Source organism: Chanodichthys erythropterus, chromosome 14 (assembly GCF_024489055.1).
Source record: "Chanodichthys erythropterus isolate Z2021 chromosome 14, ASM2448905v1, whole genome shotgun sequence".
In the NCBI taxonomy this organism is placed as follows: domain Eukaryota; kingdom Metazoa; phylum Chordata; class Actinopteri; order Cypriniformes; family Xenocyprididae; genus Chanodichthys; species Chanodichthys erythropterus.
Window position 1 is genome coordinate 18169422 of NC_090234.1, and position 144179 is coordinate 18313600.

General features: G+C 39.0%; 1 protein-coding gene across 1 annotated transcript; it reads right to left on the reverse strand.

Moving 5' to 3' along the window:
• Positions 1 to 26337: 26337 nt before the first annotated feature.
• Positions 26338 to 115886, reverse strand: slc4a3 (solute carrier family 4 member 3). The gene is made up of 22 exons (XM_067410450.1): positions 115833 to 115886; positions 83144 to 83300; positions 79374 to 79621; positions 78431 to 78606; positions 74873 to 75093; positions 49010 to 49152; positions 45537 to 45717; positions 42048 to 42183; positions 37018 to 37183; positions 35447 to 35549; positions 35067 to 35251; positions 33410 to 33632; positions 33109 to 33327; positions 32575 to 32723; positions 32231 to 32425; positions 30178 to 30390; positions 29682 to 29771; positions 29301 to 29467; positions 28926 to 29179; positions 27265 to 27434; positions 26579 to 26752; positions 26338 to 26468 (listed from the first exon to the last, which is right to left on the reverse strand). The coding sequence occupies exons 1-22, from the start codon at positions 115884 to 115886 to the stop codon at positions 26391 to 26393; spliced, it is 3702 nt and encodes a 1233-aa protein (XP_067266551.1). The 3' UTR covers positions 26338 to 26390.
• Between the last annotated feature and the right edge of the window lie 28293 nt (positions 115887 to 144179).

The following is a 144179-nucleotide window of genomic DNA, read 5'->3' on the forward strand; positions in this document are numbered from 1 at the left end:
AAAGTTAGGCTATAAAGGATATAGTTCATGACTACTAGATATACTGTAGTCTCATGACTACTCAAAACGTTTCAGTTTTTAGTACATCATTGTCATGTATATGTACCCTTATGTTCCTGTCTTATTAGTTACCTTGGTTTCTGATTGTCTTGTTAGTTTCCATGGTTTCTGATTATGTTTTTCCACTTGTTTTGTGTTTAGATGCTTGTGTGAATATATAGTGCTGTGTTGTCCTCCTTGGTTTGTTGGTTATTGTTATTGTGTTAATGCAAGCTATTATGATGTCTTTTGTTTCTCCTTTGGATTCTTTTGAGATATTTAAAGGGGCGACTGATTATGATTTCTCTTTTTTAACTTTAGTTAGTGTATAATGTTGCTGTTTTAGCTTAAACAGTGACTGCAAAGTTATGACACTCAAAGTTCAATGCAAAGGGAGATATTTTCTTTTAAAGAATTCTCTAAGGACTACAACAAATGTCTGGTAGAGACTACAACAAGCTTTTTCCCAGGTTAGTGACATCACTAACCCTAAAATTTACATAAACCCCACTCCTGAGAACATGCAACAAAGGTGAGGCCATGTTGGGCTGCTTTAGAGAAGAGGAAGAGTTGTTGTAGTAGAGTGTTGTTGCCATGCCGTCATTGTACGCCAGACTGCTTCACAAACAAGAGTCAATTCAATGCTGGATTTGCACAAAAGATTAAAATGACAGCACATGATAGTGGATGAGTTGAATCAACTCCACAGCAACTACATAAATTTATCCACTAATTATTCTAAAGGTTGTACCTTCTTCCTGAGTCTCTCCATCAGTGTCGACTCCGGTTTGAACAATGTAAGGCTGAACACCGTTACTGACAATCCTCATTTTGGCTGCGTGAGATTCTCCAGCTTTGTTGTTGCTGAGCAACAGAGCGTTGTTAAAGCTCCACCCTATTTTGGAAAGGTGGCCAGAAGCAGCAGCTCATTTGCATTTAAAGGGACACACACAAAAACTGCGTTTTGAGCTTTCCTGTTCTGCGTGATGACTAATATCTTCAGCAAACTCTGTAGTTGTTGAAGATATTTAAGTTGTAAAAACTACACATTATTTGTCCCTGTTACAATATTCACTCTGTCAGATTATGCAATTTTGACTCCTAAATTATTGTTGCTTCCCAACTTTAACAACGTGCAGAACTAAGGACTGACTCCGAAATAAAAACATAAAGAAACAGGTTACCTCCATTGCATAATTCCACTTAGCAGCACCAATACAATCGTCTCTCTCCCTCTTTTCACCATGCTTGAAAGCTGTGTACAGGAGAGCTTCTGTGCTCCAACTGGTCAACATCACAGATATGATGGAACACATTGTGGGGGGCCGAAAAAAACTGAAACATGCTAGCCTTTCTGTTGTGAAGCGACCATAGACTGTAAAAAAAATGGACGTAGTGTCCGTGACGTCACCCATAGAGTTCTGAACAGCAGTTTGGAGTGAAAATGAGGCCGCTGCCATCTTAGCTGCGCGTCACCGCACGTTACTCCCGGATAACTGAAAATGGGCAAAGAGGCGGGAGGTGGTTTGAGCTGATGTGATTGGTTACTGAAACCACGCCCGCCTAGCTCGACGAAGATAAGTTTTATCATCAGAAAGTTCTAGAGGTTTACTGTCAATCTACAGTGTTTTTTTTTAAGATATAGATGCTCCAACACCAGTAATTTGTGTTGGGTGTGCAAATAACATGGAAAATCAAAATGGGACTTCATACCTTTATAATGAAATAGAGATCGCGAGATGAATCCAATCTGTGGTACTTGGGTAAAATATAAATGTCCATTGCAAAACAAAAAAAACAGTACTTTTTGTCCATGAAATATTGATATATTATCCATTGTTTGCATCACATTTCTTCTGAATGATCTGCTCTGTCATCGTTCTTCAAGAAATAATGCAATATGTGTCAGGTTTTTGGAAGGAACGAGGACTCAAATGCAGGGAAGACGGCTTTTATTAATAAAATGAAAAAAAAAAAAAAAAAACAACAAAAACTACCCCGAGGGGGGAAAACAGACTAGACAAAAAAAACTTGACTAACTTGACTTGAACTAGAACTTGACACACAAGGAATAATATGACAAATTACAACATTCAGTGACAACGAACCAGCACAGGACTGCAAACACAAGTTGAATAAATAGGAGAGCAAACAAGGCAGGTAATGAGGGAGGACAGGTGGGGCAAATCAACCAATAATGAGGTAACAAGGTGGGCGGGGTCAAGACAAGAGACATGAGAGCACATGGCACAAAGAAACACATGACAAGCCATGTGCTCACGTCAAACAAAACAAAGACACAAGCACATGGCCAATGAAGACAAATCACAAGCCATGTGCTTACACAAGACGAGACATGAACACGTGACTATGAAAACTCATAAGCCACGTGTTCACACAAAACAAGACAACATGAGAGCACGCAGCCAGTGAAACACAGACTGCGTGCTACACAACACAAGACAAAAACATGAAAGCACGCGGCAGGTGGAAATAACCGCGTGCTACACAAAACATGAGACAAGAGCGCACGGCAAGTGAAAGTACACACAAACCGTGCGCTCACAATAAAGACAGGACTGGGAGCGCGAGTGTCCGAATCCCGACACGAAACCGAAACCAAACTAGACACGAGTGCCGGGATCCGAACACCACGCTCCCAACATGAAACAAGGCACGCAGACAAGAGAACGCACAGCCCCGTGAACACTCGAGACTGTACGCTCACACAAAAACACGACAAGAACGGGAGTGTCAGAGCTCTGTCACAAAACCAAGAAATACACTAGACCAAAGTGACAGAACCCTGACAATATGAGCAGCGTTTATGTTGTAAAACTGTATACGATCGTATCTAACAAACAAATGAGCCGTCCAAAGTATATTTTTTCAAAATAGTGCAGTAGTTTTAGTTATAATATCCAAGCAGTGCTGTCGGATTTTTTGATATACTCCCACCATTGTCATTGTGGTAAATCTCACAACCAAAACATTTAGCCAATGCCACGATCCAACAACGTGTGTTCTGTTTCTTCCGCATGCATGCACATCTACACAGACACATATCAGTCTCGAATATTATGCAGCAAGCCATATTTTATAATTGTATAAAATAATCTAGCACAAATACGGCTGGATGCCAAATTCAGCGGCTGGAATTAAAGGATTAGTTCACTTTTAAATAAACTTTTCCTGATAATTTACTCACCCCCATGTCATCCAAGATGTCCATGTCTTTCTTTCTTCAGTCGAAAAGAAATTAAAGTTTTTGACGAACACATTCCAGGATTATTCTCCTTATAGTAGACTTGAATGGGCACCAGACAGTTGAAGGTCAAAATTAGTTTCACTGCAGCTTCAAATTGTTCAGAACAATCCCAGATGAGAAATAGGGGTCTTATCTAGTGAAACCATCACTCATTTTCTGAAAAACATTGAAAATTATGTAAGTTTTAACCAGAAATGCTCATCTTGAACTAGCTCTTCATCTTCTTCTCTATTTGAATTCCAGCAGTGTAGATGGTGCTAAGCGTAATACTGCCCTCCACAGGCCAATGTTTGAACTAATTTTTATATGCAATATGCTAGTTCAATAGTATATAACAATTAGTTCAACCTTTGGCCTGTGGAGGGCAGTAATACACTTAGCAGTTTCTACACTGCTGGAATTCTAATAGAGGAGAAGAAGAAAATAGCTAGTTCAAGATGAGCATTTAAGGTTAAAACTTATATAATTTAAAAAAACAATTTTCAGAAAATGAGCACTGGTTTCACTAGATAAGACCCTTATTTCTCATCTGGGACCGTGTTGAACATTTTGAAGCTGCAGTGAAACTAATTTTGACCTTCAATTGTTTGGTGCCCATTCAATTCTACTATAAGGAGAAAAATCCTGGAATGTTTTCATCAAAAACTTTAATTTCTTTTCGACTGACTGAAGAAAGAAAGACATGGACATCTTGGATGACATGGGGGTGAGTAAATTATCAGGAAAAGTTTATTTAAAAGTGGACTAATCCTTTAACTGAGGTAAAGTGATGGCTCACAGACAGCAGCGGCATCTACCTGTCACTCAAGTGACCACGCCCTTAATTATGCAGAATTTTAAGGCTTAATATAATTTAAACGAATGAGTTAGAAAAAAAAATTCACCCCCCTCACAGTTGTCATGAAGGCCAAAATTAGCAGTATAGACCAAAACCACAATTTGAACCAACTTGTAAACATGTTTTTTTCAGCTATAAACTTGGCCAATTTAACATGGGACTCAATGAGATTCTGCTCTCTTTTGGAGCCTGTCCCTAGCGGCCAGTCGATGAATCACAGTTTAAGTCACTTCCATATTGGCTTCACGAGAGACTGGGGGAGGTTGCCGCTTGGAAGGGACGCAGACGCTGCGACGGTTGTTATATACTATGACACACAATATATATACGATTCGACACCTATTGTCATTTACGAATCACCATGACACCCTACATCAGATGGATCGTGCCAAAATCAGGCTGATATCATGTAGTCTGAACCAGGCATTAGTGATCAGAATAATCTGCGAAATAGACCAGACTTGTTGCGAGTCAGAACTCTGGATACTGTACTCTGATAATGTACTTTCAAATATGAACTAAAGACATCCATCCTGACATATAACAGACTCCAGCAAATAGTGCATTTAGGTTTCAGCATGCCGTCTAAGGCATAGATATGGCACTTACATTTATTCTGCACTATGGGAGGCCTTGTATATGTTCTAATGTTGACATAACAGTATGTGGGAAATCTGCTGATTGTGTTAACATTGATCTTAGGGCGGTGCATTTATATAGAGTGATACCAATACTGGAAATGCTTCTACTTCAAATTTACATCAGTTCTTATTGCAAATTATATTATGAGCATAACAAGTTAAATTGATGTCTTAGTATTTGGTTTGCATTGGAGCTGACATGAACAAAACCTGATGATTATGACTTCCAGCATGTTTTGAGATTATCCAAAAGCATCTTGAGCTTCAGTGGAAACAAGAACATCGAATAGTGTCACTCATTTACTGTACATGTGATTAGTGACCCAAAAATTGTGCAGAATCTGAAGTATTTCTTTATTATTTATTTATTAACTTATCTTTGTTTCAATTTTTTGAAAATCCAAAAACTTAAAACTGGTCTCTGTTTGGACCCCCTGTGTGTTATGTATTTTTGGGAACCAAGACAAGTAAGCCGAGACAAATGTGTGCAGACATATTGCATTGAAAATGAAATGTCTGTTTTAGCCAATGTACATTGTAGTTCTTGACCGAACAGTGAAAGATAAGATTTTGTAACCAAGCACGCAAAATAAGCTCTTTGAGTTATTAAATTCTGCCCTTTTTGAAAATATGTGCAATTTATTTTGTTTATTAAATGCGACGGAGTGCCAACACCACTCTCGTTCTTCTGTTGTACAAACCCAAACCTCAACTTTGGAGAAGCATTAAAACTCAAACAAAACGCAGGAGTTATTAATGCTTTTTGGCCGGGCTTCAGACAGCCGTCTTGTTTTATGGTTAGAATTCGGGGAAATGATTTAATGGAAAAGGTTCAAGGCACTACCCGGCTGATTCAGCTTTTCTTTTTCCTCTGCAGTTTCACTTGCATACCTAATTCATGTTTACAAATGTTTCCCCTCCACAAGCACACACACACACACACACACACAAATAGATCCCCACTTTCCTCTTGGAGGTCACGGAAAGGTCTGCCCTGCAGGAACTGATTTATAAAAATGCTCTTATGCAGCAAAATGGCATGGATGGGATATGTGCTGTTATGAATCCCTGATCTTTTTTTTTTTTTTTTTTTTTTTTTTTAATGCCTGGCACCATTTTATCATCATCTCTAGGATTATGCAGACCAACATGCACCAGACAGAACTCACAAATTTAAGTTAAACATCTGCATGACTATTCATAAAGATAACTTACTTCATGACGTGTATATGTGACCAGTATAGGAAGGGGATTCCGGGGTAAATGTGCATTACACACAGCTCTTAAAGTCAGCATGGAATCAAAATGGACCTTCTTTACTTTCCAAATCACTTTTCTGGTCTTATTTTGAATGATAGGTGCATAATTATAAAAAGGCTTCATAATTATAATTTTGTTCCATGCAGGTCCTGGGAATTTTATTGGATAAAATCAAGTCCTGTCCTACAAATGTCCTGTTTCACTTAGAAAATAACTTTATGGAAGTAAAATGGATTGGAAACACATTTCAAGTTTAAAGTAAGAACATTTTGTAGCATAAACTAGTTTCTGTTTATTTGTCAGTATTTTTGCTTATTTTATTATCTCTACCTTTCTTTTATAATTTCCCCCCCTCTGAAAAGCTTAAGAAGTACTGAATTGTCATTTTCATTCTGTAAGTTTTTTGTTTTTTTAATAAAACAATTATTTTTATTTTACTTTATCCCATGCAATGCTTTAACAATATTTAAAGTATATCATGCCGAAATGCTGTTTAATATAGATTTCAAACTGATTTATCCATAGTTTATCATTTATTATTTTTATTTTTTAATGCAAAAAAAATATTTTTTTATTTTATTTTATCCCCTTGCAATGCTTTAGTGATATGAATCAAAGTATATCATGCCAAAAATGCCATTTAATACTGACTTTAAGGTGGTTTATCCATAGAGTTTATTATTTTATTGTTCTTATTTCCTAATACCAAAATTATTTTATTTTATTTTATCTTCCTGTAATGCTTCAGCGATATGTATTAAAGTATGCCATGCCAAAAATCCTGTTTCATATTGATTTTAAAATAAATGTTATTTCCCCTGGAATGTTTTAGGAATAATAGCCAGACTTGGTGTGAATATTCATTTTGATCAGGCAGTGAGTTTTTCCATGTCTCCCGAGACACATTGGTGTGTGAATCACATGCCTGCAAATGAAAGAGAAGGACACACAGCAGCCTGGGAAAGGAAACAGACGTCCAGAAGCTCAGTGGCTGTCATTGCGAAAGCAAATTCCCACTCTAATTAACATGAAGAGTTTCAGTGACTGCGTACATGCGCTCTCTCTCCATGAGTGAGGATCACAGCACAGGCTCTGAAGATACTTGAATTTATCCTCCAGCATAAGCAGGTGATGTAATCTGAAAGGCTGCTCCAAAGGCAAGGTAAGTGTCGATTATAAAAGCTGGAGTTGTGTTGGGGAAAAAAAAATATTAACAATAGTGGGTGGTGCTAAAGATCATGAAGAAAATGTCCTGTTAGTGATGTGGGCATGGCAAAGCATTGGTCTTAATATTCTGCTTATTGTCCATGTTGTACAGTTCTCAACCATTTAGCAATAAGATTACATAGAGAGCTGTTCTCCTGCTTCTCAGATGTTTCTCCTGAAAAAAAAAAAGACATTTGAAAGTAGTAATGTCTTTTTATTTTCTTTAGAAAAGATCTTGATGTGTCACATTTGCCAAAAAGCCAAAGTCTGCAATCAAAAGACATAGAGCTCATTATAAACTCAAATAATTCTCATCAAATTCATCTCATATCAAATCATTTGAATCACAAATCTTATTCCCTTATTCCCAGCTGACAAAAATGTGTTCCAAGAACGTTTTGCGAACTTTCCCATCAAGTTATAAAAATGTTGTTTCTGAATTAACTCTAAAGGTTCAAAACTTCCAGTTTTTAAATATTTTGAAAACATTAACATTTTACTAATGTTAAAGGATTAGTTTACTTCAGAATTAAAATTTCCTGATAAATTACTCACTCCCATGTCATCCAAAATGTTTATGTCTTTCTTTCTTCAGTCAAAAAGAAATTAAGGTTTTTGAGGAAAACATTCCATGATTTTTCTCCATATAGTGGACTTCACCAGGATACAGTGTGTTAAAGGTCCAAATTGCAGTTTCAATGCAGCTTCAAAGAGCTCTACACGATCCCAGACGAGGAATAAGGGTCTTATCTAGCGAAATGATTTTCAAAAAAAAAATTGATGTACTTTTTAACCACAAATACTCCTCTTGCACTGCTCTGCCATGCGCCACGCATTACGCAATCATGTTGGAAAGATCACACATGACGTAGACAGAAGTACCGCGGTAGGGCAAAAAAACTCAAAATTGTCATCATTGTTTTTCCCTTTTTTTTTTTTTTTTTGTAAAAGCCGTTTGATTTAGTCTTTGCACATTGCTTTGTAGACTTTTGGGTGACCTTTCCAACATGATTACGTTATGCGCAGAGCAGTGCAAGATGAGCATTTGTGGTTAAAAAGTATATACATTTAATTTTTTTTTTTTTAGAAAATTACCAATCATTTCATTAGATAAGACCCTTATTCGTAGTCTGGGATCATGTAGAGGCCTTTGAAGCTGCATTGAAACTGCAATTTGGACCTTCAAGCTGTTGTACCCCAGTGAAGTCCACTATATGGAGAAAAATCCCGGAATGTTTTCCTCAAAAACCTTAATTTCTTTTTGACTGAAGAAAGAAAGACATAAACATCTTGGATGACATGGGAGTGAGTAAATTTTCAGGAAATTTTAATTCTGAAGTGAACTAATCCTTTAAGGTAACATTCCATTTGATCATTCTTCAAACATTATGGGAATGTTACTTTTGAATGTTCTCTGAACATTCTATTAATGTTGCTAGAACATTTACACACACGACAACGATGTACTAAAAACATGGAAACGTTTTTCCTTTGCGTTTTTTGCTTACAGGAACAACGTTGTCAAAATAATCCCAGTTTACATGTATCCGCTAAATGACTTAAAAAAGCTGTATTATGCATTCAGGCCAGTAGATGGCGATGTTATTTTGTAAAGAAACAATACGCGGCTATATACTGAATATGTAATACGCATGCGCATGACATCACTGTTTTCATAAATTTGTGTTTACACGAGTCACAGACTCGATAAAGGTATTGTTTTCAAAAACTTGCACTTTGAAACCCGTTTTCAAAAGTTTGCATTTTCAGGCCCCCAAAATGTGTAAATGAATGGCCAAAAAGCATAAAAAGTTTTCTGTTTTTAGTTGAAAATGGTGTCTTGTAAATGGCCCCTACATTTCTGAGAATGTTTATTGTTAGCTGGGTTACTATTAGTCTGTCAACAGATTCCCCCTTTTTTGTAGGTGAAACGTCTGAGACAAAATTGATACTTTAACGAAATTTAACTGTTAAATTAAATTGTATTCCTAATTTTCCACCCTTGAAACAACTAATGAATCGTAACTGTATGTGTGCTCCATTAAGTCTCATGAGTTATGAATGAGAAGTCTCTGAGCAATATTTTCCTTTGGGTTGAGACAAACTTTCCAAAAGCCATTTGATATATTTGACTGTAATCTGAACCCTTGTTTTTGTAAATAAAAGGTCTTTCACATATGTTTCATAATGAAGGATGGTGGGTGTAAAACAAATGTACAAAAGCTAACAAGTGCTTGCGGGAATAATGAGCCTTTTTGGAATATTTTGACACTGTTTGAGCCCAGCTGAGACACATGCTGGTGGAAAGATTGTTCCATTAAATCAGAGCCAAGAGAAAATGTGCATCTTGCCCATGTCAGTAAAAGTCAAGCATACTTAGAAGATATAAATCACCAAATGTGGGAGACTCATCAGAGGGGAACTCTAAACAAGAGTTCTGGAAACATGATAAAGTGAGCAAATGGACCGCAGCCATAACGATGTCAGCCGAACAAAGAGACCACTTAAATATTGTGCTTTATGAGACCACCTCCTCCTCCACCTCCTCTGCCTGCCGTGGCTTATATTTCTCATCAAGATAAAGAATATCCTTTGGGCCAGTTTCATGGATCTGCTTGAAAGGCATCGCACCATTAATACAGGCATTGTTTTGACAGTTTGACGAAAACTCACAGGTTCTCTGCTTTTCTCAGAATTCTTCAGGGATGGAGAGAAGCAAGGCCTTCATGATTGCTGCCCATCTCATCATGTGTTTAGCGTTTGCAGGTAATCACAACTGCCTTCTATGCCCTTGTGGGAGATGCAACAAACCCTCCCTCTTTTGTCTGTAGCAAGCTAATGCAATTAGTCCAGAGGAAATGGCCATTTACAGAAGTGAAATCATCCTTTGTGTAAATTATACGTCTTTTAGTGGCTGTAAAAATGGCTAATGCATCTTTTCAAATGCATCTTCTTTTACCTCATCCCAGGCTTGGTGGAGGGAGAAGAACTCCCCTGGACGGTGCCAAAAAGGTGCAGGACACTCCCATGTGACAAAATAAAATATGATGCTGACGTACTTAAATATTGTGTTCAGCCGTTCACCCAGCATATGGCGACCACTGAATACCAACACAATTGTCCCTGGCCAACCACTAGAAGGTGAGATAGTTGATTGAAATATAGGCTTGACAAAACCAGTTGATTTAGAGGTTTTTCAAAAATTCCAAATCATAAATTCTCCTAGAGCAGTGGTACAGAACTTAAAGGATTAGTTCACTTCAGAATTAAAATATCCTGATAATTTACTCACCCCCGTGTCATCCAAGATGTTTATGTATTTTTTTCTTCAGTCGAAAAGAAATTAAGGTTTTTGAGGAAAACATTCCAGGATTTTTCTCCATATAGTGGACTTCACCAGGGTACAACGGGTTGAAGGTCTGACTTGCAGTTTCAGTGCAGCTTCAAAGGGCTCTACACGATCCCAGACAAGGAATAAGGGTAATCTAGTAATCTAGCGAAATGATCAACCACGTGTGACGTGGGACGATTTTGAAGTTGGAGGAGAAAATGTTTTTTTTTTTTTTTTATTTTAGTTTTTCACCCTACTGTGGTACTTCTGCCTAAATTACACGTGACTTTTCCAACATGATTACGTAACAAGATGACCCTTATTCCTCATCTGGGATTGTGTAGAACTCTTAGAAGCTGCACTGAAACTGCAATATGGACCTTCAACCCATTGTACCCTGGTGAAGTCCACTATATGGAGTAAAATCCTGGAAAGTTTTCCTCAAAAACCTTAAAAAGTTGGTTTACTTCAGAGGTATTCAGCACATACACATGAACAAATAAGGAACAGGTCAGTAATCAATGATACAATGAGTAACTATGACAACAGAATGAAAACAGAAAGGAAACTAAGGAAATTACAATAACAAACTAACAGTCCTTGATCTATCTATCTATCTATCTATCTATCTATCTATCTATCTATCTATCTATCTATCTATCTATCTATCTATCTATCTATCTATCTATCTATCCTCAGCTAATTACCAGGTTTGTTGAGTGACAGCAAAGAACAGGACAAAAATAACAATATTCCCTGGTTGAGATTTGAATGACTCTCCTCATAGAGAATCCACAGTCTGGAGTCATGGGAAAGTCAAGTCCTTCTGCTTCCCCGGGGTCTTGGTAACATCAGATTTTTATGAACAGTAACGTCAAACCCAGAGCATGACTCTACACTCTTCAATCTTCACGACAGCCAGCACATGTGGGTTGTCTTACAGTTTTTCTCAGTTGCTTTAGTGCATTTCTCAAATCAATATTTACATTTGCACAACAGTTAATGCAGTTGTCAAAACAATTAGTACAAACTGCAAAACCTAGTTGATAACCTGCAAAAGCGTGTCACTTGCTCAAAATGGATAGGTCATTCCTCAAAAGCAAGTATTTATGTCAATGAAAGTGTCAGTGTCATCAAGATGAAAAGTCCTGACACCATTGTTAATGAACAAGATAGTCAAATGGCTTTGTCATGTTTTCATTATGACAGTTTACTCTGTCAGTGTTTTCCAATGCAAAAAAGTCAGATCTTGGTGACACTACCTGAAAATGCTCAAGACAGCACTATATACCAAAGACTACAGAATAACACAAGACGTGTCATTCGTGTTTTGAATGGGAGAAAGTGTAATGCGCAATATGGCGGAATAAGTCCCGCCTTCTAAATAAGTGGCAATCGCCGACTGGTAAAGTCATCGCGTCACTGCAGCGGCCGTTAGAAGCACTGGTTTCTATAGAAACAGTCAGACGCGCGCCTCCGAAATGAAGCACAAGAGACGCGCATATAGGTCTGACTCTGCGCATTAACTTGATCCAGCATAAAAATACAGGTTTTTTTGGTCATGATTCGAGCATTTGGAAAAATATTATGAGACAGTTGTTGTCAGATTTCATTGGTGATTTCAAATATGAAATTTAATCGAAAGCTTGGCAAACAGCTTTGGAGCTGCATGATGCCCAGGATGCCCGAGAGGCGTTTCAAAGATGGCCGCCGAGTGAAATGACTTGTCTTAAAGGGATTTTGCTATATACTATTTGCACAGCCATTTGAAAAATACAGTAAAGTTACACATTACTATATTTAGTGAGGTAACTGATTACAAGACACTGAATATGTATGTTTCACATTTTACTGCATATGCTCTTTGCAATTCTAATTTGTTCACAGCATTGTGCAAAAGAAAAAATACACCCTTATTTGCAACAAACATAAACTCCCTTTGGGTAGAGCTGTGCACAACTGTAAACAATATTGCAGTACATATGGCAAATCTTTACTGTAACACTACTGTACACTACAATACACTAAATGTGTGATGCAGTAAAGCTGTACGTCTAAATGTAAAATGTACAGTGACCAGTTCTTGTCCCACTGCAAGCTTCATGTATGACACATGAAAATATTAGAATATTTCCTAAGATCAATCAAAAAATGGATTTTCAAAACAGAAATGTTCAAGTTCTTTAAAGTATGTTCATTTGTACACTCAATACTTGGTCAGCAGCATATATTACAGCAAATGACTTGCTCCTAGCACAAATTACAGCATCAGTGAAGTTCGGCGTGGAAGTGATCAGCCTGTGGCACTGCTGAGGCACTATTGAGCCTTCAGATCATCTGTATGTTGTTGGATCGACTCTCTCATCTTTCTCTTGAAAATATCCCATAGATTTAGGAGTCAGGCATGTTGGCCTGCCAATAAAGCACAGTAATATCATGGTCAGCAAACCACTTGCAAGTGGTTTTTGCACTGTGGGCAGGTGCTAAAGTCCTGCTGGAAAAGGAAATCAGCATCTCCATAAAGCTTGTCAGCAGATGGAATCATAAAGTGCTCCAAAATCTCCTGGAAGATGGCTGCATTGACTTTGCACTTGATAAAACACAATGGACCAACACCAGCAGATGTCACGGCCCCCCAAATCATTACTAACTTCAGAAACTTCCCACTAGACTTCAAGCAGCTTGGATTCTGTGCCTCTCTAGTCTTCCTTCAGACTCTGGGACTATGATTTCAACATGAAATGCAAAATTTACTTTTATCTGAAAAGAGGACTTTTGACCACTGTTCACTGTCCAGTTCTTTTTCTCCTTAGGTATGATGCTTCTGACGTTGTTTCTGTTTCAGAAGTGGCTTGGTAGTCCTTTTCCTGAAGATGTCTAAGTGTGGTGACTCTTGATGCGCTGACTCCGGCTTCATTTGACTCATTGTGAAGCTCTCCCAAGTGTCTGAATGGGCTTTACTTGACAGTATTATCAAGCTTGTGGTCATCCCTGTTGCTTGTGCACCTTTGCCTACCCAATTTCTTCCCTCTAGTCAACTTTGCATTTACAGTTTTTCTCAGTCGCTTTGGTACATTTCTCAGATCAGAATTGAAATTCTCAAAACTACCTGTTCAATTCTCACATCATTGTGTCACTTGTGCACATCAAAAAAGCAGTTTCTCATTTCTTTGAACAAGGTGCAAATGCTTTGGTACATCCATGCAAATGATTATGTACAATTCTCTGTTGTTTCCTACATTATCAGTTGCTTATGTCATGTTGATCAAAATGTATTATATTGGGTCTCTGTTGAATAGTCCCACCCCTCACAACATTTAGGCACAAGCTCATAGCATAAGTCTTTACATGCAAAAAGGTTGAACAAGTTATCATAATATGTCAAGCATATTTCTATACTTTCTATATTTCCATTAGACTTTTTTCTAAATCTGTCCTGAATTGGTAAATTGCTCCCAGGTGAATCTTGACGACATGACATGACTCAATAACGACATGACTCAATGACATGTTCTGTCAATAAAATACAGTATAGTAAGAGAGTAAATTTGAATCTTTTCCATTCTCTTGCAATTACACTCACACATACACTAAGATGTAACTTATAATTGACAATAATTGTCATCAAAACTTTAGCCATAGTTTCCATCAGAACGTCCCTCCAGAGTAAACGGTTATATTGAGAACATGACTAAACAATTTGACTGTTTTATCCGTACACAATGACAAAAGGACTTGTCATTCTGATGGCACTGACATGTTCATTGACACAGATATTTACTTTTGAGAGATGAACTAAGGATTTTGAGTAAGAGAGTGGCTTTTGCAGGTTATCCATGGTGTTTTGCTATTTGTACAAATTGTTTTGAGAAATGCACTTACTGTTTTGCAAATTGTGAGTTTGATTCGAGAAATGTACCAAAGCGATTGAGAAAAACTGTAATATGCTTTGATACATCACTCTGTAAACAGCCACCACATTCAGTAATGACCATCTGTGACTTACTCTCTTTGTGGAGGGTGTCAGTGATTGTCTCCTGGACCATTGCCAAGTCAGCAGTCTTCCCCATTAGTGTGGTTTCAAAGAACAAGAGATACCCGGAATTTATACTGTAGGGATGGTCATTTAATGAAACTCAAATGTAAACATTCTAATATTTTGAGATACTGGATTTTGGACTTTCATTAGCTGTACGCTCTAATCAACAAATGAAAAAAAAAAATTATAAAAAAAATAAAAACTTTTGAAATGTTTTACTTTACATGTAGGGAATCTAGTATAAATGAAAGTTTCATTTTTAAAATAATTTACAATAAAAAAATGAACTTTTTCACGATATTCTAATTATATGACCAGCACCTGTATGCTTGTAAAGTTGGGGTTTATGGGATTCAGCTCTGACAGTGATTGTAGAGAAGTGGATTATCATTGGTTGCAACTAATGCTTCACACACCCCTTCTCATCAGTGAAAGTTGAGATTCATCTGAGAGAATTTGTTCAATTTAGGAGACATTTTTAGGAAAAAAAGATTTAAAAAAATGTGTAAAATTTGCTTGACAGATTTCGACAACTAGTTCAACATTTTTGTATGTAAAGACCCAAGCAATGAAATGAGGACTATTAGCAAGTGATAATGTTATAAAACAGCAGAGAGTTGTATGAAAGCAACTGATGCATGTCCAAAAGCATTTGCAATTTGTTCGAAGGAATGAGAAACTGCTACTATGATGTGCACAAATGACTAAATGTTGTGGAGGTTGAACTAACTGTTGTGCAAATGTAAAGAGTGATGTGACAAATGCACCAAAGCGACTGAGAAAAACTCTAAACCAAAATATTTAGTCCAAGTAATTGCGTATCCCTATGAGCCAACAAATTGCAGCGTTACCTTCAACTACACTTCTCTATAGTGCCAGGCCTGCCACTACAATTCAGGGGGCGCAGGACAAGATTTTTATGGTTTGGCCTCCACTTTCTGCTAATGAGTAGATTATATGAGTGGTTCCCGACTGGTGGGTCACAACCCCCCAAAAATGGGTCACAGTTCTATACTGAAAAAAAAACAATGCTGAAAGCAGACAACAAAATGCAACTTACTATATAATGATGTATAGATTTGTGTAAGGGAGGAGAAAACATTTCCCTTTTACTGTTGCCGTTAAATAAATTAACAGTGTTCAGTTCATGATAAAAGATAATTTTGAGCTGAAGTTTAAAATAAAAAATTGACAAGTGAGATAAGTTGAATTAGAGTTGCTCTCTAATTCAGCTGCTGTTTCTTTTGGTCTCTTAGATACTACGTTGACCTGATGATGTGCCTTGAGAATCAGGCTAAATTAACATGCTGTACAGACGTGTCTTACAGACACCATTTGCTGATGGAAATCCATGAGATGTATTTCTCTCTCTGCTCATATATGAAGGATCCAGGTGTGCCTATCCGGCTGCTGCTCATCGTCCCCTGCATCATCATACCGCTCATAACACCATTCTTTTGCCAGTGCTTCAAGCTGCATGAGTATTGACTGCCAAAAGCAACTAATAATCAGACAGTGTGTTACTTTTAGAATGGATAATGTGGATGTTTTACTATTTAATTGGCTATTAAGTTTCCTAAAGACAATGTTATTAGATTAAATCTACATTTATATATTTGGCAGATGCTTTTATCACAATACATTCGATGAGTTCGATATATATATATGCGTACTATATTGCCAAAAATGTTGGGACTCCTGCCTTTACGTGCACATAAATTTGAATGACATCCCATTCTTAATCCGTAGGCTTTGATATGGAGTTGGTCCACCCTTTGCAGCTGTGACAGCTTCAACTCTTCTGGGAAGGCTTTCCACAAGGTTTAGGAGTGTGCTTATGGTAATTTTTGACCATTCTTCTAGAATCGCATTTGTGAGGTCATGCACTGATGTTGGACGAGAAGGCCTGGCTCACAGTCTCCGCTCTAATTCATCCCAAAGGTGTTCTATCGGGTTGAGGTCAGGACTCTGTGCAGACCAGTCAAGTTCCTCCACACCAAACTCGCTCATCCATGTCTTTATGGACCTTGCTTTGTGCACTGGTGCGCAGTCATGTTGGAACAGGAAGGGCCATCCTCAAACTGTTCCCACAAAGTTGGGAGCATGAAATTGTCCAAAATGTCTTGGTATGCTGAAGCATTAAGAGTTCCTTTCACTGGAACTAAGGGGCGAAGCCCAACCCCTGAAAAACAACCCCACACCATAATCCCCCTCCACCAAACTTTACACTCGTTCTCCTGGTAACCGCCAAACCCAATCTCGTTCATTGGATTGCCAGACAGAGAAGCGTGATTGGTCACTCCAGAGAACACATCTCCACTGCTCTAGAGTCCAGTGGCGGTGTACTTTACACCACTGCATCTGACGCTTTGCATTGCACTTGGTGATGTAAAGCTTGGATGCAGCTGCTCGGCCATGGAAACCCATTCCATGAAGCTTTGAAGTTTTGAAAACCACATGAAGTTTGGAGGTCTGTAGCTATTGACTCTGCAGAAAGTTGGCGACTTCTACGCACTGTGTGCCTCAGCATGCGCTGACCCCGCTCTGTGATTTTATGTAGCCTACCACTTCATGGCTGAGTTGCTGTTGTTCCCAATTGCTTCCACTTTGTTATGATACCACTAACAGTTGACCGTGGAATATTTAGTAGAGAGGAAATTTCACGAATGGACTTATTGCACAGGTAGAAACCTATCACGGTACCACACTTGAACTCACTGAGCTCCTGAGAGCGACCTATTCTTTCACAAATGTTTGTAGAAGCAGTCTGCATGCCTAGGTGATTGATTTTATTCACCTGTGGCCATGGAAGTGATTGGAACACCTAAATTCAATGATTTGGAGGGGTGTCCCAATACTTTTGGCAATATAGTGTATATGTAACAGAGGCAGGTCTGCTGTATATATGCCATATATCTCGTTAAAGGATTAGTTCACTTTAAAATGAAAATTACCCCAAGATTTATTCATCCTCAAGCCATCCTAGGTGTATATGACTTTCTGAACAGGACCAACGAGTTTGAAGCTCAAGAAAGAGCATCTATCCATCATAAATGTACTCCACACTGCTCCGGGGGGTTAATAAAGACCTTCTGAAGTGATGCATTAGTGTAAGAAAAATATCCATATTTAACAAGCTTATGCCAGACTGCCTTCCGTATTTAACTTACGAAGAAAGTGTAATGCCTCTTGCAGTTCAAAATGCTTAAGCTACACGCATCGTTTCACTTCAGAAGGCCTTCATTAACATAAGGCTATAACATCTATATGTTTTTATAATTTGTAATTTGTCTTTCGGTCAAAAAAAATAAAAAAATAAAATTATATATATATATATATATATATATATATATATATATATATATATATATATATATATATATATATATACATACACACATACACATACACACACACATAGTATATGGTCACTAAACAGTCATTTAAACAGTCAATGCAAAGACATTTGAAACACATAATAAATATTTATTTTGAGACAAAAAAATAACAATTTGTTTTACAGTGCTCTGAAAACAGTGTTTTCTTTTTACAGAATAGCAATTGTAACTGCTATTAAATATCCACATAACATCATAGTATTTTCAGTATTGCTAATGCTAAAGTAATACATCATTTTTTACCATATGAACTCAAAACGTTTGTCTTATTTTCTGACAGACAAACTACACGTCTTAATTATGACCTGCCAACACTTTGAGATCTACTAGAGGTCTTTCTGACATGGTCTAAAATGCTGCAAACTCAAAAACCACTACATACATCATTTTTTTCTTTTTTTTTTCCTTCATGTGTTATCTAGGGGTCATCTCATCTGGATCTAAAATACAGAGTAAATTAGCACTGTTTGAATTAGCATGTAACAGAGGTAATGTGTCTCAGTATCTTCAGCTTGTAGTCTTAACTGTTTACAACTGAGTAAAATGCTTTGTTAGAACCAAAACACTGGCTTTTGTGTGGTCTGTGTATGAGTGGACTACTAAAATGTGTTGGGTGTGAATGAGATTAATATAATCTGACTGCAAATATTTCTGATTGTCATCCATTTCATCACAACGGGAAGAAGAATGGCGAACATTTAAAATTCACAACATGAAACAAAACGCAAGCAAGTGTAAGAGGCATCAGACATGAAGTTAAACACATCTTTCATAGCATCGGGTGGGTGGTCTGCACATACAGGGTGGCACCATCCACCAAAACCTCACTCATTCATACAAACGTTTTGCTGTTGCACCATTCATACCATTTCCTTTTCAGCCTAAAAAACCACAAACATGAAATGGCAGTGCTTTTTATTACCTCACATAATAACTAAATCCACACAAAGTGTTTTGCCTTTTTCAACTTCTCATACGACCCATAAAATAAGAGAGGTATCGACGTCTTTGAGCTCCCTGCAAAACCGCACAAGTGTGTACTTCAACTACGGAGATCTTCTGGACTTCCATATCAGGTGAAAGTCTCCCAGATACTTGGTAAGTTGGGTGAGTAACCATTACAACAGTTCTGTGGGTGCAAGAAATCTACGTCACTCCATGTACATTCACTGTGTCACATCTGTGGCTCATGAACGAATTCAATATTAAAACACTATTTTGTGTGCTTAAAGGAGTGATGGGACATTTCCCAAACTGCAGGGAAATTCCATGTCAAACATATTAGTTGCTAATAAATAAAACTGGTCAAAATAATGGAAATAAATACAACTGTAAGCAGCAATTATGAGGCCAAGCACTGAAGGAATATGATTTGCATGTGCAAAAAACTAGGCTAGTTATTGAAATCAGTTTGAAACAACATCCTTCTGATCTAGACTACATCTGATAGTAAAAAGCAGAAAATGCTGTTGCTGCTACAGAAAAAGGGTTTTGAATACAAAACATTAATTTAATATCTTTCATCCAGCATGCACTGAAAATAATCAGAGCCAATTTTAGAGAGAACTGAATTTAATTTATAAGAACAGCAGCAAACTCAGGGTCCTTCAGTGTATCTCTGATGTTTACCATAGTTTAGTGTTTCCATTCTTTCATTTGCAAGCTTATGGTAAGTTTTGTTTGGTACCAGAATTGTAGAAAGGCTGACTCCAGGCTTCAGGAGGCTGAATGGTTTAACTTCAGGCCAAAATTGTTCAAAAGTTATAACCATTTTTTTTGACCAGTCACTTCCCAGCAAACATTTGGACTATAATGACCGTTGAAAAGTCGTCCCTTCAAAAAGTCCCATCATGGTTGAAAAATAGTTCCAAAATGAAAGTTATGAAAGTACTGAATGCATTTTTAGGGAATGTTCTGTGTTACATATTTTTACCGATTTATGCCATCCTACCGCGACTATTTTGGGCCAGGGACACAAAGTAACCCTTCGACCAATGTTGGCTGGGCTGTCACCAAAGCATTCAGTCTGTTTTCATTAAAGACATAGATCACCCAAAATTTAATAATTATTTACTCACCCTCGTGTGGTTCAAAACCTGTATGACTTTTCTTTCCTCTGCAGATCACAAAAGATGATATTTTGAAGAACTGTGGGAACCAAACAACACTGAAGCCCATTGACTTCCACTGTATTCCAAAATATCTCTGTTCATGTTCCATAGTCATACATGTTTGAAACCACATGAGGGTGAGTAAATGATGACAGAATATTCATTTTTTGGGTGAACTGTCTTTTTAATTTAATCTGAAGATCATCTGAGAAAAGACTGAATAACATTTTTAAAAATAAAAATATCCAATCTACTAGCTGCTGAACAAGCTGGAAGTTGGTTAAAGGCTGCCATAGATGGACAAATAATCACTGCTTGACTTAACTACTCTTAAACATGAAACCACTACAAAGTTGGGCCTGTATGTTCACAATCCATGAATCAAACCAATCATGTAAATAGTGCAATGGACAGATCTGTGCAACTTAGAGTTCCCGCTTAGTGCTAATTCACAGTGGGAGATGAAGATTGAAAAATTCAAAACACAAAAGCCCCTGGAAAACATTACAAAAGCCCATGTCTCTGTTTCTTGGTTGGATTGCATTTACTCAGAAAACCAAAAGCAAGCCTGCAGAGATTGAGCGTGACGGCAGTATGAGCATCAGTGGCAGTGCAATAAACTTCAGACTGTCCGTAAAGCAACAAATATCTTCAAGAAACAAGCAGGCAGCAACTCTGAGAACCAAGGAGCTTTGTTTCAACCCAATTTGAAAGAAAATGTACACAGAATATCTCCATATTATCATGTCTCAAACAATGAGATTGCTAAATTATCTGAGCTGCTTTCCACACTCATTTTATAGCAACAACTTACCACCAGGCACGTGCACACATAGACAAAAAAGGGGCTTGAGCCCCTGCCCTTTTTCTTCCTGGAGAGAAAGTGCCCTTTTTTCTGGGGTGCTTTTTTTTTTTTCAATAAATGAATATATATTCCTGTTTGCGCACATCTTCCGTGTCAAACAAATATATTTACTGTATAAAACAAATAAAAAAAAATTACTATATCAGGTCGGCTTTGTTGAGTTCAGATCCCTCACTCCGCGACACGCCATTCATGCCCGCACGCACGCGCGCGCGCCACGCCCCACCTCACCTCGAGTTTGCTGCTGGATGAAAACTTGTGACAACTATTCCCGCAAAAAAATGCAACTGCTGTCTGGCGATGAGAAGCGAAAAAGAAAAAAGCCCTAGATGGATCCATCCCGTGCATTTCTTTCAGGTAGGCTAGCCTATGTTCACAAACCTGAACGTTTTGTCTATTTAAGGGTTATTTATACATTTAACGCTGCATTAATAGTTTGACCACAAACACATCTGCCTGATTTGATACTAATGAAATTTATGTCATATTATAATTTCAATCATTTTATTGTGCTATGCATTGCGTTTTGAACCATGGTAAAGATATTAGTTGGGCTGTCAATACCAGAAGAGGAGCATTCCATGGACGCACATCAATGAACCGCATTATTAGACAGTTTTCTAGGATGCTTAAAACGTTTAAACCCTCGCTCTATCCACATATTCTTGTTGAATAAATTACAGTGGCTGTAGCATTTCTATCACAAAGAAGTGGCCGAATATTATTATTATTTAACTAATAATATATTTTTAATCATAGTGGCTTTGATCGTGGATTTGATCGTGCTGTGCTGTCAAACAACAAAAATCAGCAGGCTTTTGTCGTCCTCTGCAGGAATTTGTTATAATATATGATGTATTAACAGTTCAGGAAAAAAAAAAAACTCTTGATGTGTTTAAATATGCAGATTAGCTTGTTTTGGTTAATTTAGAAGAAATCTACAGATGCAAACAGACGGAGAGTAGTAGGCTTAAAACAAACTCCATCTAAATGTGTAGGGTTAGGGTTAAGTTTTCTTTCCATTAGAGTAAAAGACATGGCAGCAAAAATGTACCTTAACATTGTAAAATCTTAAAATTGTCCACTTCATGAAAGAAGTATTCCAATAACACCAAAAAATTAAAACGATTGATTGATTTGTGCAAAATAAACAAATTATTAGTGAAACTATGTCCCTCTCCTTGGTGCAGTCATTTATTCTAAATATATATAGCTACTTGAAAATAGTTGCTGTTGACTTCTCTTGTGATAAACCTAGTGAATACTAAAGAAGACCATGGTCTCTGTGTGAACTAATTATTTTGTAGAAATCTGTGGAGTATAAAACAGTTGCGTGAGTGTAAGTGAAGTCAAAGTTGTCTTAATATATTTAAGGGTTCATTATTTTTTTTAAATAAATAATTATGAGAAGTGCCCTTTTTTCCACTTGAGCCACTGCCCCCCAAAATGTCTGTGCACGTCCCTGCTTACCACAATCATCTCAAATGTGTTTATTTTTTACTTCTTCTAGAAACTTTAGGGAAAATATCTTAGACCAAGTCAACATGAAGTCAAAATGTATCCAACTTACTTCATTAATGCACATTATTCAAAATAAAAGTGGCCCTGCCCCTTTACCGCATGTCTCAGTTTTTCTCACTTTTCACAATCCGAACAAATCTTAAAGAGTTAGTATTTACTCACCCTCATGTCGTTCCAAACCCGTAAGACCTTTGTTCATCTTCTTCATTCATTTGATAAAATCCGATGTTTCAGTGAGGCCTCCATTAACAGCAAGATAATTAACACTTTCAGATGCCCAGAAAGCTATAAAGACATATTTAAAACAGTTCATGTGACTACAATGGTTCAACCTTAATGCTATGAAGCGACAGGAATACTTTTTGTGTGCCAAAAAAACAAAATAACGACTTTATTCAACAATATCTAGTGATGGGCGATTGCAAAACACTGATTCATGAAGCTTCGAAGCTTTACGAAGGTTTTGTTTCAAATCAGTGGTTTGGAGAGTGTTTCAAACTGCCAAAGTCACACCCCCAGTGGTGAACCATTGAAATTTCGAAACATTTATGATGTAACAAAGCCTCGTTTACTGAAATCGCGTGACTGTGGCGCTCCAAACCACTTATTCGAAACAAACGTTTCGAAGCTTCGTGAAGCAGTGTTTTGATATCGCCCATTACTAAATATTGTTGAATGAAGTCATTATTTTGTTTTTTTTGGCACACAAAAAGTATTCTCGTCATTTCATAACATTAAGGTTGAACCACTCTAGTCACATGAACTGTTTTAAATATGTCTTTAGTAGCTTTCTGGGCATTAGAAGTGTTAATTGTCTTGCTGGCAATGGAGGCCTCATGAGTCATCAGATTTGATCAAAAATATCTTAATATCCGAACGTCGTACGGGTGTGGAATGACATGAGGGTGAGTAATTAATGACAGAATTTTTGGGGGTGAACTAACCTTTTAATGGATAAAATCAAGTCCCACCTTATATTTTGGCTAATTAAAAATCATGTTTCATCAGAAACGTCACATTGCCTAACTTAAAAGGGAATGTGAATGCCATTTCCCATTTACCTTCCATTAAACCTCATAGAGAACTTCAATAAATCTCCTGAGTTACGAAAAGAGCCACTTTTGAGCAATAACATTTGCCTTTGGGAAGCTAACATATGTTGCTAAAGCTAAGATCTATTGCTTGCCATCTGATGAGCCTGCCAAAGGCTTCACACACTGGGAATCCGATTCTTAAGCAATTACAGCTGGCCTGTCTTCATCTAATTTCATCACTCAGCTACATCCCTAATAAATGCTGAGGGCAAAAAAATTAAAACCAACATTTTACCATCAGTTTACCCTTTTGGCTTTCGGACAGAGCTATCCGATGACTCAACTAAGATTACACGGCAAAACACCTCAGATGTGTGGCTTCATATTAAGTGCTTCAAAGACCTGCCATTCACAACCACAGATCTCCCCTTACCGCTCTCAGGCTCGAGAACAGCACTTAACTTTGTGCTTTCCAAGAAACTAAACATCTATTCAGAGAAGTGTAGCACTGCATGACAGATATTCCTATATTGCACAATTTCCCCTTGTTTTCACACACAAAAAAAACGGGGAAACGACGAGCAAAAAGAAACACATGTGGAATATGTGTTTGTGATGAAATGAGCTAGTGTAGCGTGACTAGACCAAGAAGTCTGTATTACGCACAAACAAATTCAATACACGCATGGACGGCACGCTATTTACAGTCCAAAGGGCGGCTTTCTCTAAAGGCAATTGTCCGAACTCAAAACATGACTGTAATGGAACGATTCTTCCTGTTTTCAGGTCCGTCTTGAGCCTCATGTATGAGACTGTTTTGATCAGAGGAAATGTCTTTATCAAAACACAAAGAAGGAGATGAAGATGTTAAAGGTGAAGTGCGTCGTTTTTTTCCCCCCCAAATGGAATTGCAAACAGGTGACTTGAACGTCAAACTGCTAGTCCCGCACCGAACTAAACTCTTGGCTGATTGTGTCGGGCTGGTTGGGATGCTCAAACAAACAGAGCAATGTTTTTAATATGTTGCTGCATATTAAGTTTGGTTTGGAGAAAGTATTTTAACACAGAAAATACACACATCACCTTTAAAGGCTTTATCGAGGAAAAGGAAACATGGATTCGGTGGCTTAACAAGGATTTTTTTAAAAGGTCATGCACTTCCTTTTAAAATAGCTTAGTTTGTAGCTATCCACCATGACCTTGACTAACAATATGGCAGTACGTTTCATCGAAGCCTCCAGTCTAAACTGTAGCAATAAGTGCATCCATACACACTGGCAGTTGACAGCCTTTGGAATAGCATTGATTCAAAAAGTTAGCTTTTATGCAATCAACGAAATCCAAGTTTCTATGGCTTTAACCTATTTCAGCTGAACTGTTCCCGAATACACTGCAGTATAACAGCATAAGGAATGGAATTAGTTCTCTGAAAAGGTCTATATTGAAAACACACGCACACGAATGTACTAATATTTATAATAATAGCATATTTGGGCAATAAACCCTATATAAATTCTAAATGCTAAATTTATATATAGCAAGAAAATAGCTGAGTTGCTCAAAGAAAAATAAAGTTATCAATCACTCTGGGAAACTTCAAGACAAATAAATCAAAACAAAATAATCTAATATAAAATCAATTCAAATATAAAATAAAATACACTTTTAGTAGTGTTCAGAGAGATAATCTCTTGAAAAAAAAATAAAATAAAATAAAATAAAATAAACCTTTAGCATGTCGTGTTCGGAGGGTTGAATAACAATTTCTTTAAAATAAAATAAAATAAAATAAAATAAAATAAAATAAAATAAAATAAAATAAAATAAAATAAAATAAAATAAAATAAAATAAAATAAAATAAAATAAAATAAAATAAAATAAAATAAAATAAAATAAAATAAAATGTTAGCAGTCATGTTCGGAGGGTTAAATAACAATTTCTTGAAAATAAATAAAATAAAATAAAATTTTAGCAGTCATGTTCAGAGGGTTAAATAACAGTTTCTTGAAAATAAAATAAAACAAAAACAAAACAAAAAACACAAAACAAAATAATAAAATAAAATAAAATAAAATAAAATAAAATAAAATAAAATAAAATAAAATAAAATCTGTTTGGAAGGGAAATCATGTTTGGAGGGCTAAATAATCCTTTTTTCCATTAAAGGTGCTGTAAGCAATGTTAGTCATTTGCTAACTCCCACAAGCCACTGAATTCAAAATGACTGACAGGCTGAGAGTAATATCTGTCAGGAAGCATGGACATTATCTGCATGCTGTTCCATAATAAAAAAAAATAAAAATAGCTTATTGCACCTTTAAACATATTGTAACTACTGCATACATCAATCAAAGTAATCTCACTACTGCATAAAGTACTTCTAAAGGGACTGCACTACTGTTTTCTAGCAACGGGACTGCACAGCAAAGGAATTGACCGCTCAAAGGGCACTGAGAGGTCATGCTACTGTAATATTCAGACCCTGTGGTCAATGCCTACAGTACAGTAGAAGGCAACAAAGATCTACAGGCAGTATAGGTCTGGTCTGGACGGAACTTATTGGATTTGTCTCACCATCACTGCACTTTGGGAGGTCTAAGGTGCACGGGCCGTATTTTTATCTTATATTCAAAGGTCACTGGGCAGGAGCAGTCGAACACATAGGCCACATTTTTGGGAGGAAAATAAATAAATAAAAGTATCCAAAACATGATTTCAAAGAAATAATTCTGAAAGAGGGCAGTACATCAGAGTTCTTCAGATTCTGTACACCTTTCCCATTATGCATAGACCCGCGATCGATCGGTCAGTGAAGAGGTGAGCCATGTGACCTGCATCTAGACAAGCATGTGGATCTCGTTGTATTCATCACGCCCATCTTCATCAAAATTGGGCGAATCCTCATCAGCATCCAACTGCAAGAACAAAAAAAGGTTTTAAAATGAAAATGAAAGCAATACCTGCTTTTGATTGGATCATCAGGTGTAAAGGAGACCACAGATAATACATGAATACGCGGACTCACCGCTGCAAGCTCTCTTTCCTCAAAGATCCTGGTCAGGATGAGTCTACGCAGAGGTACGGTCATGATTAGGATGAAGGGAAAGGCCAGCGAGGCTACAGTCGACTTCACCACCCACAGCAGGACGATACACAACAACTGAATGATGGTGAACATGTTCATACGCCAAGTCTTCACCTGTACGTGAAACAAGTTAGGCCTAGAGTTACAACTTTAGTGAAAATGCTTCTATATTGTATTTTTCTAATATAATTTAATACATAATATTTTTAAATAAATTTAGAATATTAAACAAAGAGTAGAATATTAAACATTTCTTATTTATTTCTTTTAAATTAAAAAAAAAAAAATCCTCAAAAATGTTTAAATTAGAATTTCAATGTGGTTTCAGACTTTTGGACTCCTACTATACATTTGAACTATATACAGTGTTCATATTTGTCAAAAGTGGTTTGTAATTTTAATTTTGGGGATTCTGTGAAAAAGTGCAAAGTTTCAAAATGCAATGGTGATTTGTGCACCACCTTGTGGACGCTTAAAAAGCTTTCACACAGAATCCAGATGTCAATTTAGTACAAACTTGTAGCATGTAGGCTACTGTGTGGAGATCGAACACAAACACAGATGATCATCATTGCATTTGTAAATAACGTCACCACTAGCTCAAACTCTTGGGAAGAAGTGATTACCTTGGTAACATAGATGTGGTCAGGGTGATGTTTAGCGGGCGTGACCATGAGTGTGATTCGCTCATAAAGCTGGATACCAGTAAGAGAAGTGATGCCCATGTACAAAAATATCCCAAACAGCACAGCCAGAGGAATATGACGCAGCACATCTGTCATCACTATAGACAAACCTGCACAGAAGAGATGGGATTGTCAGAATAAGGGGGAAAAGCGCAATCTTGAATTGTATTCTCTGGAAAATAAAACTTAAAAATGCAAACTAGGAAACCTGAGTGGTCTGAAATATATAACAAATATTAAAGGGATAGTGATTGAAAAATGAAAATTTAATGTTTATCTGCTTACCCCCAGGGCATCCAAGATGTAGGTGACTTTGTTTCTTCAGTCGAACACAAATGATGATTTTTAACTCGAACACACCACTATGTCCAACTGCGTTCAGCTCATTGAAGTATATGCACGAGACATCACTGCCGTTGTCAGAGCGCGATCAGACCTCACTAAGCGAGTGCTGAACGCAGTTGGACATAGTGGTGTATTAGAGGTAAAAATTGCTATAAATAATGTTCGGTTTCTCGCACAAACTGATTGTTTGTGTCTTAGGACATCAATGTGTCGTCACGAGCCGCAGGGTTTAATTTGGACTTGTCTATGCATATTTTTTGACTCTGAATTGTGTTACCATTCACTCGCATTATTTGACTTACAGACGGCAACGGTTCGAGTTAAAAATCATCATTTGCGTTCGACTGAAGAAACAAAGTCACCTACATCTTGGATGCCCTGGGGGTAAGCAGATAAACATCAAATTTTCATTTTTGGGTGAACTATCCATTTAAGATATTTTAGATTTAGTCCGAGAGTTTTCTGTCCCTCCATTGAAAATGTATGTACGGTATACTGTCCATGTCCAGAAAGGTAATAAAAACATCAAAGTAGTTTTTGAAGCATCTAAAATACATTTTGGTCCAAAAATAACAAAAACTACGACTTTATTCAGCATTGTCATTGTCTGTTGTCAATCCACGTTCACGACTCCGCAGTGACGCTGCTTGTGACAGCGGTTGCTGCTGTGTAGGAGCTTCTTCCATCGCTCTTAGTTCTTCGTCCATGTCTTTGGGTTCAAATAAATATGGCTGAGCAAAAAAATTTAAGTCTTCCTCTGTGTCGAAATCCTTAGACATGTTTGCGAAGGTTGTTTTGTTTACAGCGTGCATCTCCCTCAGACTGTAAACGAAGCTCGGGAGCACCAGATAACCGTCCTACGTCTGCAGCGTCACTACGGAGTCGTGAAAGCGGATTGACAACAGACCCGGAAGAGAATACAATGCTGAAGAAAGTCGCAGTTTTTGTTATTTTTGGACCAATATGTATTTTCAATGCTTCAAAAACTTCTAACTAACCCACTGATGTCACATGGACTACTTTGATGATGTTTTTATTACCTTTCTGGACATGGAGAGTCTACCGTACAAACATTTTCAATGGAGGGACAGAAAGCTCTTGGACTAAATCTAAAATATCTTAAACTGTGTTCCGAAGATGAACGGTCTTATGGGTTTAGAACGACATGAGGGTGAGTCATTAATGACATAATTTTCATTTTTGAGTGAACTAACCCTTTAAACTAAAGTGTTACCTTTGTTTTTAGTGTTTCTTACCCACTAGGATAGCCACACACATCCCTGTCACCCTCTGCTCTTTAACTTCTTGGATCATGGGCTTCTCTCCAGGGGCAGTGGCTTTGCTCATGACTGTCAGAGCATTCACGTGAGTCACCGAGCGCACAGTGGCGGCAGTCAGCCAGGGCAGACCAAAGAGTGGGCAGATAGCTCCCAAAATCACTATCAGAAGCAGGTCAAGATGAAAGCCAGAACCCTTGACCAAACGCCTCTCCTTCTTGCTCACTATCAAGCTGCAGATAGGATGAAATAAATACAATGAGCCACATATTTGATTGCATTTCCATCTAAGCTTAAATAGAAGATCTCAAGATATGTTGCAAAAGACTGTACATGTAATGTTAGCTTACTCACGTGGTGATCTGAGTCTCCATGAATATGAGGATAAAAACAAGCAGGGCCGGGATCACTGAGGCCCCCATCATCCAAACCGGGAAAGGCTGTTTATCTCCAAATGGACTGATAAACCAGCTCCGTTTGTCCGGAGATGTGACCGAGAAACCAGAGGGGACGTTCAGCTTCTGCAACCACAAAAAACACAAGCACTCGTATCCCAGAGATCCCAGGCTTCATTGGTTACAGTGCTCTGCCAAACCAACCACACTGTAATACAGACTCGGAAGAAACCTGGCTCCAATTACAGGCCAGTACTTAATAAGAAGAGTACGTTGGGAGAGGAGTTTTTCTGTGGTAATATATACAGTATACTGTACATGAGTTTAAGAGCGTGGTTACCTGTGTGTATGTATCAGGGATGGTGCAGTCCACCAGCACAGAGATCAGTATAGAGATAGGAATCCCGAAATCTCCAATGATTCGTCTGGCCTTTGATGATAACAGATGATACACACACAAACAAACTTTTTAGCCAGCTTTAGCCAATTATAATTGCAAAAAACATGTTTGCAATCAACATTTTCCAGTAAAAACATCAGCAACACTTTATTTTACAGTGTCCTTGTTATACATGTTACATGTAGTTACTGTAGTATTAACTATAAATTATGCATAATTACATGCAACTAACCCTAAACCAAACCCTTAAATCTTCATATGGACCTCAAAAAAAAAAAGATTATGGTGACAAATTAACTTGCTTCTCTTGATTAATTTGCTTCAGATAAATGTATTCCTTTTAACAAGTATATTTTGCTGGAAAACAAGAAAAAAAAAAAAAAAAGCTGACTCATGAAATGAAATTTCACTGTGAAAATAAAACCACGCTATATACCTTTCCACCCAGGAATCTGCTGTTACGAAATTTTCGCAGAAAGAAGGCCACAAAGAAGGTTCCTATCATGAGCACTAAGGACAGCAGGGCTGTGTTGGGCTGGTTGAGGATGGCTTCCCCAATCACACCGTTCCCTTGAGGGTCTATGGGTTTGAAGGCAGGCAGTACAGGAGCTGTAGGGTAGCTCTTCATCAGAGGGTGCTCTTGAAACACCTGAGGGGAAAAGAACACATTTATTTATTTAACTCTCATTTGGATTCAAGCATCTGCTAAATTAATAAATGCAAATAAATAACACACCTTACAGTAACAGCAAACTACCAACAGCATTCATTGACTTCTTGTTTCTTGATGTCTACTACCTTACAATTGAAGTTAAACCTTGTAAGTGACTGATTTAGAATGCTGTACATGATCAGAAAGTTTGTGCATCATACAAAATGTGAACCTTATAAGAAGAGCATGGGAGATTTGACTCATGATAAAATAAGTGACGTGAACCCATACTCAGAATTTGTCCTCTGCATTTAACTCATCCATGTTAGTGGACACACATTAGGAGTAGTGAGTAGTGAACACACACACACACACACACACACACACACACACACTGCAAACCGTGGACAAACACACCCAGAGCAGTGGGAAGCCATTTTGTATTTTGCCCTATGATTTCAAGGAGTTTGCCATTAACATGTTGCTAAGCTATAAGGCACAACAATAACTATTTATATTGACACTTTCTGATCATCAATTTGTATTCATTATCAACATTTCTCTCATTCACCTTGGAATACATTTTGTTGCAGTGTATTATAGGAAGAACATGCAAAGCTGCCCTTGAATTTGGCAAAAAGAAGATACTTTCCTTTTATAGGAGTCTACACATCTAAAGCACACCTAAGATGCCTTAAAATGCTGTCAACCCTGATGAAAAATCTCAAGCAAAGTGAAGCTGGTTCACCAGCATGGTCTTATGAGGTTTGATTTTGAGTAGGCCAGCTGTACAAGCAGTGCTTTGGGACAAGCATTGTTTTTGCTTGCTGATTTCTATATTTAACACATTTATGATAAAGTGAAAATAATATATTATTTAACATATGATGAACAAACAGATTTATTGTAATATATAACTGTAAAACAATTAAAAATTCTGATTCTAATGTTTAAGCAATTCAATAAGAGGGGTTATAAGTTTTGTTGTGGTCTTGCTGGGATCATACCAGCACCCAAAAACATGTGCTGGTCCACCAGCATACCAGCATCCCATGTTGGGGATCAGCAACCAGCATCCTATGCTGGGAACCAGCAAACCAGCAACCGGCATCCCATGTTGGGGACTAGCAATCAGCATCCTATGCTGGGAACCAGCAACCAGCATCTCATGCTGGGAGCAAGCAAATCAGCAACCAGCATCCATGCTGGGAACTAGCAAATCTGCAACCAGCATCCCATGCTGGGAACCAACAACCAGCATCCCATGTTGGGAACCAGCAACCAGCATCCCATGCTGGGAACCAGCATCCCATGTTGGGGGCCAGCAAACCAGCAACCATCTTCCCATGTTGGGAACCAGCAAATCTGCAACCAGCATCCCATGCTGGGAACCAACAACCAGCATCCCATGTTGGGAACCAGCAACCAGCATCCCATGCTGGGAAACCAGCAACCAGCATCCCATGCTGGGAACCAGCATCCCATGTTGGGGACCAGCAAACCAGCAACCAGCTTCCCATGTTGGGAACCAGCAAATCTGCAACCAGCATACTATGCTGGGGACCAGCAAACCAGCAACCAACATCCCATGTTGGAGACCAGCAACCAGCATGTTGGGAACAAGCAACCAGCATCCCATGTTGGGAACAAGCAACCAGCATCCCATGCTGGGAACCAGCAACCAGTATCCCATGTTGGGGACCAGCAAATCAGCAACCAGCATCCCATGCAAAACATATCTTATACTCGTGAGCAGCAATGCTAGATTTTTCAGCAGGGTAGGAAGGCAGCTCACTAGGTTTTGCACATGCTGGTATTGGTGATGTTAAATCTGTACCTTAATTAGCTTAGAGAAGGTTTCAAAGATGAAAATGAGAGAGATGAGAAATGCAAAGATCTCCTGGGTGAAAGGGGAGATGTAGCGCACGAGGAAGCTCCCCTCCGCTGCCACGATCACCAGGACAATGAAGATGAGCCAGAACCCGATCCACACTCGGCCTGTGAGATATTCGAAGCCCTGCGCCTGGCAGAACTGATAATGAGGAAGAACAAAGAAGGAGCGATAGAAAAGATAGCAAAAGAAAAAGAGAAGGACAGGAAGATAAAAGGAAGACCAATGTTAATGTAATGGAACTACCTCCTTTTTCTCATAATGTTTGTACCATAAAGACAAAAAAGTACCTTATAAAAAGCCTCCTCAAAGACCAAAAGTGGTCCAGAGAAGCCAATTATGAGCAAGGGCTGTCCTGCTAGCAGGGAGAACAGCACTCCCACTGTCGCCGTGGAGATAATGAGCTCAGAGACTCCCATCATGCCTTGTGTCTTCTCACCTAAATAAATGAGAATATAAAGTATGAAATTATACCACATTAGAAAAATGATTCATGCTCTGAATTTGACATAAACAGTTGAAATTTTGACATATTACGTCATAATTATAAGATAAAATGTCAAAATTATAAAATAATATATGTATAATATATATAATGTAGCATAATTATGAGATAAAAATGGAAATTGACAAAGTGAAGAGTCATTATGACAAAAAAGTTTAAATTATGACAAAAAATGTCAATTATGAGATAAAAAGTCAATTATGATGAAATTATAATTTAAAAATGTCTAAAAAAAAATTATGAGATGCTAATCATAATGGCAGGATGGGATTCTATATTATATAGACTTCATTATCAAAGATAAAATTGCCTCACTTGCCTAATAAACCTCCAAAGGTGATAGTGGGTGAAAGAGCAGCAAAATAAATGAAAATGACAGCAGCAAAACATTGTGTGTCCATGGCGTCCTTCAGGTCGCTTATGTAGCGTGGATAACGGCGACGAATATCGTGGATCAGACCTCCAAAGGGAATACCAGAGCGCTTGAGAGGGTCAACATCAAACTGATCCTCCTCCTCCTGTTCATCCGTACTTACGTCTATAACAACAAGTGTACAGGTCAACATTAACAGATCAGACAAACTGGAAAATGTAAATCACAAATGAAAAAAATATTTCACCTTTGGTCTCCTGCTCAGCTCCTGTAATGGTACTGCCACATCTTTTGTACTCCCTCTCTTTGCGCTTGCGTAGCATCTGTTTCTGGAAGGAAGCCACGGTCTTCAGCAGGTCTTTTCCCTCGACGTCCGATGGTGGAATTACAATACTGCAGTCTAAGAACTCATTGATTCCATTAAGCAGGTCCTGGCGGTCATCAGCAAAGTATGCTACCTCATGGAAGTTCTGTAGAAGGTCAAGAAAAACAGTGAAAATGAGTGGTTTAACAGTTTCAACAAGTAGATTGAATTGTTTAGAAACTTTTGACCAGTCGGTTGCAGTCCTGAAACTTCTCATCAGGCCATGGTCTTAATGACACATGCAAAGTTTAATTTCAAAATGTGACAGCAAAACCAAGACAAAGTCTCACTTCCAGTCTGTTGCCGTTGTTGTCACATTTATTTGAGATTTACTGTAGAAAGTGTTGAAAATCAAACATCTCTATGGTCTTTTTTGTGAGGCTTGGTCTAAAGATCATCTGAACCAATTTTTTTGTCCAATCTTCTCAAAAATATAGAGCAAACAACAGTTTTCAATAAAATTCAATATGGCAAATGGGCCATAATTTGAAACTTGACAAATGGTCTATCATATGACAGAATGGAGAAATAGGACTAAACCAGAATCATAATATTGGGTCAAGGAATTCTGAAGTTATGATTTAATTTTTTGCCATGAAACTGATTAAACACTCTCAGGACATTATGCCAATGATACCCACAAAGCTTTGTTTCAGTTTGCCAAAGCATTGGTGAAATATAGGCACATTTTCTGTTTGGCGGCTTTGCAATATAATTCATTACAGATTTATTGGAGAATGGCAAAGTATATTGAAAGTCCATTCAGTCATTTTTGTGTAGTTTGGTCCGAATATTATCTGACCCAATTTTGGAGAAGATTGGACAAAATTTGCAGCAGGAATACTGAAAAGCAGTTTTCAATTAAATTTAAAAGGTGAAACTTGACAAATGGGGTATCGTTTGACTTACTCAAGGAATATGAGTAATCCAGAAGCGTAATTTTGGGCAAAAGCATTTGGATTTTATTTTTATGTCATAAAACTGTTTAAGCCCTCTTAGGACATGAAGGCATTGATACCACCCCCAATTTGCCTAAGCCCAGGGTGCTCATTTCTGTTCCTGGAGATCTAAATTAGCTTGTTCATGTGTGTTTGATCAACTTTGCAGGAAGGTAGATCTTCAGGAACAGGAATGAGCGCCTTTGGCCCAAGCATTGCAGAGATATATGCTCCATTCCTGTTTGGCAGATCCACCACAAAATTCATTACAGGTTTATAGAAGAATAGGAAAAAATCAATTCTGGAATTATGTGACTTGGTCTCAAGATCACCTGACACAATTCTGGAGAAGATTGGGCAAAATTTATAGGTGGTAGTTTAAAAAAAAGTATTTGTTAAAATCCAAAATGGCAAAAAATCTAGCAAGAAATTTATCTGAATTCAACTGACCCAAGAATCATAAAAAAACAAAAATGCAACTTTCTATAAGGAATGACTGGTCCAGTAGGGTTTAAAATATTTCAAATAAGACAAAGCAAGCATACAAATAAGGTAAAACAACTAAAAACCATAATACATATTGTATGATTCTGAAGATGAACCTTATCAGACATTAGGGTTGAGAAGGAGCGTCCAATCTCATGATAGTCCATGTTGGTCTGCGTGGGGCCCAGCAGCACAAAGATGAACCGAACCGGGACGGGGACTTCCAGAACGGACTCCAGCAGGACAGCCTCGTTCAGCCGGACAAAGGCCATCGCGGGCTTCTCTAGGAACTCCACACACCCTATAAACACATTTATTGTGGTAAAAATCAAAAACCACACAAACAGGGATCCAGAGACAGAAATCAAACACAACAGAAAGCATTAATCTTCGCTTAGCCGACTGAAGCATTATTGGAAAACTCTGGTGCGATGACTCAACATCATCTCTGGACCTGAAATCAACAAACGCTGGAACGAAATGCTCCTTAGCTTACCCACTAAGACCACAGTGGCTTCGGCATCCTTGGGAATCTTTGCCAAGAGTTTCATAGATCTGGCGGCAGCATGTCCCTCAGCTGGGACAGGGTGGAGGTTTTTCTTTTGTTGACAGAAGAAAGTAGTTAGTGCCATTTGAACGCCACACATCAGCCTCAAGCTGTGGCAGAAAAGCTTTGGCAGATAGCGCATGCATAGCTGCCCTCCCTCTGATTGTTTATTGTTCCATACCACTGTTTCGTTCATGTGTTCGGGCGACGGGGTGCAAGTATGTTTCATGAATTTTAATGAACCATTGTGCCTGTTTTGCATCACCCAGCACAAATCTAAACCTACAGATCCAGGTGACAAAGTGGAAAAGCAAATGGTAAATCAATTTAACACAATACGTCTTCACTTTTTATATGGGCTGTTTCGAATGTGCCAACATTTTTAGCCATGGGGAACATTCATAGTTTCACAGCTAATGTATCAAGAGTTTAACTGGAAGCACCTGTAAACTCACTATTAAGCTTAATCCTGCACATGTGGCGGAGCAGCTTACATGATCCAAGCATTAGCAGTGTCGCTAACCAGGGCCAGGCTGAATGTGCAGATGCTTTTTCACTGCTTAGTATTTCCAGTACAAATATCTAAACATTGTTACATCAAGATTGATTTACCTGAAAAGCAAAATTACGTAAGATATGAATTCTTGTTTTCCGAAAAATTTATCAAAATTAAGTGATTCTAAAACAATATGATTTCTGCCAATGGTGTAAGAAAAATTTAAAAATTCAAAGTTTATCTTTTTTACTCCATTGTCATAAAACAAGACTTAATATCTTACGTACTTTTGCTTCTCAGATAAGTGTATTTTGATTCAAGAATGTTTAAATATTTGTACTGGAAAACAAGATGAAAATACTGAGGAAGAAAATCATTTTTTGCAGTGTTCTGCACTGATTTTGGTTGAAAATCTAAGTGATTCTGCTGAATGTATTTAAACAGGGTGCATTAATGCATTAAATGCAGTGCTACACTTTTATTGGCAGTTGAAGTCATAATCGAATAAGTCAAAATATTTAATAGTAAGAAACATGAGTATAATTTTGGAAATTATGGATGTTCCAATTCTTTCTGCAAAGTTCTTGTTCAATGTGGGCCTAAAAGTAAAAAAAAAAAAAATCTTAGGATGGTTGAAGCTGGTTTAGCCGATTCCTCAAGCTGATGTTTAGATGGTTTTGTTGGTTGACCCAGCCTAACCAGCCGACCAGTATCCAAACACCTCTAAAACGATTAAAACACACCAGCCTGGCCAGATTTGTGGTCAGATGAGACCAGAAAACCACTGTAGGCTAGTTTAAAGTATTTTTTTCCCAGTAGAGCTGGTTCTAACCAACAAAACATGTACATTGCATCGCTTGGGTGTACGCCTTCAGAGCAATGCATACTGAATGGACCAAGTGCTACCACATGGAGGTCCACCAAGTGAACAATAAACTTAACAGCAATTTTCTGGAAGCCTAGGTACTCACTACGACATACACACAACAAGAAGCACGCAACTCACAAACAATGCCACAAACACCTCTTTGTCATGTTCTGCCGCTTTGCTGTCATGCACCTCCTCGTTGTCCTGGGACACCAGGGGCAGGCTGGTGTCGTGAATGTGATTGTGGTTGTGACGGAAGCTGCCCAGGCTGTTGACAGAATGGTTCCGATGGAAAAGGCCCTCTTTCTCATCATTGGGGTGACTGGACAAGAGAAAGTATTTTGTGAAATCTAGAGAGCAATTTTTAATGTGAAAATGTTTAATGAAAAAAAATGTTTTCTTGTCAGATTTTTTTAAACATTAATAAAACAAGATAAATATAAAGCAGCATAGTATAACATTTTATAATTCATAATAATATAATATAATATAATATAATATAATATAATATAATATAATATAATATAATATAATATAATATAATATAATATAATATAATATAATATAATATAATATAATATAATATAATATAATATAATATAATAATTTCACACAATTTTTAAAGGAATAGTTCACATAAAAATTCAAATTATACCATAATTTACTCATCATCAAGCCATCCAAGGTGTATATGACTTTCTTCTTTCAGCCAAACACAGTCAGAGTTATTATATTGAATAATATCCTGGCTCTTTCCAGCTTTGTAGTGGCATTAAATAGTGTTTTTGAAGCTCCAAAAAGTGCATCCATCCATCATAAAAGTAATTCATACGACTCCAGGGGGTTAATAAAGGCCTTCTGAAGTGAAGCGATGAGTTTTTGTAAAAAAAATAATTATATTTAAAACTTTCTAAACTATAATTTCTGGCTTCCGGTAACATCTGTACGTGTGTCCAGAAGAAAGTTCTGGCGGATGGGTGACCTCTGACCAGACGTATGACATTGGCGTAGCGTAAGCGAGGTGACAACTGATGAACACAGAAGCAAAACAAGATGCCGGTCACGAATTAGAAGTCTGAAGTGAGAAGTTTTAAAGAAAAATGTTGGAGGATTTCTAAATAAGAGGAGCTACATCCTTTGTCAGGTTGGAGGTCACCCTTCAGCTGGAACTCAACTCTCTCATGAACGATCGTACGGACGTTGCCAGAAGCCAGTGATTTTAGTTTATATAGTTTTAAATATGGATATTTTTCTTACAAAACCCATCACTTCACTTCAGAAGGCATTTATTAATCCACTGGAGTCAGATTATGTATTACTAATTACTAATTATTACTAAAAAAGTAATATGGATTACTTTTATGATGGATGGAGCTTAAAAAACTCAGACACTATTCAGTGCCATTACAAAGCTGGGAAGAGCCAGGATATTCAGTATAATTCTGATAGTGTTTGGCTAAAAGAAGAAAGTCATATACACCTAGGGGGTACACTTATGGGATAATTTTCATTTTGGGGTGAACTATTCTAAAGATATTTTTAGATGAAAGATGTAAAAACTGATTAACAATTTTGTATTATTATTTTTTTTTTTACAATGCAATCTCTATATTCCATAAACATCATGCATTAAAGGGATAGCTCAACCATGTAGCAGCCATGTACCTTTTGTTTTCAACAAAAGAATGTAAGTCACATGGGTCAGTTGACAAGAGGGTGAATAAATGACAGTATTTTCATTTTCTTTTTGGGGTGAGCTATGTCTTTAATAGTGGAAATGTTATGACTTCTTTAATCTGTCAAGTTCCTCGAGTCCATTTGTTCTCCTCTGTGAGACAAATATCCATGCTCTTGTGTTTATTTAGCTCCACGGGTACAGCAATTTCCTTGCTTATCAATGTCCAAAAAGGCAATTTTCCATCTTCGCTTGCAATATTTGCAAAGCAAACACAAAACCCAACATGTCAGGATATCAGAATCCAAACTGCAAAACCAAACCACATTCCCTGTTCGCTCGAAGAAACGTGCCAAAGCAATCAGTAAAAAAAATGCTAAAAACAACAGAAAAGCGGCTAGATAACATCAGGGAATATTTAGAATTGAAACTCTAAAAATCGACAGCAGAGGTAGTCCAATGAATTAATAAATGCCTTTATTGTTTTTCACAAAAGACTAATCTTGGTTTGCTCTGGGTGCTCTATGAGTACTGAAAAAAGTGAAGACTAAAGAGTGGCTGCCCAGCTTTGTTACACACGTCACCGCGACCGTGTCCAGCGGTTGAAATCGGCACACTCATTAAGCTTTATTTGATATCTTGTTTTGCTCCAGCCAAACTGGTCACTGTAATGTTCACAAACACAAGGTGACATTCAATTGTGTTTGAAAACATTCCCAAAACTTGAGTAACTAATGACCTAACTTATAGAGCACCTTGATGTATTTTTTTCCACATTACAAAGACATTTTTGGTGAATAATTGGACACGTTTCTCATGGAAAGCTGCATCTGAGATGATGGGAAATGCCGTAGAGAAGCTTAATCTAGTTTTTGACTTCATTATGGCCCGGTTTCACAGACAGGGCTTAGATTAAACCAGGATTAGGCCTTAGTTAAATTAGGTCACTTTTTTAAATGTGCCTTAGAAAAAAACATCACTGGTGTGCATCTTGAGACAAAACAATGGCACTGACATATTTTAAGATATGTTGGTGCAAGTTACTTTCAGTTAAAACAGCTCAAACATGCATTTTAGTCTGGGACTAGGCTTAAGCCTTGTCTGTGAAACCGAGCACATGTGTATTTGGAGCCAGTTTATGAATATCTTTTGTCATATTAATACAAAGGGGTTCAAAAAGGTACATCTTCAAACCATTAATGTAACCCACATTTCTGTAGCGAAGGCCATGCGATATTAATTCTGTTAGCAGTAGCACTCATGTAAAGTACCATTCTGACCTCAGAGTGTGATCCTGTGGCTGAGCAGAGCTTAACAAAGAAAACACACAACACTTCACAATCCTTCAAGAAAGGAGGCCTGTCTGAGCCATACTAAATACTGCATTTGTACAGCACTAACTTACAGTCCAGATTTTAAACAAGGTAATGAAACCACAGTGAATGGGTTACAGGAATGATTCACCCAAAAATCGAAAACTGACCCTCATGTCATTCTGACACTGTATTGTATTCAAAAATGATGAATGTGTGAGCTAAAAAGTGCACGATCATTTATACGGCTAATCTCCAAAATAAAGCACCTTAAAAGCATGATAAAAATAGCCTGTTACTTGTGCGCTATACTTTAAGTCTTCTTAAATCATATGATATATCTGTACAGACCATAATTAAGTTTTTCACTCATAATCTCTTTCACACTAGGGTTATTATTATAACTGAAACCACAAAAATAAATTTTTGTTACTTAATATAAAATAAAATAAAATAATTATTTTAATAAAAATAAAAATTAACAGAAAATAAAAATTATTATTTTATTTCAGCTAATTTCTAGAGCAACATTTCCCATTTAAGTTAACTTGATGTACTAAAAGTAAAAACCTCAAACTGAAAAAAAGAATAAAAACTATATAGACATGTTAAATATTATATATATATATATATATATATATATATATATATATATATATATATATATATATATATATATATAATATAATATAAATGACAAAAACAACAAAATTACTAAAACTTTAACAGAAATTAAAATGAAAATATAAACAAAATCTAATACAAATTGTTAACAAAGACTAGTATCTCAATGATACTACAATAACACTGTTTTACACTCATTTTTATTTTAAAAATTAGATGCATCACATTATTGATGTCTGGAAAACTTGACAGCAAATTAGATTTGAGAGCTATGGGATATACTGTCGCTATGGAAATATGAAATAAGTAATTTGGACTAGTTTTATGGTGCTTTTTTAGAGCTTTTTTTGTTGTTGTTGCATTAAAAAAAGAGCAGCCCGTACATTCTGCCTAACATCTCCTTTTGTGTTTCATGGAAGATAGAAAATACTGAAATGACATGGGGATGAATCTATTCCTTTAAAAACTATTCCTTTAAAGGGGTCATATAATGCCACTTTTACAAGATTTAAAATAAGTCTCTGATGTCCCCAGAGAGTGTATGTGAAGTTTTAGCTCAAAATACCCCACAGATCATTTTTTATAGCATGTTAAACTTGTCACTTTTTGAGGTCGAGAAAAAAATGCTCCGTTTTTGAGTGTCCCTTTAAATGTAAATGAGCTGCTGCTCCCAAGAAGAGGGCGGAGTTTCAAGAGTTCATATTAGCAGCTCTGATTATGCAATTACCTCACGCAGAATCACTGAAAATGTCAGAAACTGTTCAGCATTTTATGTTCAAACCGGACTATGATGGAGAGACTCAAGAAGAAGTAACAACATGTAGAATGCAACAGGATGTTTCTGAATGGTTAGTTATGAATTTATGTAGCTGATGTGGAGTTAACTATCTTAAAGTCATTGATTAGCATATTGTGTCATGATAATCTATAAATCGCTCATGTGGGAACTGTTGTAAGATGCCTACAGAGTCAGAGAATATGTGCTGCATGAAGACAGAACATAGTTTAGTTTAATTACGGTTATAACTTATGTTGTCATCTTGCTTTTACTGTACTGTATAGCAATAACATGGCCTCACCCCTTTTGTTGCGTGTTCTCGGGGGCGGGGTTTATGTAAATTTTAGGGTTAGTGATGTCACTAACCCAGGAAGAAGCTTGTTGTAGTCCCTACCAGCCGTTTGTTGTAGTACTTAAACAGAATTCTTTAAAAGAAAATATCTCCCTTTGCTTTGAACTTTGAGCTTCGTAACTTTGCAGATGTTGTTTGTGCTCAAACAGCAACATTACACACTAACTAAAGTAAAAAAAAGTAAAATCATAATCAACCACGCCTTTAAACACTCTTTGATGTAACCAATGTCTATGCAGCTGCAATAGCAAAATGCCATTAGAAACTCCATTGGCCATCTGCCTGGCGCACTGTCATGAAGTCTACTTGTTATGTAATCACGCTTCTTCATTTAGCAGAAAACCAATAGAGGCAGCTGTGACAAAGGACATTGGCATCAAGGCCCACTGCGGAGAAGATCAATATGAGCTTTTTTTGGAGTATTGATGTCTGACCTCAACTAACCTGTGTTTGAGCAGAAGGGCTCGCAGCACGTTGGCTCGGTCTTCGGCTCTGATTTGGTCCGAGATGATCATGGTTTCCACCAGCAAGTGGGAGATGCCAGGCAGTGTGGTTTGATCCAGATCTAGCATTATGGCACCTGGGTAATAAAACACAGTGTTTGTCGTGCTGGCACATATGCAGTATAAAGTAACATCACTCCATACACATGTACTGTTTTATAATATGGCTTATAAAACGGTTAGTTCCTGTCCTTGATTCTGATTGGTCAATAGCTGTTTTATTCACGATAAAACACGACTATGACCGCTTCACCGAACGGTTCTGTGTGTCACTACACAACACCCTTAGCAACCACTCTTAGCAACGTAAACTGTATGTTCTCAGTTGATATTGTTCATTGATGTTTACTGTATAATGTAGAAGATTATTGTGAGAAAGAGATCGAGTGAGCGAGTTTATTACCTGCATTCAGATTTAGCATTTTCCTTCAGGTCAGTCCATCGCTCATTATAAAATATCTGTTTAAATGTCCAATGTATTATCTTGTCCTTTTAACAATTAAGGGGTTTTCCGTGACTGACAGCGCTAGTCAAAACATTTGTCAGTTGCGTCTTGTTCCGTTTTCACAACAGTTCAGTCTTTTCAATATAAAAGTCTTCACTACTGACTGAGACACTCATAAAGACAGTCTTTGCTGCCATCTAATGGTGTAATAATGTAACTTCTGTTGCTGTTCACGGTCAGGGACTATTTTTTCTGGTGTAAGGAAGGCTTTTAGTGAAAGTTTACTTCATGAAAGTTGCACTGATACATATTTGTGGCTTTAATATTTGTATTGTGTGGTAACCGTTTTATAAAAGAAATAAGGTACTCAAAGCTAGTGCTGTATCGTGAATAAGTCACTTATTCACAATACAGCACAGCCTCTCATACATCATTGCTTAAATATAATATATTGATAATTAAAATAAAGTGTAATTATTCAATATTCAAGAAGAAACATGGAAAAGTAATATTTGACATACTGAAAATTTAATAAAAATTACAAAAGCACATAACAATACCGAACAAACATAAATTAAAATTGAAAATATAAAAGTAAATAGCTCAAAATATTAAAGGTGCCCTAGAATTAAAAATTGAATTTACCTTGGCATAGTTAAATAACAAGAGTTCAGTTCATGGAAAAGACATACAGTGAGTCTCAAACTCCATTGTTTCCTCCTTCTTATATAAATCTCATTTGTTTAAAAGACCTCAGAAGAACAGGCGAATCTCAACATAACACCGACTGTTACGTAACAGTCTGGCTCATTAATATGTATGACCCCAATATTTGCATATGCCAGCCCATGATCAAGGCATTAGACGAGGGCAGCCAGTATTAACGTCTGGATCTGTGCACAGCTGAATCATCAGACTAGGTAAGCAAGCAAGGACAATAGTGAAAAATGGCAGATGGAGTGATAATAACTGACATGATCCATGATAACATGATATTTTTAGTGATATTTGTAAACTGTCTTTCTAAATGTTTTGTTAGCATGTTGCTAATGTACTGTTAAATGTGGTTAAAGTTACCATCGTTTCTTACTGTATTCACGGAGACAAGAGAGCCATCGCTATTTTCATTTTTAAAAACTTGCAGTCTGTATAATTCATAAACACAACTTCATTCTTTATAAATCTCTCCAACAGTGTAGCATTAGCCGTTAGCCACAGAGCATAGCCTCAAACTCATTCAGAATCAAATGTAAACATCCAAATAAATACAATACTCACATAATTTGATGTATGCATGCAGCATGCATGACGAACACTTTGTAAAGATCCATTCTGAGGGTTATATTAGCTGTGTGAACTTTGTTTATGCTGTGATAGAGTCGAGAGCTCAGGAGGGGGCAGAGAGCGCAAGCAATTAAAGGGGAAGCAGCCTGAATCGGCGCATTTCTAATGATGCCCCAAAATAGGCAGTTAAAAAAATTAATTAAAAAAAATCTATGGGGTATTTTGAGCTGAAACTTCACAGACACATTCAGGGGACACCTTAGACTTATATTACATCTTGTAAAAAAACGTTCGATGGCACCTTTAATAAATACTATAATAGTCTTTACAGTAAATCGAGTGCAGCCTTAGTTCAGTCAGTCAGGCACAGTGCTGCAACCAGCTGACGTGGTCAGCTGTCAAATTGCTCCAATCACTACCATTCTCCTATTAGACTGGGGACATATATACATGGCATTACTGCTCAGTAAGTATGTTCAAACTGCTCGCAACCCTCCCTCCCTCCCCATTATAAGCATGAGCATAATACTGTGCACCTTCTGGTTGTCGTCTTCTTTTGTTTCAGATTACTAAGGCCTTCAAGTCCTAGCTGGCATGGACCTCACTGCTGAGAGACACTCATCCTCATAACCAAGCTACAGTATAGATGTCCCATTGCCACATCAACACAATTACCACTGTTCACTTTTAAAGACATTACTAAAGTGTCTTAACTGTCTATGTATTTCCAAGCTGATGGTTCTGGGGGGTTAATGTTAAAGCTCTTGTATGTTTAATTAATTTTGGAGCAAGAACCCCCATAAGGAACCATACCGCCAAAGATAAATTGTGTTTCAATAAACTCAAGTAACTTGCCAAAGTGGTCCTGTCTGAAATAATACTAAAATAGCTCTGATATTTATATACATACATACATACATACATACATACATACATATATACATACACACATGCATATTGTTTTTGTACCATTCCAAACACAATTTAGAGCCAGAAATATCAGTTTTATAGTATTATTTTTACTGATTTGATTATTTTGTTTTTAACCCAAGTGTTGCATAATTTGAAAGAGTTTTTGCACTGATGCCAGACTTGATCATTTGTTATGAATAATCTTCTGGTTATATAAATAAATGTTTGGTCCTTTGAGTTGCAAATAAAAGAAGAAAATAATCAAAGTAGCTTGCATTTGTAAAGTATTTAATTCGCTGGATTATCCAAAGATAGGCACTGCACCACATTTAAATCAAATGTTCAGCATAAACAAATATATCGTGACATACACTGTTAACTGCGATATTAAATTACTCCTAATTTATAGTTGTTTTTGCAAACCCTCGTGTCAGTTTATGACTGCCGGTGTTTTTTTGTCAGGGTTGTCATGTTAGTTTCATAACCACAAGAACTGAAACTAACCAAAACCTTCTCATTGATAGACATGTGTTTGGACTAAGTCATGCTTTTGCAAAAGCATTTTTCAAAACTAAAGAATTGTTTACCTTGTTATCCTTGAATGGAAAATTATCAGTTTTTCATGGTCAAAAAGTGGATATGCCCAAGAGGGTTTAATCCATTTATCTAATTTACATGTCCATTTGAATTCTGTCAGTCACACGGCACTGGTTTGTCAACAGTGTATGGATGTTAGGATTGGACCAGGATCGCAGGGTTGAGTGGGCTGGCAGAGCGTTCGACTCTTACCATGTGTGATGGTCCTGCGGAGCTCCAGCAGACTACGGAAGGACAGCGAGGCCACGTGCGGTTTACCCCAGCGATCCGTCTCCTCCTCCACGTCTTCCTCAAACTTGATCCAACGTGCCGTCTCTTTCCAGCGCATCTCCTGGTTCTTATCCACTATCAGCTCATTGAGCTCCACAAACACCTATGGTGAACACAATGTCAAAAGCACATCATAAAGCACTTTTAATGAATTATAACCAAAGTTGCTTGAAGGCAATTCAGTTCACTTGGCGGCCATTGTGGCATTTCCCTGGGCAGCTTATTTCTAGGAAACAGGCAAACAAGTACAGCTCTAGTTGGAAGTGGAGCAAAAGTGAAATATTTAGCCAACAAAACATGACAGCAATATCATAAATCTTCTTTTGTTTCTAATTCTAGAGTATAAACTAAAACCTTTGAACACAGACCTACTATGAGCTTTATGCTTCTGAAGCCACAAGACAGAGTTTCACAAGTTTCATAAGACAAAATGTTCATTACCAAATTCTCAGTGCTGAGAGCTTTGCTACCAACGATCATCAATACAATCAAATCAGTCTACTTACACTCTCAAACTACTTGTAATACTGTATATATTGAACATTTAGCCAGTGCTTGAAGTGAAAATAACTTCTGGCATCTTTGGTGCCCTAGGCAAAATCAAACAAGTGAGAGATTATTGTGCTCACGGATGCTCTCTCGCGTTACAATAACACGCTCTCAACACTTTCATTACTATAAAGAAGAGAAGAAAGTCGTTTCTGAAAGCTGTGTGCACAGGCAGTGCCCCATGCCACCCCTCAGCCTAGACGGCTGCCTATATTTCCTATGTAAGATTTGCAAATTATTATCACATTTGAAATTTCTACGACTAATCACCCAGACACAGACTCTTTGACTCTGAATTGCAACGTACAGGCAACGTGAGAGAAGTGGTGATACAGAAGAAAAAGTGAAAGTACGCTAAAGATTAAAATCGCCTAATGGTGCATATACCGGCTCACCTCATTTAGCAATAAACCTTATGTATATATTCAAAAAAATTTGGTATTTTATGTTTATGAGTTTAGGTAAAGCAGTGTTGATATTATTAGCTAAAACTAAACCTTTAAAAATCATTTTTGTTCATTAAATATAGCTTAAATAAAATATAAATATTACAAAATTTAACTTAAAAATAACTTAAAACATAAATGAGAAAAATGTAAAGTTAATAAATGTGATGAAAATTAGAAATGTCACCTTGGCAACTAACTGAAAATATGTTGAAGTTGAAGTACTACTACATTTCTAAAACTGAAACTGAAATAAGGATAAATTAAAGCTAAATAAAAAATATTAAAAAAACAAAAACTAATAAAAATGACAAAAGTACATAACTACTAAAACAAATTAAAATGAATACAGAAAATATAAAAATAAAAGCTAATTCAAAATATTTTAAAATTACTATAATCATATACAAATAATAATAAAATAAGACTGAAGTAAATGACTATAAGTAAATCATTTAATACTGTATTGTAATTTCCGATTCAACTGTTATTTGCAATGAGATAAATAGTTTATTGTCTTGAAAAAATACTAAGTACTGTCTTCAGTGAGTGACTTTCTTTTTCTTTTGTTCTTAGATTAACAGTAATAACACAGATCACAGCAGGTTTATTAGGCTGCTGTCACTTTAAGACGTCATGCACAGATCCGGTATACTATTACACATGTGCTTTGTTTCTCAATTGTTTACATTCACTTAAGACATAACCGACTGCGTGTGCCATTGACCGTTTGCAAAGACCCGCCCCCTTCAGTTACTGTTGCTATGTCTGACAAGCCATACGAATCTCTCGCCATCATGTTCTCATGCAGTGATAAATACATCGCGGAGCAAAGAGGACACTGACAACGTGTCAAAGACAAGACAGAGCAGGTTAAAACAGAGTCAAATTTTGTCATTTTTAAATAAATTTAAACAATAAATGCCGTTTTGTGGCTCTTTAATGTGTCGTGACAGATCGCTGTAACGCCTCAGTTCAAACAGTTCGTGAACTGATCATCTCTTCCAACTATTTCATCAATAGCATCAAATAAACATGAATGAACATCATAAGGAATGTTGTTTCAGTCGTGGAAAGATGTCAGTACACACCGTTTTTCAAGTTCAAGTCCACCTACATTATTCTGCTAACTCCCCTGACTGCTTTGTCAGACAAAATGGCGGATTTGGCGTTATGATTGGTTAGATCTCCTGTCAATCAAACTCCTGGCGAAGGGTCAATCAAGTTACCATTTGCGTCTTCTTACGCTTGAATATTTTAAAACCACATTAAAATACGCACATCGATAAGTGAAATCTACATTTTAATTTTATGACAAGTATCCGATTCCTGTCTTTAACTCTCCGGTTCCAGAAATGGAATCGATTTTCGATTCCCAACCCTACTGATGATTGCTTTGGTTGAAGAACAATTGGTAACACTTTACAATACGGTTCATTTGTTAAACACTAGTTAATGGATTAACTAACATGAACTAACAATGAGCAATACATTTGTTACTGTATTTACTAATCTTCGTTAGTGTTAGTTAATGAGAATACAGTTGTTCATTCTTTGTTCATGTTAGTTCACAGTGCATTAACTAATGTTAACAAGCTTTTAATAATGTATTAGTAAATGTTGAAATTAACATTAACAAAGATTAATAAATGCTGTATAAGTGCAGTTCATTATTAGTTGTTAACTAATGTAGTTAACTAATGTTAACTAATGAACCGTATTGTAAAGTGTTACCGAACAGTTTCCTGAAGAAACTGTTAAAATGTCTGAAAAGAAAAGGAAAAAGCAAAAATGCTTAAAAAGAGCCATGTTTTATTTCCAGTGAGATTCAACTCCACTGGTTGATTCAGAGCTTATTGATCAGCAGATAAAGTCACATGAATAGCACAGAATCCAGTGCTGATTGACTAAGTGCCTTATGTAATTAATCCAGCTGATTTAGGGACACGGATCTCGCTCGGTTAGTGAAACCCATTGGATGAAACGGATCAAAAGATATGAGCAGACTAGAGAAAAGATCTCTGAATCGAGGGTCTCTCCTGCTCCTCTAGATTGATTATCTCTATTAACACCTCCTCATTATCAGTATCAATGTCAGTCTGGGGAAAATGGAGGCTTTACTTTAAGCTACCTCTTGAGGAACAACACAGAAATTCAGATCTCAAAATCAATACAGAGAGCCTACCATGCTATTATTTGAATATTTTTTTCCCACACTGATCTATTACTGCTCAATCTGCTCCTAAACGACACATAAAAACACTTTACATTTTAGTCAGACAGTCTTTTTGTCTAAGTGAGTGAGAATAAGTTATAATGTGGAGCAAACTGTATGTCTGGCTGTGCGAAACTAGGTCTCATTTTTCTTTTCTCCATGCGGTCAGGAAGCTCAGCTCTCACCTCATGAGTTTTCTTGTCCATCCTCTTCCTCCTCTTCAGACTGGAAAGAGGGGGTGAGCTATTGCTGGTTCGTGGTAATTGACAGCGTGATGATTTCTTGACGAGGTGACGTCTAACCCCAGGATTGTCCTCAAAACGGTGACCTTAAAGTGAAAGAAAAGGGAAAGGTTATGTAAATTAAATATAAATTAAACTGTCAGTTCTGTAAAGGCAGATTCAAGGAAAAAATAAGTGAACCCCTTGAATTTGCCATGGATTTCTGCATTAACTGGTCTTAAAATGTGCAACCAAATCACAATATTCATAGCAGCGCTATTATCATTAACTAAAACTAGTTTTAAAAAAAGAGCTAATTTGAGCTAATTGGAGTTCGCTTAGAGTCCAAACAATGGGCCTGTCCCAATACCCACCCACAGGTCTTGGAAACTTGAGAGCATGTAACACAACTGGAAGTAAGAGCGCCCCAAGAACATCCCAGGTCTGATTAATGCCAAAGTTCAGTGCTCTTAACATACTAAATCCACACTATCTATAATACCACTTTGGAGCAGTTTATTTTAAAGTGCATAGTATTAAAAATACAAATGTGTAAATAATGATCTGTAAAAACTTTTTAAACACTCTTAGGCACAAACACTCTTTTGGCATTAAAAAACTACTGTCAGGATTTACTCAAGACACACTGTGAAAAAAAGGCACGTACAGTTATTTTTGTAGCTGACCTTATTGCATATGCATTTTTTTAGGAGTTTTTTTAGACACAAACATGGCGATTTATTAAGGTTTGTGCTAGTCAATTTACTGGTATTTGTGCCATTATTTATTGCCCCCAAAAAGCCCACCAAAACCAGACTGGAGGTGTTGGTCAGAGCTGTGCTGCCCTATAAAAAACAGAAAAAGATTTATATTTTTTTCTTTTTGCAAATAAAACATAGCCTGATCCATGCCTGGAAAAAAGAGATCTCAGAAGACATCCACAAGCCTTGATATTCATCAGTCCATGGCAAAACAAATTGTCTATATGACCAATTTATACAAAAGTACATAGTAAATCCAAGAGTTCACATAGCTTTTACTCAACTGTAGCAATGAAATTGCATACATTTGTGTGACTGAGAGTAAAAACGGGCCTAGAAAAACAAGAGAATCAGAGGCCTTCTCAGCTGAGTGCAACTAAGAGGCGTACTTTGGATGCTAGGCCTTTCCAAAAAAATTGCTGTGATTTAATATTGTATCATTTTAGCCCACAAACCAAGGTTTTTTATTGAATTTGGGATAATTGAAGGGGTGTATTATGAGAAACCCTCTCTCTCCAGCTGTTCCGAGAGCCAAGTAAAAGGCCGGGGCTCTCCAAGGGTTGAGGTCTGCCAGGACGCCCAAGGCCTCAGCTGGTTTGTGTTGTCCCAGTAGCCCGGGGATGTTCGGTAAACAAAGTTAATTTTTTACCCTTTCTCTCCTAGTGTCGCACATGCCTCCAACCCCCCTCATAAAAAAAGGCTCTGCATAATTTTGAAGTCCACACACTGGTGCTGGGCCTTTTCCCAGGGGTAGAGTGCTAACAATAAGGTGGCCGTGCCTTTTGGCTGTACTCTGGTTGTGCTTTTCATGGCAGGAGAGCAAAAATCCTAGAGGAGACCAAAACAGCCAAGTTTTCATCAAAACACCACAAGACGAAACCAACTCAGGCTGCAAATGTGTGTTTGACACACAAAAGTGCTGATTTGCAATGTCAATTCAAGCATTTGAGCTGTCCTCCCCTTTTTTTAAGCCATACCTATTTACCACCTTAAAACGCGCTCTCAAAATGGTTCAATGGCACAGGCTCACTTTTTGTCATGATCTATACACAAATGCATTAAAAATGCATTTCATACAGATAATCAATTGAATACACCTCTGAAACTCTTTAAAATATAATGTATGAATGTATAATACATAATTATGTTATAAAATTACTATTTGAAAAATGTCACCACAAGTGCAAAGATTTCAGATATTGCTATCTTTGTGGGGACATATACAAAGATTTCTTCTTCGCTATTGACCCAAATACAAACAAACTGCAGTTATAAGAGTTTTATGACACAGCATTTGTGTGTATTACTGAAAAGAAACTGCGAGACTGAGAGATAAGATAAAAATCGATCTCTGCTAGACTGTCTGTCTGCTCTTCGCATAGACGTTTTCCCAAGGGATTGAAGAGAGAATCACAGACAGGGAAAGGCCTTGGAGCAATGCACTGGTAAACAGTCTACACAAAGACAAAAGCATTAAGCCTGAGGGTTTTACGGTTTATCAAAATACAATGGCTGTTAGTGAGAAGCAGTGTTTGAACTCTCTGTTTGATAACTGAAATGTTTCAGGCCCATCTCTTTTTATATAAGGAACAGTTTCTCAAAAAAATATAACACTCTGGCATTATTTACTCAGGTAGTTGCAAACCAGTATGACTTTCTTTCTTCCACAGATCAAAGGAGAATGGATAATGCACATGCAATAACTGTGAATGGGGTGCATTCAAGATTAAAAAACAAAGACACGCCATAATCTTAATTTGATTTCTGGAACTATTTTAACTAGTCATATTGTGTCTAAAATATTAAAGTTAATCGATATTAACTTGATTATTGATTTTGCCTATGGCTGATAAAAGAAAGATGACCGATTCATATGCAAATATTACAATGACATCTTCTATTGGTGGCTCATCAGATTCAGCAAACAATCACTGTTCAGTATAAAAATAGCTATAAATGGCTAAATACATGCAGGAAAAACAAGAGCATTCACAATTCAGCATGCAAATAGAGGTAAGAAGACCAATTATAATTCAGTAAGCAAATATGCTAATGATGCTACTTGTGTCTATCAATTTACACTACCATTAACTCAAAATTTGGGGTTTGGTAAGAATTTTTAAATGCTTTTGAAATAAGTATTTTCTGCTCACCAATGCTGCATTTATTTGGTCACAAATACAGCAAAATCAGTAATATTGTGAAATATAATGACAATTTAAAGTAAGTGATATTACTCCAGTCTTCAGTGTCACATGATCCTTTCAGAAATCATGCATGAAGATGCTGATTTAGTGCTCAAGAAACATTTCTTTATGATATTAAAACAGTTGTAGGCCACTGCTTAATAAATTTTTCAGGATTCTTAGATAAATAGAAAGTTTGAAAAAGAACAGCATTTATTTGAAATTTGAGATTTTTTCTGTAACAATGTTCAAAATGCTTACGCTATGTCCTACGCCTTCCGTATTCAACTTAGGAAGAAAATGTAACCGAAGTTGAATGCAGAAGGCGTCAGTGATTTGAACTGCAAGAGGCATTACACCTTCTTCGTAAGTTAAATACGTAAAGCAGTCTAGATATTTTACTTCATAATTTGTTAAATATGGATATTTTTCTAACACAAACACATCGCTTCGCTTCAGATGGCCTTTATTAACCCCCTGGAGCTGTGTGGAGTACGTTTTGCTTTGGATTGATGCACTTTCTTGAGCTTCATACTCATTGGTCCCATTCACTGCCATTATAAAGCTTTGATGCGTCAGGATATTTATTAATATAACTCCAACTGTGTTCATCTGAAAGAAGAAATTCATATGATGGCTTGAGGGCAAGTAAAGCTTGGGGTAATTTTCATTTTAAAGTGAACTAATCCTTTAATAAGTGATAAATGACCTAAACTTTTGAACGGTAACATAGGTCAAAAAGGTTCAGGCTGAATTAATTGCTGATGAACAAACCTCTAACCATAATGCATGATGAATAGAATCACTGTACTTTATGTCTGAATCAAGTTACTATGCAATATGACCCTGCCCTGAGATGATGTGTGCGAGTGGAGGCTTGGCTGCACATGGATGTGTCAACAGGAGAGGATGTGGAACTTCATAAGCCATCCACTCAAACATGCCACATCACTGGAGGCCATGAAATCTTTCATATCAGCAAAGTGTTTGCATGGACTCGGCTTGACATTAATTAGCTTGTATTTCCCTACAGGATCAATAAAACAACTCAGTTCGAAATTCCCAATTTCCAATGCGAGAAAGATCTATAGAGGGTGGAGTGCATTTTTACAATGTCACAATCGCAGCAGTCATGTGAATGGAAAATCCTATTGGATTTAATCAAGTGCTGCCTGTTATACATTCAAGTGGAAATACGTACTTCGAGGCGTTTTGCCATTTATTAACCTAAACTACAATTGACAAAGTCAGACAATTGCAAAATTCCGTCGAAAAATGATGTAAGTGTAAAGCAAAGTGGAGGTCGCTGTGACATTTGCAAAAACTAAGGTGGCTGGAAAATATTACCCTTCATCACGCTTCCAACTTTTTAACAGCAAGCACACTTACGGATCGGTTCATCTGGGGAGCCAAGGTGTGAGTGGATGGACTCCAGAAGGTCATAATCATCAAAATCCAGCACAAACTCCTCAAAGTCCTCAAAGCTGTCCAATGCAAAGCTCCCCAGAGGGTTTTCCTGATCCCTACAATGGCCCTTTCCAGCATCTGCATCAGGGTGTTCCTCCCCTGAGCCGTCGCTCCTGTCCTTCTCCTTCCCCACGTCTGTCATCTCCACACCTGGTGCCTCCGGATCATCCAGGATGCCACCCTCTTCCGCGCCGCTATTTTGCACCTTCTACAAAGTAGAACTGTGTCTAATCCTGTCTTCAGGTTCCTGGAAGCACAAATTTCTAGAACTATGGAACGACCAGGAATCGTGCAATAATCTTGTTTGCGATCAAATTTTGTCCAAGAATGGTAAGTTAAAGAGAAAAAGAAGGAAAAAGGATAATCTCTCAGCTTGGCCCTCAATCCATAGAGTGTTTGTAAGATCCACCTTGCTGCTTGGTAAGAAAATGGTGTCTGGCCTCAGGGTTTCCAAGCAGATGAGCAGCAGTTCTGCGAGACGTGTCCGCATGTACGCAAGCAAACAGCAGGGAACACTGGAATTGGCTGATGATCCAGAGGAAATGTTGATACAACTGAACTACTTTTGAGGTCTCGCACTAATCTATTGGCTGCCTCTGTGCTTTCCATGACGTTTTCGATTGATCCTCAGGCTGCATGAGGGACAGAGATACGGTCCTCTGTCCGGTTTTTCCCCCATCATGTCCAGAGCTGTTTACACCACCCTTTCAGAAAGCACAGGTGAAAACCTCCATCCGAAACAACAGCAGTGCCGACGAAGTGCACAACATGGTGCCACGCATTACACAGCACTGTCTCCACATGACCGATCTCCATGGAAACCATGGCTGCTTCTAGAACTCAACCCTGTCTCGTTTTCAATCGGTTACCTGCACAGGGATTAGCCAATCATCATTCAGATGTGTCCAATACCCTATACAGCTGGACATTTATAAGATTTGTATGCATATCAGAGGGGCAGAGATTTCTCTTTCATAGCTCATAAGATATATGGGAGATTTCAGTTATGTTTAGTTTAGATATGAACTTTGTCTCAGATGTTTTTTTTTTGTTAGGGGAACAAATATAGACTCAAATGTGTCTATTATGCAGATAAGATAAAAGAGAGCTTGGGTAAATTGATTTTGGGAGAATTTAATGAGAAATGTTGAGATTATATTGGAATCTCTCACTTTTGATTACACATTTTTCTATAAAAAGAAAATGTTTTTTTTTTTTTTTAAAGAAAATGGGTCTTTTTTTCTCAGGAGAATGCTAGACACTTCTAAAACAAGTTTCCATTTGCTCTCCATTTAAACCCTATTTACAAAATACAATATACTGTCATTCATGTTCACTGTAATCGCACTGTAATTGCTGAAACTTATGGGATATCGAGACTTTATTCAAGGTTATAAACTAAAATAAGATTAATTTATTGAATATATATTCCATAAACATCAAAATAAACAGTCCCACTTTATTATGAGGTGGGATAAGGGTAAGGTTAGGGAAAGGTTAGGGAAAGCTTTGGTGGTATGGGTAGGTTTAAGGGTAGGGGTAAGGTGTAAGGGATGGGTCAACAGTGTAATTATACATGTAATTACAGAAAATTACAGATGTAATTACATGCAGATGTTTTAAAATATAAGTACAATGTAAAAACATGTATGTACACAATAAGTGCATCATATCAAAAGATTAATTTAAATGTGAGTACACAGTAGTTAAGGCCACTTAACATAAAGTGGGAAAAACAAAAACAAAACAAAACATCCCTGTAATCACATTGTTGTCTACAATTGGGATATTGAGACCGTAATTGTGGTTATTCAATAAACTTGGCTAAATTTATAGAATATATATTCCAAGAACATCAAAATAAAAATTGAAATAAAATAAAATAAAAATAAAAATCTCCCTGTAATTATATTGTAAACATGTTGCTATTTAGGAGACACAACTGAGATATGAAAAAGACACCATTTGAGGTTATTCAACAATCAATTACAAACTATTCTAAAAATAAAATCAAATAAATGGGTCATTCAAAAGATAAGAGAGAAAATCAATTATGTGACTTACACAAGTGAGTATTCTGACATACAGTATATGTTGTCTAAATGCCCTATAAAAGGTGTCAGACATATGAAAACACTGACATGGAGCGGTAAAGATTCGAACATGAGCAGTTTATATCAAGCTAGTGTGATGTAGGGCTTAAATTCAATGGCCTGTTCCACTGTGGCGGCCTCATTTGTAATTTGTTGCGGTATAGCAGTCAATGCTTCCTTTTTTCTAAAAGCAGGAAGGGCTGCGGGCAGGTCTTTGGGAAGGATAATCAATTGGAACAGTGAAGTTAATTATAGCTGGAGGGATCTCATCCACAGAGCCGTTGCAGCACTCACCTAAATGCACTCTGCTGGACCCTGCTAGCCTTCATTCACAGGGAATAATTTAACCATATTAGCTGCACTGTACGTCACGTAGAGTAAACAGCAGTATCATTCATGAAATGAGCCTGTATCGGCACGCCAGATGGAAACATTTGTGCTTCCTTCAAAATCCAACCAGCTACAGGCATGTTAGTATTAAAGTATTTATTAATGTGTTTATATATATTATAATGAACTAATCCTATATAATAATAATAATAAATATATATATATATACAGCTATGGAAAAAAATAACGTTAACATTGATTTCTGAACTTGGAGTGGTCTCTTAATTTTTTCCATAGCTATATATATATCACTGTATTTAAATTGGCAAATACTTAAGAGTCTATGACAGGATCATTATTGCTGTGATGATTATGTTTCTAGTTTGGCAACTAGTTTTTTTTAACCCTAATTGATGGAGTGTATATCTTTTCAAAGTGCTCGACTCTTGCATTGTCATTACAAGATGACAAACCATTGATGAACCTCTTGATGGAAATTACATCACAATATTTATTTCTATCATGAAGTGCATAAATTTCAAGATCTTGTATTGACAATACAAGAGGTGAGCACTCTGTAAAGTCTCCTTAAGCACATCCCAAAGACTTTCAATGAATTTAAGGTATGGACTCAGAGATGCCAATTCATGTGTGAAAATGATTTTTCATGCTCCCTCACAACCATTCTTTCACAAATTGATCCTGATGAATATTGGCTTTGTCATCCTGGAATATGGCCATGATGTGTCTCCCTACATGGTTGTTTAAGAAACTAAAAGTTACACACTCATCAATTAGAACTGTTGCCAAACGTATAAAATGCTACAAAACATAATAATCCCTGCAATAATGATCCAATCATAGAGTCTTAAATTTGCCAATTTAAAATCCAAACAGCGACTTACCATAAGGTTATATACACTCTATAACGTTATATATGAACATAAAAATATGGTTCGGCAACAGGGTAAGCACCATAGCAAACATTCTGGATTCAAATGTTCTGGATGGGACTTTATATCTATGATCACAATGCACTAAACTTAGGCTCTGTGAAGATCATCTCGTTCAATAAAGGAAAGTGTGTCTAGCCATTCCCATGGTTTAAAAATCACCACATGACACACAGAGGAACAGCTGGGAGGCCAACTGGAGCATGGGAGCCCATTTAAATCAAACCCCTTACGTCAGGAAGAACTTTACAACGCTGCTTCTAAGAAAACAGTCATGTGAAGCACATCTTCAGGGATCCTTCCAGACCCTGAATGACTTTTGAGATCTGTGAAGTTCCCTAACATAAAAACACTGTAATGAAAAAAATTACTAATGTGCACTTTAAATAGAATCTTAAACTTGTTTTTTAAAATCTTTTTTAATCAAAGGTCTTCTATCCAAGGTTAGGAGACTAAAATGTTAAAATGTTAGTATTAAGTACTTCTATGCAAAATCAATCAGTAGTTATTAATAGAATAACGAGACACAAACCTTTACATTCAATAGCGTTTGCTCCCATTTATTTTTGATCACAGTGCATACAATCTTTTATTCCAAATGTGTGCACATTTGGAGAAATACACGTTTAACTCAGATTTCATTCGATAGGATATAATCTGGGCCGTACACAGGGTTTCATAATTACCGAGGTCAGAAAATGTAGTTATCTAGGAGGGCATGCTCCTTCCCTTCCTAAAATTTTGATTTCCCTGGTGTACATATGTGCATTTTTAAGACGTTTTAAGGCCAACAAACTGGATAACAATAGATTTAAAACCATGTCAACAAATACATGTATGCACAGTTTTGAGGCAGCTTTAATCGCATGTTTGGTAATTTCATGACTTAATTTACAACAGAACAACGATGGTGCATGCTCGTAGTTTCTTTTGCGCTTTATGTAAGCAATAATAAAGTAATTATGCAGCGCCGGCGCATTTGTGCTTGCAATTCTTGGGTGTGCGCCACGAGCACAGTATAACGGCTGATTGAACAGTCATGTTAATTTTTCTTAGTTTTACTGACATAGCCTGACAACATCTCATCTGACCGCAGTTCCCTGTTGTTCAACTGAAGCTCCCTTGTCGCCACCTGCACCTTTTCCACTCATTTGACTTGCGCCTGGCGGAATGCGCATCTGAAAAGTGTCCCGTTTGTTGTGGTTGTAAAGAGACAGTTCTTTATATCAGCGTTTTACTTGGCGATGTTTAAAAAAAAAAAAAGATTTTTATTTTTTGGTATTTTATATGCTGTGTTGGTGGTTTGTGGAGTAGCATCATCCAGAGGGGATATTTTTCTGCTGAAATAATTCAGCAGAGGCAGGGACACATAGACCAGAAGGGGGAGCCCCCCCCCCCCCCCCCTACAAACTGCACCCTGTATATATATATATATATATATATTTATATTTATATATATTTATATATACACACTCACACACAAAATATGTATTGATCTACAAGTAAGAAAATGTTTTATTTTACTACCAAAACTTGTCAAACACTGATAATTACCTACTACTTTTCTCCCCATCAGTCACACACGCACTCCAGCTCCGGGGATCTCCTGTTCTTGGCACATTTTGAGTCAGACAGACTTGTGAACTCAGTGAATTGTTAACTGAAGATTCGCTCTGACCGGGTCATTTGAATCAGTGAGTTGTTGACACAAGAACAGATTGGTAATGATTTCTACACTTCAAAATAATGAGAAATGACATGTTTTTATGAAATGTAGTGGAGTAAAAAATATGATATTATGGTTTGGAATGTAGTGAAGTAAAAGTTTCCCAAAATAAAATAACCGAGTTGAAAAGTTAAGCTTAGCAATTGGGGTCAACACTTCTTTCGAGAGACATTTAAAAGGGGCATGAACTGAGAAATCAAATTTTCATTGAGCTTTTGACACGTAAGAGGTCATCATACTATAATCTCTTATTTACATCATGTTTGCACAGTTAGTTATCATGAAAGCGTTCATTAGTGTGCAGAAGTTGAGTTGCAATGACAAGATCACTGCTTTCATGCACTCAAAATGTCTGTGATTGGCTACAATCTTCATCATTGCAACCTTTCATGCCACAATCTAAATATAATGCCATAGATCTAAATGTAATGCTATAATCTTTTCACGGTTAGTTAACCTTGGGAGCTGTAATAGTAAAAACCTGCTAAAAGTTTTCGAGAGAGTGCCACATGTAATACTTATCTATTTCCATATGCAAAAATGTTAGCCAATCAGTGGGCGTTTACACTGAAGCCTCACAGAAGACAAAATGTGTAAATGTGTGTTGACAAATATGAACATACAAAAAAACAGAGCGTTCAAATCAGAGGGCTAAAATTAGGGTAGGAAAAATGACTTTTATTTCTAAATTATGACAAATTATGACCATTTTTTATGTTATGTTAATTTTATCTTAAATAACAGTTTATTTAACATTTCTCCCAACCAAAAAAAATCAAACATGGGATTTGTCTTTATAATACTTCTTTAAAAAAGTAATGGGACATTCTATTTGTGGAAAGTGCCAATTACACTCTTGCAAGGTTTTTTAAGGAAGCAGTAGTATTCTTGGGCTGTCATACCCTGTAATCTGTTGAGCTTACTTTATTAAGGATAATCATTAATGTAAAAACAACGGGAAGCACTCTGGTGCATGGCGTACATCCAGTGACCCTGACCACATCTGAACATCTCAAAGGCTTGTTTACAACTGTGGGAAAGGGAGGAGAGGGCAGGCCAAGTTCTGACCATGGCCAGCCAATGATCCTGCTGCTTTGCTTTCCACCAAAACACATTTATGAGTATGGACACGAATACCCCAGCGCCCCAAAACTTACCAGAAAGCTTGCCAATGCGGACCTCTAAGTCCACTATACAAACACTCCCTGTCATCACTCCCCTCCTCTAGAGATTTTAATGAGCATTTGGAGGGACTACGGGCTTTGGCTTGTCAAGATCAAGTTAAACCATCGGCCTGAGACTCGGTCATTGGTGTGGCTCCAATGACACATGAAATCAAACACGCCTATCTAATTTTGTTTGAGTTACTGCATTGATTTCAATTAAGATCGAATGACCGCAACAACATGCAACTTGTCTGCTTTAATCTGTGTTTTAATCATCGTGGCTACAGTAACTCGAATCAGTAACTGCACTAATTCTTGAGACATGGGACAAAAGGCTACAGGACTAAAAAAATGAAAGTTCACAGTTGTGCTCATGAATTTACAGACCCCTTGCAGAATCCAGGAAAAAATAATAGATAAAACCTTAAATAAAACCTTAAATAAGATGATAAAAATGATCTTTCTTAATTAATCACTGCACTGAATATGCATAAGATATAAGGAATAATCATAGAGTCAGCCTGTTGATATCAGAAAATAAACCCTGACCACGACCATGAAATAAAGCTTTCTTGCTTAAACTAGTCATCTACGAAAGGTTTATGCTCACTACAGTACAAAAAAAACTATTTTATATAGTTATAAAATATTTATAAAATATAAAAATGTTATTATAATCATTATATTTAATGATTTCATGTGTATTGTCTAAACTATGGAAGCTTGTTTCCGCCATGAAATAAAAAATAAAAAAGGCATTTGCTTTTTTCCACAGATCTGACATTTATTTCTCAGAATTGCAAGATATAAACTCACAATTGCGAGTTATAAAGTTAGAATTGCGTAATATAAAGTCAGAATTGCATGACATAAAGTCAGAATTGTGTGATATAAAATCAGAATTGCAAGAATTAAAGTCAGAATTGCTTGATATAAAATCAAAATTGTGAGTTATAAGGTCAGGATTGCATGATATAAAGTCAGAATTGCATGATATACAGTCAGGATTGTGTGATATAAAGTCAGAATTGCATGATATAAAGTCAGAATTGCATGATATAAAGTCAGAATTGCATGATATAAAGTCAGGATTGTGTGATATAAAGTCAGAATTGCATGATATAAAGTCAGGATTGTGTGATATAAAGTCAGAATTGCATGTTATAAAGTCAGAATTGCATGATATAAAGTCAGAATTGCATGATATACAGTCAGGATTGCATTATATAAAGTCAGGATTGTGTGATATAAAGTCAGAATTGCATGATATAAAGTCAGGATTGCATGATATAAAGTCAGAATTGCATGATATAAAGTCAGAATTGCTTGATATAAAGTCAGGATTGTGTGATATAAAGTCAGAATTGCATGATATAAAGTCAGGATTGCGTGATATAAAGTCAGAATTGCATGATATAAAGTCAGAATTGCATGATATAAAGTCAGAATTGCATGATATAAAGTCAGAATTGTGTGATATAAAGTCAGAATTGCAAGAATTAAAGTCAGAATTGCTTGATATAAAGTCAGGATTGTGAGTTATAAAGTCAGAATTGCATGATATAAAGTCAGGATTGCATGATATACTGTCAGGATTGTGTGATATAAAGTCAGAATTGCATGATATAAAGTCAGGATTGTGAGATATAAAGTCAGAATTGCATGATATAAAATCAAAATTGTGAGTTATAAAGTCAGAATTGCATGATATAAAGTCAGGATGGTGTGATATAAAGTCAGAATTGCATGATATAAAGTCAGGATTGTGTGATATAAAGTAAGAATTGCATGATATAAAGTCAGAATTGCATGATATTAAGTCAGAATTGCATGATATAAAGTCAGAATTGCATGATATAAAGTCAGAATTGCATGATATAAAGTCAGAATTGCATGATATAAAGTCAGGATTGTGTGATATAAAGTCAGAATTGCATGATATAAAGTCAGAATTGCATGATATAAAGTCAGGATTGTGTGATATAAAGTCAGAATTGCATGATATAAAGTCAGAATTGCATGATATAAAGTCAGGATTGTGTGATATAGAGTCAGAATTGCATGATATAACGTCAGAATTGCATGATATAAAGTCAGAATTGCATGATATAAAGTCAGGATTGTGTGATATAAAGTCAGAATTGCATGATATAAAGTCAGAATTGCATGATATAAAGTCAGGATTGTGTGATATAGAGTCAGAATTGCATGATATAAAGTCAGAATTGCATGATATAAAGTCAGAATTGCATGATATAAAGTCAGGATTGTGTGATATAAAGTCAGAATTGCATGATATAAAGTCAGAATTGCATGATATAAAGTCAGGATTGTGTGATATAAAGTCAGAATTGCATGATATAAAGTCGGAATTGCATGATATAAAGTCAGGATTGTGTGATATAAAGTCGGAATTGCATGTTATAAAGTCAGAATTGCATGATATAAAGTCAGAATTGCATGATATAAAGTCGGAATTGCATGATATAAAGTCAGGATTGTGTGATATAAAGTCGGAATTGCATGTTATAAAGTCAGAATTGCATGATATAAAGTCAGAATTGCATGATATAAAGTCAGAATTGCATGATATACAGTCAGGATTGTGTGATATAAAGTCAGAATTGCATGATATAAAGTCAGGATTGCATGATATAAAGTCAGAATTGCATGATATAAAGTCAGAATTGCATTATATAAAGTCAGGATTGTGTGATATAAAGTCAGAATTGCATGATATAAAGTCAGGATTGCATGATATAAAGTCAGAATTGCATGATATAAAGTCAGAATTGCATGATATAAAGTCAGAATTGCATGATATAAAGTCAGGATTGTGAGATATAAAGTCAGAATTGCATGATATAAAATCAAAATTGTGAGTTATAAAGTCAGAATTGCATGATATAAAGTCAGAATTGCATGATATAAAGTCAGGATTGTGTGATATAAAGTCAGAATTGCATGATATAAAGTCAGGATTGTGTGATATAAAGTAAGAATTGCATGATATAAACTCAGAATTGCATGATATACAGTCAGGATTGTGTGATATAAAGTCAGAATTGCATGATATAAAGTCAGAATTGAATGATATAAAGTCAGAATTGCATGATATAAAGTCAGAAGTGCATGATATAAAGTCAGGATTGTGTGATATAAAGTCATAATTGCATGATATAAAGTCAGAATTGCATGATATAAAGTCAGGATTGTGTGATATAAAGTCAGAATTGCATGATATAAAGTCAGGATTGTGTGATATAAAGTCAGAATTGCATGATATAAAGTCAGAATTGCATGATATAAAGTCAGAATTGCATGATATAAAGTCAGAATTGCATGATATAAAGTCAGGATTGTGTGATATAAAGTCGGAATTGCATGATATAAAGTCAGAATTGCATGATATAAAGTCAGGATTGTGTGATATAAAGTCAGAATTGCATGATATAAAGTCAGAATTGCATGATATAAAGTCAGGATTGTGTGATATAGAGTCAGAATTGCATGATATAAAGTCAGAATTGCATGATATAAAGTCAGAATTGCATGATATAAAGTCAGAATTGCATGATATAAAGTCAGGATTGTGTGATATAAAGTCAGAATTGCATGATATAAAGTCAGAATTGCATGATATAAAGTCAGGATTGTGTGATATAGAGTCAAAATTGCATGATATAAAGTCAGAATTGCATGATATAAAGTCAGAATTGCATGATATAAAGTCAGGATTGTGTGATATAAAGTCAGAATTGCATGATATAAAGTCAGAATTGCATGATATAAAGTCAGGATTGTGTGATATAAAGTCAGAATTGCATGATATAAAGTCAGAAGTGCATGATATAAAGTAAGAATTGCATGATATAAAGTCAGAATTGCATGATATAAAGTCAGGATTGTGAGATATAAAGTCAGAATTGCATGATATAAAGTCAGGATTGTGTGATATTAAGTCAGGATTGTGTGATATAAAGTCAGGATTGTGTAATACAAAGTCAGAATTGCATGATATAAAGTCAGGATTGTATTATATAAAGTCAGAATTGCATGATATAAAGTCAGAATTGCATGATATAAAGTCAGGATTGTGTGATATAAAGTCAGAATTGCATGATATAAAGTCAGAATTGAATGATATAAAGTCATAATTGCATGATATAAAGTCAGAAGTGCATGATATAAAGTCAGAAGTGCATGATATAAAGTCAGGATTGTGTGATATAAAGTCATAATTGCATGATATAAAGTCAGGATTGCATGATATACAGTCAGGATTGTGTGATATAAAGTCAGAATTGCATGATATAAAGTCAGAATTGAATGATATAAAGTCATAATTGCATGATATAAAGTCAGAAGTGCATGATATAAAGTCAGGATTGTGTGATATAAAGTCAGAATTGCATGATATAAAGTCAGAATTGCATGATATAAAGTCAGGATTGTGTGATATAAAGTCAGAATTGCAAGATATAAAGTCAGGATTGTGTGATATAAAGTCAGAATTGCATGATATAAAGTCAGAATTGCATGATATAAAGTCAGAATTGCATGATATAAAGTCAGGATTGTGTGATATAAAGTCGGAATTGCATGATATAAAGTCAGAATTGCATGATATAAAGTCAGGATTGTGTGATATAAAGTCAGAATTGCATGATATAAAGTCAGAATTGCATGATATAAAGTCAGGATTGTGTGATATAGAGTCAGAATTGCATGATATAACGTCAGAATTGCATGATATAAAGTCAGAATTGCATGATATAAAGTCAGGATTGTGTGATATAAAGTCAGAATTGCATGATATAAAGTCAGAATTGCATGATATAAAGTCAGGATTGTGTGATATAGAGTCAGAATTGCATGATATAAAGTCAGAATTGCATGATATAAAGTCAGAATTGCATGATATAAAGTCAGGATTGTGTGATATGAAGTCAGAATTGCATGATATAAAGTCAGAATTGCATGATATAAAGTCAGGATTGTGTGATATAAAGTCAGAATTGCATGATATAAAGTCGGAATTGCATGATATAAAGTCAGGATTGTGTGATATAAAGTCGGAATTGCATGTTATAAAGTCAGAATTGCATGATATAAAGTCAGAATTGCATGATATAAAGTCAGAATTGCATGATATACAGTCAGGATTGTGTGATATAAAGTCAGAATTGCATGATATAAAGTCAGGATTGCATGATATAAAGTCAGAATTGCATGATATAAAGTCAGAATTGCATTATATAAAGTCAGGATTGTGTGATATAAAGTCAGAATTGCATGATATAAAGTCAGGATTGCATGATATAAAGTCAGAATTGCATGATATAAAGTCAGAATTGCATGATATAAAGTCAGAATTGCATGATATAAAGTCAGGATTGTGAGATATAAAGTCAGAATTGCATGATATAAAATCAAAATTGTGAGTTATAAAGTCAGAATTGCATGATATAAAGTCAGAATTGCATGATATAAAGTCAGGATTGTGTGATATAAAGTCAGAATTGCATGATATAAAGTCAGGATTGTGTGATATAAAGTAAGAATTGCATGATATAAACTCAGAATTGCATGATATACAGTCAGGATTGTGTGATATAAAGTCAGAATTGCATGATATAAAGTCAGAATTGAATGATATAAAGTCAGAATTGCATGATATAAAGTCAGAAGTGCATGATATAAAGTCAGGATTGTGTGATATAAAGTCATAATTGCATGATATAAAGTCAGAATTGCATGATATAAAGTCAGGATTGTGTGATATAAAGTCAGAATTGCATGATATAAAGTCAGGATTGTGTGATATAAAGTCAGAATTGCATGATATAAAGTCAGAATTGCATGATATAAAGTCAGAATTGCATGATATAAAGTCAGAATTGCATGATATAAAGTCAGGATTGTGTGATATAAAGTCGGAATTGCATGATATAAAGTCAGAATTGCATGATATAAAGTCAGGATTGTGTGATATAAAGTCAGAATTGCATGATATAAAGTCAGAATTGCATGATATAAAGTCAGGATTGTGTGATATAGAGTCAGAATTGCATGATATAAAGTCAGAATTGCATGATATAAAGTCAGAATTGCATGATATAAAGTCAGAATTGCATGATATAAAGTCAGGATTGTGTGATATAAAGTCAGAATTGCATGATATAAAGTCAGAATTGCATGATATAAAGTCAGGATTGTGTGATATAGAGTCAAAATTGCATGATATAAAGTCAGAATTGCATGATATAAAGTCAGAATTGCATGATATAAAGTCAGGATTGTGTGATATAAAGTCAGAATTGCATGATATAAAGTCAGAATTGCATGATATAAAGTCAGGATTGTGTGATATAAAGTCAGAATTGCATGATATAAAGTCAGAAGTGCATGATATAAAGTAAGAATTGCATGATATAAAGTCAGAATTGCATGATATAAAGTCAGGATTGTGAGATATAAAGTCAGAATTGCATGATATAAAGTCAGGATTGTGTGATATTAAGTCAGGATTGTGTGATATAAAGTCAGGATTGTGTAATACAAAGTCAGAATTGCATGATATAAAGTCAGGATTGTATTATATAAAGTCAGAATTGCATGATATAAAGTCAGAATTGCATGATATAAAGTCAGGATTGTGTGATATAAAGTCAGAATTGCATGATATAAAGTCAGAATTGAATGATATAAAGTCATAATTGCATGATATAAAGTCAGAAGTGCATGATATAAAGTCAGGATTGTGTGATATAAAGTCATAATTGCATGATATAAAGTCAGAATTGCATGATATAAAGTCAGGATTGCATGATATACAGTCAGGATTGTGTGATATAAAGTCAGAATTGCATGATATAAAGTCAGAATTGAATGATATAAAGTCATAATTGCATGATATAAAGTCAGAAGTGCATGATATAAAGTCAGGATTGTGTGATATAAAGTCAGAATTGCATGATATAAAGTCAGAATTGCATGATATAAAGTCAGGATTGTGTGATATAAAGTCAGAATTGCATGATATAAAGTCAGGATTGTGTGATATAAAGTCAGAATTGCATGATATAAAGTCAGAATTGCATGATATAAAGTCAGAATTGCATGATATAAAGTCAGGATTGTGTGATATAAAGTCGGAATTGCATGATATAAAGTCAGAATTGCATGATATAAAGTCAGGATTGTGTGATATAAAGTCAGAATTGCATGATATAAAGTCAGAATTGCATGATATAAAGTCAGGATTGTGTGATATAGAGTCAGAATTGCATGATATAACGTCAGAATTGCATGATATAAAGTCAGAATTGCATGATATAAAGTCAGGTTCCCTTTCAGTCGGTCACGTTCGACGTACGTCAGTAGTGACCGACGAATTGGGATATCGCTTAGAGAGCCCTATCATCTTCGTGTAAACTAAAACAAGCCAATGGAATTGGCGTGCGATATTTGCATAATGCGCACCGCCCCCGACAGGTGTATATAAATAGGAAGCAGATGCAATCGCACTCTGTCTTTCGCTTCGGAGCCATTCACTGGTGTCCTGTTTTAGAAGACTCCTTTCTTCGTTTGTTTTATTCTAAAACATTGCCTCAGAAGAGGATTTACAGCGAGCTTTCAGTGCTGGTGAAAGGGCACGTTCAGCGAGGTCGCGAGTCTCCGAGGAGCTGAGCTATAAGCTCGAAAACTGCTGTTTTCACAGCAACACAAAGAGTGTGTGCGTGTGTAGCGATTTGGGCCGGTTCCTCGGTGTGTCAGGGAGTGGTGTACCTGACACATCGCGTCGCTCCCTGGGTGCTTCAGCACGAGTGAGTTGACTTCCCCTTCTAAAAGAGCTTTACAGACGAACCCTGACAGTATGTCATTTCGTCTGTGCGTTAATGGGTGCGGTCGTTCCCTGGTCCCTGCTGATGGGCACAATCGTTGCATCTCGTGTTTGGGCATTCTGCACGCTGAAGCAGCTTTTGTGGATGGTTCATGTTCCCATTGCGGGAACATGACTATCGCGATGCTGAGGTCGAGACTCTCCTTCCTGAAGTCTCAGGAAGCGGGGGTCCCCTCTCCTATGCCGCGTACGACCGTTTTTTCCGGCCCCGGGAACCGGAATGACGGTACGGCGCTGTATAGGAAGGGTGACCGGAGGATTACGGTCAGGGCTTCCCCGCCGAGCGGAAACGCTCCTCGGGCCCCTGCCGCCTCATCAGCACCGCAACCCATCGTGCCACCGTTGGTTTCCGCTGGGCCCTCTACGGACTGTCCAGCCGTTACCTTTGGTGTGCCGGCGGCGGATCAGATGTCGATCGCTGCATCGGAAGGTGAGCCTGAGTCCTCGGGGGAGGATTCGGACGCGCTGCCGCCCGGGACGGTAGCGTTGCCCGAGTCGGATCCCGAGCTTACGGCTGTGCTCTCCCGGGCCGCCTTGTGCGTCGGGCTTGAGTGGAACCCTCCACCCTGTCCCGGCCCATCTCGGTTGGACGATTGGTACTTGGCGGGGGGTCACGCTGGTCAAATCCAGCGTCCCCCCCCAATGCCTTTCTTCCCGGAAGTACACGATGAGGTGACCAGGTCTTGGCAAGCTCCGCTTGGGGCTCGTACAGGGCCTGGTCCCTCGTCCGCCTTCACCTCCCTGGACGGCGGGCTAGCCAGGGGGTACGCGAAGATCCCGCCAGTCGAGCGGTCTGTTGCGACGCAGTTGTGTCCAACGGCCGCTGGCTGGCGCGGTGAGCCGCGTCTCCCGTCCCAGGCCTGTGAATTCTCAGCCGGTCTGACTGAGAAAGCTTACAGTGCCTGTGGGCAGGCTGCCTCTGCCCTGCACGCGGTGGCCCTTTTGCAGGTCTATCAGGCAAAAGCGCTGTCGCAGATGCCCCAGGAAGGTCCTGACCAACAGCTGCTTGGGGAGCTGCGCGCTGCCACTGACCTTGCCCTCCGGGCAACGAAAGTGACAGCGCGTTCTGTTGGCCAGGCGATGTCTACTCTGGTAGCCCAGCAACGCCACCTCTGGCTGACCTTGGCAGACATGAGGGAGACCGACAAACATCGGTTCCTGGATTCCCCCGTGTCTCCGGTCGGCCTTTTCGGCGACGCGGTGGAGAGCTGTGCCCAACAGTCCTCCGCTGCACAGAAGCAGGCTGAGGCTATCAGACATGTCATGCCACGGCGGTCCGCTGCTGCCTCCACCCAGCCGCCCGTGGCTCAGCCTCAGCCCGCTCGTCGCCGAGGGCGCCCGCCTGCGTCTTCCTCCGCCCCTGCTAAGTTGGCAAAGCAGCAGCCTACACCAGCCAAACAGCAGGGTGCCGGGCGCGGACGTGGTGCCCAGCCCGTCTCTGCCAGCCAGGTGGCAAGCGGTCGGGGAAAACTCGGCCCTGAGACGGGCGACCTGGAGCGGAAGGTTCCTGCCCTTTGGGAGAGTATTCCATCTGCTCTCCCACCCCCGGAGGAGGGCCGGGGGGATTTTGTGGCGGCTGTCCATCTACCGCCGCTGGCTCTCCGGAGTCCAGCGGTACCCACTTTGCCACAAAAGGAGCAGTTTCCTCAAACTCCAGGTCACAACAGGGGGTGTCTGCCAGTGTGCCAGGCTCCGCCTCGCTGCTGTCAGCTCCCTCCCCATTCGCCAGCAGGTGGCAGTGTGATGGTGCAGACCGCGTCCCGTGCGCCGTCTCCCATGCACACTGCTGCCTCGCAGAGTCTGACCCCACTCCGGGCCGCCCCCAAGCCGTCCGGGTCGGGTCCCTCTCTGCCTTGCTGCCCCACCCCCGGTGCGTCTGTGGTGCCTTTGGTCCTGCTGGCTCAGTGTCTGGAAGCATGGAGCACGCTCCCCAGCCTGTCCAGTTGGCTCATTCGTACTATCAGACTCGGCTATGCGATTCAGTTCGCCCGGCGTCCCCCGGTCTTCAGGGCTGTCCACTTCACTCCGATGTCGTTGGACAGTGCTCCTGTTCTCCGGGTGGAGATTGCTGTCCTCCTGGCGAAGGGCACAATCAAGCCGGTCCCTCCAGCCGATATGAAGTCGGGGTTTTACAGCCCCTACTTCATTGTACCGTAAAAGGGCGGTGGGCTACGGCTAATCCTGGACCGTCCCCAGGATTGGTTTGCAGCAATAGACCTGAAGGACGCATACTTTCATGTCTCGATTCTGCCTCGACACAGACCCTTCCTAGGTCGGTCTGCGTTCGAGGGTCGGGCATGTCAGTACAAAGTCCTACCCGACATGGTTGTAGCTCCCAACCGGTTGGGTCTTCAGGTCAACTGGGACAAGAGCAAACTCGCCCCCGGGTAGAGAATCTCTTGTTTCGGTCTCGAGCTAGACTCGGTCGCACGGACTGCGCGTCTCACCGAGGTGCGCGTCCAGTCGGTGTTGAACTGCCTGAGCTCGCTCAAGTGCAGGACAGCGGCTCCACTGAAAGATTTTCAGAGGCTCCTGGGGCATATGGCATCTGCAGCCGCGGTAACGCCGCTCGGATTGCTTCATATGAGACCGCTTCAACACTGGTTCCGCGGCCGGGTCCCGAGATGGGCGTGGCAGTGCGGCACGCTCCGTGTCCCCGTGACACCGAGCTGCCGTCGCACCCTTATCCGGTGGTTGGACCCTTCGTTCCTGTGGGCCGGAGTACCCCTCGAACGAGTGTCCAGGCACGCTGTGGTCTCCACAGATGTCTCTGCCACGGGATGGGGGCCACGTACAACGGGCATGCAGTGACAGGTCTTTGGACGGGGCCTCAGCTGCATTGGCATACCAATTGCCTCGAGTTGCTAGCGGTTCGTCTTGCGCTGGCCCGCTTCAAGGAGCTGTTGTCAGGCAAGCACGTTCTAGTCCGCTCACTAAGCATTGCGGCCGTTGCGTACACCTACCGTCAAGGTGGTCTACGCTTCCGTCGCATGTTGCAACTCGCCCGCCATCTCTTGTTGTGGAGTCAGAAGGATCTGAGGTCCCTTCGGGCCACTCGTGTCTCAGGTGTGCTCAACCGTGCAGCCGACGAGCTGTCACGGCAGCATCTACTTGCGGGCGAGTGGCGGCTCCACCCCCAGGCGGTCCAGCTGATTTGGCAGCGGTTCGGCGAGGCCCAGGTAGTCCTGCTTGCCTCCCCGGAAACTGCCCTCCGCCAGTGGTTTTATTCCCTGACCGGCGGCACGCTCGGCACGGATGCCCTGGCACACAGCTGGCCCCCGGGTCTGCGCAAACATGCGCTTCCCCCAGTGAGCCTTCTCGCACTATTCATGTGCAAGGTCAGGGAGGACGGGGAGCAGGTTCTGTTAGTGGCTCCGTACTGGCCCACTCGGACCTGATTCTCAGACCTCATTCTCCTCGTGACAGCACCTCCCTGGCCGATTCCTCTGAGGAAGGACACCCTGACTCAGAGACGGGGCACCCTGTGGCACCCGCCTCCCGATCTGTGGAACCTCCACGTGTGGTCCCTGGACGGGATGCGGAGGTTCTGAGTGTTCTCCCGCAAGCGGTCGTAGACACCATCACTTCCGCTAGAGCTCCTTCCACTAGGAATCTCTACGCGCTGAATTGGAACCTGTTCGTCGAATGGTGCGCCTCTCGCCGAGAGGACCCCCGATCATGTTCGGTCGGATCCGTGCTTTCCTTTCTGCAAGATGGGTTGGAGCGAAGGCTGTCTCCCTCCACCCTCAAGGTGTATGTTGCCGCCATTGCCGCACATCACCATGCAGTTGAGGGTAAGTCCCTGGGGAAACACGATCTGATCGTCAGATTCCTGAGGGGGGCCAGGAGACTGAATCCTCCTCGCCCTTCCTCCGTACCCTCTTGGGATTTGACCCTGGTTCTCACAGCTCTCCGGGGTCATCCCTTTGAACCTTTGCAATCAGTCGACCTGAAACTAATGTCTCTTAAGACGGTTCTTCTGGTTGCATTGGCTTCCCTGAAGAGGGTAGGGGATCTGCATGCATTTTCGGTCGACGAAACGTGCCTAGAATTCGGGCCCGGTGCTTCTCACGTCATCCTGAGACCCCGGCCTGGATACGTGCCCAAGGTTCCTACCACTCCCTTCAGAGATCAGGTAGTGAACCTGCAAGCGCTGCCCTCGGAGGAGGCAGACCCAGCCCTAGCTTTGCTCTGTCCCGTCCGCGCTCTGCGCGTTTACGTGGACAGAACGCGAAGCTTTAGGACCTCAGATCAGCTCTTCATCTGTTACGGAGGCCAGCAGAAGGGAAAGGCTGTCTCCAAGCAGAGGATGGCCCACTGGATAGTGGATGCCATCGCCTTGGCGTACGAATCCCAGGGCGTGCCTTGCCCGCTCGGGTTGAGAGCCCACTCCACCAGAGGGGTGGCCTCTTCCTGGGCGCTGGCTCATGGCGCCTCGCTGACAGATATCTGTAGAGCTGCGGGCTGGGCGACACCTAACACGTTCGCTAGGTTTTATAGCCTACGTGTAGAGCCGGTATCCTCGCGTGTACTCGCATCCACTAGTCGGTAGACGTGTTGTACCCACTCTAAGTGTCGGCTTGCAATGCCATTCCCGCCTCTGGCCGGATACGTGCATACTTTCACTCCAGTCGCGTTCCCCGCTTGGCGAACCCTGTCGAGTTCCTCCGCCTCCCCCTTCGGCTCGGACATTGCGGAGTGTCTGATGCCAGGCCTACATCCGTCGCTGACGCTGTCTGTTGGCTGGGGCCCATATGTCGTGACCCCTCTACGTGAGCGGTCCCATATGTGTATTTTCCACGGTTTAAAACTCCCTACGGGCCGAGTCCGTGTCTTTCCCTTAGCAGAGCCAGCTCTGCTGTCACCTGTCAGATGAGTCTCCACTAACCAGGTGGAGCCATCCCAGGGACTCCATATGCGTACTGCCCCCCGGGCCAGTCCATATGTGTATTCCCACGTAAACTCCTCCCCCGTTGGGTAGGTAGTGGTCTCCGCAGCGTCCCTTCGGGTTCGCTTTCCCAGTGTGTCTAGTTTACTTAGTGGGTAGTGGTAGACAGCAGTAGACTCTCTCGGTGTAAGCTCGCCCCCTTCACCGCCAGCCGGTGCTATGGGCGGCTGAGCTTGCGCTGGGCACTGGAAGGGGTTTCGTAACTGTGGCGCTTTAGTTGGGATCCCAATTCGTCGGTCACTACTGACGTACGTCGAACGTGACCGACTGAAAGGGAACGTCTCGGTTACGTATGTAACCCTCGTTCCCTGAAGGAGGGAACGGAGACGTACGTCCCGTCGCCACAGTTTCTGTACCCTCGCTGTAGTGCGGACACCAGTTGTCTCCTCAGCGAAAAACAGAGTGCGATTGCATCTGCTTCCTATTTATATACACCTGTCGGGGGCGGTGCGCATTATGCAAATATCGCACGCCAATTCCATTGGCTTGTTTTAGTTTACACGAAGATGATAGGGCTCTCTAAGCGATATCCCAATTCGTCGGTCACTACTGACGTACGTCTCCGTTCCCTCCTTCAGGGAACGAGGGTTACATACGTAACCGAGACGATTGTGTGATATAAAGTCAGAATTGCATGATATAAAGTCAGAATTGCATGATATAAAGTCAGGATTGTGTGATATAGAGTCAGAATTGCATGATATAAAGTCAGAATTGCATGATATAAAGTCAGAATTGCATGATATAAAGTCAGGATTGTGTGATATAAAGTCAGAATTGCATGATATAAAGTCAGAATTGCATGATATAAAGTCAGGATTGTGTGATATAAAGTCAGAATTGCATGATATAAAGTCAGAATTGCATGATATAAAGTCAGAATTGCATGATATACAGTCAGAATTGCATGATATAAAGTCAGGATTGTGAGATATAAAGTCAGAATTGCATGATATAAAGTCAGGATTGTGTGATATAAAGTCAGGATTGTGTGATATAAAGTCAGAATTGCATGATATAAAGTCAGAATTGCATGATATAAAGTCAGAATTGCATGATATACAGTCAGAATTGCATGATATAAAGTCAGGATTGTGAGATATAAAGTCAGAATTGCATGATATAAAGTCAGGATTGTGTGATATAAAGTCAGAATTGCATGATATAAAGTCAGAATTGCATGATATAAAGTCAGAATTGCATGATATACAGTCAGAATTGCATGATATAAAGTCAGGATTGTGAGATATAAAGTCAGAATTGCATGATATAAAGTCAGGATTGTGTGATATAAAGTCAGGATTGTGTGATATAAAGTCAGGATTGTGTGATATAAAGTCAGAATTGCATGATATAAAGTAAGAATTGCATGATATAAAGTCAGAATTGCATGATATAAAGTCAGAATTGCATGATATAAAGTCAGGATTGTGAGATATAAAGTCAGAATTGCATGATATAAAGTCAGGATTGTGTGATATAAAGTCAGGATTGTGTGATATAAAGTCAGGATTGTGTAATACAAAGTCAGAATTGCATGATATAAAGTCAGGATTGTATTATATAAAGTCAGAATTGCATGATATAAAGTCAGGATTGTGAGATATAAAGTCAGAATTGCATGATATAAAGTCAGAATTGCATGATATAGTCAGAATTGCATGATATAAAGTCAGAATTGCATGATATAAAGTCAGAATTTAAACTCTGAGTTTAAATCTCGCAATTCTGAGAAAAAAAAAGTCAGAACTGCGATATAACAAGTCACAATTAGCTTTTTTTATTTTTTATTTAGTGCCGGAAACAAACTTCCATATTAAACCCCTCATAATAAATATTCTTTAAAAATAAGTAATATAATATCTCATGCTTGCTTCTCAAGTATCTAAAATATATTTTATATTAAAATATAATATAAAATATAAAACAAGAAACAAAAAAGATTTATTAATTACATATTTTTTTTTTTAAAACATGCAATTTTGACGGCCCCTATTTTATTATAAAAAAAATAATTTGTGTCCTCCAAATTCTGAAAGCTGAATGCAAAATAAAGATAATCTATGTACAGGACAAATCATTATTTGTTGATAATTTTTTGTTCTAAGGACAGGTGTATTTGGGGATAGTGAGCAATAATTGATTTATTTGATAAAATATGAAATTGTGCATAAGAATATTCTACATATAATATCTGATATTTGTAGAAATGGCAAAATTAATGCCAGGTAAAATTGCATATTAGCATCCTACTATTTTCACGACTCCTTCAGAATTGAATTTTTGCTTACTTTTCATGTCGTCCAGGTCAGCGCTGGCAAGCATCTGAGCCTCTGCTTCGTCCGTAGGTACTTTCTGGTAGACCGCAGTCTCCATGGCTGTCATGCTGCCAATGCAGATGCGTTCTCGTAGGTCGTAGCTGGTCCGCTGGGCTCCAGCCAGCCGGTGGACGGGCTTCCTGCGAAACCAGCCTCTAGTTGTAATAGTGGCAGGTTCTGGAGAAGGGCTAAACCTGTAAAAAGAAATCTACAATTGAACACTGCTTTAAAAAAACAATGTTTGTGAACAATGTCTCATGTTCATGGTTATTAGCTGGATGACATGAACAAGACTGCATTGCTAATAGACTGCTGAAAAGGATTGAAAGGACACATGCTGAAAAGGATTAAAACAAATTAAAAATAAATGGTTACACTTTATATTAAACGTGCAATATGTAGAAATTTCTGTCCGCTAGAGGCCTATTCAAAACAAAGGCGTAGCTTGATGATGCCAAGTTTGAGCGTGGAATCTTGGGACATGTGGTCTTCACCTCACAGCAGGTGGAAAATAATCAGGATAGGACCCGGGAAGAAATCATGTTCATGGATTGATTGATTGATTGATTGATTGATTGATTGATTGATTGATTGATTGATTGATTGATTGATTGATTGATTGATTGATTGATTGATTGATTGATTGATTGATTGATATGTTTAAGCAGGAAAGGATTAAAAAAAATCAGGCCTGACTCAGTATAAAACTTGTTTTCAGCAGGTTCCTGCAGAACATAAATACCACACACACAACAAACTCCAAGACAGGATAACAACAAACACACAGAAACACACACATGTGCGATTATTATGCGATTATTAACATTACTGTAGTATGAAGCAGAGCAGGACTGAGTGTTGTGGGAGCTGAACGAGGAGCTGGAGCGATTGTTAATGAGAGACGAATTTAACACACGCCACAAGCAGCGGAACTTTTATTATGTAAGATAGAATATCATATTAAATGTTGGATGGCTTGTGTAGATAAATGGCATGCAATTCATTTTAAAACGTGTTGTATGATGGAGAAAATTCTGTATTACTGTTACTAAAAATAAAGCTGCATCTGATTATGCTATGTTAGCTACTTTACAAAATAGTGTTTTTCTCTGAGGCATGGTAAAGCATGGTACTCGCAAACAATCAAGGAAATTAGATTTAAGCAATAAGAATAAATGTGTTGAGCTATATAATAATAATTAGTTTTCTGTCTATAAATATATCAAAACAGTAACATTCCATTGTCTATTAAAACATGTAATATATTAGAGCATCTTTGGTGTTTCAATGGTTTCTACAAAATAAAACTGGAAACCGAGGATAACGCGGGTATGACTCAATTGACAGGCGACTCCTCACACGTCCCGAAGCCTTGGTTAAAATTGCAATTTTCTAACCATTTACAAATAGTAATCAGTAGTACTCAAGTGAGCAAAATATATAACACTGGCCTAGTGGTTTTAGGATATTTTACTGCAAAATTCTTACATATTGCACCTTTAAGGTGATGTAGTTACATAAGTACTGAGTTATATTAATTAACTTCACGTAATTACTATAGAGTTATGGTTACAGTTTGGTTTGGGGTTAGTTACTTGTAATTATGCAGAATTTACTGTTATTACTATAATAAGTACATGTAGTAAAGTGTAGCTATGCTACCTTAAATTAAAGTGTTACCAAGTAAAAATATCTGTCTATGTTTGTAATTCCTTAAAGGTGCCCTAGAATCAGAATTTGAATTTACCTCAGCATAGTTGAATAACAAGAGTTCAGTACATGGAAAAGACATACAGTGAGTTTCAAACTCCATTGTTTCCTCCTTCTTTTGTAAATCTCATTTGTTTAAAAGACTTCCGGAAAACACTCAGATCTCAACATAACACTGACTGTTACGTAACAGTCGGGATCATTAATATGTACGCCCCCAATATTTGCATAATGCCAGCCCATTCGACGCATTAGACAAGGGCAGCCAGTATTAACGTCTGGATCTGTGCACAGCTGAATCATCAGACTAGGTAAACAAGCAAGAACAATAGCGAAAAATGGCAGATGGAGCAATAATAACTGACATGATCCATGATATCATCATATTTTTAGTGATATTTGTAAATTGTCTTTCTAAATGTTTCGTTAGAATGTTGCTAATGTACTGTTAAATGTGGTTAAAGTTACCATCGTTTCTTACTATATTCACGGAGACAAGAGCCATCGCTATTTTCATTATTAAACACACAGTCTGTATAATTCATAAACACAACTTCATTCTTATAAATCTCTCCAACAGTGTAGAATTAGACGTTAGCCACAGAGCACAGCCTCAAACTCATTCAGAATCAAACGTAACCATCTAAATAAATACTTTACTCACATAATTCGAAGCATGCATACAGCATGCATGACGAACATCTTGTATAGATCCATTTGAGGGTTATATTAGCTGTGTGAACTTTGTTTATGCAATGTATAGTCGAGAGCTCGTGGGGCAGAGGGAACGCATCTCTTAAAGGGGCCGTGCTGAAAAAATCAGTGCATAGTTAATGATGCCCCAAAATAGGCAGTTAAAAAAATTAATTAAAAAAAATCTATGGGGTATTTTGAGCTGAAACTTCACGGACACATTCAGGGGACACCTAGGACTTATATTACATCTTGTAAAAAAACAATCTAGGGCACCTTTAAATATAGCTTTTGATTTAATGGGCAAATACACTCATTACATAGTTTAAGAAATTATACACCAAATTAAATGAGCCAAAAAAAAAAAAAAAAAAAGTAAAAAAAAAAAGAAAAATATACATAAAAAAAAATGACCCAAGTTCGATTAAACTGACTAAAGTACCATGGCACATCATGTTGGAGCATTTTCATTCATTTAATTGAAGTCAAAGGATCCTACTATGGAAGTCAATGGCTACCGTTAACTGTCTGGTTACCAGCAATCTTCAAAATATATGTTTTTTGTGTGTTTAACAGAAGAAAGAAACTCACACATTTGGAACAACTTCAGAGTGAGTAAATGATGACAAAATATTGGGTGAACTATCCCTTTAATCAAATATATATGCTGCAAGGAGCATGTTAGCCAGCAGAGGGCAATAAAATACAATTTATCCAGCTCACTCTCAAGCAAAGTCCTCTCATTTTCACAGCATCACATTGTATAAAAAAGTTGCATGATGCACTTTCCATTGAAAACACATCCAAAAGTAACTGCTGTGAATTCACCATTCAAATGAATCACTTAAGAAATTAGGGAGCTTACATTAATGTCTTGAATGTATTGTGCTATAAAATCTAGAAATTCTGCATAAATTATGATCTTAAAAAAAAGAAGCATGCAATTGATTGCTTACAATGATTATATCTAATCTGATATAGCTTTGAATAAATTTGATGGATAGACTAGGTTTGAAATTACATGAGGGTGAGTAAATGATGACTGTGTTTCATCTATTTTTTTAATCAACTCATAAGTGTTCTCTGGTCATTCAGGTGTAGATCATTCCTCAATTATTAGTCAAATACCTGTTGGAAACCTCTTCCTCCTCTTCTCCATTCAGTCGTTCTTGTGCTTCCTGCTGCTCCTCCATTCCGGCGGGGGTAGGTGGAGCCTCTTCACTGCTCGGGGGTCTCTCGCTCTCCAAATGAAAGATGGTGAGAGAGAGATCAGCCGCCAGGTCCTCCTCACTTCCCAAACTGAGCTATGAGATCACAACATCTTTCAGCATCTCCCTATTATCCCATCCAATCTCTCACACATATTTCCCAACATATCCAGCAGTGCAGAAAGAAACTGTGCTTATAGTATATACTGTACACAGCATACTATTTTTTTTTTTTTGTATGTGCAACTGAATGCACTGACAAACTCTTCAAGCAACAGTAGTTCTCTACATTGTTGTCAAATGACCTCATTATAACATGTTGCATGCTTAATTTGGTGCTGTCCATGTGGTTTTTTACTATAAAAATTATCATACTATAACTTAAAAGGTTAGTTCACCCAAAAATGAAAATTCTGTCATTTATTACTCACCCTCATGCCGTTCCACACCCGTAAGACCTTCGTTAATCTTCCGAACACAAATTAAGGTATTTTAGTTGAAATCCGATGGCTCTGTGAGGCCTCCATAGGGAGCAATGACATTTCCTCTCTCAAGATCCATAAAGGTACTAAAAACATCTTTAAATCAGTTCATGTGAGTACAGTGGTTCAATATTAATATTATAAAGCGACGAGAATATTTTTGGTGCACCAAAAAAACAAAATAACAACTTATATAATGATGGCCAATTTCAAATGTGTCATTGCTCCCTATGAAGGCCTCACGGAGCCATCAGATTTCAACTAAAATATCTTAATTTGTGTTCCGAAGATTAATGAAGGTCTTACGGGTGTGGAACGGCATGAGGGTAAGTAATAAATGACAGAATTTCATTTTTGGGTGAACTAACCCTTTAAAGTTACCTGTGGCAGCTCTTCAGATGGCTCAGTAGGCGTGGCTGCTTGGCACTGGCCCTCTGTCTCAGACTCCGCCTCCTCCTCATCCACCTCATGAATAGTGGGCGTGACATCTGACGGGGGCATGGACGTCTTCTTTTTCTTCCTCTTTTTCTTTCGCCGGCGGTCCATACTGAGCACCCTCTTGCGGAAACGCTGTGGAGGGAGGTGGGTGGACAGGGGGTGGTGGGTGTGGTGGAAGGTGTGCCGGTGATCTGTGCAGAGAGAGAGAGAGAGATTAAGTAGGGGATGATGTTCAGACTGCAAACGGCTGACAGATCATGCAAAAGAAAGAGACTGCGGAGTGATACGAAAGACTAGCACAGGTCAATGATTCAGTTTATTTTCACTATACAAACACATTTGACCACAGAATGCCCCCATTGATCAGATCAGAATCGAGTATTCCATAGAACCATGTAATAAGCAATGATAAGGTTTATTAAAAGGTCACAGATAATTAAGCTGCCATATTCCTCTCACTCATACTTCTCTGTTGCTAGGTATCTCTTATTTCATTGAGTGTTATATTTAAAATTTATATAAAATAAGCAAGCACTAAATCAATTAATAAAATTGATGTGCAGACTTATTTCAGTATAAAACTACTTTATACACTATCATTCAAAAGATTGGGGTTAGTAATTTTTTACTTTTTTAAATAAAGTAATATTTTTATATAGCAAGGATGCATTAAAGTGATCCAAATTGTCAGTAAAGACATTTAAATTTTACAAAAGATTTCTCTTTCAAAGAAATTATGTTAATTTGCTGTTCACATGAATTCTGAAAAAAATATGTATCACGATTTCCAAAATAAATAAATAAATAAAACAGCACTACTGCTTTCAGTATTAATAATGATCAGAATTGTTTGACATTTTAACGTTTCATTCGACATATGTCTCGTGTTTGTGTGATAAGTATTCACTAAGTTACAGTTCATTTTCTAACGAGTATCAGAATGGACTTTATTGAGACATTTTGTTTTTACTGTGAGTGCACACAAACAAGAGAAGACATTCTGTAGTTTCAATTGATGCATTAATTTTATCTGTATGACAAACAATTATTAAGTATTTTAAGTCGATTTTGCAGACATGCTTGCTTGCAGTCTGTGTTCTTCCGACTTTATTTTGTAGTAAGTAACGAAAATGCTTTGGGAAAATGTATCGGAGTAAAAGTATATAATTTATTTAGTAAAAGTAGTGGAGTAAAAGTAAAAGTTGACAGAAATAGAAAAACTCAAGTAAAGTACAGATTCTCCCAAAAAATACTTAAGTACTGTAACGAAGTATTATTACTTCGTTACATTACACCACTGATTAAAGTAATGCCGGCAGTCATAACATAAAATCCAAGCCTGGTCCTCTCTCGTCCTTCACTGTCGTCGCTCCTCCTTTTATGCTTCCTGAGCTCCTCTGTGAGAGATACGAGACCGGTGCAATGCGCAGCTGTTCCCTCACGGCTCTCGCATACCCCCATCGCCCCTCGCAGACCAGGAGGTACCCATGAGTCTGTGCTCTACTCCCCCCCGGGGCCAGTCTTGGTGCCCGCAGCACCTGGGGGTAAGGACCGACGAGACGAGAGAAAAGGAGACGGAAGCACAGTGAGCGACAGATAAGAGAAAATATTCTTGGTCACACTGCCGCTTGGTCCTCAGCCAGCCGAGAGGCTCTTCCTCATGCTGCCATGCAATGGTCCTGGACGCTCGGTGGACGGCTTGATCCTCCTCCACCCCCTGGCAGTCGCGATGGCTCCTCTGGCTGAGGGCAGCCAGCAGGGAGTGCCTCGTTACCTGCTCCTCCCCTTCATGGTGGACAGCAGCAGGCTCCGGCCTACGGCGAACGGCGGCAACTCCTCCGCTCAAGCTTGGAAGGCAGCCATCCCACCTCGACCCAGGAGCACGGCAGCGAGTTCTCCGCCCAACCTGTTGATCAATCACTCCAGCACCACCACCTCGGGCAGCCACTCGCGGTCTTCACACTCCTGCGCTGCCCACCGCAAACCCCCTCAGCATCGAGGGCTCTCCGATAGCATGTCCTTCCTTCCTCCCGGGTTTCAGCACCAATGTAACACAGTTTGTATATACGGGAAGAAGGAGGCAGGAACCGGTGAACGTTAAACACTTTAATATACAAAACTGCCGGCGACTGCCAGCCACACAAACTTAATAAAGACATAACATAAAATCCAGGCCTGGTCCTCTCTCGTCCTTCACTGTCTTTGCTCCTCCTTTTATGCTTCTAAAGCTCCTCCTGAGTGATACGAGACTGGTGCAACGCGTGGCCTCACGCCGTTCCCTCGCGGCTCTCGCCCCGCCCTGCTCGTCACAATTTGAAATTCCAATTTTAATTTGACTTCCCTAATGGAGACGTTAAAGTGTGATTTGTCCTGTGTTTAGTGTGCCTCTCGGCTCTGCTGTGAATGAATCACAGGCTCGTTTACACCTCCCACTACTGTCGCCACATGTAGATGGAAATGTAGGCCCTGATTTATCAGGGTCTGGAAAGCGACTGGCACAGAAGCAGCCCTACAGGAGGCCAGGGAATGTAAGAGAGCCATTAAAAAGTCTTCTCTGTACTTTGGAACCACTATGTTCTCTACAACTTCTGCAAAATTATGTGTCTGTTCTAGCAGCCTGACGCTTTGAGAACATTTTAAAGTTTAAAAAAAATCACTGTATCTTTGGCCTCATTTATAGGGATTCCAATCACAAGTTTAGCACTAAATGCAGCTCTAAACACTGCCATGCAAAAAGGGAAAAATGCATTTTGTCAAAATTGGGTCTCTCATGTGACAGATGGGTTTGGCTCAACAATGTTCAGAATTAAAGAAAATGGAATAAGAAAACTGATATCAGATCAATCAAAATTCAATCAAAATACTTTGAAGCCAATTTCCCTCAGCGTTTCAGCATAGCTACTGCTTTTTGTTTTAACAGCAGAATAGATCCAAAACATTGTGATCCGATCACTCAAACCACATTTGAAGACAGAAAGAAATGCATTTTATTGCATTTATAGTATGAATGCTAATGTGTCATTATAGACTGCTTACATACTGTCAATCACCATCCGATTGAAAAAGGGACTTGAATAACAATAATCATTAAACTTGAAATGTTTATAATAGTGTTATTTTAGTATTATTTATATATTATTATAGTATCTATTAATAATTTGAAATGGCGTCTGTTTTTATATTTTCAGTTTTTATTTTAATTTTAGTTTAAGATTTGGTAATGTTGTGAGATATATATATATATATGTTTTCAATTTTGCTGTTCTTTCCTTTCTTTTTTTAATACTTATTTAGCTTACAATTTATTCCAGTTTTAGTTTTTTAGTCATTTTAGTGAACTTCTAACAAGTTTTTCATCTAATATATATACATATTTCATTTTATTTCAGGTTTATTTCAATTAGCAAAATCATTTTTAATAGTTTTAGTTCTAATAGTACAAACAAAATAGATTTTAGTTGCACTTAATAAGTTTTAACACTGTTGTGGTGATATTAAAATATTTTTCATATTTTTTTTATTTTCCATCTTTTATCAACAAGCAGGAAAACACCTGATGTAGTTTATGAAATGAAAATCTGTCTTGGCTGACTACTACACTTGTGATCGGATCATCCTTGTCAGATTTCAAACCTTTGCTAAACAACATGGCTTGAAGATTTTTTAAAATAGAGAGCACGTATAATTATGGTTAAACGTCAGACAGTACTTACACTCAAAGTCTTTCTCATTGTAGCTGCGGCCCATTTTGTCTGCGCCATTGATGGCAGACTCAGTAATGATGTCCCCAAACCTCTCCACAGACAAGGCCTTCTCCCATTCCTCATCTTCTTGTCCTGCTGTGGAGCCCTTCTCTTCTTCCGACAAAACCTGCAGATTAGATCATTTGAAACCACACAGTAAATGCCAGACAGATGTTCCAGATGCTAAAATACATTTGAGGAAGTATGGGAAATAAACTTGAGGCCAAATGATTCCTTCTGGCATGCTCTGAAGAGTTTGAGCAGTTACGGCCAGATGTTTTATGTTCTCTGAGATTGAACCGCAACCACACGTCCATTAGCGCTCACCCAGTGCACCGCAATTCTGGATGGCTTATCACCCATGAAGAACAGGGCATCATGGTGACTGAGAGGCATCATTGAAGATTCTAGGTGTTGCTTTTTTTAAATAGTTTAGGATAGGACCATGTGCACGTGTGTGTGTGTGTGTGTGTGTGTGTGTGTGTGTGTGTGTGTGTGTGTGTGTGTGTGTGTGTGTGTGTGTGTGTGTGTGTGTGTGTGTGTGTGTGTGGTTTATAAGGACACAAATGTGTACCATTAAACATTGGTATTACAATGTAAGCATGGTTTATGAGGACATTTCCTGTGTCCTCATAAACCAAATGGCTTAAAAAACATAATAAACTTTTTCTTTTTTCTTTTTTTTTTTTTAAATAAGTTTCCTGTGATGGTATGGGTAGGTTTAGGGGTAGGGTTAGTGTAGGGGGATAGAATATAACGTTTGTACAGTATAAAAACCATTACAACTATGGGGAGTCCCAGTAAACCATATAAACCAACATACTGGGTAACGTTAAAGCCATTCTGTGTGAAATTGCGAGGTTTTTGCTAAACTTTAAAGTGGAAATGAAGCAGTCAGTCATGTTAGCATTGATTAGTAAATGGGTTTCCGCACTAATCAAAAATCAAATAACAAACAAAAAATAAAAAATGTTAACTTGACTGACAGCATCATTTCAACTTTGTCAGATTTAGTAACCCTGCAATATATCTGTTATATATCTACATCAAACCAAAATGCTTTGTAAAATACAGAACAGAGAAGTTTAGACATTTAACAGTCTGCCTAATAATAATAATAATAATAAAATTATTAATAATTATTATTATTATTATTGACAAACTGTCTGTTAAAATATGATAAAATGATAAAATATGATTATTATCAATAATAATAATAATAATAATAATAACAGGGTTTTTTAAAGAATTATTATTACTGTTAGCATTTTTATTAATTTTGATATTAGTATTGTTTTTATTATTATTATTATTATTATTATTATTATTAATAATAATAATTATTATTATTATTATTGTGGACAAACCGTTTGTAATAATAATAATATGATAAAATTATAAAATATGACTTATCAATAAAATAATAATAATAATAATAGTTTTAAAGAATACTTACTACTGTTATTATTTTATTAATATTGTTATTAGTATTACATTGTTTTTATTATTAATAATAATAATAATAATTATTAATATTATTATTATGAACATATTGTCTGTAATAATAATATGATAACATGATAAAATATGATTATTATGCATAATAATAATAATAATAATAATAATAAGAAGAAGAAGAAGAAGAAGAAGAAGAAGAAGAAGAAGAAGAAGAAGAAGAAGAAGAAGAAGAAGAAGAATTACTGTTATTTTTTATTTATATTTATATTAGTATTCTATTATTTCTTATTAACAATAATAATAATAATAATAATAATAATAAAATATAAATTAATTATTAAAACTTAATTGCTTTAAAGTAGTATCCAGATGGACTGGATTATTTTATTAATGTACTTGATGCATAAATAATACAAATGATAAAACATAAACAGAAAAAATGATATCATCATGATAGAGCAAGCAATAGCACTCAGTCAGCTTGACTAAAAATATTTTTTCTTGAAGTAAATGAACCTGTTTCACAACTGTTTCTCCACATCACTTCAACAGATTCCCCCTCTGTGCTCACGATAATTAATTAGAATAGTTTGCAAAAGTGTGATTATAAACACAATCTTCTTCTAAAAACACAGATATTATAATATCTTACAGTATCAAGAGTATATCTTCATTAAAATGATCTAATTATCGTCATGATCAAAATAAAACAAAACTCTTCGTCAATGAATGTTGGATGGGGCACTAGAAGGACCAATCACATTTTAGCTGCCCATATGGACCCGCCCACAGTTCCACCTATGGGAGGCATCTAACATTTGGCTCGTGAGAAGAAGGCTTTGAAGAGCGTGGGTGGGATAAAGCATGCTGACAGGCTACAAGGCTCACAGATCAGTCAGAGTAAATGTCACGGTGTCAGCAGGAAGTCAACAGCAGCCCTGCAGCGCCCCCATTAACACAACTGCATTCAACAGCACCTCTGTCATGTCCAACAAGCACCAAGACGCAGAACGCCCAACTGAACTCGGCACACATAAAAGCCAACAAATCATTTACCCTGAAGAATTAAAACAAACCTGAATCTTTTAAAATAGCCACATATTCTTTAATTCTTCAGGAAAATATGCACGGGCAAAAGGCAGGCCTCTGCAGAGTTAACCGGAGCAGATGGGGCAAATTCAGCAAAACTGAAATGAGATGAACGAATGAGGGACTAATTAAGGAAACAAAGTCTTCTTTGTTGTCTGTGCCCGTCGGCTTTGAGTAAATTAATGAGGACAACATTTAATTAAGCTCTCCGTGTCTGCATGCTGTGTGCCGCTCTTTTATCACCGCTGAAGTGCTGACTTTAATGAAGACACTGACCTGTGAAGTCAAATGATAAACGGCTTGCTCTGACAATACAGGAGACTTGGAAATGAGCCAGTGTGGGAAGGAAACAAAGAGGACGCTGGATAAAGCCCCCTCTGCTGTATTACACAATTTCTGCTCTTTCATGCCTGCTTTTCCAACCTCTTAAAAGGGTACTTCACCACTGCCAAAATGGGCTTTCAATGAAACTTGGCTGCCTATACAGTAAAAAAGTGAAATAAATAAATCGGTGATACCTGACTAGAGAAAACAGAAAACAGTCTTTTGCCAAATAGGTAGGAAAACTTCAATACCCATAATGCACTGTTAACTGCATAGCTGCATGTTGCCATCCAAGGCCACTCCCACCAGTTTGCTATTGATACCCTTGACCAGAGTCAAATACTGCCTTGCTTTAGTAGGAAATACTTCTGAGCAAACTTTTAGTCATAATAGTGTCAACTTGTATTGTTCCCAGGTACAAAAATTCAAGGGTAAACTTTTAAAATTAGTGATAGGGAGTTATTTTTGGTTTAAAGTGAAGGATCCAGCGCATTGTCAGCAGTGACTAGAGGCTGCAAAGAATCGTCAAGTCAAGTCAAATTTATTTATATAGCGCTTTTTACAATTGGTAATTGTTTCAAAGCAGCTTTACATATTAAAAGCACAGAAAAAAAAAGAGAAGTGGTTAAAAATAAGATGTACAAGCAAGCGTGGTAATGTGTAACATATACAAGATGGTGCTACATTAAGCCAATGTTGGCTGACTCCCAGAGGTGGGAAAAAAACCCTAGGAGAAAAACCCAGCGTGCAAACACTGGGAAAAAAGTCCTAGGAGGGAAAAAACCCCTTGGAAGATATATATAATATATGTAAATGGATATGGAGATCAAAATCTGAATTATACGGATAAGCAGAGAGACTGATATTAGCGTAGATGCCATTCTTATTCTGATGTACAGGTATATCTAGCGTTATAGGAAATGTTCTCGGTTCCGGCCGACCTAATTATTGCAGCGTAACAATCCTTTAACGGATTTGAAAAATGTTAATGTATTGATAATGTGTTATGTGTATGCAAGAGCAAAGAGATGTGTTTTTAGTCTAGATTTAAACTGACAGAGTGTGTCTGCTTCCCGAACAATGCTAGGAAGATTGTTCCAGAGTTTAGGTGCTAAATAGGAAAAGGATCTGCCGCCTTCAGATTATTTTGATATTCTGGGTATTATCAACTGGCCTGAATTCTGAGATCGCAATAGACGTGAAGGACTATAATGCATTAAGAGCTCACTTAGGTACTGGGGAGCTAAACCATTTAGAGCTTTATAAGTAATTAGCAAGATTTGAATATATATACGATGTTTAATAGGGAGCCAAATGTAATGTTGACAGAACTGGGCTAATATGGTCATACTTTCTGGTTCTAGTAAGAACTCTAGCTGCTGCATTTTGGACCAAATGTAGTCTGTTTAAAAGCAGAGCAGAACAACCACTCAGTAGAGCGTTACAGTAATCTAGTCTTGAGGTCATGAATGCATGAACCAACTGTTCCGCATTTGTCATTGAGAGCATGTGTCATAATTTAGATATGTTTTTTAGATGGAAGAAGGCGGTTTTACAGATACTGGAAACATGACTTTCAAATGAAAGATTGGTATCAAAGAGCACACCCAGGTTCCCATTCAGTCGGTCACGTTCGACGTACGTCGGACAGACCGACGAATAGGAATCTCGCTAGAGAGGCCAATCTACTTCGAGTGTAACTAAACGAGCCAATGCACATTGGCATGCAATCATATGCATCAGCTGCTCGCCTCGCAGCGCGGGTATATAATGAGCAGCAGGTGCGTTGCATCTTCAGCTTTTCGCTTCGGAGCCAAACCTTCTATGAAGACAGCTACTGAAAGCGAGTGTGGTGAACGAGTCTCTCTTCAAGACGTCTCTTTGTTGCGAGGTGCAGGCGGACAGCGCAGCAGCGGGGCCGATTCTCCTTTTGTTTTTGTTTTTGCCTTTAATTTGATTGAGCAAAGCTGTAATCAGCGTGAAGGCCGTTCTCACGGCTGGTGAAACGGTGCGCCTAGAGCGCTAAAAAGCTGTTGTTACAGCTGGTAAGAGGAGCGCCTTCAAGGAGAGTGCACACGACAGGCTGCACATTCCCTGTCTGTGCTGCAGCGGCTATTCCCCTGCGTGCTTCAGCACCTAAAAGAGTCAGTCCTTGAAAGAGCTAACACGAGTAGTTCGCGTCTTTTTAAAGATGTCGTTCTACTTGTGTGTTTCTGGATGCGGTCGTTACCTGGCGCCTCGGGATGGTCACCAGCGCTGTATCGCGTGCTTGGGCTTAAGGCACGCTGAGGCAGCGTTTGTGGATGAGTCATGTACCCATTGTGGGAAGATGACCATCGCGGAGTTGCGGTCGAGACTCCACTTTCTGCAAAGGGGTGGAGTCCCGGTCCCGACGCCTCGCTCCAATCCTCCTCAGAGGGTTGCTGCGAGCGGCGGGGCTGGTGACTTGAGGATAACGGTGAGCGCGCTTCCTTCGGGGAACCAACCCCCTAGGAACCCTCCCCCCTCGTGCGCTCCGCAGCCAGTAGAGCTGCCCTCGGAACGTGGCGGACCACCCCAGAGGTGTGTACCATCCGTTTCCTTCGGAGCTCCCCCAGACGACCGGATGTCGATCGCTGCATCGGAGGGTGAGCCTGATACTTCTGGGGAGGATGAGTCGGCGCAGTTGCCTCCTTCGGGGGTGACAACTGTGCCCGACACGGACCCGGAAATGATGGCTATGCTTTCCCGGGCCGCCAACAGGGTCGGGCTCGTGTGGAATCCTCCACCGTGTCCCGAACCCTCGAGGTTGGATGACTGGTATCTCGGGGTGGCCTGGGCTGGTTCTCAGCCCCCCACCCCAGTGCCCTTCTTCCCGGAGGTGCATGAAGAGCTCACGGGCACGTGGACGGCACCTTTTACTGCCCGAAACCGTGTCGGTGGGTCCTCCTCCCTCACCACCCTTGATGGCGGGGCAGCGAAGGGTTACACGCGCATACCCCCTGTGGAACGGGCCGTTGCTATGCAACTGTGCCCTAACTCCACCTGGCGGGGGAGCCGTCTCTCCCTTCCCGGGCCTGTAAGTACTCGTCGGATCTTACCGGCAAGGCTTATCAGGCCTGTGGGGAAGCTGCCTCTGCCTTACACGCTATGGCGTTGTTGCAGGTCCATCAGGCCAAGGCACTGAGGGACCTGCACGAGGGTGGTCATGATCCACAAGTTCTCCAGGAACTTCGTGCCGCGACGGACCTCGCGCTTCGAGCGACGAAGGTTACGGCGCGGTCAGTGGGTCGTGCGATGTCCACTATGGTGGTCCAGGAACGCCATCTCTGGCTGTGTCTTGCGGACATGAGGGATACCGACAAGGTCAGGTTTCTTAATTCCCCCGTGTCCCAGACCGGCCTTTTCGGCGACGCGGTCGAGAACTTTGCCCAACAGTTCTCGGCTGTACAAAGGCAGTCTGAGGCCATCAGTCACATCCTGCCGAGGCGGTCAGCTGCTGCACCTCCACCGCCGGCGGCACCTCAGACTACCCGTCGCCGAGGGCGCCCCCTGCAGCCGCCCCCGCTCCCGCGCCCCAGCAGCAGCAGCCTCCATCCAAGCGGCGCCGTGGAGCCGGTCGCGGGCGGGGCGCCCAGCCCGTCCAGCCACCCCCCAAGAAGAAGGGTGGCAAGGCCAAGTCCAAGCGGCCCTAGGACGGGCGACCCGGAGATGGAGGGGACTGCTCTTCAGGAGGTGGTGAATGCACCACTCCTTCCCCCGGAGGAGGGCCGGGTGGAGAATCTTTTGTTGTTTCCTTTTGTTCCGCCGCTGGCTCAACGGCCAGCGGTACCCAAATTTTCAAGAAAAGAGCAGTTTCCTTTATCTCCGGGTCCGAAGAGGGCTCGGAGAGCAGTGGGAGGGCTAGAACCTCACCACTCTCATCCACCTCTTCTGTCGCCAGCGGACAGCAGCGAGCAGCAGGTAAGCAAATCCTCGACTGCTCCCTCTGTCCACCCGTGGAGGCAGGTAAGTGTTGCACAGCACACTGTGACCCCGCTTCGGGCCGCCTCACACAGAGAGCCTCCCGGGCCGCGTCCCTGCGTTCCACCTCGCTGCCCCGCGGCGGGTACGCCGGTGGTCCCCTTGGTGCCGCTGGTGCGGTCTCTGGGAGCCTGGCTAGTGCTCCCCAGTCCGTCTCGCTGGCTCCTCCGGACCATCAGGCTCGGCTATGCGATTCAGTTCGCCCGGCGTCCCCCCAAGTTCAGGGGCGTCCTCTTCACTTCAGTGAAAGATGTCGATGCCCCTGTTCTGCGTGCGGAGATTGCAGTCCTACTGGCGAAGGACGCGATAGAGCCGGTCCCTCCAGCCGATTTGAGGTCAGGGTTCTACAGCCCCTACTTCATTGTACCCAAGAAAAGCGGCGGGTTACGACCGATCTTGGACCTGCGAGTTTTGAATCGGAGCCTTCACAAGCTACCGTTCAAAATGCTTACGCAGAAACGCATTTTCGAGTGCATCCGTCCCCGAGATTGGTTTGCAGCGATCGACCTGAAGGACGCGTACTTTCATGTTTCGATTCTTCCGCGACACAGGCCATTCCTGAGATTCGCGTTCGAAGGTCGAGCATATCAGTACAGAGTCTTACCCTTCGGGCTAGCCCTGTCTCCCCGCGTCTTCACGAAAGTCGTGGAGGGAGCCCTTGTTCCCATGAGAGAACAGGGTGTTCGCATTCTCAACTACCTGGACGACTGGCTCATTCTAGCACAGTCTCGGGATCAGTTGTGCGAACACAGGGACTTAGTGCTCAGGCACCTCAGCCAGTTGGGGCTTCAGGTCAACTGGGAGAACAGCAAACTCGCCCCAGTGCAGAGGATCTCTTTTCTCGGTATGGAGTTGGATTCGGTCGAACGGGTAGCACGCCTCACAGAGGAACGTGCTCGGTCGGTGTTGAACTGCCTGAATACGTTCAATGGCAGGACAGCGGTCCCACTGAAGTTTTTTCAGAGGCTCCTGGGGCATATGGCGGCTGCAGCGGCTGTAACACCGCTCGGGCTGCTTCATATGAGACCGCTTCAGCACTGGCTTCACGGCCGAGTCCCGAGATGGGCGTGGCAACGCGGCACGTTCCGGGTGCCAATCACTCAGGAGTGCCGCCGAACCTTCAGTCCGTGGTCGGACCCTTTGTTTCTCCGGGCAGGAGTGCCCCTAGAACAAGTGTCCCGGCATGCTGTGGTTTTCATAGATGCTTCTGCCACCGGCTGGGGTGCCACGTACAACGGGCATGCAGTCTCAGGGGTTTGGACGGGACCCCATCTGCATTGGCACATCAATTGCCTCGAGTTGCTGGCAGTACGCCTTGCGCTGAGCCGCCTCAAAGGCCTGCTTCGCGACAAGCATGTACTGGTCCGTACGGACAACACTGCGACCGTTGCGTACATCAACCGCCAAGGTGGTCTACGCTCCCGTCGCATGTCGCAACTCGCCCGCCATCTCCTCCTGTGGAGTCGGAAGCATCTGAGGTCGCTTCGCGCCATTCATGTCCCCGGTGTGCTCAACCGTGTGGCCGACGAGCTATCACGAGCTGCGCTGCCCGGAGAGTGGCGACTCCACCCCCAGGTGGTTCAGCTGATCTGGAGAGAGTTCGGAGAGGCTCAGGTAGACCTGTTTGCCTCACCAGAAACCTCCCACTGCCAGTTGTTTTACTCTCTGACCGAGGGAACACTCGGGACAGACGCACTGGCTCACAGCTGGCCCCGGGGCCTGCGCAAATATGCGTTTCCCCCAGTGAGCCTACTTGCACAGACCCTGTGCAAAGTCAGGGAGGACGAGGAGCAGGTCTTGTTAGTTGCGCCTTACTGGCCCAACCGGACCTGGTTCCCAGAACTCTCACTCCTCGCGACAGCCCCTCCCTGGCCCATTCCTCTGAGGAAGGACCTCCTCTCTCAGAGACGGGGCACTCTTTGGCACCCGCGTCCAGACCTCTGGAAACTCCATGTCTGGTCCCTGGACGGGACGCGGAGGTTCTAGGTGACTTACCCCCGAGGTACTTAACACCATCACTTCGGCACGTGCACTGTCTACGAGACGTGCTTACGCCTCGAAGTGGAACCTGTTCGTCGAGTGGTGCTCTTCTCGCCGAGAAGACCCCCGAAGATGCTCGATCGGTGTCGTGCTTTCCTTCTTGCAGCAAGGGTTGGAGCGTAGGCTGTCCCCCTCCACCCTCAAAGTCCATTCTGCTGCTATCTCCGCTTACCACGACCACATAGATGGCAAATCTGTTGGTCAGCACGACCTGGTCGTCAGGTTCCTTAGGGGGCGAGACGGTTAAATCCTCCTCGACCCCCTCCATACCCTCTTGGGACCTTACTCTGGTGCTCAGAGCACTCCAGATTGCTCCCTTTGAGCCTTTGCTGTCAGCAGACTTAAAGATTCTCTCTATGAAGACTTTGCTGCTGGTGGCATTGGCCTCCATCAAGAGGGTAGGGGACCTGCAGTCATTTTCGGTCGACGAATCGTGCCTAGAGTTCGGGCCGGGTGACAGCCACGTGGTACTGAGACCCCGGCCTGGCTATGTGCCCAAGGTTCCTACCACTCCCTTCAGGGATCAGGTGGTGAGCCTGCAAGCGCTGCCCTCGGAGGAGGCAGACCCAGCCCTGGCTTTGCTCTGTCCAGTTCGCGCCTTGCGACTGTACATAGACAGAACTCGAAGCTTTAGGACCTCAGACCAGCTCTTCGTCTGTTACGGAGGCCAGCAGAAGGGAAAGGCTGTCTCCAAGCAGAGGATGGCCCACTGGATAGTGGATGCCATCGCCCTGGCTTACCAAGCTCAGGGCGTGCCCTGCCCGCTCAGGTTGCATGCCCACTCCACGAGAGGTGTGGCATCCTCCTGGGCGCTGGCTCGTGGCGCCTCGCTAACAGACATTTGTAGAGCTGCGGGCTGGGCGACACCTAACACGTTCGCTAGATACTATAGCCTTCGTGTCGAGCCGGTCTCCTCCCGTGTTCTCGCCTCAGGTCAGAGGCACGGAGAGGCCCCGGCTTAGTGTCGGCTTGCTGCGCTACATGCGCATTCTATTCTCCAGAGAGTCCCTACGGGCAGACCCTGTTGAGTCCTCCGGTTACCCTTCGGCAGCCGACGTGGCGGAGCGTCTGGCGCCAGGCCTATACTCCGTTGTATCCTTGAGAACCGGATTTAGGCTGGGTTCCATATGTGTGACCCTACGGGGATCCCATATGGCTTTTTCCACGGCTGCTCCTAAACGAAGCCCGTGTCTTTCCCTCTGGGAGAACCCATCTCTCACCGAGTGGAGTCACCCCAGTTCTTCCATATGTTGTACAACCTACAAGGTTAGTCCATATGTACTTATCCATATAACTCCTTCGGGGAAGGATATGGCTTCCGCAGCGTTCCTTATCGCATGTAAGGCTACGCTTCCCAGCGTTATCCAATTGTCGCACTGAGTGGGTTTTGGGAACAACAGTGATCGACCCTCTCTGCATGAGCCTGGTCCCACCGTCCTTAGGCAAGGGGGTTCAGGTGGCTCACGACAGAGCGCTGGAAGAGGGCAGCCCCTGTGGCGCTTTGGTAGGGATTCCTATTCGTCGGTCTGTCCGACGTACGTCGAACGTGACCGACTGAATGGGAACGTCTCGGTTACATAGGTAACCCTCGTTCCCTGAAGGAGGGAACGGAGACGTACGTCCCGTCGCCACAGGCGTTGTCCTGCTGATGCTGCCGCCTGCTGGGTTCGGCTCCTCAGCGAAAACCTGAAGATGCAACGCACCTGCTGCTCATTATATACCCGCGCTGCGAGGCGAGCAGCTGATGCATATGATTGCATGCCAATGTGCATTGGCTCGTTTAGTTACACTCGAAGTAGATTGGCCTCTCTAGCGAGATTCCTATTCGTCGGTCTGTCCGACGTACGTCTCCGTTCCCTCCTTCAGGGAACGAGGGTTACCTATGTAACCGAGACGTTCCTAACTGAGGACGAAGATTTAATGGAGCACCCGTCAAGTGTTAGAGAGTATTCAAGGTTTTTTCGTGAGGAAGTTTTTGGTCCAAAGATTAGGATATCAGTTTTTTCTGAATTTAATAATAAGAAATTTCTTGTCATCCAGTTTTTAATGTCAGCTATGCATTCTGTTAGTTTTGTGAATTTGTAGGTTTCGTCAGGGCGCGAGGAAATATAGAGCTGAGTATCGTCAGCGTAGCAGTGAAAACTAACACCATGCTTCCTAATTATCTCTCCTAAGGGTAGCATGTACAGAGTGAAAAGCAACGGTCCTAATACTGAGCCTTGTGGTACTCCATATTGAACTTGTGATCGATATGACATCTCTTCATTAACTACTACAGACTGATAACGGTCAGATAAGTAAGATTTGAACCATGCCAAAGCAATTCCACTAATGCCAATATAGTTTTCAAGTCTTTTTAGAAGAATGTTGTGATCGATAGTGTCAAAAGCAGCACTGAGATCTAATAACACTAATAGAGAAATACAGCCACGATCGGATGATAAGAGTATCGTAAATATATACATGACGGAAAATACCCCACAGATCATTTATTACATTTATTGTGAACAAAAACACACAGTTTTTGTGTTTGTCCCTTTAAATGCAAATGAGCTGCTGCTCCCGGCCCCCTTTCCAGAAGAGGGCGGAGCTTTAACAGCTCAACAACAACAAAGCTGGAGAATCTCACGCAGCCAAAATGAGGATTGTCAGTAATGGTGTTCATCCTTACATTGTTCAAACCGGAGTCGACACTGATGGAGAAACTCAGGAAGAAGTTACAACTTTTAGAATGAAACTGGACATTTCTGAATGTGGATAAATACTGGATACATTTATGCAGTTGCTATGGAGTTGATTCAACTCATCCACTAGCATGTGCCGTCATGTTAATCTTTTGTGTAAATCCAGTGTTGAATTGACCCTCGTTTGTGAAGCAGTCTAGTATAAAATGACGGCATGATAACAACACTTTACTACAACAACTCTTCCTCTTCTCTAAAGCAGCTCAACATGGCCTCACCCCCTTTGTTGCGTGTTCTCGGGGGCGGGGTTTATGTAAAATTTGGGGTTTGTGACGTCACCAACCCAGGAAGAAGCTTGTTGTAGTCCCTACCAGCAGTTTGTTGTAGTCCTTAAAAAGCGATTTCTGTAAAAGAAAATATCTCCCTTTGAGCGTCATACTTTACAGATGTTGTTTATGCTCAAACAGCAACATTACACACTAACTAAAGTTAAAAAAAGTGAAATCATAATTAAGGACCCCTTTAAAGAAGTCTAATTGTATGACTATTAAGGTTTTTTAGAAGGCAACAGCATATTTTCATCCCTGATTCTCATGATGCAAATTAGAAAAAATAGCAATATATTAATTAAACTGTACATTTTATTTAAAGATCATTATATTTTTTGTGCTGCCTATTGTACATACTGATTAAATAAAAATCACGGTATTTTACTGTCATGCTGTAAATAGGGTAATGAGTGTTTCCTTTGAGAAATAACAGGAATGACAAAAAAAAAAAAAAAAAAAATCACAAATTTTTCAATGATTTTCTGGGCAGCTGAGATTTTTAAATTAATTACTATGAATTGACAATTGGTTGAAATTCATTCAACCCAAACCTTACATAATTCATATCCTTATTGTATTACAGCAATGTTTTACAATTAAGAATACACATATAGTGTATTTTATTATTTTAATCTAATACCATTTACTACAATAAATATTCTATATTCTTTATATAATCTCAAAAGACATGAGGAAGCATTACAGCACTGACAATTTGGAGGGGAAATATGTCATTTTAAAAAATTGTCCTAATGCAAATGGTCATTTATAATATCTATATAATGTTACAATACAAAATATATATAAGAAATTTATATTAAGATATTTTATTTTTCATTAATAAAATGAAGCATAGATTTAAGGGTGAAGTTGGGATGAAACCTGGTCATGTTTTCATGACCAGCGATGGAACATTATCCCTTTTCTCTACCTCTCTGTTCGGTCACCTCTCCCTCACTCATTCTGTTTCTCTTCTGTAATTGCCCCTTCTTAATTAACATAATGTTACAAAAGAACTAAACAAACAAACAACGGCAGGATTTTTAGAATAGTACGTTTTGAACAGCATTTCCCACCGTTTCTGTTCTAAATGAAAATGAAGGACCCAAACAGCATTTGCTCGTGCAGTTCTCTGATTGTGCAAATGTTAATGGCTTGAGCGAGACTGAGTGCAAGCGCTCCCAATAAAGGTTACGGATTGCAGCTCTCTTTATTTCAACTGCGAGGTGAACAGAATGACAATGGGAATTCAGAGAGGGCTGGCAAATGTGTTTGCTTGCTGTTAGCAAGTGCTCTGGGTAAACAGTAGATAGAGTTACATACGTCATAGGTGACTGCCCGCTCCGCCGAGATACTAACTGCTGTCACAATACCAACATTTCAGTAGTCAAAACCAAAGCAGTGAAATTGCATGATTCTGTTCCCATGAAAAATGAAAGAATGATGTGTTTCCTGTCCCGCTTTTCAGAGGCAGCGTTCTGCTGCATCTTGTGAATTTGACTTTGCAGACTGTATTGAATGTGAAGCACTTAAAAAAACGTGTGAAGCTGCAAAACTGAGAAGAAACATCTTTCTGTTGAACGGTCTCAATAGACTTTCTTAGTGATTCAAACTATGCTAACTATCACATGACTAGGCTTATTCGATTCATAAACAATTGACTCTTAAGGAACAGGTTCTTTTGAACGAATGACTCTAATGAAACGGTTCTTTTATTGAATAGCCCCCACATGATCTCAGAGAAATAACAAACCACAACAATCCAACGATTTAATCAATAGAGTACCTCAGGGATGACGCGTTTTTGTAGGCCAACCCGGAAGTTAGCGGCGCACGGGTTCCCTCGGTTGAAAGCCTATGCATTTTTCCCATCGACCTTTGGAAAATCGCAGAAAATAAGCTCTGTGTTTAACAGAGGGTTATGACACTTACACGTTTTGCCCATCAAGATAATCTTTAGGACACAACATTTATACATTTTGAAGCCTAAATAAAGTCGTCAGATATAAAAAGCTAACAGTAAGCTATAAACGGACCACAGCACACCATGGTCGCGGATCAACGTTGTCACCACCAAGCTTCTTCAAACTGTATTTAAAAAACGTTATTTAAAAACATGTTCGCTGATTATGATCTGTGCTGTTATGAATACTTATCCACTTTTTCATGAGAAATGCTGTCCAAATGTCCTGTTTATCATGATGACGTCTAAAGTCCCCCCCAAAGGAAGTAGTCCCTTTTAGCAATTTGTTAGCAACCGTCGTTTTTAAGACACAGTAGAGGTTTTAAAATAATCACAAGCGGGTTATAACTGGTGTGTTTTATGTCATAGATCAAAACGTGAAAATATTGGCTTTGTTAACCCAAAAACCCATTCAAAAAACCCATAGACTCTACGGCGTTGGAAGCGGAAGCCCTAAAATGCTAACTCACTTCCGGATTTTGCCTACAAAAATGTGTCATCCCTGATGTACTCTATTCCCCATAGACAAAATCAGGTCCCGCCCTACATTTTTTCTTGTTTGAGAAGCCATTTCACATAATAGTAATAGTAAGTAATAGGTCAGTTTGTCACAAGCTCTGAAGCACCGATTCCAAAAAAAAAGATTCATGAAGGTTTCAAAGCTTCGTGAACGCACCCACCAGACTCCCCCGCTTCAGAACAAAACCAGAATACTGTAGGAAACAGTGGCATGTAGCCTCAATTAACATTGTGTTTCAAGTAATTATTCAAGTAAACATTAAGTAATAGAGAACACATTGCGTGGTTTTTTCTTTTTCCTCGAGGCCTGATCGCTCTTCACAGAGCAAGCACACAAATATGCATGTGGGTGTTCGAAAGTAGCCGCTTTTCAGTCAGACAGCCCTCAGGTATCGAATAGAGTCTCTATTTAGTACTTCTGACACTGCAGAAAACATGGTTTCATTACATTTCTAATTTTAATATTAACTTGAAAGGTACCCATACTATTGATATCCTATTGTCTCATCCATGAAATTTGTGCCTCAGCTGTGAGAGAGTGAAGTGCATCTTCTCTTATGTAACAAGGCCCGGGCAGTAAGAGTTGTGCGAGTGAACTTGTCCTCAAGAGGTGCACTAGTGACTGAAGCTAGAGGCTGTGGTCTTTAGCCTCCTTGTTTGTGCACCAGCCTCCCATGGCCGGTTTGAATCCCGCTCGGAGCCGGGCGAGTAGAACCGGTGGGGTTACACTTATTCTTTGTCTGAACTCAAAACTGAGGAGGCTGCTTGACAAAGAGTGTTCACTCCGGTGCTCAAAGTGCCATCTAAAGGTGCAGGTATGCCTGCTCAGACTGGCCTGGATATATCAGGTGACTGTGGAGGCCCAACTGAGCTCTTTATGTAAGTACAGAATACTCATTCATTCTCACAGCCCCACTATTTCGCAAAAGTGCTGACCTTTTCAGGCAGCCAAGGACAGAGAGAGCCAATCCCTGCATGACTAACACTTACAACAGGGTTGTCCGCCATTCAGAAGTAACACACTGGAAATGTAATTTTAATGTAAGAAAGTTAAAATGGAATGAAATTCAGATTTTCAGAATTCAATGTTTTTTTAAATACATTAATACATTTAATATTTCAGTATATATTTTTAATTTATATAATTATTATTTTATTATATATATATAAAGAGTTTCTACAACCATATCACACAGCTACAAGTGTGATATTGCGTTTATACAACAGTTCGATGACGCGAGTGTGGAAATAAATAATAAAAAAACAAAGGAATGTCTTTAAAAACCTCTTTTGTGCAGAACTACTTCCTTCACAGATATCCATTATAAAAATCTGTTTGAATGTCCGCTGAGAAAAGCGACCTTTGCATTTGTCCTTTTTATAGTTAACAGCGCTTAAACAACATCCTTTGTTTGCTAAAGTCCCTTTCAATTTAAAAGTTTCTTACGACTGACTTAATTCACTCGTAAAGTTAACGTAACTTTCACTCAATCCATATTACGCACTAACAGACCCTTTCTCAAAAGAAAATACAACATATTTATATAAAATAATATTTATTGATCAACAATATTTAAAACAACAACAGCCATTATAAATGACACTAGGAATTAAACAATTGTACTTCAGTCAAACGTACAAAAGCAGTGCTCTACAGGACAGAAGTTATATATAGTCTTAAAGGGTTAGTTCACCCAAAAATGAAAATAATGTCATTTATTACTCACCCTCATGGGGACATTCTAAAACCCTTAACGTGAAAAAGGCCTAACGTGGCTTAATGTACTAAGACTATTTGCAAAAAATCAGATGAGCCCAAAATATGATCTTAACGCGTTAAGCTTTTTCTTATAACGGTTTTCTATGGGAGAAAAAAGCTTAACGTGTTATAAAACGCGTTAAGGTCATATTTTGGGCTCATCTGATTTTTTGCACATAGTATACTTTATTATAATGATATTTAGAGAGTTTGGTCTGTTAAAATCACTGTCTTAGTACATTAAGCCACGTTAAGCCTTTTTCACGTTAAGCGTTTTAGAATGTCCCCCCTCATGCCGTTCCACACCCTTAAGACCTTCGTTAATCTTCGGAACACAAATTAAGATATTTTTGTTGAAATCCGATGGCTCCGTGAGGCCTTCATAGGGAGCAATGGACGCTTTCTCTCTCAAGATCCATTAATGTACTAAAAACATATTTAAATCAGTTCATGTGAGTACAGTGGCTCAATATTAATATTATAAAGCGACAAGAATATTTTTGGTGCATCAAAAACAAAAACAAAATAACGAATTATATAGTGATGACCAATTTCAAAACACTGCTTCAGGAAGCTTCGGAGCATAATGAATCTGTGTGTCAAATCATGATTCGGATCGTGTGTCAAACCGCCAAACTGCTGAAATCACGTGACTTTGTTGTTCCAAAACGCTGATTCGATACACTGATTGATAACGCTCCAAAGCTTCTTGAAGCAGTGTTTTGAAATTGGTCATCACTATATAATTTGTTATTTTTTATTTTATTTTTTATTGGCGCACCAAAAATCTTCTCGTCGCTTTATAATATTAATATTGAACCACTGTACTCACATGAACTGATTTAAATATGTTTTTAATACATTATTGGATCTTGAGAGAGGAAATTTCATTGCTCCCTATGGAGGCCTCACGGAGCCATCGGATTTCAACTAAAATATCTTAATTTGTGTTCCGAAGATTAACGGAGGTATTACGGGTGTGGAACGGCATAAGGGTGAGTAATAAATGGCATTATTTTCATTTTTGGGTGAATTAACCCTTTAATAATAAATTATTAAATTTAACATAGCTCAATTAGATTTTCTCAGGAACAAATAATGGATTAATAAGGCAAAAGATTGCCCATTTTATGTACACAAAATGAATTATATCTCATGTTTAACCACTATAAGAGCCAGCGGCAAATCCCCAAAGCACTGGCCGAGATGAAGCAGTTCTCTGCGGGTACACGAGCACTGAAGGGCTGCTGACGGCCTGGAGCTCACATATCCAAAAACATCTAAACAAATTGTAAAATAGGTGCTATGATTTAAAATGAGTTACATATTTCAGGTCTAAACAACTATATTCTCACCTAAAAAACTCTTAAAACTACAGTTTGTGGTACAACAGTTGTAGTATTTGTAAAACATATGTTGGATTTGCCATGACAGTTGCTTCAAGTGGAGTGATGGTGAAATGGTGAAAGGCTAGGAGTGCTGTTATCACTAGAATACTGTACGGCTCTCAGCCAATCAAATTCAAAAACGACAAAATAAAAATTATATATACGTGCTGAAGTTAATTTTTTTGAGTTTCCTGATGACTACTGAAATTCTAGTGTTGCGACAGATCTTTAGCCTCAGCCACAATGTCAAATCATCCACCATTCTCTATCTAGCTTGGATTAACAAAAAACAGCATGTCCCATGAGCACTACTGATGCTCTCAGTGATGTGTCGGGTCTCCCTACAACAGCAGTGACATTCACAACTTAACATACCTGTGGCCTGTAGTGATAGAAAGACTATAGGGCCTAGACAACTGAAAACAAGACAGATACACGACTGTATACATAACATCAGGGAATAAAGACCAATCCCATGAAGCACTGTGTTTCATCAAAACTAATAATACAAAGAATTTTGTGTATGAAACATGCTATATAAATAAACTTGCCTAGCCTTGCAGCTCAAATACCTCAGCAGAGAGCAGAAACGAGCTGCTCTAAGAGACGAGCTTGATAAGAGACTGTTGCTGTTTCACAGATGCTGCCAAGGAGTGATGGGAGATGAGAATGATGCAAATGAGATGTTTTGTTTATCCTTGTTATCGTGAGTCATCGGCTTATAAACAACTCCATTAGCGTCATTAAAGAGCTGCAGGCAGAGACACCTTCCTCTCCTTAAAAACACCAGATCATCCAGCTCACTGCTGGCATTTCACTAGCACACTACGACAGGATTCCCAGCATCTGCCCTTTTCCACAGTACCAGCGATGACTCACCGTCACTATGGAAAAATATTTCATCACACGTTTTTGAACAGAGAGGTAAATACAGGCAAAAAAGGCCTGCTTCCTTCTCTCCAGTATTTCAAATATGTGTCAATAGCAGGTCAAATGTATCTATGTTTCTGAAGCGATGAAGATAGATTTGGAAATGGAGAGCCTTTGAATATTTATTTATTTATTTTTAATACGGGAACTGTAAAAATCACTAACATAATATACAGTGACAGCAAAATAAATTATGTAAACGGTTTATTTTATATACAGTAAATGTATTTAGTTGAGAACTTTATTGAGACTAAATCTGCTGAGAGATAAAGATGAGGTGCTCCAAAATTATATAAAATCAATAAATAGACAACACATTTTTCTTCTGCAAAAAAACTTTTTAAAATTACTAACATTTATACTAAAATGAAAATCTAAAAATAAAAGCTGATACAAAATATTGATACATACTATAATAGTACATAACTAATATTAAAATAACACTGCAAATTAGTCTCAAACTTATCATTTTATGTGTACTTAGGATTCATGAGACTCAAATTTACATAAATATGAGCTAACTATTTATATAAATATGCTACTAAAAGTAAAAAAAATGAAATTAAAAAAAATAGTATATCATTAAGATTAATTGTTACTGCAAGTATCATTTAGGAAAACGAATTAAGTGGTTTTGCAATAAGAAAGTCAATTTTCAGCCTCTTCTTAGTGATTTAATTATCTAGAATTATGAATTATGTACAAATCTAATTCTATTATGCATCAGTCTGTTCGAGCATTAAAGTCTGTTTACAAGTCATCTAATTGAGCATGTGGTGAATAATTACCATCCATATTTTTTTGTACAGTAAACCACATGCTGTAAATTTTTAAGAAGCAGATCAATGTTGCCCCTCCCAACCTGAACAGGTGGCATCAGGATTGAGGGGTGGCGGTTACCCCAGCTGAAAATGGTGTTATGAGATCATTGTCGCCATGACAACCATGAGCTCAGACCACTGAGAATAGAGAGATCCGTCTATCCTCGACCCTGTACAGTGTAAACACTGATAAAGCAGCGTCTAGTGGGGTCCTCAGGGGACCGATTAGGGCCAGACATCTATTCCAGGGATAGTCCACCCTATGCTAGGATCTCATCTCTTATTTCGCTCTCTTATATAACACAATAAGGCTTGGGAAAATGTGCATGTATGTTCAGGAAACATAAACAAACAACATCTCATCACTGATCTGCCATGACAAAAACTATTTTTCTTTTTTTTCTTTTTTTTATTTCATGTTTAATTCAATGTGTTACTTATGGAAGCTTATGGGATAAAAAATAAAAAGGTAATTACTTTTTATCTCGCAATTCCTCTTGCAATGCAGATTTTACAACTCACAACTGTGAGTTTATATCTCAAAAAAAGTCAGAATTCTGGGATAAAAAATTTACAGTTAACTTTTTTTTATTATTATTTACAGTGCCATGGGCAAAAGAAATTATACTTTACCCATATTGTAAAAACTGGGCAAATAATAAACAGACAACATTCTATTATTCAGATAAAATCACAAAGTGTGAGTCATAATGAATGACTGAATTAGTCTGACTCACTTTTTGACTGGATGTTTTTGACAATGTGTAGTTAAAGGTATCAATACACAAAAGATCTTGTTGTAATAAATGCTCATTTAAATACAAAAAAAGAGGGAAAGGTATAAAAAAATCTATTACAAAAACAGTATTGTGTATATGCTGTCAGGGCCAATTCATGTGTGTCAATGGAGACACTGTGCAGCTATAATACACTATTTATTAAATGTTCTGTCCTTTTTCAAGTGAGTTCAACAGTTTGGAGCAAGAAACTTACTGGCTCACACTCCTCCATTCACAGGAAAACTTCACACATTTGTCTATATAGGGTGAGGGAGCATTTCTAACTCACTCTTCTGGACTGCAATGCAGACGCGTAAATTCAGGCTGACTGGTTTTGAACAGTTTTATTTGTCATTGCATTTCTTATTTGTCAGTGTATTTGGGAAGTACTGCATAGAATCTGTGTTACAAATGAGAGAAGAGCATTGTTGCATAAATCTACCGCATCCTGTCTGTCACTTGTTATTTTGTTTTCTTCCCTTAAAGTCAACAGGAAATGTTGCTCCATATTTGGATTAAAACATTGTGAATCCTGCACAATAAGAATAGTAACATGCATTGAAAATAGGATGGATTTTGATTTCATGTTGACTTGTACGTTTTTACAGAACCTTGCACATAACAAAAATAGAAAAAAAGAAGATTTTTTTGGCAAATTTGGTTGCACTGTGAGTATCTGCAGTTTCCTTTTTGCAGTTTTTTTCAGTTGCACGTGTTGAACTCTCTACTGTATAAATCAAAACAAGGGAACGAATCAGCCATGGGAACGAATTCTTAATTCATGGCCATGATTTAACTAAAACAAGTGAAAAAAATGGCAATGATTTACTAAAACCAGAGAACGAATTTTTACTTTGTAGACAAAATATATGTTTATGTCTACATGTTATGTGCGGGGCTCCGTAAGTATTAACTATAAATGTAAAAAAAAAAAAAACATTAACTACAAAAAAATGTGATCAATTGCAATTAATTACTTTAACTGTCAATTGACAGCCATCATATAATAAGAGAAGCATTATTAATAATTGAGCAGTGAATCAGTATATTAGAATGATTTCTGAAGGATCATGTGACACTGAAGACTGGAGTAATGATGCTGAAAATTCTGCTTTGCATTGCTGGAATAAATGACATTTTAAATATATTAAAATAGAAAACCGATCTTTTAAATTGTAATAATATTTCACAATATTATCGTTTTTATTGTAGTTTGATCAAATAAATGCAGCCTTGGTGAGCGTAAGATACTTATCAAGCACACAATTTTGACAAATATTGAATTTGATTTCAAAATCACATAAATTCTGTCTGTCCTGTCTGTTCATACTGAAGTCAGCTAAAATTAAGGTATATAATTTATTTCTACTTATGGCCATCATCCACAGGACAACTCTGTTTAAAAAAAAAAAAAAAGTTCATAAACCACATTGAGCAGCAGTGTGCATGCAGAAGTGTGTGTCCTGCTGCCACTAGATTTTATGGGAAGTATAAATAACACTTGGTCAAATATTTGGGAGTGGGAAATCAGCGTGCAGTTCTGGGCTGGACTGAAACATCAGCGCATCAATCACCGAACACTTTCTGTTTACTCAGTCTGGCCAAATCCTCTCGTTTACCACTATTGATTTCCTCATTCTGTGTTGATTTTTGTCAATTCAAAGAGGAGGTGCTGCTTGTGGGAAGTCTGCATCAACATACGGAATGCTGATTATTGCTTTAGAAAACAAGTAAAAAGTGTGCAGCATTAACATGTTGCTTTTGTCTGGGCTGCGATACAATGTCTCCTGCACACTATTTTATTACTAAACATTCAATTCTCTTTGCTGAAACATGATAGGACGATCTCTACAGCGCAGGCACAACATGCCAAATGGCCATCCGCATGCAGGTCGACACCAGGCAATTAATCTGGTATCTGATGCCATGGTGAGCAGATTGCTGCCTAAAACACTTACTCACAATATGTCAGCAGAGTTCATGGAAACAGGCCCTAAATTCTGGTGAGGCTCCATGTATGGGCACTAATAAGGGTATGTTCCTTTTGTATGATGATGTATTTAAAGAGCTCATGTCATTTGGAATCTAATTTTCCCTAATCTTGTGAGAGTTCTTTGTGCTATGAAACATGTAATTCTAAACTGTAACTCAAAACCTCCTACCCAAAAAGAGAATTTATTGAAACTGAGCTGCTAAAATGACTCACTATGAACTTGTGTACAATTCTGCAATAAGAAAGATTAATATATTACGCAGAAACATTTATAGAGTTTTCAGAAACCAGCCACCATGCAAAAATTTAAAGGAAGAAGTATAGACCTTTTTTTAGTGCCGACATCACAATTACAGTGCTCAGCGTAAATGAGTACACCCCCTTTGAAAAGTAACATTTTAAACAATATCTCAATGAATACAAAAACAATTTCAAAAATGTTGACAAGACTAAGTTCAATATAACATCTGTTAAACTTTTAACATGAAAGTAAGGTTAATATAACGTAAATAACAAATTTTTTTCAAATTAGGGTGATGCAAAAATGAGTACAACCCACAACAAAAACTACTACATCTAGTATTTTGCATGGCCTCCATGATGTTTAATGTATTCCTCACCTTTGTGACACCATACAGTTGTGAAGCCATCAGTTCCAAAAACATTTATCTTGGTTTCTTCACTCCAGAGTATAGAGTCCCAGTAGTCTTCATCTTTGTCAGCAGAGGCCCTGGCAAACTCTAGGCGGAATTTTTTGTGCCTGGGCTTTAGGAGAGGCTTCTTTTGTGGACAGCACCCATGCATGCCATTCCTCTGCAGTGTAAGCCGTATTGTGTCAGGGGAAGTAATAGCTTGGTTTTCTACTTCTTTAGATAACTGCAGTGAACTTGCATGCCGATTTTCTTCAACCCTTGTCATCAGAAGACGCTCCTGTGGAGGTGTTAACTTCCGTGGACGACCTGGACGTCTCTGTGAGATGGTTGCAGTTCCATCTTTTTAAAATTTTTGTACCACTTTTGCTACATTATTCTGACTGATAAGTAAAGCTTTGCTGATCTTCTTGTAGCCTTCACCTTTCTGGTGTAAAGAAATTATTTTCTTTCTCAGGTCTTGTGACATTTCTCTTCCATGTGGTGCCATTGCTGACAGCATGAAATGGGAAGGGGTTTTAAAACCCTTTTATAGCCAACTGTCTGCTGGACACCAGTGTAATGAATAATTAGACTCACCTGTGGTTGAATTCTTGTTAAATTAGACATTTGTAGTCTAAAATTTAGCTTTGTTCCAGATACTTTCAGTGGGGTGTACTCATTTTTGCATCACCCTAATTTCAGTAAAACTGAAAATTTTGTTCTCTAAGTTATATTATTAACCTTACTTTCATGTTATAAGTTAAACAGATGTTATATAAAACTTAGTCTTGCACTGTACGTCACAGGCCCCAATTTGAATTTTTTTCTTCGAATACCTGCTGCCACTGCAGAAAAGAAAAAACAATGACATCTGTGGTTAAACGCAATAAAACGAGTGGACTGGACAGAAATGGTCATAAAAAAAGCTTGTGTTTGCAGTGCAAATTTCATATCAGTAAAGGTTAAATAAACTATTGTCTTTTGTTAGTATGGATTATGGTTTGGTTGCGTGTCTAAAGATTTCCCATGCATGCCCACCTTATCAGAAATTGGGGAACAAGTGATTTCTCATGTAACACTAACTTTTTTAGCGCATAAGTTAGCTAACTTTGTTAGTCGTACAACTAAAGATGTATATGCCCTCAATTTCTCTTTACTATACATGCTTGGTTTCTCTGTAGATGTCAGGCCACTCAACCGGAGGTAATCCAGTCAGATCTACCATCCACTGAGTGTGCATGTACAGGTCGGACAATATATTTGATATTTGAAATCAACCCAAACACAACCCTCCCTTCATCGCTCCATCCCCCAAATGCATGAACACAAAATGCAAGAATGGATGTCTCTATATCATATCATAAAGTGAAGATGACAAATGAACAACCAGGAAGAGTTTAAACAAACATAAGTTGGTTGTTAGTCACAGACAAACTAGCTAACAAAATAGCTAACATTACAACAATAGCATATCTTGGTTCTGTGAAACATAGCAGAGCCAATGTTACTCACGTATGGAGGAGAAACAACACAACCTTGGTGTCCATTTTGTAGAAAATTGTAGAAAGTCAACCATCACTGCAGCCCTCCACCAGTTGGGTCTTTATGGCAGAGTGGCCCGACGGAAGCCTCTCCTCAGTGCAAGACACATGAAAGCCTGCATGGAGTTTGCTAAAAAACACCTGAAGGACTCCAAGATGGTGTCTTGCCCTTCATGTGTCTTGCACTTCCGTCGGGCTACTCTGCCATAAAGCCCCGACTGGTGGAGGGCTGCAGTGATGGTTGACTTTCTACAACTTTCTCCCATCTCCCGACTGCATCTCTGGAGCTCAGCCACAGTGATCTTTGGGTTCTTCTTTACCTCTCTCACCAAGGCTCTTCTCCCCCTATAGCTCAGTTAGGCCAGACCGCCAGCTCTAGGAAGGGTTCTGGTCATCCCAAACGTCTTCCATTTAAGGATTATGGAGGCCACTGTGCTCTTAGGAACCTTAAGTGCAGCAGAATTTTTTTTTGTAACCTTGGCCAGATCTGTGTCTTGCCACAATTCTGTCTCTGAGCTCTTCAGGCAGTTCCTTTGACCTCATGATTCTCATTTGCTCTGACATGCACTGTGAGCTGTAAGGTGTTATATAGACAGGTGTGTGGCTTTCCTAATCAAGTCCAATCAGTATAATCAAACACAGCTGGACTCAAATGAAGGTGTAGAACCATCTCAAGGATGATCAGAAGAAATGGCCAGCACCTGAGTTAAATATATGCGTGTCACAGCAAATACTTAGGACCATGTGATATTTTAGTTTTTCTTTTTTAATAAATCTGCAAAAATGTCAACAGTTCTGTGTTTTTCTGTCAATATGGGGTGCTGTGTGTACATTAATGAAGGAAAAAAAATACTTAAATGATTTTAGCAAATGGCTGCAATATAACAAAGAGTGAAAAATTTAAGGGGGTCTGAATACTTTCCGTACCCACTGCATACTAACGCGGGTCCTGAAGCGCTTGCCTGATCATCATAACCCTTCATTTTCCAGTGATATTCCTCTGACCTTTTCTGTTTTGTAATGTCTCTAATCCATCTCTCTTTCTCTGACACATGCACAGATAGACCTCAAGCGGTGCTCAAGCACCTGCCCTTTTGGCCTATGATTAGATAAGTGCCCTTTATGCAAGACTTTTTTTTTTTTGGCCGGTGGCATCAATTCTCAATTAAGCGTGTGCCCAACAACTTATTGTTAAAGGGGTCCTTGATTATGACTTCACTTTTTTAACCTTAGTTAGTGTGTAATGTTGCTGTTTGAGCATAAACAACATCTGCAAAGTTACGCCGCTCAAAGTTCACTGCAAAGGGAGATATTTTCTTTTACAGAAATCGCTTTTTAACAAACGGCTGGTAGGGGCTACAACAAGCTTCTTCCCGGGTTGGTGAAATTATAAACCCTAAAATTTACATAAACCCTGCCTCTGTGAACACACCACAAAGGGGGTGAGGCCGTGTTGGGCTGTTTTAGGGAAGAGGAAGAGTTGTTGTAGTAGAGTGTTGTTTCCGTTATTTTACGCCATACTGCTTCACAAACAAGAGTCAATTCAATGCTGGATTTGCACAAAAGATTAACATGACGGCACAAGCTAGTGGATGAGTTGAATCAACTCCACAGCAACTACATAAATTTATCCACTAACCATTCAGAAACATCCAGTTGTATTCTAAAGGTTGTAACTTCTTCCTGAGTCTCTCCATCAGTGTCTGACTCCGGTTTGAACACTGCAAGGCTGAACACCGTTACTGACAATCCTCAGTTTGGCTGCGTGAGATTCTCCAGCTTTGTTGTTGTTGAGCAACCGAAGCGTGAGCTGTTAAAGCTCCGCCCTCTTCTGGAAAGGGGGCGGGGAGCAGCAGCTAGTAGAAGGTTAAACGAGAAGGTGGAATATGGTCATTAAATACTAAAGTAATAATTATTAATTTCATATATTTTATTACTAAACTAATTGAAACTAAATAATCGTTTTGAAAAATCATTACTGTGTTTTTCTCTAATATCAGAGAGCTTTATGCCAGACGTTGTCATGTGCCTCCCCCTCTGAAAGCCCTTTGAAAGACTGACATCAATAAGAGAGGCTGAGCTGACAGAACCACAGGACGACGCTGAACATCAACCAATTAGCACATCTCAAAATGCCTCTGATGAGGCAGTTCTTTTAAAACACCGGCCCTGATTGCATATGCTTACATCTAAGAACATGTAAACTATCAGTAATGGCTCTAGTTTTACTGCAGGTGGTCTCAAGGTCCAAAAAGGTCTCATTTGCTCTGCTGTTTATATATGGATAGGAATGTCATTGCTTAGATTAAAGGGAAAAGTATCAAAAAAATAATTGAATGTGTCTGTATAAACCACATGTGTCTGTTTGTTTGACTAATAGCTGCCAGGAAGTTCCTTAAAAACAGTTATTTTTCCAGTTGTTATTGCAAAAATAAATTGAAAAAAAAAAAAGTAAATATTTTCCTTGTAAAGAAAATGTTTAATGAAAAAAACTAAATTACATAAGTGGAGAAATACAAAACATATTACAATGTTGTTGACTAAAGTGTTATTAAAAATCAATTGTATTTTCTGAATAATGGATCAAAATATTGGTGAAATTGTTTAAATTTTGCAGGGGCAAGTACAAACTGAACAGCTGCAGAAGCAACAGCAGAACGTCTCATTATTAAAGAGCCTGAATACGATACAAAAGATGAAGAATTTCTTTTACACTTCTGTCAACATAACAGATTTTCTCAGTTACAGTCAGCCTTCATTTTTTATTTCAATATACTGGGTTGCATAATTGTAAGCAACAGAAATGTGATGAAGGTTGACAGATGAATGTGTAGATACACAGCCTTTTTTCTGTACTGTTCTACTGCTCTGACTGTGTGTGATTAATTCAACAACAACAAAAAAAAGTCAAATATGAGAGAAACTGTTTATTTGGCTTAAATATAACTGCACAATTTGATAAAAAATTGGCTTTCACACACTACAAAAAAACACATAAGATGCAGGCAACCACAAAAAGGGCCATTCAGATGTACACACACTGACTGAGATCCCTGCATCCCAAGTGTCAAACGAGACGGAGGTCAGACTGATACTATTGTCCTGTGTACGGCCCGGGTGTCCAGCCATCACATGTAACCCAGCACCTGCTCCTCCCTGCTTGGCACTGCGCCACCAGCACCAAACCTGCCGTTGCTCAGGAAACCACATGGAAACCATTTGCAATTCCACATATTTAAGTCTTCTTACCATGTATTTTCCACAAAAATATGAAGCAGCATCACTGTTTTCAGCATTGATAATAATAAGAAATGTTTCTGAAGCAGCAAATTAGCATATTAGAATGATTTCTGAAGTATCATGGGACAGTAAAGACTGGACTAATGATGCTGAAAATTCAGCTTTGAATATATGTCCAAACAACTTTAACCCCATTGACTTTCATTGCATGGACAAAAAACAATTAGACATTTTTCAAAAATCTTTGGTAACACTTTACTTAACGCCTTAATGATGCATTATAAAAGTATTTTTAATAATACTTATATATTCATTGAACACACCTTTAGAATATATAACATTTTTCATCCAAAATGGTAATAAATCAAAAAAACACCCAAACTTGTTGCTTGAAAGATATTGATTAAGTCCTATTTACTGAATAGAAAGTGTTTGTGTGCATCTGTCACTACATGTGGAACAGAGAAGATTTTTTTCAAACAGTATGTGAGTAGTTTACTCTATTCTATATTGCTTTTTTAAAGTGTGTACTGTAAAACACTAGCCGTTTCTCAATATGCGTTCTTGTCTTTACTTGTGTTCTTCTGGACTTGTGAAACGTCATCAATCGCTGCCCAAGTACAGTTCCAATTCAAAGTTCGCATCTAGCCAAGTACAGTTCAAATCCCCGGATGTGTTCTTGATCCGCCCCTTTTATCGAGGATGCATCAAGAGGAGACTTGTGCAGACTTGAGACAGTCAGGTATCCCAGAATACATCTTGCACTAACCAGCACTAAGCGTCAATAGTAAAGGAGAAAACCCGCGCATTACTGTTTTTATGTGATGAAATGTAGTTTTAAGAGTTTTTCAGGCGAGAATGTACTAGTTTAAAGCTCAGATCTGTGGTTTATTGATAAAGATAGCACCTATTTGAAAATTTTATCTGATGTTGGCGGAGTTGTGAGATCCAGGCGATAACCGAGTGCTCAGCGCTCATCTACCCGCCAAGAACAGCCTTACCTTGGCTAATCCTTCTGACGTTTGCCGCTGGCTCCGATGTCTTTAATCTCTTATTTCATTTTATTGTTGCCGAAAATATACATACAGAGATAACCGGAGTAGCCAGAGCGAGCTGAGTGACGCAATCAAGTATGCTGCTGTACCATTTGCAAAGTCACCGGACTTGTGTCCTCGCGTCCTTGGGAGTCCGTTCTCTTGAGTCGAACTTAACAAGTCTGAACTACCAAGGACGCAAGTCCAAACTTCACGTACTTGGTATTGAGAAACGCCTACTGTGTTGATAAAGTGGGCCTTGATTATGATTTTACTTGTTTAACTTTAGTTAGTGTGTAATGTTGCTGTTTGAACATAAACAACATCTGCAAAGTTACGACACTCAAAGTTCAATACAAAGGGAGATATTTTCTTTTACAGAAATCGCTTTTTAAGTTAAAGAACAACAAAAACTTGTTTTTTTTGCAAACAATTTTTGAGTTTCTGTTATTAACAGAGGTGGGAATGTCTGTGTGTGTTCACCCAGAACACCCTATCAAACTACATACTCTAGCAACACCCCAGCAATTGCAGCAAGCTAGCAATACTTTAGCAATCACCCAGAACATCTATATTCTGGCCAAACTGACCAAACTATTTATGTTTTTTAAACACCAACTTGTACAAACCTTAAACTTCCAGGTCACAATAAAATGTTTTAGTTAAAAACTTATTTTTGTCTGACAAAATCAAACTTTGGCCTCAGATGACACACAAAACTTAACAAATATACACAGACTACTGCACTGCCCAGTGAACACTAGTGAGATCAATTCATGTAACACTGTAACAAAAATACAGCTTACTGGGATTCAGGAATTATGTTGCAGCTCAATCTACTACACTATACAAACATAAATTTACAGGTACAGTAAAATACAGCAATGATTTTTTTTATTATTGTAAATTGATCTGGCAGTAGATATAAATGAACTTGGTATACACCACAATACAGTATACTGTCAATTACGGTAAAACTAAATTCAGCATCCTCTGCACATTTGGCCAAATTTTATTACAGTATATAAGGTACTATAGCAGTGTATTGGTCTTCTGACACAAGACATTCATTTCTCAGTTCTGCAAAATACAGTATAACAAATGGCTACAGAGAAAATTGACAATCACAAGTGTTCACATAGTGAAATTTCCCTCACCTAAAGTACTGGTACTGTGTAAGTTTAAAACCCCTGTAAATTATTCATTCATCTGTCTCTCAGATTTTGACTGGTGTGTCTCATCAGTTTTGCTATCTAATGTAGTCATTGTTAAACATTTTGAGAAATGTGTCTTTGTTTTGAGAACTGAGCGAATGGTTTTGGAAACTGGGCCAACTGAATCCCTTATAATGTGTTAGCAATCGAGAAAAGCTAAAATACATTTAGATTCTTACCTAACTAGTTTCTGTGATCGGGATCTTCTTATTGATTTCATGTTACCGTTTCGTCGGATGGCAAAAAGCCCTTTATCCATGATGAAATTGGAGCGGGCGGTCGGTGAATTAGCTCGTAAAAAATTACGAAAATTCAAGGACTTCTGAGTTAGCCGAGAAGCAGTATTTTTCCGATTCACAAACAAAAGGAAAACAATTCATGAGTGAACTTGGCTGCGCTGTGCATTTTTGACTCCCAAAGAACCAGTTCATAAGAGTAATTTGTTAATGAAGCTGACTACATTGGGCGCACTGCGTGTGCGTGCAACCGTCACGCAGCTTATTGAAAGACGTGTTTTCTTGCCATTATTTTGCAACACGCTGTCTTTTTTTTATGTCATCACATTGAAGCGCCGCTGCTGAAAAGCAGTAGTACTTGAAACACTGCTAACATTTATATTTTATTCTCTGATAATTTTGGGGTGGCAGTTTTCACCCTGTGCCACCCCGGTAGATCCGCCCCTGCATCACAAACCTCAAAATTTACATAAACCCTGCCCCAGACAACACACATCAAAGGGGGTGAGGCCATGTTGGGCTGCTTTAGAGAAGAGGAAGAGTTGTTGTAGTAGAGTGTTGTTGTCATGCCGTCATTGTACGCCAGACTACTTCACAAACTAAGGTCAACACTGGATTTGCACAAAAGATGAACATGACGGCACATGCTAGGTGATGAGTTGAATCAACTCCACAGCAACTACATAAATTTATCCACTAACCATTCAGAAATGTCCAGTTTCATTCTAAAAGTTGTAACTTCTTCCTGAGTCTCTCCATCAGTGTCGACTCTGTTTTGAACAATGTAAGGCTGAACACCGTTACTCACAATCCTCATTTTGGCTGCGTGAGATTCTCCAGCTTTGTTGTTGTTGAGCAACTGAAGAGTGAGCTGTTAAAGCTCCGCCCTCTTCTGGGAAGGGGGCCGGGAGCAGCAGCTCATTTGCATTTAAAGGGACACACACAAAAATGCCATGTTTTTGCTCACACCCAAATAGAGGCAAATTTGACAAGCTATAATAAATGATCTGTGGGGTATTTTGAGTTGAAACTTCACAGACCAACATGTTCTCCAACCAATACGACCATATACAGTAGGTCATTTGTCACTTCCCTGAAATACGACCCATAGGAGCGTTTACTAAAGTGCCGCACCAATGGACAACAGGATACTTTCATTTTAATTCATGAAATACAACCCATAGGAGCGTTTGCTAAAATTGCACCCCTATCGACAACAGGACATTTTCATTTTATGTATTGTTCCCTTTTATCTGCGTCATATTTCGCATAGCTCAACTGGCAGAGCATTGCAATAAAAATATGTAATCATGTGATCATGCGATCGTGGGTTCGATCCCAGGGAACACATGTGCTCATAAAGTGTGTATGAACTATAAATCACTAAGGTTAGGTTTAGGGATGGGGATGGGTGTAGTCGTTAATAAAAAAAAATAGTTTTGCTTAATTGAAATAGGAGAAATGGTGCAAAAGGTCCACACATTGCATTTAAATGAACAGGCATTTTGATTGGTAATAACAGTCATATGTCATTTCATGACGACAGACGTAAAACGACACTGTCATTATTTTTACGCCCGCTAGAGGGCGCATGACTTCAAAACATAAATATCAGTCTCTCACAGAAACATTCTGGGGACACCAGAGACTTATATTACATCTTGTGAAAAGGTGCAAAATAGGTTTTTTAATGATTTATAGCGCATTTTCACCATTTTTATGCTGAGCATGCAATGCAAAAATAGGCTCAGTGCTTGCAGCTGTGCATCTGCTTAGTAACACCACAGTATCAACATGCACTGCAGACCTGAGATTTGTGTACACTCTTAACATTCTTTGTGGCATTTATGGATCCATGAAGAACCTTTAACATCCATAGAAGCTTCCCATTCCACAAAATGTTCTTTATAGTGGATTATCAAAAATCTTCTTCGCTAAGAAAAAAATTGTTCTTTTTAAGAACTTATGGAATCCAAAATGGGCCTTCTGTGGCATCACTGCAAAACCCCCTCAGAGCCTTTATTTTTAAAGGCCCGTTCACACCAAGGATGATAACTTTAAAGATAACGATAAAGATATAGTTCTAAAAATCATTCTCAATATTAAATAATAGCAGAGATCACACCACAGTGATCACAATAAAGGCACAGAGAAACAATATCTTTGGAATCACTTTCAGAATGTCAGCCAATCAGAATCCATTCTGCTGTAACAAGCTTGAGCATTTAAAGTGACAGACAAGCACACCCTTAGAATAAACAATATCATCCGATGGTGTGGACGCTAAGACAGTTATCTTTATTATTCTTGGTGTGAACAGGCTTTAAAGGGATAGTTCAACCAAAAATGAAAATTCTGTCATTATTTAAGGAAGATATTTTGAAGAATGTGGGAAACTGGACAGTTCTGGGGCACTATTGACTTCCATAGAATATTTTTACTATGGAAGTCAATGGTGCCACCAAAGCAGCCTGGTTACAAACTTTCTTCAAAATATCTTCCTTTGTGTTCAACAGAACAAAGGAATTTATTCAGGTCTGGAACAACCTGAGGGTGAGTAAATGATGACAGAATTTTCATTGTTGGATGAACTATCCATTTAAGTGTTTAAAAAGCCTAAAGCAGTATATCTAAAACTCACAAACCAACACAAAAACAACAGGCAGGGTCTTAACATCTCTCACCTGATGCAGGTTGATCAACACATCTGTCTCGGGGGCATGGCCTCCTGTCGCCATGGGGACAGGGAGGGGCGCAGCTGCGGGAACACGAGGGGGTCTGGGATCAGCCCTTCTCTTTCACGGCTGGATTTCCAGTCAGCCTGTGGGGTGGCATAACCTGTAAGTGCGGGACAGAATTAGGCCACTGAGATCCCAAAACAAACAGAGGAGCAAGGGCACATGGGAAAGAAATACTTGCAGTTGCAGAATTTCCAGAATATGTCAAGGAGAAAAACACAGATCCTTTTCTAGTTCTTAAGTTACAACTTAGGGGCTCATCAATAACTGCTGAACTCAACAGACATATTATTGATCGTATTAAGCTGTTAATCAATGGAACAACCATGTTAATCATGAGAAAGAGTCTGTACCCGGTTGGTAAGATCAATTAAATTACATCAATCAGTTCAAAATGTTTCTAAAAAATCAATTCAAATCTCATTCACTTAATAGTTTGCATCATCACACAAATGTTGCCATTCGTCTTTGTGTGACATTGTTCATTCATATATTAAAATTTGTAAATGAATATATATAAAAAAAAAAAAATATATATATATATATATATATATATAAATATATATATATATATATATATATATATATATATAATGTTAACAGATACAACTTTTGACAGATACGATGTTAACAGATACAATGTTAACTTTTTTGTTAACATTTACGTATTAGTAAATGTTAACTAATGTAAAAAAAAAGCGTAATGTTAATGAAAAGTGCTCCCTTTTTTGTTTACCTGCATGTCATGTGAACATTAACCTATATCAGGACCATGAACATGAAAATGTGTTGTTAAATTATTGAAATATCAATGTAAAAATTTCAGGGCGTACTTCAAGTAAATATTTTTACTCCAAATTTTGGGAATCCCTGAAATAAAGGAATTTATTTAACATTGTTAGCAAACTAATCCAGAGACAACATAACATGGATTGCAGAGTAATAATAATACAAATTAATCTATTTCATGTGCTCATTTTGTTGCTAGAACGACTGTTTTCTACATTTTAATAGGAGCTTTGAGCTAATCTACAAGCCAGGTAATACAGTTATTTCAAGTGAAATCATTATTTCATGTCTCTGTATTTATTTACTTGATAAACAACCATGTATTAAACATAAAATGGTAACAGCCTAACACAAAATAAACTAATTCAAGATAAAAGGGCTTTATTTTGCGATAATGACCAGCTACACACAAGCTAACACTAATCAACAGTGCAGTAAAACTGTGTTCTCCAGTCATCTTTTCATAAGTTCATTGTTACACAAAGCTCATAGATGATCAGTACCACACCATACAACATTTGAGTGTGGATGGTGTGAGTCTGCTGTGTGGTTGTGCAATCGTGACAGTGTTCGCTCTGCATCTGTAAGTCCAGAGTCTGCTGTATTATAAACAGCTCTTATGGGAAGCCGGCACAGATGATGACTCATGTCTTGAGTTTGCGTCACTGCAGACAGCCCAAGCATACGTCTCATTTATGCCATATAAACCGCACCCAGCTGGATATGATTTTCAGCATCATTCTTCTGGAATGCAGCTTCATGATGGACTGCTAAACGATAGTGGCATCTCCATGTACCAGCATCAGTGATCAAAACACCTTGTCTCTGGCCTGAAACATCACAGTTCTGCTGCCTTGGACATTTTATCATTGAGTCCACACAAACAGTGATGCCAGTCAGACTGAAATGAAAAGAACTAGTTTATCTTTTCATCACTGAGCTGGTATCATCTCCCATGGGAACATTTTATTGCTCAGAGTTGCTCCTTCATAACTCAGGAGCTGTCACACTGAAATAAATAAATAGCTTTCGCATGCTTTTATATTAAGCATAACATTTAAATGTAATCATTTTTAGCAACTAAAATTGGTTTAAATAATGTGCCAACTGGGGTATAAAATATATATATATGTATATATATGTATATATGTATATATACATATTCTGAAATACAATAAAAGCCTATTCTGCCTTAGCCTAATATGTTTCGCAGTTTCTCAATTATATTTTTTTTAAGGATATTTTAATGTTTTTTACCAGAAAATAAAGATAAATACTATCTCAAATGTCTCTTCTAAAACTTCTTGTTAAAAATAAGAAACCAATGAGATAGCTGCGTTTACATGGACCCTAATAATCCATTTGTACTAGCACAGTCGGTATAACAAAAGTCACATGTAATCATGCCAAATCATTCCGAATGGCCAAATCCGATTTAAATTTCATTCGGATTGTAAGGGATGGTTTTAACCTTTACTTATCCGTTCAATAGTGCATGTAAACACTGTAAAACTGAACAGTGAAATAAATTAAATAAAATGAGTTTGTTTCACTTAAATAATAATAAAAGTATTCACTTTACTTACTAGAAAAAAGTTAAGTGAACTCAAAATTTGAACTTTAAACTAAACTTAATATTATTTGCAGCAGATTTCCCAGCATGTTTTGCGTCAGATTGTTTAAGGAAAATAAATGTCGAAATTAAATGTTATTTTGTGTGTTTTTGCACATAGGGAGACATAAGTTAGTGTTTAATGTTGTGTTATGTTTACGAGGGTGTAACACAGTTCATATGTACGGGAAGAAGGAGGTGGGAACTGGCAAACGTTAAAACAATAATCTTTAATAAAATAAACAAAGAACAAAACGAAAGTAATGCCAGCAGACCCTCGCGGACGTCTGCCAGTCACACAAACATAATAAAATAAATAATAAATAAAGTCCAGGCCTGGTACTCTCTCGTCCTTCACTGTCGTCGCTCCTCCTTTGATGCTCCCGGAGCTCCTCCGTGAGAGACTCAAGGCCAGTGTGCCTCGCAGGTGATGCTCGTTATCACTTGTGTCACCAGCCTCGCGCCATTCCCTCACGGCTCTCGCCCGCCCTGCTCGTCACATACCCCCACCGCCCCTCGCAGGCCGGGGGGTACTCCCAAGACTGCACTTACTCCCCCCTGGGGCCTGTCTTGGTGGCCGCAGCACCTGGGGGTAAGGACAGACGAGACGAGAGAAAGGAGACGGAATCAAGGGGAGCGACAGGACGAGAGGAAAATAAAGAAAAAAAATTCTGGGTCCGGTTCCCAGACACACTGCTGCTTGGACCTCAGCCTGCAGAGAGGCTCTTCCTCGCGGTGCCATGCGATGGCACTGGACGCTCGGTGGACGGCCCAATCCTCGACCGCCTCCTGGCGGCCGGCGATGGCTCCTCCGGTTGAGGGCAGCCGGCAGCGAGTCCGCCGTCCCCTGCTCCTCCCCTTCATGGCGGACGGTAGCAGGCTCCGGCCCACCTTTCATAAGGCTCCAGTACCACCACCTCGTGCAGTATTTCGCGGGCTTCACTCCCGAACTCAGCACCGCGATCCCCCTCAGCAGCGAGGGCTCTCCGACAGCATGTCCCTCCTTCCTCCTGGGTTTCGGCACCAATGTAACACAGTTCGTATGTACGGGAAGAAGGAGGCGGGAACCGGCGAACATTCAACAAAACTTTAATTCCAAAATAAACAAATACAAAACGAATGAAACATAAAATAAAGTCCAGGCCTGGTCCTCTCTCGTCCTTCACTGTCGTCGCTCCTCCTTTTATGCCTCGCGCCGTTCCCTCACGGCTCTCGCCCGCCCTGCTTGTCACAGGGGGGTTCTGCTATGTTAGTTTTGTAGGGTTACCACTGTGGTGAAGAGTAGAGCCTGTGGTTAGGTTGAGGATGGGCTGCAAAACTTTTAAGACCACATATACGTTTGAGGAAACTTGTTACCTCAAAACATTTGAGTATTCTGAACTTATTGAGTTTTACAGTACATCTGAATTGTTGCCTCACTGCCTTATCAGGCAATGACTTTGTAGGCAGTGCCTGAAGGCACCTCACGAAACTGATTTCAGACTTTTGAGGCAGCATAATGATCTACAGCAAAACAGAGTGAGCTTTGGTGAAAACTAAGCAAATATTTAATTACGACAATAGTAATTTCTCGCTCAAAATTAGAATATGTTGGTCAAAAATATACATTTAAACACAAACTGACCAGCAACCACAATTTTCAGACACCATCTTTATTTTTAAGTTCAACTGTCACTGAACAGAATGCATAGGATTGTGGGATATCAAAGGCACAGAAGGATAGATCATTTGGTCTTTAGAATTTGATGAGGAATGTTTGAGCTCATAATGAGATCTCTGACCTTCGATTGCAGATATTTTGGCAAATCTGAGCACTGTTTGTTGAGATCACTTCTGAAACTCTAGTGCTTCTCAAGCTTTTGGACTTTGAAACAGTCTCCTTTCTCCAACCTCAAAGTAATTAATCACAATTAATGGCAGGATTCAAGAGGATTCTAAATTAAAAACAACAATTTGTGTGAGAAAACTTTATCTACAATAAAGATATGACGCTGGACTTTTTATGATATATTTAAAAGCATAAACAGCTGTGTGTATACTTATAGTGATAAATAATTAAAGGCAGGACCACAGTTTCGGACCCTAAATTAAGCAGGACAGTGTGAGAACAGATTCACTGTAAACAGGGATCAAGTGTATCTACTTGAAGCAGAATTTGGCAGTAGTGGGCGGGTGTGGAATGAAACTCGCAGTAGTGGGATGGAAAAATCAATCCACGCAGACCTCTGCGCTACAAAAAGTGTCCGAGTGAGAACTCAGTGCTGCAGAAACATGATGTTGTAAGCTTAGATCTTGGCTGTTTTAACATTATTTGACATTATTATTTTAATAATAAGTCATTTTGCATCACAATTGACAGTTTGCACAGACCCTCTAGTAGCTTCCAGTTCCCTGATTGAGAAAAAAACTGCTCTAGAGGAGACATGAGATTTCTAATAGTCCCACACATTTCTTACCTGGGAAAGCAGTTCTCCTCATTGCTTGTAAACACTTCTAGAATGGCTGATCCATAAAAACCCCAGGCATCATCTTGACTTCTTATGGGTCAGCTGTTTAGTCACTGTTGTCCTGCTGTCGGTCCAGCAAACTCAAGCCAAGTTAAAGCTCAACCTCATGTGAAGATGAAACTAACAGACACTTGCATCATTTTGATAAGTGACCCTGTATGCTTCCTGCTTGTCTAACCAGCACTCATCATGCACTTCCTCTTCCCTTCACGAGCCATCAAAGCACCACAAATGATTTATGAGCTGTACTGGTGCACAGAGTTGCCTTTGTAAACAGAGATCAGCAAAAGAAATGGTCACTTGATGTTCCCTGCAGCTTTGAGTGTCTGTTTTATTATAGCGTAATGATATTCTTAATAAAATTAATAATAATAATGTAACATGATGCCAATATTGTATTTTATACAACAGTTCTTTCTGGTTCGCGAATCTGACTGGCTAAGAGCCGTGCGATATTCTCCCAGTATTAGCACTGGTACCGTTTCACAGTTTGTATCACTTCGCTTTTGGCGACTGTCATGGCAATAGAGCAAATTCCCCATATTTTTTTATAAATACTACTGTTGTTATGTCGCGAAATGTAGTTTTAAAAGTTTTAGGCACAACTGTAGTTATTTAGACCTCAAATATTTGACTCACATATAAACATAGCGCCTATTTTACAATTAGTTTTGACGCCTTTGCAGATGCAAGCTCAAGGCCATCAGCGACTGTTCAGTGCTCGTGTACCCACAGAGAACAGCTTCATCTCGGCTAGTCCTTAGTCTTTTATAATGGCTATTGTTGTTAATTTAAATATTGTTGTTCAATAAATATTATTTGTTTTTAAACAAAATAAAGAATTATATATATATAATATATATATAATTGATTCTGATTGGTCAATAGCTGTGTTTTATTCATGATAAAATGACCGCTTCACTCATCAGTTCTGTGTATCACTACACAACACACTTAGCAACCACTCTTAGTAACGTAAACTGTTTGTTCACAATTGATATTGTTCATTGAAGCTTGCTGTATTATGTACCGAAACCCGATTCCAAAAAAGTTGGGACACTGTACAAATTGTGAATAAAAAAAGAATGCAATAATTTACAAATCTCATAAACTTATATTTTATTCACAATAGAATATAGATAACATATCAAATGTTGAAAGTGAGACATTTTGAAATGTCTTGCCAAATATTGGCTCATTTTGGATTTCATGAGAGCTACACATTCCAAAAAAGTTGGGACAGGTAGCAATAAGAGGCCGGAAAAGTTAAATGTACACATAAGGAACAGGTGGAGGACCAATTTGCAACTTATTAGGTCAATTGGCAACATGACTGGGTATAAAATGAGCCTCTCAGAGTGGCAGTGTCTCTCAGAAGTCAAGATGGACAGAGGATCACCAATTCCCCCAATGCTGCAGTGAAAAATAGTGGAGCAATATCAGAAAGGAGTTTCTCAGAGAAAAATTGCAAAGAGTTTGAAGTTATCATCATCTACAGGGCATAATATCATCCAAAGATTCAGAGAATCTGGAACAATCTCTGTGCGTAAAGGTCAAGGCCGGAAAACCATATTGGATGCCCTTGATCTTCGGGCCCTTAGACGGCACTGCATCACATACAGGAATGCTACTGTAATAGAAATCACAACATGCGCTCAGGAATACTTCCAGAAAACATTGTCGGTGAACACAATCCACCGTGCCATTCGCCGTTACCGGCTAAAACTCTATAGGTCAAAAAAGAAGCCATATCTAAACATCATCCAGAAGCGCAGGCGTTTTCTCTGGGCCAAGGCTCATTTAACATGGACTGTGGCAAAGTGGAAAACTGTTCTGTGGTCAGACGAATCAAAATTTGAAGTTCTTTTTGGAAAACTGGGACGCCATGTCATCCGGACTAAAGAGGACAAGGACAACCCAAGTTGTTATCAGCGCTCAGTTCAGAAGCCTGCATCTCTGATGGTATGGGGTTGCATGAGTGTATGTGGCATGGGCAGCTTACACATCTGGGAAGGCACCATCAATGCTGAAAGGTATATCCAAGTTCTAGAACAACATATGCTCTCATCCAGACGTCGTCTCTTTCAGGGAAGACCTTGCATTTTCCAACATGACAATGCCAGACCACATACTGCATCAATTACAACATCATGGCTGCGTAGAAGAAGGATCCGGGTACTGAAATGGCCAGCCTGCAGTCCACATCTTTCACCCATAGAAAACATTTGGCGCATCATAAAGAGTAAGATGTGACAAAGAAGACCTAAGATAGTTGAGCAACTAGAAGCCTGTATTAGACAAAAATGGGACAACATTCCTATTCCTAAACTTGAGCAACTTGTCTCCTCAGTCTCCAGACGTTTGCAGACTGTTATAAAAAGAAGAGGGGATGCCACACAGTGGTAAACATGCCCTTGTCCCAACTTTTTTGAGATGTGTTGATGTCATGAAATTTAAAATCAACTTATTTTTCCCTTAAAATGATACATTTTCTCAGTTTAAACATTTGATGTCATCTATGTTGTATTCTGAATAAAATATTGAAATTTGAAACTTCCACATCATTGCATTCTGTTTTTATTCATTTTTATTCACAATTTGTACAGTGTCCCAACTTTTTTGGAATCAGGTTTGTAGAAGAGTGTTGTGAGAAAAAGATCAAGTGAGTGAGTTTATTACCTTATTCAGATTTATTCAGTTTATTCAGATTTAGCATTTTCCTTCAGGTCAGTCCTATGTTCATAAAAAAAGTGAAAGTTTACTTCATGAAAGTTGCATTGATATATATTTTTTGGCTATTTTAGCAATAAAAATATTTTAATATTTGTATTGTGTGGTAGGCCTAACCGTTTTATAAAAGCAATAAGGTAATCGAGGCTAGTGCTATATCGTGAATAAGTCACGGCTGAAGGGGTTGTAGGCACTCCGCTTCGCATCGACTTATTCATGATACAGCACAGCCTCTCGTACCTTGTTGCATATATATATATATATATATATATATATATATATATATATATATATATATATATTTAGTCATTAACCATTCATTTCCAGACAAAACCGCGCAATCTTTTGAAAAATCACAATCAAATATGCTTCATTCATCATTTCTTTTTCAATACACTACCAAAATATAACACTAAGAACACTCAAACTAAGACAACTGTCATGGGTGGCTGAATTTAAGTGGACAGTGAAGGAGTAGAAACAAAATGTCTTTATTATAATCCACACAGAAAACTCAGGGGATTGCAGGAGATAAACTAGAACTCAACCACATTCAACATAGACAATAATGGACAAATGAACTAGGGTACCTCAGAACTTATTTACAAAGAGAACAGAATCAAAAAAGAAACAGAACAGGTGTGTGGAATTAGGAACTATGGAAACTAATTAACAAACAGGGAAACTAACTAGGAACTCAGGTAAACAGGAACAGAGCAAACAGAGTGAAAACAAAACTAAAACTGAACATACACATTATAACAACAAGTCTTGTGGCATCCAGCCTGATTTAAATCAGTGTGCACAAATGTTCAGATCTGGAGTCTCGTCTTTAAGGGGCCATCACCGTTGATGCATGTACCCATTAATGGATTTACAAACGGCCACATGCTGCCCTTACACTAGAGAACGTGTGGGTCGCATTAAGGTCTGCACAAATGAGTGTACGTCAGGGCCAGATGTTTGTTTCAGAGGGAGCTCTAGGTAAATTATTAACACTAATAGCCTCTTATCGCAAACAATTAGGCACACAAAGCACAACCAGATTTAGCTAATGGCCTCTGGGGTCTTGGACTCTATAGAAACAAACTGCTTCTAGCTTCATAACCACGAATGCCTCCACCTTTAGGTGCCCTTTAAGCACCAGCCTGAACACTTAGCTTACATCCTGAGCTGGGGCTTAGTTGCAGCTTCGAACATTTAGCTCAATGTAGAAAAGTGTGGTGAGTTCAGACACACTGTATGCAAAGGCGAATCTGCTTGTTAACTTGTCTTCCAGCTGTCTCCGGGTCCTGGATTTTACTACAGCATCGTTCCACAGAGAGCTTTGGCTGTCTAAATAGAGCTCATCCAAAGGCTAATCACAGGCATGCCTGATCCCCCAGCCTCAACATGCTCTAAATAAAGAAATCCCCAATGCACACAGCTCATAGACTCTGTGGAGCCCTACCTTTACTACTTTGGAAGTTAGAAACCAGCAGATGCAGTAACTATTATAGGAGTGTAATGGTACACAGAAGTCATGGTTCGGTACGTACCTTGGTTTTGGGGGTCAATATTATTTAGGTACAATAGGAAAAATGGTCACACTTTAGTTTAGGGTCCAATTCTCACTATTAACTAACTATTAATGGGATAGTTTACCCAAAAATGAAAATTTTGTCATTAATTACTCACCCTCATGTCATTCCAGACCTTTAAGATTTTCATTCAATCATATCGTTTTCTGGCCTCCGATAGACTGCAACATTATTATCACTTTCAAGGCACAGACAGGTAGTAAAAACATTGTTAAAATAGTCAACGTGACTACAGTGGTTCAACCTTAATGAAGTGACAAGAATACTGTTTGTGCGCAAAAAAAACAAACAAAAAAAAACTACTTTATTGAACAAATACATCTCTCCACCGTCATTCTCATACGCTGTTTACGTTCAGCACTTCCAGGTTCTACGTCAGAACGCTGCTCAGTATTGGTCAGCTCCTGCGTCAGCATCACACGCATGCATCATGCTGCTCACGTGAACAGCGTCGGCCAATGATACGTCGGCATTCTGATGTAGTACCTGGAAGCGCTGAACATAAACAGCATTGGAGAATGACACAGAAGAGAAGATATTGTTGAATAAAGTTGTTATTTTTGTTTTTGTGCACAAAAATATTCTCATTGCTTCAGAAAATTAAGGTTGAACCACTGTAGTCACGTGGACTATTTTAACAATGTCTTTAGCACCTTTCTGGACCTTGAAAGTGGTGGTTAAATTGCTGTCTATGGAGGAGTCAGACAGCTGTTGGATTTCATAAAAAATATCTTAATTTGTGTTCCGAAGATGAACGAAGATTTTATGGGTGTGGAATGAAATGAGGATGAGTCATTAATTAATAAAGAATTTTCATTTTTCGTTGAAGTAACCCTTTAAGCCCAACCCTCCTATACTTAATTTCCTGCAAACCATTCTGTTTCGCACACAGTTGAGTGTGCGAGCCTTTCAAAGGATACTCCTTTGTCCATGAGCTGTTACACCCCTTGTAACTATCCACTATATTTTCTTGCTTATTCCTTTTCTGTCTGCTTTTAAGATGCACTGGGGAATGAATTTGAATCAGCTATTTAAAATGTTTGTCTATGTTCTTCATCTGGATATATGCCCAGTTATAATGCTCTTTACCATTATCATTTCATCATCATTTGATGAATAATTGCTGCCATGATCATTAGAAAGTGCACACAAACAATTAAATTAAATGACATATGCCTACACTTCTATATTATAAATCTATAATCCATAAAATGTATATAAACCATAAAATGCATTTGGAAGTCACTTTTATCTAAAGCAACATTGCATAATGAGTCGAATTTACAAAGAAATTAGGTATGTAGATCAGTCAGTCTGTAGATAGATTGATTGATTTGTTTGTTTGTTTGTTTGTTTGATTGATTGATTGATTGGTTGATTGATTGATTGATTGATTGATTGATTGATTGATTGATTGATTGATTGATTGATTGATTGATTGATTGATTGATTGATTGATTGATTGATTGATTGATTGATTGATTGATTGATTGATTGATTGATTGATTGATTGTTAAAGGCCAACCCGGAAGTTAGCATCACCCTGGGCCACCAGGACTTTCTATTTTTCTTTTGGTTAACTCCAACAAAATATCCTCTGTGGCCAACACAAGTTTATGATTCTTACATGTTCTGTTCGTCAAAATAATCTTCACAAATGAACCCAATTTTTAAGAATTTTGAAGCCTTAATACAATCGTCAGAAGAAAAAAGCTAAAATTAGGCTATAAATGAACTACACCACACAATTCAACGTCACCATCACTAAGTTTCAAACAACTATTTTAGTCTTAATTTAAAATCTACAGGTTGAAAAGTTAGAATAATTTGCAAAGCTTGAATATAAACACAGTGAGTTTGTGAAAGCGAACTAGTGAGTAGATGAGTTTACCTGTTCATTGTGATGATGTTTAATGTCTCATAATGTAAATATGCTTTAGAAATGGTCACTGAATGACTGAATTGTTTTTGATGAATAGACTGAATAAACACTGAGATAAATCACAATTCCCACCATTAAAAATTCTAATAACCTCCTCAGCCCTAAATAACACAATAAAAAAATGAACTGCGTTTGTTTACTCTATAGATTGCTCTTCTTCTATAAGTGGGTTGTTGTTGACAAGAATAAGCTGCAAAATGAATCGACTTCTTCTAATGGTCAAATATCTGTCAGTGTGACACTACTCTATTTGATAACTCACAGCCAGAGAATATTATTACTTTTTGCAAATTAACTGCCATGATTCAACCACCTTTTCAAATTTAATAGTCTTCAAACCACAGATATAGTCTGAACTGAATCACACATTATTTGAAATTAGGAATTTAATTTGATGCCACCAACCATAACACAAAAATAAGCTATTTACCTCATTCCAAACAATGAGGTTATTTCTATAATTAACCAGGTGTGTAAGAGGAGAGTCAGTTCACATGCTTAAGCCTATGCGTGCAGACAGTAAGCTAACATCAGGAATTAAATAAACTACATTACGGGGATGGACCTCAGTATGTGTGAAGCAACACATAGCCGATGCTAAACCCAAAGCAACCCTCGTGAGAGGCTCAATCAGTTAAAGAGGCCGTTTTATTGAAGTGTCTCGTTCTCAGCCTGTCTGAGCCTCTGCTATTGTGCTAACAGGTGTGATCGCAGCACAGCACCCTCACATCACAGATTACTGCGGCCAGTCTCCACCTGTCAGCCATCAGATTAATAACACATCTTCTACTGAACAGCCAAGACGGAGAGTTTTTAACCAAGTGACAAAGCCACGTGAAGGCAAGCCTGCAACCTTAGCCGAAAGAAGCGTAATGCGAGCTAACGCTGCGGTGCACAGGAAAGGAGACAAGAGGCCGTTATTTTTTTAAAGGATGTCAATGGAGGAGAGGCTTAAACTGATTTTGTGAGGAAATAGCTTATCATTTAATGAATTGACAACCCATCAGCTAATTTCAACATGTTTGCTCTTAAACATTCGTTTTGGATTGATCTATTTTTTAGTTCAACCACCTGGGACCCAGAAAAAAAGTTTTTGAATTTAGTATTTTTTTTCACATCATTACATTGTTCAGAGCATAAGGAAAAAAAATTAAAAATAACATTTTTGAAAAATTATATTTTATTCATATTTTATGCTATGTCCTCTGTAGTGGACACCAGGGCTAAGTTGTTTAAAAAATAAAATGACAATAAATTACATGTATAGGCGAAAACAATGGATTTTTTTTATTCACCAATCAATTTTTAGGTTTCAGGTTTTAGGTTTTTTTAACTAAATTTTGTTTAAAGATGATTCTCAACTATGTTATGAAAGATAGAACGGAATGAAACGATATACCATTTTACTTTGTGCAATATGTGAGTAAAATGGCCATACATCGGTTTTCCCATTTAATACAATGCATCTATACACTGTATCTAATTTGCATATTAATGTGTTCTTGGAGCAACTTGTAATGAAAAAAGAAGTGTGATAATGGGAGTTAAAAATTGGCAACATTTTTATAATAATATCTAATAATTAATAGGAATATTGATATATAATTTATTTGGCTATTCACTTGTTCACTTCCCAAAATGCCTGATAATCATGATTTAAGTCCTGGTGTCCTCTACAGAGGTCATCTATGAAATCAATGTCCTGTTTTGTAACAGAAAGTCACATTTTGATTAGAAACCCCATAACATTTTCCTTTACAGGACATCCGGACTTAAAACTGTGGCATGTATGATGTCAGTGAAATTCACTAAAATATCATATCCACTACAGAGGACAAAATTTTTTTCCTGGGTCCCAGGAGGTTAAACAGGAAAAAAAAAAAAGTTTTTTATAAGACAAGAGATTGAGATATCTCCCAATAATACCACAATTTCTCCATGTGATCTGCTGTGACTCAGGAGGGTAATCGAGAGGAATTTAATTATTCTTGTTCTTGATTTGAATCTGATTCCACTCAATGATTCAGGTTCCATAATGATTCTTTCAGTGCTTTTTACTATTTTACATTACACTGATTTAAAGTTATAGTATTTAAAATCTCAAAAAATTAAAATGCTGCCCTATTTACTCACCTTTATGTTGTTCCTAACCTGTATGATTTTCTTTATTTCGGGGAACATTTTATATATATGCGAGTTTCTTTCCAAATCAGTATATATACATTGTGAGTCAATGGGGTCCAAAACAACAATTTTTGTTGAAAATATCTTTTGTGTGTGTGTATTCAGCAGAACAATAAAGGGTGTTGGAACAATATTAAGGTGAGTAAATGATGGACTTTTAGTTTTTGGGTGATTTATCCATTTAAGTTGCACATCTGCAGTTTTGGTTTCAGTTTTATTCTACTACAGTTATACTAGTTTGTGTTTGCATGTTTTTTTTTTAACATTAAGGGCATAATTTGATGTCAAGAAATTGCTTTGACACTGTTAATTGAAAAACATCTATTGCATGTTTGTTTAGAAAGAAACTATAGCTCTCCAGCAGACATACTTTAGTTTGTTGTCTCAGTATAACAATTAACTTATTAAGCAGCAGGATGAACAAACAAATAACAAGCTGAGGAAACACTGTTTACATCACCGTCTTTACAGATGATAAACACACCACTGACAGCTGAAGAAACCTTAGGCCGAAGAACAACTGAAACTGCTGTGGATAAGCTAAAACAGACACGGTTTACTGTAATAGTATCTCTACTGTCAATGCCACCGTTAACAGCACTATATACACAAATACTTATGTTCAGCTGTGTATCTGCTTGTTTTTATGTATAAAATTACTTGTATATATAAGATCTGGTGTTAATTTAATTTATTATTTGTCTTAGTATATATTATAAATCTCATTTCAAACTTATTTCAATTAGTAGCCAAACCAAAATTTCTCATTTTAATTTTCTAAATATTTAAATGTTTTATTTCAGCTTTATTTCAATTAATGAAAACAATTTTTAATAGTTTTAGTTTTAGTTAAAAACACTGATCAATTTATTCATTAAAAATTCCATCTGACATCGGTGCAAAATCATTTTTTTATGGAATTTCCTGCTCTGATTTTCATTTAACTCTAAATTTCCTTGTTACTTTCACATGTAAATAACGTAAATCTGTCCTGCCAATTTTGGCCTGTAATGTGTATAGCAAAATCAATACACGGTTGACACACTTCTAATGTCACACAGTTACGTCAGTCCAACTGATAGTGATAGAGATAACAACTTCCCTGTATATTATTTAAGCTTTTTTAAACCTTTACTTCTTCCTCATTACTCTGTTAGTTTGTGCTTGTTTGAAAACGAGCACATCTGCAGCTATTCCTGGGCATTTATCCGGGTAACAGATGAGACCTAATTACAACTGAAGCTTTGATCATTTAAAGGACTCCAGCAGAAGATGCTGAAGATGTCTCAATGCAATCCTGACAGTATAAATGTACGTGGTCCGCTGCAGCTGTGTTGGAAGTAGACAGCTGGCTCTATGATGCATCGATGACTCAAGACTCAACATTATCCAACCCTTTTTGGTTGTAATACAAAAGATTATTGTACAAAAGTAAATAAAGATGTATTAAAGGGACACTTCACCCAAAAATTTAAATTTTGTCATCATTTACTCACCCTCAAGTTGTTCCAAGCCTGTATGAGTTTCTTTCTTCTGTTGAGCACAAAAGAAGATATTTTGAACAATGTTAGTCACCAGACAGTTGACAGTAGCCATTGACTTCCATAGTAGGAAAAAAAATACTATGACTACTGTCAACTGTCTGGTGACCAACATTCTTCAAAATATCCTATTTTGTGCTCAACAGAAGAAAGAAACTCATACAGGTTTGGAACAACTTCATTTTTGGGTGAACTATCCCCTTTAATATATCATGAACTGCATTTGGCTTTGTTTTTCTCAACCCTATCAGAACAGATCGGTGACCCATTTTTGTGTCGCAACCCATCACTTGAGAACCACTGGTATACGTATACCAGTGAATCTATAATGCCATATTGCACAAATCTAGACAGTTACAAAGGCTCTGACGGGCTCCAACTCTTCTGGGAGTATCTATAATTTTCAGCCTACTTAACATGATCCACAAGGTCCTATCTGTTGATGTATGGATCTATATTTGGATATGTGCGTGGGCAAGAGAAACAATGTCGAGCGCACATCTGCAAAGATAACACTTACATGAAGACTGGAGAAAATTTAATACTTGAAGTCGACAACATACTTTAGCTACACTGCTAACCTTATTTAGTGCTGTTTGAATGAAGTATAGTCCAAACCATGCAGAAGATTCGACCAGGTGCAATTTGGGTAACTCAAATTTGAATTGTAAAATATCAGGGTTGTGGCCTGTAAGAATCGAATAATGAAAATGCATTTTCAATCAAGTTCTTGCCTTGCTAAAGACCAATTCTGGAATGTTGTCATTCATTTTGTTTCATCATTCATCATCAGAGGATCACATTTGATCACCATGAAGTTCGAAAAGATGTAAAGACGTAGGGGAGAGATCATGGCTGTATATCATATCTCTAACTTGAGTCCATCTGCACACAATGCTTGCTTTTTTTGTTTTTTGTTTTTCTCACAGTGGTTTTGACACACCTAGCTAGCAGAAGGTAAATTTTAAACAAATGTTTTAGGCCAATCTGTAATACACTATTTAATGGTATGTTTTCATTGTGACAACTTACCCCATATACTGTTACAGCATGCATCATTATTAGTCAGCATGTGATAAACATAATATATCTTTCTACATTTGCCAATTCAAAAATTCAATTTCAAAAATAAAACCATCCTGAGCAATATTTATTAGAAAAGAAAGAACTGTGGCAACTAGCCCCGGTTACAACTAAATTAATCACCAACATCCTGATCCATATTGATCCAGACTGCAAGACTTCCAAAAAGATGTAGGAAGGAAACTTTTTATTAATTATAATTGCATATCCCTTTGTTGATATGGGTCAATAGGTGTATATATATATATATATATATATATATATATATATATATATATATATATATATATATAGGTATATATATATATATAGGTATATATATATATAGGTATATATATATATATATATATATATATATATATATATACCTATTGACCCATTTTAAGTCTTTTAAGTTATTCCTATATATATAGGAATAACTTAAAAGACCTGGACTATTTATTTCAACAGTTTCTGTCATAAATCTCACATTGTATTTATTAACCAATGATAGGGTTGCTTTAATAACTTCATGCATTCTCAGAATGACTAGCTCAAATAACCTACTTCAGCATCTTTCAAGCATTAACCCTTTGAGGTGCGCACCAAACGCTCTGCTCTTTGTCAAGGGTTTCTCGATACTATGAATCCGAATGTCGTTTCACTAATATATTTTGCATAAACGACAATCTCCTGAACATTTCTGCACACAACTTCGCCTTCAAATCATTGTATCCAATCCGTAAAATGCGTCTGCAAACGCTTCACCTCCCTGTACGACTGCACGAGCTTGTTCCTATCCATATGAATGACCTGTGCGCACATTTTACGCACCCTAAGTGAGTGTTTTGTCGGCTTTGTTGTTCAGCACACACCCCTGCCATCGTCATATCCACGGGGAGACTCATTTCTGCCATAGGCTCTGGAGGAAGGAGCGCATCCACGCACCCGTATCCACGATAGCCAAGATGATCTGCGCTATTCCTCATTGTGCCGTCATGAATATGTGTGCTAAAGGTTTGCACCCGGACAGTGTTGTGCTCGCCTACCTGTGTGTTTGGAGAGTTGTTCAAGCAAAATGAGAATGTAGACGATCGGTCAGAGAGCGCAGGGGCCGTGCTGGTCCATAGTGAAGCGCTCCAGCTGCTCTAACTCTCCCTGCCTGTCCCTCTCTCATCCGAGAGCGATGCTCGCTTCAGCCACTAGATGCTGCTGAGGAGTAGGCGCGTCATGGGTGCTGTACATCAGGGCTTTTTAGATGCCACGGACCGTCAAATATGATCATCCTTGTGTGAGAGACAACCATTTTAAAAATTTGAAAGGCATGTTATTTTAATATAATTTTATTTTAATCTTTATTATTATTATTATTATTATATAAGTTTTATTTCTATCTTTTTTCTATTATTTATTCAGTTCAGTTATTCTAACTTAAAGAGTTAGTTCACCCAAAAATGAAAATTCTCTCATTTATTACTTACCCTCATGCCGTTCCACACCCGTAAGACCTTCATTCATCTTCAGAACACAAATTAAGATATTTATTATATTAGTTGAAATCCGATGGCTCTGTGAGGCCTCCATAGGGAGCAATTGACACTTCCTCTCAAGATCCATAAAGGTACTAAACATTTTTAAATCGGTTCATGTGAGTACAGTGGTTCAATGTTAATATTATAAAGCGATGACAATATTTTTGGAGCGCCAAAAAATCTAAATAACGACTTATTTAGTGATGGCCGATTTCAAAACAACGCTTGAGGAAGTATCGGAGCACAGATGAATCAGTGTGTCGAATCTGCTGTTCGGAGCGCCAAAATCACGTGATTTCAGCCATTGGCAGTTTGACACGCGATCTGAATCATGATTCGACACACTGATTCGTTTATGCTCCGATGCTTCATGAAGCCGTGTTTTGAAATCGGCCATCACTAAATAAGCCGTTATTTTGATTTTTTGGCGCTCCAAAAATATTCTCGTTGCTTTATAATATTAATATTGAACCACTGTACTCACATGAACTGATTTAAATATGTTTTTAGTACCTTTATGGATCTTGAGAGAGGAAGTGTCTATTGCTCCCTATGGAGGCATCACGGAGCCTTCGGATTTCAACTCAAATATCTTAATTTGTGTTCTGAAGATTAACGAAGGTCTTACGGGTGTGGAACAGCATGAGGGTGAGTAATAAATGACAGAATTTTCATTTTTCTGTGAACTAACCCTTTAAATGTATGCCATAATCATTAAGGATGGGAAACAACAAAAAAAGTTTTCATTTCTTTACAAAATATAAAAAAAGAAATATATTCATGATTTGGTTTTCGAACGTTGATTATTCCGTGAAACAACGAGCTACTTCTCTGACAGTGTACTACTATTAGCTGAATCCAAACCATGAGACCAGCAGATTATGAAGCAGAAATTATGCTTCGTTTTTTTTGGCATACGCTAGAGTCGTAGAGTATAAAATGCGTATTAAAAAGTTTTTTGTTTTGTTTTTGACTACCTTATGAAATAAACGACCCCAGGGCACGGCTGCCACCTTGTGGATAAAGTAATTACTGCAAAAAAAATGAATGCGCATGTGCGACCTGAGTGTACAAAATATGCAGGGTTACAAAAATTTGTTGGTGCGCGTTCAGTACACGCGTACTATTCACTGTACGCTGAATCTCGCATACGCGTAAAAAAGAAAATATACTTTGGCCTTTATAAGTAGGTTCTTTTTAGCAAATCAAAACCATATAGCACGACCAGTGTAGTCCGATTCACAAAAGAATATGACTCTTCCGAGTCGGATCCTTTTAGTAAAATAAAAGCATACAGCTCGACCAGTTTGATTCCCAAATGAACGACTCTTGCGAACCGGTTCTTTTCAGCTAATCAAAATATAAAATAAATCAGATGTGGTCCGACTCCCAACTTAAGAGGTGTGTTCGACTGATCAGTGTATGACATCAAAGTACAACGAGAGCGAGCTTTCGAATCACACTTCTGAATCGTGGTACTTTGATGTCATACACCAATCGGTTTGCACAGCGCCGCTTCAAGTCAAGCACATCTAAGGACTGTTATGATTCAGTTCAGTTCCCATGAGCACTGCCTGTGTACTGTCTCTGATTAGCGAAATAATGACTCTCACTAGTCGGTTCTTTTGAGTGAATAAAACATTTATCTTAAAGGGGAACTCTTATGCTCCTTTTCACAAGATGTAATATAAGGATGTACTCACATTAGGCATGATTGCCTTGAACCGAGCCCGAGCTCAAATGAGTACACCCTAAGTCTCTGATGTCCCCAGAATGTGTCTGTGAAGTTTCAGCTCAAAAGATCAGTTATTATAGCTTGTCATATTTGGGTGTGAGCAAAAACACGCCTTTTGTGTGTGTCCCTTTAAGTGCAAATGAGCTGCTGCTCCCGGCCTGCTTTCCAGAAGAGGGCAGAACTTTAACAGCTCGTGCTTCGGTTTCTCAACAACAACAAAGCTGGAGAATCTCACGCAGCCAAAATGAGGATTGTCAGTAACGGTGTTCAGCGCATAGGTTCAGCCTTACATTGTTCAAACCGGAGTCGACACTGATGGAGAGACTCAGGAAGAAGTTACAACTTTTAGAATGAAACAACAACACTCTACTACAACAACTCTTCCTCTTCTCTAAAGCAGCCCAACATGGCCTCAGCCCCTTTGTTGTGTTCCCTGGGGCAGGGTTTATGTAAATTTTGTGAGCATGCTTTGCTCAAACTTTTGCCATGGCATTAGAACTGGTACACCGCTGTAACTTGTGAAAACAAAATGGCGGCAGCGTGGGTGGAAACGTGCAGACAAAAATGCTGGGTTGTCCTTTTTTGCATTTTCTGGGTTGGTAGATGCACCAGGGACTTAAAGCACTTAAACAAGGAAAAAGTCTGATTTTCATGACATATCCCCTTTAATATGAATCACTGAAAGCGCAGTTTATGGCTTAGGTTTTACTTTACTTTTTACATGAACTTTTATGCTTTTCTGCATATAATATATTATAACATATCCTTTTGCTCATTTTGAGATTTTTCTCTTCAAATGTAGCCTACATTTACTTTATTGAAAATAAATAAAATGTGACCCGTCAGATTTGATGAGAGCCCATATGAGGCCTACATACCGACTCCTTCCTGCCAGACATAGGCTATAACACTCATTTCCCATTCAGTGCCTTGCAGCAAAATTAAACCAGCATACTTCAGAGGGTCTGAAATGAATGCAGTGCTGGACTGATGAATTCATGACTTGGACTTTTTCCAAACACGCAAATTGCTTATTTTCTTGTTCTAATCACTTGTTTTGTTGTCATTGATTTCTCTCATCCTGTCACTGCAGAGCTCAAAGGCAGGATGCTCTTCTCATGCTATAACACAACAGCTGGTTTATCAAATAATTGAGAGGAACTAGATCTGACACATGCAAATAGAGTGTTTTCTTTGGATAAACCTGATGTAGTGGTTTTGCTGATAAGATACATTCTTGTTTTTAGAGCGAGGATGATTATTTTTTTAGGTTTTATTCAGCAATAAATAAGTCATGAGAGGTTACTTGCGTGTCTTGTGAAAAATATTTCAGATGGAGATGCTGACCCCAATTTACTTATTTTATTTTAGGAAGCTGATCCCAGAGGCCCGCTGTGTTCTATTTGTTCCATTGATAGCTAATTTCTCTAAACTGACACTTGAAGTTGTTAAACTTGTGTTAGGCTAATCCTTTCTCTTGATATCCAAAGACAAACTTTAAAATACTGTGTTTTCGCATGTTGTGTGAGTGAGTTGTGTAAATTACTTAAAATTAATATTTACTTAATTTGTAACAATTTGTGAAAGATGCACACAGATAATCTTCAGTAGCCTACAGTAAGATCTAGTACACTTTCAGATTATGCTGCCTCCTTGTGGCTACACGGTGTAATTTTCATAGGAGTATCGGAAATTATTTGATTGGGATATGTGAATGACCTTATACCATGTTTTTAAAGTGTGATGATATGGAATGATAAATACAGAGTAGTATCAAGTATCATAAGTATGACTATTACTATTGCTCATACTTAAATTTGAATAAACCCCTATACATTAAACTTTACTACTCACTAATTTATTATACACAACACTGTTTGTCTAAAGACATGAATGATAGGACAGAGAGGTGTGCTGTTTTGCTAAGCACTCACTTTTCTTTGGAAAATAAAAAAAAACCTAGTTGGCATTCGCTCTCTAAAGATGAACGTCCTGTGTCAGCAAAATCTCTAAAATATTCATGAGCTTTTAAAAGAAGAGCAAATTTTGCTAGATGAGGGATGGTAATTTTCTTTCCCATCAGTGCAGGGAATATTTCAGTGTTTAAGGTCTGAGCTGAAAGGCCCTGTTTGATACAATTGATACAGTATGTCAAAAAAAAAAAAAAAAAAACATGAATATGTTAAGATTATTATGATGTAGTTCTCAACACTAATCCATCTAAAAGGTGGATTGAACATAATTGCATCTCAGTTTTATTTCTAAAGTGCTTTTGCATAATAAAAGTGTAGTTGCCATGATCGTTTTACAGCAATCTGAGGGCCCCCAGTACTCAATGTCTTTCCTCTTCAGTAAGAGAGACCAGGGACACTTGTGACACAAAATATCTTTAACTCAGAACAAGCTAGAATGATTATTCAATATATGCTTAGTAATGCGTCCCCTCTGCACTCTTAAAAAAAAAAGGTTCCAAAAGTGTGTTTTCACAGGGATGCCATAAAAGCAAACAGTTGTTAAAAGAACCATTTTTGTCTTAGTGTGAAGAACGTTTTAATAATCTAAAGCAACTTTTTCCACTATAAAGAACCTTTTGTGCAAAGGAAAGCTTCCATGGATGTTAAACTTTCTTCAGGTAGTTGTGGCCTAATGGTAACCTAAAGGTCATGGGGTTCAAGTCTCAGTATTGGCAGGAAATGTAGGTGGGGGGAGTGAATGAACAGCACTCCCTTCCACTCTAATTACCCACAACTGAGGTGCCCTTGAGTAAGGCACCTAACCCCCAATCACTCCCCAGGCGGTGGGCGCCGCAGCAAAAAATGGCTGCCCACTGCTCCGGGTGTGTGTTCACGGTGTGTGTGTGTTCAATATTCACTGTGTGTGTGTGTGTGTGTGTGTGTGTACTTGGATGGGTGAAATGCAGAGCACAAATTCTGATTTTTCAAATTCTATTTCAAAGAGTGTGCCTGAGAAATAGAAGCAAAATCATAATCACTTTGTGAAAAATTTACTTTTTGAGTAATTTTTCCAATATAGTTGTTTAATATGTTGATACCTTTGAATTTAAAGGTGCCATCGAACATTTTTTACAAGATGTAATATAAGTCTAAGGTGTCCCCTGAATATGTCTGTGAAGTTGCAGCTCAAAATACCCCATAGATTTATTTTTTTTTATTAATTTTTTTAAACTGCCTATTTTGGGGCATAATTAGAAATGCGCCGATTCAGGCTGCGGCCCCTTTAATTGCTCGTGCTCTGTTATTTAACTATGCCAAAGTAAATTAAATTTTCAATTCGATGGCACCTTTAACCTGACATATTCTCAAGGCTGTAGATTAAACTTCATTGTCGACTCATCATCTGATCAATATATTTTAGTAAAAAGGATTGAACTAATTTCATTTAATTATAAAAGTGACTTTTGGTTTAAACATTTTCTTACAGCTAAAAGAATCACAACCATATAAAGGTGAAAACAACAAAATATATTAGTTATATTTAAGAAGTATTAAAGCAAAAGATATAATTAATGTCTGCTCTTATTTGTATGAAAGCCCATTGCTGCCCTAGAGTAAAAATAATAATTCTTTCTTTACATCTCAGAATCGTGACTATTACTCAAGTTTGTATTTTTGTATTATTTCTCATAATTGTGACTTTATTTCTCATATAAACAGGACTTAAATTATTCTAAGGTTGAAATGGCCATTCAAAAGTTTAAGGTCCTTAAGAGACATCATAAACACTAGAAAATGTTAAGGACCTTAAACTTTTGAATGGCCATTTCAACCTTAGAATAATTTAAGTCCTGTTTATATAAGGCAGCATTTATTTGATCAAACATACAGTAAAGCAGCAATATTTTAATGGCAAAGCTGAATTTTCAGCATCATTACTCCAGTCTTTAGTGTCACATGGTCTTTCAGAAATCATTCTAATATGCTGATTTGCTGCTCAAGGGACATTTCTTATTAATACTGAAAACAGTTGTGCTGCTTAATATATTTGTGGAATCCCCAAAATGACCCCAACATTTTGAACAGTAGTGTATATGTCTGAGATATACAGTGATTAGTTTCATTCATGTAAATATTTTAGCCTGTCAGCTGTCAGTGTCCCAGTATTGCAGGACATTTGTTGTGTGTTATTTATTGCCTTTTTCCCTATCACATATTCTAGAAATCATCATTATGTATCATCCTGTGAAATTGGACATTGCATTACAAAGAAAATAGTACTAAATAGTGGGCTAAATTTTTGTGATATCAACTTCAAACTTGGAACACAACCTGGTTAGACATATGGGGCCCTCGGCCCTATTATACACCTGGCGCAATGTAATGTAATGTAATGGTGCAGTTATCATTTTCAAGTCCTGCGCCACATTGTTTAAATAGCAAATGCATTTGCGCCCATCTGTTCGCCCATGGGCGTGATAGTCTGAAAACGAGGTGTGTTCAGGCGCATTGTTGGCGTGTTGCTATTTTGAGGCAACTGAAATAGACTGTGCCATTGACCAACTGAAACCTGGTCTGAAGTCAATGGCGCAATTTTTAAAAAAAAAATTTTTATTTAAAGAGCACGTTAGTAATATGTGCCTATAGGCGGGTGCACAACATGCATACACACAGGGACGTGCAGCAGCACTCAAACTTGCCAAATATTAAAAATAAAAGGATTACAATGTAAAAGATTATTATTATGTGCATAAAGATAAAAATGTTTTGGTGGAATCTGGCTTGTCCCATAGATCCGTTTCCTCACTAGAGAAGCATTCAGATTTTCTGCTTGCAAATTCCGCCATGTACAGTAAATAGCAATCCACCATGGCATGAGCACAACTGGCTTTTAAAGGAAGTGGGAGATGAGACTTTGATTGATTTATTGTACGTTATGCCCAAAACACACCCATGACTCATTAAGAGAATAGGGACAACCCTTTTAGACCAGGCACCGGGTGCACTGACCATTTTTCCCTTCGTTAAACTAGCAAAAGTGGATTCCGACACGGTCACCGTGATTTTGGCAAGTAAGACATGTTCCTGGATCAACATATTTTGTTGATCCTGGAATAACATTGCTGTCCAAAAAATTTTTCTTAACCCTATTCCTAATCCTACCCATAACTTATCCCTAAAATCAGAAGGAAAGATATGTGAATAACACTGATGTAGAAGCACCTAACCCTGGTTGCAAGTCTAAACTTGACATAAATGGTAAACATGTCCCTCAAATCTGATTGGTTGATTGGAATGTTGTTCCAGGATCAACAAAGATGTTGATCCAGGAACATGTCGTACTTGGTGAAATCACATTCACCATTCAACCATTCGGACAATGGACCGATCGTATGGACCAGCAGCAGGAGAGTCTTTCATCCACCGGACGCGCCGTCCAGGCGCTGGTAACACAGGTGTCCGAGCTCTCCCAGCAGCTACAACAACTTCGCGCTCCCACTGCGCCAGCCCCCTGTCCGTTCCCCCACCACCACCCGTACAAAGAGACCTGTCGGAGCCCCGCCTTCCCGTTCCTCAGAACTATGCCGGTGAGCCAGGTTTTTGTCGAGCATTTTTGAATAAATGTTCTCTCCATTTCACCCTGCAGCCACGCACCTTTGAGAGGGAGGAGTCCAAGGTGGCATTTGTACTGACCCTGCTCACCGGGAAGGCGGCGCTATGGGGAACGGCGGTTTGGGAAAACCAGGACCCGTGCTGCTCCTCGTTCACGGCACTTGCCGCCAAGATGAGGAGGGTGTTCGACCGTGCGGTTGCGGGAAAAGAGGCCGCCCGCAAACTCACCGCTCTCAAGCAGGGCAACCGCATGGTCGCTGACTATGCCATCGAGTTCCGCACCCTCGCGGCAGAGTGTCGGTGGAACGAGGAGGCGCAGTGGGACATGTTCCTGCATGGGCTGGCTGATCGTATCCACCGGGAGATATACACGTTGGACCTTCCAGAGACATTCAACGGGCTTGTTGAGCTGGCGCTTCGAGTTGATTCTCGCCTCCGACGAGTGGAGTCACTAGTGGAATCCGGAGAGAGGCACAGCGGTCTTCCTGTCAGCCCGGTGGATACGGTTAGCCCAGCACCCGATCCTGAGCCCATGCAGGTAGGGAGAGCTCGGCTTTCTCGGGAGGAGAGGGAGCGGCGGAGGTCCCTTGGTCTTTGCTTATACTGCGGGACATCGGGACACATCATCAAGAACTGCCCGGTAAAAGACCAAGCCCGATAGTAAACTCGAGGCTACTACCGGGCGAGATCTCCGCCGAGAAGTCCTCGCCATCGACCCTCCTCCCGGTTAGACTGAGATGGGCTACACACGACATCACCTGTAGCGCACTTTTGGATTCTGGGGCGGAGGGCAGTTTCATGGACATCACGTTTGCACGACAACATGGAATTCCTACATCATCCCTTGAGCACTCCATTTCAGTCAACGCACTCAATGGACAGTCTCTTTCCAGTCTCTCCCACACTACGGATTACATCACCCTCGTCACTTCCGGTAACCATTCTGAAGAAGCACAGTTCCTCCTCATGGACACCCCTCACGCACCTGTCGTTCTTGGACACCCCTGGCTCACCAAACACAACCCTCGCATCGACTGGCAACTTGGAACTATCACTGAATGGAGCACCCAGTGTCACAAGTCTTGTCTATTGTCTGCTTGTCCCACGGAGTCTGTTTCTGTTTTGCAGGATGAGGCAGTGGATCTGTCTAACGTGCCCAAGGAGTACCTTGATCTGAAGGAGGTGTTCAGTAAGTCCCGAGCTGCTTCTCTCCCTCTGCATCGTCCCTACGATTGTGCAATAGACTTAGTTCCGGGTAAGTCTCCGCCTAAAGGCAAGTTGTACTCTCTATCTGTTCCCGAGAGGGAGGCCATGGAGAAATATATTTCTGATTCCCTGGCAGCCAAGTTCATCCGCCCTTCCTCATCTCCAGCGGGGGCGGGGTTCTTTTTTGTGGGGAAGAAGGACGGGTCTTTGCGACCTTGTATTGATTACCGGGAGCTGAACAACATCACGGTAAAGAATACTTATCCTTTGCCGTTGATGTCTTCAGCCTTCGAGAGGTTGCAAGGAGCGTCCATTTTCACTAAATTGGACTTAAGAAACGCTTATCATTTGGTCCGCATCAGGGAGGGGGATGAGTGGAAGACCGCTTTTAACACCCCTAGAGGGCACTTTGAATACTTGGTCATGCCCTTCGGGCTGTCCAACTCGCCCGCGGTCTTCCAGGCACTCGTCAATGACGTGTTGAGAGACATGGTTGACCAGTTCATATATGTCTACCTGGACGACATATTGATTTTTTCATCGTCTCTCCAGGAGCATGTTCAACACGTCAGACGAGTGCTTCAGCGGCTGCTAGAGAATGGGCTTTTTGTCAAGGCGGAGAAATGCGAATTTCATGCACAATCTGTTTCTTTCCTAGGGTACATCGTCTCGTCTGAGGGAATTCGCATGGATCCTGACAAGGTTAAGGCTGTGGTGGATTGGCCAAGTCCAGATTCCCATAAGGCCCTACAGCGGTTTCTGGGGTTCGCCAATTTTTACCGGCATTTTATTCGCAATTTCAGCCAACTAGCCGCACTTCTGACCGCTTTGACCTCCTCCAGAATGACCTTCAGGTGGTCAGATGCAGCCGAGGCTGCATTTGCCAAACTAAAGGGCCGCTTCGTTTCGGCCCCTATTCTGATAGCCCCTGATCCTTCGCGTCAGTTCGTGGTGGAGGTCGACGCGTCAGAGGTGGGGGTAGGTGCAGTTCTCTCCCAGCATTCTCCCTCAGATAACAAGATGCACCCTTGCGCGTATTATTCTCATCGTTTGTCTCCCGCTGAACGCAATTATGATATTGGTAACAGAGAGTTGTTGGCAGTCAAATTAGCGTTGGAAGAGTGGCGTCACTGGTTAGAGGGTTCAGGGGTACCCTTTATCGTTTGGACTGATCATAAGAATTTAGAGTATATACGATCGGCTAAAAGACTCTATTCCAGGCAGGCTCGGTACCGCCCGGGCTCCAAGAACATCAAGCCCGATTCTCTTTCTCGCATTTTTGATCCCTCCGAACGCCCGTCTACTCCCGAGTGTATTCTTCCCGAGACATTAGTGGTCTCCACTCTTACATGGGAGATCGAATCGAAGGTCCTGGCGGCCTTGGAAGGGGTAACGCCTACGCCCGCATGCCCACCGAACCGTTTGTTTGTGCCGGATGAGTTAAGGTCCTGCGTCATCAAGTGGGGTCACTAACGTGGCTTGCCATCCAGGGATTAATCGAACCAGATTTTTGGTCAAGCAACGATTCTGGTGGCCAGGTATGGCTCGCGACATTTGCGATTTTGTTTTGGCTTGCTCGGTCTGTGCTACTGGTAAAACTTCCAACCGCCCTCCAGATGGGTTACTCCAACCGCTGTCTGTCCCTTCGAGACCCTGGTCCCATATCGCGCTAGATTTTGTGAACGCCCTCCCACCCTCCCAAGGGGTATACGGTTGTTTTGACCGTTGTGGACCGGTTCTCGAAGGTGACCCATTTTATACCCTTAGCCAAATTACCCTCTGCTAAGCAGACAGCGGTTACTGTCATTGATCATGTCTTCCGGCTACATGGCCTCCCGGTGGATGTGGTTTCTGATAGGGGTCCCCAATTTGTGTCCAAATTCTGGCAAGAGTTTTGTAAGTTACTGGGGGCAACGGTTAGTCTTTCCTCTGGGTTCCATCCCCAGACCAATGGTCAGACCGAGAGAGCCAACCAGGATTTAGAGCGAATGTTGCGATGTTTGGCGTCCAAGAATCCTTCCTCCTGGAGCCAACAACTCTCTATGATTGAGTACGCTCACAACTCGTTACCAGTGTCTTCTACGGGCCTTTCTCCGTTTGAATGTAGCCTAGGTTACCAGCCACCTGTGTTTCCCAGTCTGGAATCCGAAGTTGCGGTCCCCTCTGCCCACGCCTTTGTCCAGAGGTGCCATCGCACTTGGAACAGAGCCCGCGAGACTCTGTTGCAAGTGAGGGCGCGCACCAAGGCTAAGACCGATCGCCACCGGTCAAAGCCACCGGTATACGTTGTTGGTCAAAAAGTGTGG

Coding starts and splice junctions, on each gene's coding strand:
- slc4a3 (XM_067410450.1), bottom strand. CDS start 115,886: ATGGCGACAGGAGGCCATGCCCCCGAGACAGATGTGTTGATCAACCTG. Junction 42,184..45,536: donor CCGCAGGACCATCACACATG/GTAAGAGTCGAA, acceptor TTTATTACCCAG/GTGCCATAATGCTAGATCTG. Junction 29,468..29,681: donor TCCCTGATACATACACACAG/GTAACCACGCTC, acceptor TTGTGGTTGCAG/AAGCTGAACGTCCCCTCTGG.